Genomic DNA, 117,514 nt, shown 5'->3' on the forward strand with positions numbered 1-117,514 from the left:
TATGTGCTGTCTTGTTAAAGTGTGTGTCTGTGAGCATATTTCCCTCCCAACTAATCTAATTCAGACTCCGTGTACCGTCATGACATTCAGCAGAAAGGTCAACTCCTCGCTGGTATGCACGAGATAACAGGCCAGACACATCCATAGCCCTCCACAGACAAACAGAAAGATGATACAAGATAACTCCACAAAACATGAACAGGTGGCGAACCTGAATTCATTATGCAGACGTTTCATTCAGATGTGAATATCTGATTGGCATGCATTACTGGATATCAACGCACTGGGAATTAACTCATTCACAACTTTAGAGGGCTAAAAGTTAAAGTGGGAGTGGGAGATGTGTAACATCCCCATCTAGTGGAGAAAAACCATCACCACACTTATCTTCACTGTACGCTGGATAGAATATTATCTGATACAGTACAGGGCCGGTTTATCTCAAAATATTAAAGTGTGTCATAATTCAGTGCCTCTAAAATGCTGTAGAAGTATTTCAAAACAGCATTTAAATGTTATTCTATTATTCCCTTTGACAAACATTAGCCCCACATTAAAACTTAAGGATATGTATTGATTTTCATTATTGTACATTTACATATAACGCCATTCTTTTTTTTGGTACTAAATGACAGGGGATTTTTTTCAGTCTGGGATATGTCAATAATGAGAAAAAGTTTTGTCCTTAAGGGTCTGTAAACTTATAAGAGCCTAGCTAGACTTTTTACAAGAACATTTCTTTTGACAAAAGTTATATGCAAAAAAATGTAGCACTATTGATCCAAAACTGATTAAGGCACAGGGTGGGGCTGAACAAGATGTCAGTTAGTTAAGCTGGACTGGTTAGACTGGATTAAGTAAAAGGAGTGTCCAACTCCTGCACCGCTGAAACATGCTGATGAGATGCTTACTTACAGTAAGACATAAGAGGGGGGAAATTGGCTGCTGTACTTATTATGTAAATGTTTTCAACCAGCCAAAGTCCATAATAAGATGTATCAGTGGAGCATGATGTGTGCTGCTGCTGTGGGTCTTAGACAGCTGTGTTTGTTATTCAGACGTTAGAATTAGTATTCGTCATATATCAGTGTGAAGCAGTGGAGGGTGGAGTGTAAACAAAACATATGTTTATTATAACGCTGGTTCTGATTCATGGGACTGCAGAGTCATGCAGGGCCTGAACAAGACGATACATCATGTGAAAACAAGCCATGAATGCATTTAAATGTATTTAATCATAATCTTATAGTGTCTGTACAAATACTTTCTGAGGCCTGAACACATTTTAAGTATTTCAAAGACTTAAAACTGGAGCTATAGGACATGCAGAGGTTGTTAGGGTGGCATTATTTTTGCAAATAATTCAAATTAAAAGGTCAAATTTGAGCATCAAGCACTTTAATTTAGATATGGATGATCTTTTATGGACTAATTTTCCCTTTTTTTAAATGATGGAAATGTCTAGTTATATAAAGAGACCCAAAATGCAGGCGCCAGCTGAATATTCAAAATATATAAAGATATACCAGAATCATTTGCAGTAAGGCTCAAAGGCATTGTGTATTGCCGTGAGTCAACAAATGTGTGCGCATTAACTCTTACCCCCTCCTTTGTGTGTTTGTTTGTAATTGTTAAATGTGCATGTGGTCCCTATTTTCATTGCTGCTAAATTCGTTAATTTGAATCATTTTCAAACCCCTGGACTTTGCTCACGTGCTAATGTTAAAAACGTTCTGCATATTTGAATGTGTTCTTTGAGAAGTCTGGGAATAAAGAATAAAGGTGTAATTTAATAAAAGTCACAATATATCAAGAAAAATAAAAAACTATCCTAGACTGCTGTGCATTACATTATTTGTGTGCGGACATGTCTTTCAGGCACCTGAAGGTGCCATTTCAAACGGGTTAGTAACAAAGTTGTTAGGCCCCGACAGTGAACCAGGTATTGTTGGAGGGTGTGTACACACATTAATCAGCCAAGTCAACACATCAATATTGCCGTGTCTGAACATGAAGATAATCTCTGTTTGTTCTGGGTATGAAGCAGGCCACAGGAAGCAGATACACTCTTTACTTTGCTGTTTGACACACCTAAACCAAGGATAAGGGTTGATTATAAAATGACCACATTTTATGTCTACCCTACTTGGATTTGTTCATGATGTTCTCATCTAATATAACATGGGAAATAATGGAGCTTTTAACATAGATATAGAGTTTCTTTCATTTTCAAGATAAGTGTTTCCACTCATTGTACACTGTTTTAAATCGCTTCTTAAAACCCACCTGTCATTCAACACTTTGTAGATTGTGGCTTTTAAAATAGTCTAGTGTTTTAACTATATGCCCTAGGTTTACTGCTTCGGGGGGAGTGCTGCCTGAGCGGGGGGGGGGGGGGGGGCTTATTTATTAATAACAACATAAATTGTTGTTATTATTGTTTATTTATTTGTAATTGACCCTATGTAATGGTCTGTGGTTTTTGTATTTTATTTATTTCTCTGTACAGTGCTTTCTTGAGGTTTTAAAGTGCTTTACAAAGAAAGCTGTATTGTATATTGTATTGTACTGAAATGCTGCATATCACGAGTCCTTAAGCCTGTACATTTTCAAAACTACCTGCAGGCCTGTCTGTATTAGTTGGTACATTTGATTATAATATGATTGTTAGCAGAGGTGGGAAGTAACTAAGTACATTTACTCAAGTACTGTACTACAATTTTGAGATACTTGTACTTTACTTCAGCATTCCCATTTTATGCTACTTTGTACTTCTACTCAACTACAATTTAGAGGTGGTCATGTACTTTTACTCCACTACATTTATTTAATACCTTTAGTCACTTTACAGATTTTGATTAATGATGTGAAATATAATCAACTCTTAAATTAGACTTTAGTTACACCTGGAGTAAATTCACAAGCTACCCTGCAGTATATAAAGTTATTAAAACTAGCTGCACCTTTACCAGCTTTGATAAACACATTAATACATCAATAAATATAATGAAAACATACATATTATTTTGAAAGTACTTTTAATTTAGGTCATTTAAATGTATTTTCATGCTAATACTTTTGTACTTTAACTTAAAGTAATATTTTTGATCGCAAGACTTTTACTTGTAACAGACACTCTGGTACTTTTACTTAAGTACAAGATCTGAGTACTTCTTCCACCTCGGATTGTTAGCCTATATTACGGGTAGGCCAATATAAAGCCTGCTGTGTGATAGTGTATTTGGGTTATGCTGCCGCCTGTCATGCATCTGCTTTATGTGCATTCGGCAAGAAATGTTGGTGTTGTCATTCGGACGCAAGGTGTCGCTTTTGAGCAATACAAAAACATGTAAATGTATAAAAATCCTGTATTTAAAGTCCCATTAGCCACATTTTTTTATAAATGCTACAAATGTGATATGGAAGCTGAAACAAACATTAGTTCCATGTATTAGCTGTCACAGAGAAATGAACACATGTTTCTTAAACAGACCACTTATTTATATTTATCTACCATATTTAACAAATATTCAATGGCAAAAGAGCGTATGTGCATTACCTGCTGAGTATCTGCAGCAAAATAAAACCTGTAGCTAGTTTTCAAGAGAAAACTCAATCAATGAGGACTTCACAGGATATACAGCTGACCTAGGATCTGATTTCAACTCCTCTCTTTGCTTCCACTAGTGGAGCTGGCGGTCTCAATCTGATCCCAGGTCGGTGGTTTTCCCGCGCTTCCACTCGCGGACCACGTGTCTCTCTACGGCCTCCCAGCGGACCATGTGGAGCAGCAAGATGGCGGTGCGGTGGAGGGGGAATCTCGAGGATTTAAATGCCGGGAACAGCGACTTTCTGACCAGCAACAACCCCAATGAGGTACCGGTTTGCTCATTTTAACTAAGTGACACCCAAATAGCTGCACACACGCGGGTTTCCACGTGTTAGTAATGGGGTATTTTGCTGGCGAGCGAGGGCACATGGGCGCATAGCGACACGTGGCTGAATGAGGCTTGTAGTATTACCGAGGTATTAACCGGGGAGTTGGCTGAGCAGCTCCATTAATAAGATATTGTGTCGTTACAGAACTGCTCAATGACAAGTACGGCCATGTCGTTAACACAATCTCCGTGGTCATTGATTTACACTCGAAAGCTGCCGGTTAGTTTCCTCTGAAGTACGATATGTTCAGGCTGCACCCTCAGCACTGCGCCCAGCACTGTCCCCCCGCTATGTCGCTTTTTATACAATTCTCTAATTTTACCGTGCTTGTTTTGCGGTAAACTTCATATAACCTGATGTATTGTCATTAAAAAGCTTTTTGGACATGGTTTAAATGTCTGCTTACTACAGTACAGGCCCTGACAGAGCAGTTGTTTCAACTTCCCATAGCTGCTATACACTACAGATTAGTGACTCATTCATACGGATATGCTCTAGGGCCCCTCACTGTGCCTCCTGTCTATACTGACCAGTATGGGATCAATAATGAACATCCTTCTGTCTATCCTACTAGCACACCTTAATGATCAAAAAAAAATTGGTAGTAGTAGGCATTGCTCTTTGATACACTACGGTGACAAATACTTATGGATTATACACCGTATAATTAAGTATTCAATCATTAAATGTTCAAATATCATGTACTAATGTATATGCTACCCAATAACAACAAAATGACATTATCTTTTAACATATTAAACATACAATAAAGTATACATATTAAACACATTTTCTTTATAAAGCACGAGTTTTGTTGTTCTTTTGAATGTCATGTATTTGTATGTAGTGGTTAGTCTTTATCTGGTCTCTGAGTCTGTAAAAAATGAATTATTTGTGTTATTTATTAAAGTCTATGAATGATATTTGTCTGCAATTGTTTTCAGTGTATGTAGAGCTGCAATGATAACTATATTAAGGTATTAGTTAAGCTAACATCCCTGAAACTAACTAGTTTCCCTTTTTTTTTTTGTATTCAGTGATAGTGAATCAAATATATTTTAGTTTTGGACTGTTGGTTCGACAAAACCTGACATTAGAATACATGAACTTTGGCTTTCAGAAGTTGTGACCTGCATTTTTCACTATTTGTCGTTATTTAATTGAACAAATGAATTAACAAGACATATTTTAAAATAGCAGGAGGTAGGATTAGATGAGATCAGTGTGAATTAAAACTTAAAGCACAAGGGTGTGATATAATATATTTGTGTGTCTGTATTCCCTGCAGTTGCTCTTGAGTAGACGTGACATGGAAGCCGTAGAGATGGACGCTCAGTCCTGCGTGGATCACTCAATCCTGGCCATTTTTGAAGACTCCACTGTTGCATCAGAGGTCAGACATAACCTCACAGTACATCAGAAGTTTAAAAGATGGCACGTTTTTATGTTTGTTCAAGTTTTTTCTAATTACTCTCTTTCGGGAAACTAGTTGACACATGTGGAATTTTGGTAGAAAATGAATTTTGTGTATGAAAGAATAAAACTGAACACTTTGCATTTCCATTTCCAGGATAAGAGTGGAGCGGAGGAGGAGAGAGAGACCCTGCTGTCGGCCCTGAGCGAGATGTTGGACAGTGTGGAGGATGACGATGTAACTCTGTCTCCCTTCGACACCCTGCCAGACACCAAGCTCCTCACCCACCCAGAGCGCAGGGAGAACTCACTGGTGGGTGCATACACTCAGGAACAAGAAATACAAGGCTGTTTTTTGTTTTAAAGTACTTAACCAATACTTTTAACAGGATCAGATTCATGCAAATGCTTTGGTGATCTTTTAAATTGAATATCACTATTTTTTTTTAAACTTAATTTTTTTTTTTCGATTCAGTTTCATTATACACACGTTCACATTTTGGTCAACAGTTTTTCCATTTTCATTTGGCTGTATCTACATAGCCAACATAAGAAAAAAAGTACAAAAAGAGATCAATACAAATAGTAATAATAATAAAATAGACATATGAAAAGATAAATACATACAAATAATAATAATAATAACATAAAACAGCAAATGGGGGGGGGGTCATCTGTGTGTGCGTGTAGTTGTGTGTGTGCTAAGGTGCAGGTCAGAACCATTACACTTAGATCAGGAGGTGTAAGACCCTGAACTGGTTCGAAAGATGTGGGGAAATCAGAATGAACTTACTGGATCAGCACAGTTGTGGCGTGACTCCACCTTTTGCAAAATGTGTCTGTCTGGATCCTTAGAGCATAAGTTATTTGTTCCATCTGATAGATTTCCAAAATATCACTATTTTAATAGAAATTGTGTGTCACACACGATGGGTTCAAGGACTGTCAGAACCTTAAAATCCAAAGATGAATTCTGTTTTTACGTTTCTTGCTATGATGGTTTAGGCTTAGGTGATACATAATAGCTTAAATAAACAGAATGCTACATGGACGAACACAATAGGAAAGTAACTGCAAAATACGTTTTTTACGCAAAATGTGAGAAAATATAAACACTTCAAAGATCTAAATGTGTTTTTTTTTTCTTTCTATCTTTAGGATCTTTCACTATATGAAAGGCTGAGGCCAAGATCCAAATCACCAAATGTAACACTCTCGATAAAGATCGATGGAGACAAAGAAGCGGAAAGCAAATTGGAGAGAACCAACCCTTCACATCTGTTCAAAAAACAAAAATGTATCCACTCCCAAAATATAAAAGCAGAGAATGAAGTGGAGATCTTCACCTCTACTTCTCTGGTCAACCTGGTGAAGCTCATGCACCCCTACTGCCTGAAGCTGCATGTGGAGGAGGAGGAGGGGGATAAACTGAAGGAGCACACGTTGTTCTCTCAGGAAGAGGTGTGGAAGTACGAGAGACCCAGTGAGGACAGCGACGAAGAGATAAATGTTGTTTCTGACGACGAGGTGGAAGAAGTAAATAGGGAAGATGAAAAGAGAGATAATGACAGCGTCTTAAAGAGCGCGTTGCTGAATGTACAATCATCCAGAACTCCCCCATCCAGAGAGAAGAAAAGGGTGAGCTTTGGCCCCGTTCAGGTGGTTTCACTCGATGAATCGGCAGAAGAAGAATTAAACGAGTCAAATCTAATGAGTCAAAGTGTGTCGGTTCCACTGAACGGCACCAAAGCAATTGAAAACCCAGCGGGCTCCCCACTTGAACCCCAAACATCGTCCTCAGAAATTAACAGCAACACGGCCGAGGTTTCTCTACTTAAAGCTGAGACAAAGGCCAAATCGCTCAGCCTCCAAGAGTACAGACAGCTGCGCAAGAGGAGGCAGCCCCTAGTGGAGAAACAGGGGAACAACATCACCAAGTGGCCCTGCGTTTCTGAGCCCCCCACAGAGCTGACCCCCATCTGTTTACACGGACAAAACAGCTGCTGTCCAAAGGCAGCGCACCATAATCCAGACAGTAGGAGAACTTGTGCCGATCATAAATCTCAAACTCAGCCCAGGCCTCACCCCTCCACTCAAGCACGTCACAGCGGGTTAAAGCGACCAAGAACTGAATCCAAAATCCTCTCACCCACCAGTCTGCAGGCAAACGTCACAGTTAATCAGAATGTTTCAGAGAGCAAAAAAAGTCCAATAAAAAAGCCTCTCAATATTGATCCCCCGAACCCCGTCTTCCTCCATTTGCCAGCGAGCCAGACAACACCACCCACTACTGACCACTCCTCATCAGAGTCCAAAGTGGAGTTCTGCAGTAGAGACTCTGACAGCATCAAGCACTTTCCTCAAATTCAAACTGAATCCTCAGGCACATCAACCCAAAGACAGCCATCCACCTCCGGCACGAGTCCTGAGGTGTTGTTAGTGAACCAGGGCTACTCCACCCTGTTACAGGAAATTAAAAACAAGCTCACAGAGATAGCCTCAGGTGTCACCTCCAGACCTCAAGCACTGTGCCCAACCTCAACACAAACCAAATCTTCCTCAGAGCTCAAAACCCTGCAGCCTCAGAGAAGCAGTCCAAACCAGACGATAGGAGTCAAGCTGCAACCAAAGAATCCTCCGTCACCAGGTCCGGATACAGCGAGGGAGATGAAGCGTCCTTCCCTCACAGCACCGCCTAGTCCCCTAGATGCTCCCACACCAGTGAAGGAGACGTTATCAGAGGTTCCCCCCAGTGTATCCGCCTTAGAGAAACCAGCCGACTCAGGTAAACTGTCGAGACATTGGTGATTTTGTTGAGTTCACTTTGATGAAGGTCTAACTAAGAAATGAACATCTTCAAAAGTTTCATGTCTGTTTGTTATTCTTCTTCAGGAATCGAAGCGCCCGATCTCACCAGCCTACTGGAACAGTTTGAGGAAACACAAGGTGAGTAATCAGATTACTGTTAACTAGGGGTGACTGCGAACATTTTTATTGGAAAGGATCATTCCACTTGCATGCATGCAATTAGTCGCTTTTCAGCGCCTCCCGCTTTTTTAACGCTGATTTGGGTGACTTGTGTAATTCGTGGAGAACCGAAAAGTTTTCGTTTTGGGGGGTGGGGGGTGGGGGGGTCCGACTCACGGACTGACGGACAATTTCTTACTTCAAAAAATGTTTAAGAAATCTAGACCGCAAAATAATTAAACAAGCGAGTGCCTGTTTTTCCTGGCCAAAGACAGGTTCCTTGAACACAACACGAGCGTAACGTGTCATCACGTGGTGTAGCGCTGACGGAGAGCACCGGAACCCCGCTCCAGCACTTCAAATATTGCAGTACCCATAAGGAGCCGTACACATGCCGCAGTTTTTGCTTGGCTGTGTCTTTAGTCGTAAGCCCAGTGGCGATCTGTTGTTATTAGCATCTGGTTAGCTAGCTATGCTAACAAATTTAAAGAGCTTTTTCTACATCCAGGTGGAAGAGAGCTCTCTCCTGACAGACTGAGAGGCTCAAATAACCTCAGCTCAGTGAGGTTAAGGCACACCTTGATATGATCATTATAGTTATAAAAAAATAAGAGACTAAATGAAAAACAGGTATAAAATACTATATGACAGTAACAAAAAAGTTGTTAAAAATAACAAGAATACAGTTTAAAAGGGGAGCGATTTGTAAAATATCCATAAATAAAAATCTGCTTACAGTTCTGTTTCATATGGGTGTTGAAAGATGTATCCATAGATCTCTTAATTTTGCTCTCAAAGTGCACCAGATTGATGCTTTTAACTTCAATATTTAAAACAAAATCTTCCCGGGGGAGTAGCACCCGGACCCCCCTAGAGAAGGTTAGGTCCCCCCCCACTTAAATGATGTCCACATGGATAGGATACTAAATACATTTGCACACATCTTGTGTCCATATCTTTCTGTTTTGGTGGTCATGCCACAACCGTGTATGCATGCATGCGCGAGTCATGGTAAGATATCTGGATTAAGAGGTTGCTTTTTCTTTGCACAGCATGAAAGAAAGGTGAAATGAATGGGCTGTGATTTTAGTTTTTTTAAGCAGAGGTTGAGTTAAAAAAATTGAAATGGCCCTTGAGAGGAAAAAGGTTCCCCACCCCTGGTGTAAATAATAATAAAAAACCTTGATTTATAACTTAACATCTCTGTCTCCTATTGATCTGAGTATATTATAAAGAATAGCCAGTTAATTGAAGCATTATAGCACAGGCCTTTGTCAGATGGTATATTACGCAATTTTTTTTCTGCTTCGAATAGTTCTCTCTTTTTTCACCATACGTGTGTTTGCATCCCTGCACTTGGTCTATACAAGTGTCTGATTTTACATAATATTTCTTGGTTTCTCCCAGTCAGTCGTGATATCTAGTGTATTTTGGTATACATATCAGATAATTAGTAATACTGTTAATACACATTTGAATCCATCAATGCACTTAAATACCACCAAATACTCCAAGTAGACTATGTTGCAAATATTGAAATTTGAAACTTGGATGACAACCTCAGAAATGCTAAATATAAAACATAAGGCTATTGTCCAACGTTAAAAAACATGTTTCATATTTCAGTACGACAGTAAAACGTGATGTCAGATGCTAACTCGATTTTTTTTCTTTCTCACTCATCTAGCTCAAGGGTTGAGGGTTGGAGAGAAAGAGCTCAAACTTGCTACCTCATCTTCAAACGTACTGACAGATGGACACTTGGACAGAACTCAGCCTGCAGTGGAAGCACTTGTACCAAATCCAAAAACCCTCAGGGACTCCCCACACCTTCAAACGTCACCTGACATCCCAGAGCCCCTCGGCACTGAAATCATCCTCAGCACTCAACAACATCAGCCAGCAAGGCGCAAAATCCTCTGTCCAAGGCCATTCAGATTATCGACCCCCGTCCTCTGCCGTCCAAGAGGACACACACGAACCTCCCAGAGCTCCCTGCAGCTCGTCCCTCTCCTCCCATGTACTCGGCTGTGTTCATCGATCACGATTACTGCGGGTCAACGACAAGTGCCGCTCAGCACTGCAGAACATCTAAACCCAAGGATGAGCCGAAAATAACTGATGAATTACAGAGGACTACCAGTGACTCGATCGCTGCTGCTGCTGAATGCAAACAACAGACCTCCACCTGTGACGTTAACTCCCCCATCAGGGCTGTGGATGACTCCGCAAAGACGAGTCGGTCCACAGACAAAGTTGTTTCAAGAATCGCTGCCACCGAGCAAGATTGTAGTCTTGAGACACCCCCGTGCACTCTGCCCACACCTCCACCCAGCCCTCCTTCCAGAGGCAGGGAGAGGAGGAGATATCGAGGGAGATCCCCTTGTTCGGACTCCAGCTCTGCTTCCTCCTCCTCCTCATCGTCGTCGTCCTCCTCCAGCTCTGCATCTCCCTCTCCAAAAAGACAAAAGTAATTATTCTCTTATGTGTTCTGACTTATGTGTTATGAACACAGTCAGACTGTGTTCTTCCTCTTTGTGCATCTCTCCTAATATCTTCATTTGTCATTCTCGCAGGCGTCGTCACAAGCGTTCAGAGAGCAGTTCATGTTCGTCGTCATCCCGCTCCGTTTCCCGCTCCCCACCTCGGCGCTACAGGTTGTCGTACTCAAGGGTGTCGAAGTGTAGCAGGTCCAGATCCAGATCTTGGTCCCAGTCCAGATCACCATCACAGCGGGTTTACCGTAGGAAGCTTAGAGATGTTTACAGGTTAGTAAATGCTGACATTTGATAGAAGAAAAGTGGCTGTTTATTTTTCCAGTTGTCTTTAATGAGTATTCTCTATCCCCCTCTCACCCCTCCAGCAGCAGAGAGTCCAGGAAGCTCCGGAGAGAGCACGAGATCAGGATGCAGAAACTTAAAGCCATAGTGAGTACAAAATAACTAACATGTCAGCTTTATGTGTCTGTGATTGTATTTGTTTTTCAGTGGACAAATAAGTCATTCTTAAACTTCCTCTCCTACAGGATGAGCGCAGGGTGGTGTATGTCGGCCGCATCTGCAGGACTATGACACACGAGGAGCTGAGGGAACGCTTCTGTCAGTTCGGAGAAGTAGAGTGTGTGTCCCTTCACTTTAGAGATAGAGGGTGAGTGTGCACAACTGATAATATGTTCTATTGTGTTTTGTGTTTTTAACATTCATCAGTATTTAAACCCTGCACCTTTTGGTTCCCACAGTGACCACTACGCCTTCGTCACTTTCTACAACATGGACGATGCTTTCGCAGCCATCGATAACGGCGGGAAACTACGGAGACCCAATGAGCTGCCGTTTGACATCTGCTTTGGTGGAAGAAGACAGTTCTGTAACTCTCAGTACGCCGACCTAGGTGAGACTAAAGCCCACAGTCAAAGTCAGGTGCAGAGTGCACTGCTGTATTGAAGGCTTCTCCTCATTGAGCTTTATGTGCAGTGAAAGTGTCAGCGTACCAGGCTTTGTACGGTAGCTACTTCGTCATACCTCCCTGAAATTTTGCTTGTCACTACACTGAGGATCGCTGGTCCACCTTAATGACAGCCTACTAAAGTGAGCCTGAGTTGAAGGTTTCGCTAACTTTACTTTAATAATCAGATGGCAAGCAGACAAGGGAGCTTAGCTTTTTATTATTCTTTTATTTATACTTTGACGAATAAGCTGAATAAAAATGGCACTGCTATGTTCACAGCAATAACAATACTGCAAAGAGATACTGACCCATAGGGGAGTGTGCTGTGAACTACAATACATCACAGCAATACAGCACCTTTACTAAGCTATTGTAGCTATGTATTTATGATGGTGAAATACATTTCAGAACATCTATGTTTAGTGTAATTCTGCCCAAGACTAGATTGCTTCTTTTTTTTTTTAAAGCTGCCCCGTAGGAACTATAATGCAATATTCCTGCTACAATGTGAATTCATTACTTCAACCATGAGTCAAGTTTCCATCCAAATATCACACCCATTTCTTCTTGAATCTCAATCTCTACATGTATGGCAGCCATTCCATTCCACTGTCTGTTGAACTCCAACACAGAGAAATGTTATCAGTAATTTATAGAAAAAAATAAAACAATGTTTATTTTACTCAAACACACTCCTATAAATGGTACAACCAGACGAACTAATCATTTTGCAGTGGTCTCTTAGTAAAGCTGTATTTTACACACATTTTCTGAAAAACATAACAAATAAATATATGTTTTTTAATGTGCAAATCAGTGATCCTGTGAATGTTTTTATCTTCCTTAGACGAAAACAAAGATGCAGAGCCTTATCCTGTTAAGAACAGGTTCGAGGACCTCGACTTTGATTCGTTGCTAAAACAGGCCCAGAAAGGAATAAAGAGTTAACCGAGCCGTGTGGGTGGACGACACCAAGCTCGATGTGGCAAAGAACCCAAAGTTTCCTTGGACCTCAGAGACTTATGGCTCATACTTATGTAGCAAACCTTTGTATGTTAGTGTTTTCTTGGAGCCTTGGACTCTTAATACGCATGCTGTTTCTAATGTGTACAGTTAATATGTAAAAATATGTAGCACTGTTTAATTGATAGCATGTTAGTGGAACCCACTAAAGTTTTTCGTTAAATTCAATATTGCTGATAATGTTTTGTACATTACTATATGAAAAATAAAAGCTCTTTATGATTTCATTCATCTTCATGAATTGTCAACTTCAGTTTCTTTGGTTATTAGTAACATATTTCTCAGAAGACAAACTGCCAGAGTACAAACAAGTCTAAATGTCACTTCCATCCATCCATCCATCCATCCATCTTCTCCCGCTTATCCGTGGTCAGATCGCGGAGGTAGCAGTTCCAGCAGAGAGCCCCAAACGTCCCTTTCCCTGGCCACATCAACCAGCTCTGACTGGGGGATCCCAAGGCGCTCCCAGGCCAGCGAAGAGATATAATCCCTCCACCTGGTCCTAGGTCTACCCCTTGGTCTCTTCCCAGCTGGACGTGCCTAGAACACCGGGAGGCGCCCAGGTGGCATCCTTACTAGGTGCCCAAACCACCTCAACTGGCTCCTTTCGAAGGGGAAGGAGGAGCGGTTCAACTCCGAGTCCCTCCCGGATGACTGAACTTCTCACCTTATCCCTAAGGGAGACGCCCGCCACCCTGCGGAGAAAACTCATCTCGGCCGCTTGTATCCGCAATCTCGTTCTTTCGGTCATGACACAGCTCTCGCTTTGGGAGTAGAGATTGGATGGCCGAGTAGAGACCCCCTCACCCCATACTCCTGCAGCACCTCCCACAGTAACTCCCTGGGAACCCGGTCATACGCCTTATCCAAATCTACAAAACACATGTAATAAGGGATAAGCGTACTCCCAGGCCCCCTCCAGGATCCTTGCGAGAGTAAAAAGCTGATCCGTCGTTCCACGACCAGGACGGAATCCGCATTGTTCCTCCTCAATCTGAGGTTCGACAATCGGCCTGAGTAAACTTTCCCAGGGATGCTGAGTAGTGTGATGCCTCTATAATTGGCACACACCCTCTGATCCCCCCTTTTTGAAAAGGACCGGTCTGCCACTCCTTCGGTACTGTTTCCGACTTCCACACAACGTTGATGTCGGAAATATAAATGTCACTTCCTTGGAAGTATATTCAACATTTTATCAGTCATCTTTTTTATCAGGTCATGCTTTAACATGTCTGCTTTTTAAATAACCCTTTCTCGTGGCAGACGTAATGAATTATCCCAACAGCTGTAACTAATCACATAAACGTAACCTTAATTATACTTGTCCGCCAATTAATTTCCACTTCCAGGGCCTGTTGGTCCCCACTTGTTATTAACATGGCTATTTAGCACACCTAATTGAAACAGAACCATTGTTTATGTAATGAGTTACATCTATGCATTTACTGTAATCCATATTACTTGTGTTGTGTTCGAAAGCTGTTAACGTTCAATTTTTCACAGTCCAAAACACTCAGAAATAATTACTATCATCCAATTTTGTTTTAACTCACTTATTATGCATTCATAACCGTACAGTCCTGTTGTAATTATATTTTATGGCCCCAAAACACATTACTAACCCTAAACCTAACCCTAACTTGAAACAGGTCACGGGAGACCACACAACATAAGGGTTAACATTCCCTGAACTTTTTTAGTTTATAGAATTTTAAACACGTGCAAATTCAAGTTTGACATTTTTCTAATGAAAGAGTAGCCAACTTCAAACAATTGATGATTACTAGTAGAGTTATCTCTCAAAACACCATTAAATATAAAATGGAGATCCTTAAAGATGAGACTTAAGCCTAAATAGTAGTTTATTTAATATTCAATAAAATGAATGGCTGCTTCTACATAAATCACTGGATTATTTGCTGGTACATATTATGTTTTACAGCACTAGAGGATGGCAAGACGACCACTACATTTGCTCAGAATATTTAATTTAGCTACATGTATTTATTTATTTATCCTGCTCCCTTTGTTTCAGGTGAATGGTCGCTTTAAGCTACAGGGACACTGTCCCTTTAAGACGTTCACCCGGTAGTCACGTTCAGTCCCGCACGCGCCTGCTGTATCTAAGGTGAACTACAGTCATCACAAAACAAGAAGAGCTTATTTTTTATTATTTGCTCGCAGCATTTACAACTACAGACTTTAGACCATGTTGCAGACGATTTAAATCGACTGCTCTGCGCAGGCGTGAGAGAACGGTGCAATAAAAGCAAAAACTGGCACACAAACATATGCATGATAATAGCGCTGTCAGTGCTGGAGCTGCTGTCTGAGCATAGTGAGCTGGAAGTAGACACAACTCTCAACATTAAACTGAAAACATGTCTACACCGGGCAGTGGCGTGGGGCAGGGGCGAGCCAACACCGGGGGGAAGCGGTTCATCAGCGGGGTGGTGGAAGGTAAGCAGACTGGCACCAGGGGCCCACACAGGACCACCCCAATAACAATACATTACAGCATCATGAGGCTGTAACAGAATGAATTTCATATATATTTTATAAACGAGTATCAGTGTTATATTGATCACTTCTGGTAAGGTTTGGTGCTTAACTTGACCTTTGCTTTATGCAGGTTTTTATGGGCGGCCATGGACTATGGAGCAGAGAACAGAGCTGTTTAAAAGGTATGGGATATATGAGTACAACTGGAGCAAACTAAACTAAAGGTTGCAAAAAACAAAGCCTGTAATAAAAAGGGCTTCATATTGGACGTTGTCCCTTACTGATGGGTTTATTTGGGTACAGGGGACAACACTGGACAATCAATGTTAAGACACACATTTGTTGTCTCCTGATGCTACTTACAATCATCTCTTATCATGTAATAATTGATTTAATACTGGGATTGTTCATTACTGGTGTTTCATAGAGAACAGAAGTGGGGTTTGAACACGTACCTGTACGCCCCAAAGGATGACTACAAACACAGGATGTACTGGAGGGACCTGTACTCTGCAGAGGAGGCAGGTGAGTCTGTCTGTCTTAGATCTGGATTCTGCGACCAGCCAACAACCAAAAATCATGCAGGACTTTCAAACCATCTCAGGAGCAAGAAAAAAATGTACCTTTGCTAGTTTAGTAGAACGTTTAGGGAATTAGAAGAAAATTGTTCATTTGGGCCACCACTTTTTTTACATTTACTACCTGAGTATCCATGTTTTCCCTTGGTATATATTTTTACTCCCCCAAGCATTCATATCCCATGTAGGATATTTTTAAAGTTAGTATTTTTAAGAAGTTAAGTGTCTGTATAGAAAAAAGGTGCCAATACTATATTTATTACTGATTTATATACAGTAATTAGGTTTGGACTATTTTTCATTCAGACCTCTCAATTTAAAACTATACTCATATTTTATTTTTGCCATAGTGACCCACACATAGGTAGAATGCACAAATGTCCGCTAATCTTACCTGAAGAATAAAACGAGGTCTGAAACTACAAATATCCTTAACTGGCACTTGTAGTTAAACCATGTAGTTTATAATGGCATCAAGGTTATGTTTAGTGGTTAACATTTGTGACACGGTGTCATACCAAAGTCCTATTGTGAGTCATCATTATCTCCTTAAACACATTGTTGAATTGCTCAGTTCAGAGCCTCTCCTTTGTTAATTGGGTGCATCTTATCAAAAATGAAGTTTGACCCATTAAAACTATCATGTCTCTGAGGACTCAAAGAGCAGGTCATAACAGACACTGCCGGTGGCCATCACATAAATGCAGGATGCGCAGGCAGGAGTAATGTCGGACATGGTGTACACAAAACGGCAGATTTGAATTTCTGTTGGTATCATCACAGACTTGAGAATATAGGCACACGATTGGCCCACAAATCTCCCTGTGGGTTGAAAACGTTTGATTGGTTGGCATTGCTTAAGTCTTTATACAATCCTTCCATTTTTGTCATATTCCATTCTTTTCTCAGAACAACTCATCGCCCTGATATCAGCTGCTAAACAGCACGACGTGGAGTTCATCTATGCCATCTCTCCCGGCCTGGACATTACCTTCTCCAACCCCAAAGAGGCCGCCGCCCTGATGAGGAAACTGGATCAGGTGAGGACTTGTTATGCGCAGATGAAGGGTGCAGCAGGAGAGATCATTTAATCTCAGCTGTATGTGTCTTTATGGCTCTTTAAAGGGTTTGCGCTGGACACCATATTACTTTATATGAAATGTAGCAGTAGAATAGAAGATACAAAGCTAGGAGGTCAACGTGCAACTGATGGCACTTACACTCCTAATAGCTGGTTTATAACTAGTGGATAACTTCATTTTTCAAAATGGTGATGTAGGGGTTAGGAAAACCAAATGATTTAAAGATTTCTCCAAAGCCCAAGCTGTGCTCTCCCCCCCTCAGGTGAGGCAGTTTGGCTGCAGGTCCTTCTCTTTACTTTTCGATGACATCGAGACTGAGATGTGTGCGGCTGATAAGAAGGCCTTCAGCTCCTTCGCCTACGCTCAGGTGGCCATCACTAATGCGGTGTACCAGCACCTAGGAGACCCCGAGACCTTCCTCTTCTGTCCCACAGGTCAGGCCGTAAGCGTGTTGTTTCTGTACAAATATTCCAGATATTATCAAGCCCCTTTAAAGACAGCCTGGGGAGTTTCAAGCTATGGAAACAACATTTGATCCCTTCATTTCTACATGATAAACTCATAATCTGTCACTGTTTCTCGTCATTTACATTTGCTCTGTCCCTCCAGATTATTGTGCTGCGTTCTGCACCCCCAGCGTGCTCCAGTCCTCTTACCTGCACACTGTGGGGGAGAAGCTGCTGCCTGGGATAGACATACTGTGGACTGGTGAGGCTGTCCTATACCGCTACAGACGTAATCAAATGTACAGTTATACAACGTTTTTTTTTACTCTCTCTTTCTCGGTTATTTGTGTTATTAAGGTCCCAAAGTGGTATCCCACAAAATCTCCGTTGAGTCCATAGAAGAGGTGTCCTCCGTCTTGAGGAGGCCGCCAGTCATCTGGGACAATATCCACGCAAACGACTACGACCCCCAAAGGGTTTTCCTCGGACCCTTCAAAGTCAGTACCTTTAGATGCCTATAGTCTTATCCGTATCTGGAAATAATTATTAACGTTGTATGTTTCCTGTTAGGATCGTCCTACTGAGCTGATCGCCAAACTGAGAGGGGTCCTCACCAATCCCAATTGCGAGTTCTACCCAAACTTTGTGGCCATCCACACATTAGCTACGTGGTGCAAAGCAACTGCTGATGGAAGACAAAGGGATGTGGAAATGGGTGAGTTTTTTTTAGAAATACAAATATCTTTCCTTTTGAATGCATGCTTACATTTTGGCATATTTGCAGAAAATCTCAGCTAAGATTTGACTGTGCTTTTATATAACAGCAATGAAACTTTAAATAGTAAATGTGTGGAGGGAGTGGCAGTCTGTCCCTGACGTTTTCTTTATGCATAAAAAGATAAGATCTTCCAAATGTAACTTATATGGAGGCGCCAAAACAGGCTTCTGTTGCTTAAAATTAGGCTGTAATAAAATATCAATACACTTGCAAAAGCCTGGGAACTTATTACATATGATATATAGAAGTGAGAATTCTTCTTATTGTCTTACTGTCTCTGACCTCCATCCCCAGACGATGAGGAGCAGGACCCCTGCTACAGCCCCCAGAAAGCCCTGACGCTGGCCCTCACCGACTGGCTGCAGGAGTTCATGAGCACCGACCAGCCTGGAGGTACAGAGTCATGAAAGAACCCTATGTCTCCTATTATACTATTCTTAGGCATATATTATAGGTCTCAGTTATATAAAAAACATTTCTATGAAACGTTTGCTCAAAATACCAAACAGGTCACCCATTCTAGCCATCCCTCATACCCCTCTATTTCAGCCCTTAGAGAAGTGCTGATTCTGGGTCCGTAGCTTTAAAAAATAAAAATAAAGAGATGAGAGCCGAGACGAGAGCTCATGCAGGAGAGTTCTACCCAGATACTCAGCTAAATGCTGCCCTGATTAGTTTTTATAGATTTGGGTAAGGAGGAAAAGAGAGAGGGTTGTATTTTTGGACACTTTGTGAGTCACCGGGGACACATATTTATGTATAAAAGACATCAAAAAGTGCATTTTGGATGATAGGAGACCTTTAATGTTAAGGCCAGGGGTGGGGTGGGTGTCCCAGTAGAACAAAGCGTCTTATTTCCCCCTCCTCGTCCTTCCAGGCCCCTGTCGTCCTCCAGCTCGTCTGAAGAAGGAGGTTTCAGAGGAGGAGCCCATGCAGACAGATATGGGGGAGGGCTCCTATATCCCAGGACCTGGGGAGAACCCTCTGTACACGGCCGAGCCCCTCACCCTGGAGGACCTGAAGCTGCTGTCGGAGCTCTTCTACCTGCCGTACGAACACGGCCCCACCGCCCGCACCATGCTGCAGGAGCTGGACTGGCTCAAGAACCACAGCTTGGCCGCGGCGGCCGAGACGGACAAGGTAGTGATGATTTTATATTTACTACCAAAAGCAGATAATGACCTTGGTTTTCTGTGATTTCATGCGTTAACTGTGTTTTTTTAGACCGCGGAATGGCGCTCAAGAGCACAGCAGTTTGATGGCCTGTGCGAAGCGGTGGTGCAGATGTTCAACCGTCTGTCCAACGCCCCCAACCGCAGCATTCTGTACGACCTCTACAACTACATCTGTGACATCAAGAGTGGGGTGGGCCTGGCTCGAGCCTACGTGAAAACACTCGGTGAGAAAATGCTCATCAAATCACACAGGATAGGGCAGCTGTAGCCATGTCAAAGGATAATACCCCAATTTACTTTTTATACTAATTCAGCAATAATCATATTTTTGATTCTTTGTTCACTGCATATGCATGCAAGAAAAACACATTTCTTTAAGCATTCCAGGAAAGACGGGTGAGTAATTAATATAGAAATGGTCATTTTCTGGGTGAAGTATTCCTTGAAAGGAGAAAAAATACACAGTATTTGGGGAGCAACTTCAATGAAAAGTGAATTGGTTGAAGCAAAAAGAATTGCTGCAATTGGATTCTCGCTTATCTATAATCTAGCAAATGTTTATCCTTAAGATTTGACCTTCTTAAGCATCACTTGTGTTAATGTGTTCTCCAGGAGGGCAGGCTCGCCCCGCAGCCCAGCTGCTGAACACTGATCCTGAACCCTGGGGTTTTAGAGGAGGCCTCTCTGGAGAGTTCCAGGTAACTTTATCTAAAAACAGTATAAAGACACATTTCAAATGTTTTCTTATTTTAATATCACAATGAATTTGCCATTTTCCCAGTGTGCAGTAATAGACATCATTAATAAGACAAGTGTTGTGTTCTCACTTAATTATCCATCAGCGTAGGTCAAAATAAATATGAATGAACTAAATATGTGTTCTTTCAGAGAATGCTGCCCTGCCACGGAAACAGGGACCTGTTCAGACATCCTCTCATGACGTCAGTTTACAGCATACGGATGTTCTGCCCTGAGGACAAGGTGAGGATGCCAACATTGATGATATGATACAAGAGACAGCAGGTAATAATTGGTCCCCTATAGTATTGTTCACACCGATGTTCCCTAATGCAGGCTACTGCTACAATATATTATGTCAGGCAGCTTCTGTAGATGAGGTACGGTTTCATAGTCAAATAATACATCTATTGATCAGATAACTCATAAGAACATAGCACTATCAGAGCACTTACTATGTTGAATGATGTTAGGATGAGCAGAGGCTAGGGCTGGTTCAGAAACAAGAACTTGCAGGATGTATGTCACCTTACAGTATGTACATAGACTGTATATATATATTGCAGGTCTCCCTTGAAAAAGAGATCTATGATCTCAGGACCATCTGGTTAAATAAAGGTTTGAAATGATATATGTGTGTTAGCACAGGAACGTTGGTGGCTCTTAGTTACCATCATTAAGTGTCACTGCTACTGAATTAATAAATCCACAGATACTTCCAGTTGTGACTATGCTTCAGATTGTGCTTGTCTATATGGCTTGTTGTCATAAACCTTTTGTATGCATTTAATTCATGCATTCTAAATTCACGTAATTTGTTGTTCTCAGTAACCTGCATTTCAATTAAGTACAGTAGCATATTAGCCTGGCATTGCTGTATGTCGTTTTTCTGTATCTTAGTAAGATTTAATCGGTGTTATAAACATAATAACATCTTCAGTTGTGTTAGATAGTTGTCAAATATTAGCCTTCCCTATCTTAAACATTACCTGCCGGCTGCCGCCGATATGTGATCTCTTTGTTAAAGATCAGCAGTTGATGTTACAGTTTAGTTTTCTGCACTAGATGGAGGTACAAAGAATTTTCAGAGAGATGCAGAGTGCGGGAGAGGGCAAAGTCCCCATGATGATGCAGCCCCCCCTCATCTGTGATGGGTGAGAAAGAGTCACATCCTCTCTCTGTAAGTATTCATGCTTTCATACTTAACATTAACATTGCCTGTGTCCCACTGCAGCCTCTCAGCGGGGGAGATCCCCCCCTCCCCTCAGTGTGCTCTGGTCCTGGAGGATGAGATGGGGGTCTGTGGTTACGCCCTCGCACTCACCGACGCCAAACCAGCTGCTGCCAGGATTCAGGTGATCAAATGCAACCAGTTGTTTTTTTCCAGAATAACAACTTAAAGGTCACCTATTGTGAAAAATCCACTTTTTCATGTCTTTTATACATAAACATGTGTCCCCTCTGTGTAAAGAGATTCTGAAAGTTTTTAGGAAAAAACATTCTCTCTCTTTTTGTCCTGATCCATTTATATAAAAACCTGTCTGACAATGAGCTGATCAGATTTTGGCCACTTTATGTCATAACTTTTTTTTTGGCTTGTGTAACCATTAGCCAATCACCAACCAAGGTAACACCCGCCCACCTTATCACCTGAATCTCCTCCTTGAGCACTATTGTGTTCTTTTTAACCAAATATCTCTCAGAGGAGCGTGGGGAGTGGCTCCTTATTTTTCATCTAAAATAGCAGACCCAGAATCAGCACTTTTGAAACAGGGCTGAAACAGAGGGGATTATGGGATGCTACAATGCATGATCTGTTTGGTATTTCGAGCCTAACACTTCAGAGACATGTTTGTATATATCTGAGACCTATAATATATTGATGAAAAACAGTATAATAGGGGACCTTTAAAGATGCAATGAATGACATGTATTTTGTTTTATCTTGTACCTCTAGAGGGCAGTAAGTGATTCAGTGTTCCAGGACTTCCCCTCCCTGGTCACCATACAAGTGTTGCCCCGGGTCGCTGATCCCTCTCCAGCCAAGCGCATGATTGGTCGGTTGTTGTCCTCCATCAGGAGCAGTGGTAGGTCAAGGCCTCGCACAATGCCTCTGATAGTACTCACGGAACTGGCCTACAACCAATTCACACGGTTTAAAGAGACAGTGCACCACAGAATAATCATGTTGGAGGTATCGACCGTAGTTCTAATATAATGGAAATGGGTTACCTTTAGGTTGTGCAGTTCAAAGACCCCTCCAAAAAACAATAATACAACAATGTCTCTTTCCAGATATCATGACCAGGTTAGTGGTTACAGCACTTACATGTAGGAATCTTTCTACCAAATTACACACGCCATAAAAGTGTCAGCTCAATGAAATGTAATGTAATCTCAGCCTCTCGTCCATTAGAAGATGCACACTGAGCAGAAGAGAGAATACTTCCTACTTGAAACTTCTCACAACTGCATCTTATTTTGAATCCTGTTTCTGGAAAGAGAAATTGCTGTTGTCACTTTAAGCACCAGAAGCCAAGTGCCATCTAGTATCATTGTATTGGAGAATATGATGGATATATGATATCCCGGTAACTCACACCTGAACACACTTGATTCATAAATAGCACTTCAGCTAAGAGGAAATATATTCATTTAGATATTATGGTAAGGTTTCCCTTAAATACACAATTTTCTGCACAAGGAAGAGTTGTTATGTCATTGTCACACCAGCTACCTGCCAACATGATATTTGATGTTAGATGTTTCCAGGTGAAGAAATCAATCATTCCTGGAATTGAAATGTATTTCTTGCTGAGATGTAGAGCTCTGCATCCCCTGACACTGCACACATTTGTTCAAACATGGAGCGATTGTATCTGTAAAACACAATCCTAATGCTAATTCTAGAATATTAAATACATCTGAAACACCATCTTGGTATTGCTTTCAGGTTCCAGAGGCGTGTTCTGTGAGGTGAGGCACAGCGATCGGAGGATGCTCGACTTGTATCCTAAACTGGGCTTCTTCAAACCCATAACCATGGCCGGGTTTCCTCAGGACATCATCGCCATGGGAACAAGCCTGTGAACAAGCCTGTGAACAAGCCTGTGAACAAGCTTTTGCGAAAATCATCGCAAGGATTTACCTCAGGTTTGAATGTTTTTTGCTAACTTTGCAGCATGTCAAACTGTAATCCGTCATAATTTCTTAGTAGTATTAGATAATTATTTGTGTAATTTTAGTAGCCATCTCCAACACTGTAACATTAGTTTGTTAGGACATTTGCAAAAAAAACTACTGCATAAAATTAAAAAGGGTAACACTGATGTACTACTGATTTTCTAGAAAATGTTAAATGTATAGATACTTTTTTAAGATGAATTAATTGTTTTAACCCAGCACAATAAATGTTAACACATTTATCCAATCTGAAGTTTCTTATTTGTTGTCGGACTCATTTAAACAAGATGAATACATAACACACATTGAAACAAGAGAATATATTTTAAATATTTGTATTTTGAGAGGATACAAAATGATTACAGGAAATGTTACGGTTTAAATGTAATAGCTGGTGCTTCACATATTGGCCTGAGAAGCTTATAATATTCAGTTTATTTAAAATAAGTGAGAAATGTGAGGTTGAAAAACATCACATGTAGCTTATGAATCAGAAGTTGATATGCATCAAGTAAATAAACCCATTACATTAATATAAATTCTATATGAGAGATTTCAGTGTGTCTGATCAGGTAAGATAAAGCACAGAGCATTGAGTGAGTTTGATATTTCAAGTAGTTAAAGGATATTTATTTCCATCCTTTAAAAATATGTTATCCTGAGTGTCTGACAGCTCCTTATTTATATAGTTTGTTTGACCCAGACTCATCTGGAATATAAGTAGTGTCTGATTTTAAAACCATTAAATATCTTTAACTTAATTAGTCAACTCCATTGTCTCTCCTGGTGATGAAATTCTCCTTATCTGTTGCCCTCTCTTGCTGCTCTTATACAATATCATCATGAAATATATAGCTTTGTGTCATTATTGCACAGTAGAACTGAGGGGAATGTAATTCAAAGACTTAAAACAAGAGTGTTGCACACATTCAGTCCACTTCTTAATCTCCTAGACCTTGCACACCTTCAGCTCTGCCCCTCTTAAATGAACTCCAGCCCTTCAAACTTCACATTCCCTATCTGTGTCTCGGCCATCAGCACCTGGCCGTCTAACGTAAAGGCAGTGATGTAGGTGGCGATGCTGCCTGCGTACTCCTCTGACTTCAGGGCCAGAATGATCTGATCGTCTGTGCCTGGGACAAATTTAAACGAGGAGAAACCGCGGATGAGGTTGAGCGGTCCGACGTGCCGCACCGTGAAGGAGCCGAAGTCTGCGGGGCAGGACAGGAGGAGGTTGGCGGCACGCTGCTCGTCCGCTGCCTCTTCGTAGTGTTCGTGACTGGCACGCCGAGGGAGGAAGAACCAGCGCTGCAGACGCTCGCTCCACGCTGCTGACTCATGGATAAGGTAGCCTATAGGACAAGGAGAGGTAATAAAGTGAAGAAGAGTATGAGGAGTTATGGAGACCACATGTAACACTCATGGGTGTTATTTTTACTCCTCAAAATATATTTTTTCCCAACTATCCCACTCACAAAATGTCCTCTAACTGTCCAGCAGCCAAAATACAGATGAGAGAAGCTTTAAGTTTCAAAACATCTACATTTTCCCTCTGTATCTCTCGACCAGACAGTGTATTAGGTCTGTTGTAGATATTTAAAAAACAAACAATATGGAGATAGGAAAGGGGGTGTAATATTCAGAGAAAAAAAACCTAGTATTTAGAAGATTAAAAAAAAAAAAAACTTGGATATTTTCTTAGGTTGAGTTGTAAATTCTCAACTTTTTCTTCATTAAAGAAGTTGCAAAAAACGTTATCCTCCGATGAAATGAAAGATGATTTTATATACAGCATTGTTCTTCCTGTTTTTTTTTTTTATAAGGAACCCCCAACATCTGAAACTCAAACTGCACCATCAGTACCCCTGATAAGATCCAATACCAACAGTGATAGTGTATGTGACAGGACTATAAAGAAAAGTCCTGACCTGGTGGTTGTATCCCTGTGGCGCTCCGCAGGGCATTGTAGTGGGGCACCCAGTTCTCATGCTGCACGTCACCATGGTAACCGACAACCTTCACCCACTCTGGGTGGTTGTTGACGACTTCCCCAGTGGTGGTGGTCCACTCTTTGCCCAGGCCGCCAACATACAGGTGCTCATCCTTCACTGCCAGCCACTCTGCTTTGAATCCTGCACACAAAGCAAGGAGTGATTCGTTAACCTCTTGAACACCAAAACAATATAAGAAAGGCTTCAATGCACTACTTTTTTTGGTTTAGTTCTAGACTTTTTTTTTGTGGAAAAGAGGTTGTGAAGTTGAAGTAAATCAGAATCAGATATATAGAAATACATGGATAGTGGTATATGGACATATTTTCAGACTGACCTTTGGAGACGGAGCCGTCCCCGTCGGGTAATATGACCCAGGGGACCGCCTGGTTGCCCTCGATCCTGTACACCACGCCGGTACGGTCGTCCACGCTGTACAGGTGACCGTTGAACGCCACCAGCTCAGACAGCTCCATACCTGCAACACGGGGACAAAGACACATTGAGGTAACTAACATTCTACTGTGAGAATAGTGTGTTTGTTAATGTCCCTGTACCTCGTCCTTTCTCAGCCAGATGACTCTCCAGCGTGACCGTGTCAGCGTCCCACTCCACCTCCAGTCTGTCGGCACTGTTTGAAATAGTGAGGTATCCTCTCTTCATGTAGCTGAACCACGTCTGGTCCTTAGAGCTGCGTGACGCTCTGTCCAGATCTGCGATCACGGCGATACGGTAGCGGATGCCGTGCTCCGTCTTCACCGGCCGACTTAACGGGTACGTGTCGTTGTAAGGTCTTAACCCTCTCTGGTGGCGGGAGGGGTTTCGTGCAGCCTGTCTGTTTATGTCCCTGAGGAGGCCCCCTTCACCCTCGCTGTGCATCTGCAAACTGTGAACCCCGTTGCGATAGTCACCTCTCGTAGCGGCGTTTCTGCCCCCTACTGTCCGGTTCAGGTATAGCATGAGCACTAAAGCTAGCAGGGTCGCAACTGTGATCGCCCGCCATTTAGGGTGGAAGCGCGAGTCTGAGGCGGTAGCTTGTGTCATGGACGCCAAGGCCAGAGGGAGGCCCCGGACCGAGAGGCCGAAGGAGCTCATCGAAGTATCGCTTCCATCCTCAGGCTCGGACGGGGGGGGGGCGATCGCTACAGCCTGGGACTGAGGGAGAGAGGCACATTAGAGGCAAGATGGGGGATGTGGTATTTTACAAAATATAACAAAAAAACAGACAACTGTAAAAAAGATAAAAATCTTAATACATCTATATTTTTTTTTGCTTAAAATTCAATATACATATTTCCAAATGTCTTTAGGTATTCAAAACACCTTGTTAAGTTATTGTTCATTACATGAACATTACAAACCCTATTTGCAGCTTCTTTGTCAAATGTTATCAAAGATCTGTAGGATGTTGGATTAAATAACACCGAAACAATGGCTGGGGAAGATGAAAGAATGAATGTGGGGAGGATGACGAATTGGGAAAATAGGCGGCTAGTTCTTTTGTTCTTTGTTCAAAACAGAGCTTTGTTGTACTCAAGCAGAACTTCTAATCAGCATACTGAGTAGGCTAAAGGCCCGTCCTCGCTCTGTTTTGATGATAAGGTCAAATGATGTTTATATGTACACTGAAACTGTAAATCGCTTGTGTGGTGTGGGGAAAACTAGTTTGCTTGGCACCACTTCACATATAACACTTGATGTGGCCTCCACCTCAATGATTGGTTAAACTCCTTATCCCCGTGATCCGGTCCAGTGATTTTGCCAGTGTTGGACCAATACCGGATCAGCACATTAAAAAACAGTCAACTCTAATAGATGTAATACTTTTTCATGTTTTTACTTGGACATAAGGGTTCAAGAGTTTTTGAAGCACAGGTGGGTCATCTCACACAAATAAAGACCACCTCCACAAAAGGTAATTGAAAATAAGACACAAATCTTTAGGGAGGCAAAATGTCACACGTTAATGAGTGAGAATGTTGTTGAGGCCCTCATCTACCCATTACATTGATCAAATCATGAGATTAATAATGTCCTCTGTGGATTAAGGGAATTGACTAAAGAGCATTAGCTAAAATGCAATGTCAACAAGTAAAAAACAAGCCAATACTTCATCTGTTCGTGGAAGAAATATTTGAAAAGATACAAATATGCACCTGATGAGTTGTAGTATCAGTCGGACACCTCTCAGGCCTAATGTGTTCTGGTAATAGTAAACGTAAAGTTGTAAGGAACTCATCTTAAGGTCAAAGATAGGAAAATAGGATACTGTGATTTCACCAAACGACCAAATCTAAAACTGTGAAGTCAACGTTCTGAAGACTGTGTAGGGTTAGAATGAGACGCCAAGAGACACCCTGCACGCTGAAATATGAGAGGTGCACTTGTTTTGTGAGAACTAGAGTGCCAAGATGAACCTTGACCTTTCCGTTGTCAAAGGTTACCAGCATGTACAGTCAATAAGCTTCAGTACAGTCATAAGTCATAGCTCTATCAACCCTTTCATGCTAACTGAATGTGGTTAAAAAATAATCATTGCGAAGTAATAACTGACCAAATGTTATAATTATTGTAATTTTACTAGATGTTTTTCCTTGCACATTCAGTACCGAAAAGCCTTATTGCTTGCAGTTCAGAAAGCCATTTCCTTAAACATTTTTTACCACTTTCCTAGCAATTACAAATGATTGCTTGAGATTTAAAATGTACAATTGAAGCATAATTAGTTACCGTGGCAATGCAGCTACAAAATGAATGGAATTGTTTGCGTTGGAGGATGATGTAAATTACACAATTATGGTAAACTTGTGGCAATAACTCAGAGAGACTGAAGTAAGAGCAATTAAATGGATAAGTTATCACCATTAAGCAACCCAAAATAAATGTCACAACAGCGTCAGCGGTAATGTTGGTCTCAGTGAGAGATCAATATTAGGCAGCTGAAGAAAACTCCAAAACATGGGAGAAAAACACAAACCGGTTTGAGGAAATATTTCAACCACATCCCATTCAGCTGGTAACCATTACATATGCACTCTGCCTCTTCAGCGACTCTCTCAACAAGTTCATATTACACAACTAACATGCTTACATGCAGACATGTCAAACTTGGCCAACAAATAATGCCCTTATTGTCACTATTGTACGCATTGCCCCTATTCCCCGTCTCTCTACAGCACAGACCCAAACACTGCCTCGCTGTATGATGAATGAAATTATTCACCCTTCCTTTGCCTCTTGTCTCCTGAACACGCTGTAACCATCATGCTGTTCTCCTTCGCACGCATTCCATTATAAACTTTAGGTCTACTTCAACCCTCCGTCTGACCCACATGAATAACTGATCCCTATTTTCAGACTCTCCTCCTTTTCTCTCCATTACCCTATCTCAAGTTTCCACCCCTTCTTGTTGACTCCAAAAATGAAAAGGGGAGGCTTAAATAAAGATAAGGTGTACTGTGTGATTGTTAGAATAACAATGGGATTACAGTAATTGATTATTCGGTGGGGGAACACAGTGAATCTTGAACAAAGGGTTTTGAAACCACTTTTAAAAGCCAAGGTTGCACTTCCAAAGAGGACTGAAGAGATTTAAATGGTGGACGGATGTTTAGACAGAAAATATAAGTCTAAATCCCCTGATGGTTTAATACGTCCAAGTCTCCATTATGTTTCATGCCCACTGTGTCATTTAAGGTCACAATAAGGGCAGCACTCTTTTCCAGAGGTGTGTTTGTGTGTGTTTGACTTTTTTAAATCTTGACTGTTTCCTGAGTTGTGCTCGTCACCCTAACACCAATTTTCAGAGGATGTCAATTGCATAAATTGTATAATTTCGTATTCATATTATCAATGAATCCAGTTTATTAAGCAGCCAAAGGTTACAACTTAAGAGTGTCCCTATTTAATATTTACAGTTGTATCCCTACAAAAGAAAAACATAACTTTCACCTAGAAGCTTTTTTGGAGCATTCAACCACTTCTCATGGTCTCAGTGTCACCCTATGACATTTGTTTTCTTTCTAACTGATATTCATCAGAGGTTTGACAGGGATGTCTCAGTGGCTTTTGAGGGCATTGTAATACATATATCAGATTAAGTGGATAATTAAACAGGGACAACCACCATAGTGCAAATGTTTGTATGTCTTCTGTTGGTTTTGTCACTTTGTCAGACCTTTAGTGACACTACAGATCCAACACCTATTAAGCTCAATACACACATTTGTTTTTACCAATAACAAATAGTAACTCATGTTTAACATGGTAAAAGAAGATGTAGACAGAAAAGTAGTAAATAACCTCAGCATCGACCGCCCACATAACAACGGTTTCAAGACATTGTGTACAGTACTGTTATGTTGAGAAATAAAGATAACAAACATTAGTCCTTGTAGTACCGACAAGATAGCGTTAAAGCTGCAGCAACATTCCTCTTTTGATAAGTAAATTAATGTATCTTTGCCTGCCAGCCACCAAGACAGACGGACCCGACGAGCCGGTGTTGTGCACTCCCGGTAACACTAATAAACTTTGACCGGCTTTCAAAAAAGTGAAAATGTTCAAAAGTCAACCTTAAAACGCTGACTTCAGTCCCAGAAAAATGTTTAACCATGACCTTCATCAGAAATACTGAAATGTCGATTAATATAAAGAGAGCTACGCATTTGTTTATGCAAGAGTTGGAACTACACCGGTCAGTTTAAACATGTTAGCCGTGAAGCTAACACCAGCTAGCAACTCAGACTGCTAGCATACTCTTATGTCATGCTAACGTTAGAACTGCTAACACTCTTATTCACTGGACTTAGGACGCTTAACGGAGGTAAGAGTCATCAGGTCATCATTTTGTGACTTTAAAAACCTTAAGGCTTACCTGATGCAGAGGGTATCCAAGCTCGACCGACTGGCCATATTTGATGGGCTGTTGTTAGCGATCTCCGGGCGATTAGCTCCTCCTGCCTGGAGAGTGGAGACCAATTGATGTCGTCAACACTCAACTCCCCAAACTGCCCCCAAAACCTCAACTACTGAACAGCAAATTATGTTGAACCAATCCAAATAATTAACACTGATATATGATGTATTATTGACTACAAATTCACAAAATAACAGAAATAGTTAAGAGGAAAATCATTTTTAGATAGGGACAATCCCTCCACCCATGGCCACTAAACATTTAGGGGTGAAAAAGCTCCTGAAAACCCTGGGCCTTGACCGTCCATTAATAATCTATACAACCTTAATCTAATACACCTTTGATGATATAGATGAGGTGGACTCAATATTAAGAACACAAGCATCTCTATGAAACAACCAAACTACAACCTAAAGTAAAACTAAACAGAATAACGTGTATTAAGGTATTATTTGGGCTGTTTTATTAAGACTTTATTCGCTTTAGCTACATGAAGTTGACTTATAAAGTTACCTTGGTTTTTTGTTTAGATTGTGGGAATTTTATAAACTTGATTTGGGATAAGCCAGTTATAAAAAAAAGAAAGGTTTCCAGACAGGTTGACAATAGTAATGATGCAGGGCCTACCTTATATCAGTGGTAAACATTTCCCTAATACACTTTTATCCAAAGACATTACCATCTTATTTTGGAGCATTATGTAATATGCCACTATAATCAAATTAAAGCAAATCTCTTCTACTAGTATGCATACAAAAACAAATAACATCATTACAGAGATTTTCAAATATATATATTTATTGAGATGATTCTCTCTATAATCTACAGTAATGATTAACACATTTTGTAAACAATTACCAAAGATACTAGAACAAGCGCAGTAACAATATGCATCAGGGATATTTTGTCTCATTTGATCTTTAAAAATATGTGCATTTAAATATCAGTTATCTTCTACAGTATATCAGGCTCAAATAAACAGTGCAAATATATAGTGTTCATTAAATTTCCCTGGGGGAGATATGTGTATACAAAACAAAAGCTTTATTCTTTTTTGTATGATACTGTACATCAGCACTCCCGAAATGAGTATTGTTGTCCTACCCATGGTCTTTAAGTGGCGGTTCAGATTGTAGAACGAAAATCACAAAAGAGACAGACCCAGCCTTTTACAAAACACTGGAAATATGCCAAAACTAATCATGAGCTCTAAAACTCTCAGTGTGCCGGTGGAACAGTACTTCCTGATGATAACATTGTGCACTATGGTCGGTTAATAGTCTGTTTGAATATGAGCAGGTTTAAAAGTAGTAGAATTTGCTACAATCACCATCCTTATAGTGACTCGGGTTCTGACAGTAATAGCTACAGTGAACATAGAGGTAATGATAGAATTAACTAGTCAAACCAATCCATGCAAGATTGTACATTTACTGTTGTACAAACCTGAAATAATGCATATATTATCATTATCATTTCACAATGACCCTGTTCTGAGGTGCATGTGGATACAGAGGAATGTGGATATTAGATGATGGATCAAAGACTGCCACCTCAGCTCTTCCCCATCGTCTCCAAGAGAAGCTACGGAGGAAAATAGAAATTAATCAAAACACAACTGCTCCTACCAAAAGTTTTGTGTGGGAAACTACTTCAAATGGGTTTGATGTTTCATAAAAACGTAAGTATACTACAATGGCTTTTGCTGTTGTCAGTACAGAAAGAAATTATGAAAAATAGCATTAACATTCATCATGTTTTGTTTTTTTAGTCTTTGTACCTTTGTCAGGTGATACTCCCCATCTACAAGTTGCTCGATGATAGTAAAGTGGTCTGTGTTGGCCACATCTTCCAAGGTCACATCAAGTCCTGACGCCTCCAAAGTCTTTAAAGCAAGGAGACAGAGGTAAGAAAATAATACATATTCACAGAATGCTTACAAATCACTCACATACTGAACAAACTATTAGCACTTGGTGAATAGCAACAGGGTAATTAAAGGGTAATTGTACGGTGAGGATGTCATTAATTTAAAATGATCCCAGACACAACACGCTTATTATAAATATTTTGACACAAAATATTGATTTAAAAATGATAGAATCTGTTTAATCTATCTATTTAAAAAGATGTGGTTCCTAATTAATTGTTTAATGTTCAAATATAAAATGTAACATTTTGTCTTGTTACAGTTTCCTAAATTAAAAAGGTAAAGGATTTGTTACCTGTCTCGGTTTTTATTTTATTTTTAATTGTATACTTTAACAGTGTGGACAAAACAAGTAATCAAAGTTCACCTTGGGTTCAACATTTTGTGAAGGACATTTGTCACTATTTGTTGATATTTTATAAACAAAGCCATTCATCTGTAAAAATATCAGATTATTGATGATAAAAATAATAATTATCTGCAACCTTTAAAATCAACCCCAATGAGTTGTTGACCAGTAGCGCTTGTTTGCTATGTTTTTAATAGTAAGGTATTGTTTGGACTTTAAACAGGGATGCACACGCTACACAATCCTGCCTGTTTCACTGTATTGCTCACAAGACAGCTCCACCTTAAATAAATACTACCTTTAACATCTAACAGTAATAGTGTTCATCAGCAGCACTGACTTTGTAGTATTCTTCTGACTGCTTGCGAAACTCCGGCGAGTCATTCTCAGCGACGGCTACGATGATGTGGCAGCTGGAGGACGAGAGCTTGAGCTGAGGGACCAGCTGACTGGGGCTGTTCCTCACCGCCACCTCCCTGCCAACAGGAGACACCCGGGGGACAGAGGAGTCAAATACTGACTGGTACAACAGACCAGCACAGGATTATTACACAGACACACCCTTTCAGATCTCTTCCACAAAGAAAATAACACATTACATTAACTCAAACTACATTGATTCCTCATCTGGATCATGATCTCATTTTTAGTCTGGAAGCTCTTCTCTTTGCAGTTCACTATTGGTCCAGTAGTTATGTGAATTAAAGGAGCTCAAAATGTAGTATCATGTAAAGATTATACATGTCATAGCTGATTTTGTTGGAAAAAATAAAATATGTATAGAATATTTATAAATTAAGACTGATGTTAATAGAATAATTTATCACAATTTGCATAGCTCTTCCAGGAGCCACAAAAGGATTTATGCAACTCAATGATCGGTGGAGTTTGGAGAGGTAAATGACCCAAAGAAAATGTATAGCTTCCACATGATATTCCAAATTAAGATGGATTGGGATGAACCGATCCAAAGTTGTTCTGTATTATCTGACTTGCAAATGTCCATAATAAGACATTGTAACAAAAACGACTGAATCCCGCCAATGTCCCTGTACTCATATAGCATACACCAGCTTAAGATCTGGTCTCTTTCAGCAGAACTCTAATTATGTAAACAATATAATGCTCACTGCACAGGTAGGTTGTAAAAAGTGTGTAGCAATCAGATCTCTACAGTGCATGTAATTGCACTTAAAAGGAACATGCACTGCAGTAAGGAACGTACTCTGTCATCTTCAGAGGCTCGTTGACGTAGGTGGACAGGATGGGCAGCAGGTCGTATATTCCACTGACAAGGAAAGCACCTACAAGACAATTAGAGAAAATACAACAAAGATAAAAAGTACATGAGCTGGATTGCTCTTAATTGTTCTGAGTGTCTGCTTCTTTTAAAGTATTTAGTGTTTGTCAGTTGAACGCATTTCACCTGTCTGACCTTACCTTTAATCTGAGGAGTGATGCTGTACTCAGACCAGTCAGTGGAGAGGACCATGGCAGCCAGGTGAGCCCCGGCAGAGTGACCACACAGGTACAGGCCGCTGATGGACAGATTAAAAGAAGTTTAACCGAGACAGTGGATTTGTGGCTTTTTGTAGAGCAGGGTCAGAGTTCGGCGAAACATGGAAGGAGCATGGGATCATTGGAGTTGTTGTAACTGCTATTGCGATCATTGTTCCACATATTTTACTAGCTGGGAGCCAGACAAAACACCAAGATCTCCTCCTCTCAAAAACAAACCAACCGGTGATTAAAAGCAGTAAAACACAGAGAAAACAGCTTCCTGTTAAAATCTGTGTTTTTCAGAAGCAGTTCAGCAGACACAAAGCTTCCCAGTTAGCTGTGGCTAATGTTTGCTCAGCTTGTGTCTCCGATACCTTAAGATCAAGATGCCTAATGACTAAAACCCTTCATCTGGTTAAGATATACATTTAAAAATAAAAACAATTGTGGCTTAAAACTGGATAAAGAGTACACTTATGACAGCTTCAATCCTGACGCATGCACAAAAGAAATAGAACACGATTGGAGGAAACCAAATTAAACGTACTGTTACTGTGATTGAAATTGTATATTTCTTTAACATTTTTGGAAACATTTTGAATCGCACAGGTATAGAGATAAATACAAATATATAAAGGAGATCCAGTCCTTTGTAATTGAAAAAGTTACATATTATACTTTTAAGATGAATGTTTTCAGTAATAAGTATCACCGATAACAAGCAGAGGTACCTGATGTGAGAATACTGCTGGACAACAGACACAACACTGCGGCGCACTTGAGACACCATCAGGTCCATGTTGCCTGAAACAGACACAAGCAAAAGGACATCATTCCCATTTCATATACATAAAAAATGTTTTATTTTCCACAACCTAGAGAGACAACCTTGTCAGAATTGAAAATCTGTACCTTTCGGGGCGATGTCATAGCCGACGGCAACCACCACTACACCTTTACCAACGAGTGGAACAGCCATGAATCCTGAATCCTCCTTGCTGCATAAGAAAAAAGGATCAATGTCAAAATCATGAACAAGAAATTGAAATCAAACTGAGATGCAAGAGAGAGTATAATGCAGTACCTGAGAAACTGCCAGAAGCCTCCATGCAGGTAAATAACAAGGGGGACATCTGAAACAGAGAGAATCAGGTCAGTTAAACCCCTACATATTAAATATGTGTCTGTATATGTCATATGTTACACATGTATGTACCCAAAGAGTTGGTGCTGGGTATGTAGACATCTAGTTTTTCTCCATCTCCCTCCCCATACGGCACGTTGAGCAACGTTTGAGCCAGACCACGGGCACGCTCCGTACCTGCACACACCGTGAAGCAATATCAGTTTGTGAAGAAAAAAATGCAATAAATACATAAAAGTAAAAAAACAGAATAATAATAAGCATGGAATCATGAGTTAGTCAACATTAAAAGAAGTTGGGGTCATGAATTCACATTTTGACATAACATAAATACATTCACAACTTGTTAACCACATATCTTTTAAAAGGCTGCACTTGATAATATCCTAACATAATATTATATCTGTATGGCTGAAAGGAGAACGCCCCTTTTATACTTATAAAGAAACCGATTTTCAATCAAACTACAGAAAACTTAAAACTCATCAATTATAGATAGTCAATAACTAATAACATGTTTTTTTATTCTGTTACACACTATTATTCATTCATTTTATACCTGTGTTATTCATGTTTTATGTTTGTTTTATTCTCTTTTCTTTAAAGAAATGCCTAAATGCCATTTTATAATGTGTTTCCGTTGCACTATTTCTTAGTGTTCTTAATGTCTTTCATTTTTGTAAAGGACTTTGAATTGCCTTGTGTTGAAAAGTGCTATATAAATAAACTTTATAATAAAAAATATATTACTTTTACTTAACAAAATATATTCATAGTAAAGTTGTACACCAGAACATGTCTCAATGAGGTTAAATAAAAACAGAAAATCTTCAATAGTCATGTTTCTGGTTCAAAATTAACAAGGAAGAGCAACATATTTTAAAGACCCTCATATACAATTTCTTTTTTATAGCTTTCGCTGCGAAACCATGGACAGTATGCATACCCAATTTAATGAATGTCCCACTAAGTAAATTTGTTATAGAATATGTAAAGAAGAGGCGTTTTTATAACCTCTGTTGTTTATGCTGACGACTTCCATAAATTGAAGTTGTTCAAGGAATATAGCCTACATTAGTAGGCCTATAGGCCTACCACAAATATAGTCTAAAAATAGCCTATTAATTCATTTAAAAAACGTTTGACATTTGTTTTCACAGCTTGAGCCTGCGTTTCCAAATATCTTTAAAAAAAATGATATCTCCTATTTAGGGCTTAAACTCTCCGACACTGACACAGATATCCACGGGGTTACAGTTTATCTGAACACCTGTGTTGCTCTGACGCTGCCCCGGCCTGCCCTGTGTGCTAATAACCGGATTTATGGGCATTGTTGCTAATTAGCATGTTAGCTTCAAAACACACCGACCTTCCTTCAGAGCCTTCACGTGAGCCTTGATCACGTCGTCTGCAGACATCCTGTGCGACCACCGGCTGGGGGAGTACTGCCTCTCGAGCTCCTGTCACAGGGACTGCTGTCAGCCATGAGAGCCGAGACACCGACCCCCATGAGCCGCAGAGGAACACGGTGAACAGCGCCCTCCCCTGGTAGCATTAGCCCCCTGCTTCAGTCTCTGAGTTCCTGGGCCGTTTTAACAGCATTGTGCAGGATGTAGACAATATAACTACAGAAAACATGCAAGGAAGTAAAATGGAGCAACCTTTCTTTATTATTATTCTGTAATACTGCATTTATTTTATTCTTCAGGGTAACTTGTCATGTTCTGTTGTATTTACTTATTGGTCAGACAGAGGGTGTCCTATTGTCCTACTGATATTCTGAATCTGTACAAACTGTGAAGTCCACTGAGACAAATGTAACATTTGTGATATTGGGCTATATAAATAAACATTGATTGATTGATTGATTGATTGATTGATTGATTGGTCTTTTTCTAGTATATTATTTTTCTTGTAGCCTAAACATAAATAAAAAAAGTTATAGTTTCAAAAAGCAAGATGTTTTATAATAGTTATATAATTGCTCCTTTTTTACAATTACATTCCTTTTACTATGTTTATGTAAGCACCATTTTACACAAAGCAAATTGGCTTATATGTATGTGTTAACTTTTTGCCAATATACCCGTGTCTAATTCTAAATAGAATGAATTCAAATACAAGACAAGTAAATAAATTGAATAAAAATACTTATATAAACATTAACAGTTAAATTAAAATTGTGCACTAAAAACATAAAATGAAATTAATATATAAAACATAACAGTTCAAGTAAGAATATGCCCATTTTATTCAAATATATAACATTTATAATACATGGTATTATGGTTTATTTGTATTAATAACTAAAACATTTTTTATAATTATAACATTTTAAAGTAACTGACGCCTACTTTATTTGAGTATTTTCTTTTTCTAGTACTTTTCCTTCTACTCCAAATATTGAAAGCTACTTTATACTCTACTTAAGTTATTTTGATAATATTAGGTACTACGCAGATTTAGATTATTCATGGTAAATATTAATTAGTTAATCATTCATATTTATTATGCATTACCAACTGCCACTCCTATATTTTGAATGCTTTGACACTTAACCTGAATACAGTTTTGAATGCAAGACTTACTTTAGTTTTAACGTCTACACTTCGGTATTACTAGTTTGGCCTAGTTCCTCCACCACTGATTATAATTCTCATACGCACTACCACAGGTGGAAGAAGTACTCAGATCTTGTACTTAAGTATGTAGAAGTACCAGAGTGTAGGAGTACTCTGTTACAAGTAAAAGTCCTGCATTCAAAATGTTACTCAAGTAAAAGTAGAAAAGTTTTAGCATCAAAATATACTTAAAGTAACAAAAGTACTCATTATGCAGATTGGTCCATTTCAGAATAATATATATTATATGTTTTGATTATAATTATTTATGTATTAAAGTGTTCTCAAAGCTGGTAACGGTGCAGCTAGTTGTATTGACTTTGTATACTGCAGGGTATCTTGTGTATTTACTCAAGGTGTAACTAAAGTCTGATTTAAGAGTTGATTATATTAAACATCATTAATCAAAATCTGCAAAGTAACTAAAGGTATTAAGTAAATGTAGTGGAGTAAAATAACACTATTTACCACTGATTTATAGTGAAGTAGAAGTACATAGTAGCATAACATGGAAATACTCAAGTAAAGTAAAAGTATCTCAAAATTGTACTTACACTACTTGAGTAAATGTACTTAGTTACTTCCCACCTCTGCGCACAACAATATTATAATACTAGAGGAGATTAAAATAAAAGGTTTACCACTCTTACATCTTTCTTCAGATCAGTCCAGTGTGTCATATTTTCTCCGGGAGTTTCCAAAGTCTGCAGGGAGATAAATCCGAGCCACAGTTGAAGCACTGCACTTTAGACTACGGAGCGTCCACACAGCAACGTTAAAAATATCTTGGAGGTGGGCGTATCTGAAGCTTCCAACAACCAATCACATGAATCTCCCGCCCCCGACATACAAAGCAAAAAAGCCCGAAGTAAACTGGATATAAACTCCCCAAACAGGCGAAATCCTACCACTATCTCTGCCACCTCCCTCCATGCCTGGCTCCTCCGGTTTGTATCCCGGTAGATAAATAGGGACTGGTCATAAAGCACCGGGTGATTCCCTACCGCTATAATTAATTTCTCCTCCATTTTTCATGGATGTATAAGATAAGTCTGATTTAAAAAAAAGTTTCATATTTCTTTAAAGCTCTTCTTCCTTTGAGGTTGTTTGACTGAGTGATATAATATGAGGCTCAACAAGAGGATGGGAAACGGGGTGATTTTGATTAAGATATTTGTTGTTAAAATAAGGAAAATAATCAGATTTTGTTTCAATTAAATATAGGTTAGGATTATTACCCACATTTTTCCGAACAAGCGTTTCCCACCATGGGAGTCAGACTTCCCTGATTGGTCAGTTAAGTCTGTCGTCACATCCGTCGAATTTCCGTGGAAGCTGATTGGTTCAAGAATCATGTGACTCTGTGACTGGTCTATAAACTTCCTCGAAGGTGCATAGGCGCGAAATTTTTAACAGTCGGTTTCAGTCGTACTGTCCTGTGTGACTACAGTACATTTATATGTTATTTTTGTACTGTATTTACTTAATTAAAGCGTATTTAAGTCAAAATGGACTGTGTGGCTTTCCCAAGAGTTCTGCCAAATTCACCAAGGAAAGCACGGGGACAAATTCAGGTTAGTAACTTTTTATTTGCCTCAATTTAACATCCCATCAATTTGCTGACGTGAACAAAGTAGGCTATGCCTTTTAAATTGGACAAACAGGACTGAGTATTAGCTACAGTTATGTGTCTTATTAAATCAATTCTATGTGTGTTATTGACCATATCAACTTTACCGACTTCCTTAGTCTTACTAACCGCCCTTCACTCTTGTTTTTAGGTCATCTTTGGACCAATGTTTTCAGGCAAAAGGTGAGTTTTTAATCCATAAAACAATACAAATGCACTTCCTTTTCTATCAGTTGCAAGCTGTTGTCATTCAGTTTCAACATTTTAAAGTAATGTTAAATATATATTCCGCTCATACTTGAACATCCCGCCAAATAACCTCCATTGTTTACCCAGCTGCTGTCTATTGAGGTTATGACTCACAAGTTATGTAGTCTGCTTTGTATTTTAATACATTGTGGCACCACTTTAAAACGATATTGCACATTATACTAAACAATATCACCATATAGTAGTATATGTTGACTCGTGCTTATGGTGTAGTAGAATGTTGTTTGAAATTGTTGTTAAAGAGGAAATGTCATTTATAATGTACAGTTATGTTTCTTCTGACGTTAACTAAACTATTATCTTTATTTGTGAAGCACTGAACTGATGAGGAGAGTGCGCAGGTTCCAGATAGCCCAGTACAACTGCTTGGTGATCAAGTATGCAAAAGACACTCGTTATTCTGACAAAGGCATGGCAACACATGACAAGTAAGTACCCTGTTTTAATTGATTTACAGAAATATACCAGTGTTTGTGCTTTGTGTTTGTGAATATAACAAAAATGAAAGATCTTAAGACTTTGTTACCTTGCTTTGAATTGTAAATGTTTGCACATCTGTTTATGCAATTTCCCTACAAAAACAAGTGATACATAAGGTAACATAACATGTTTGCACTTAACAAACTAAGTAGGCTAAAATAGAAATGTCAAAAGAACAATGTAAAACTAAGATTGCTTAAAATATTTCTACAAGAAAATAAATTATTATTTTGTCCAAAAGAGTAGACTTTATTTCGACTTAATCTAAATATAGGATTGTATTATTTGCTTTTAAAGAGAAAGGAAGAAATACTGTGTGCCTTTTGTTGTCCTGATACCTTGGCAAAAGAGGACCTCTAGTGGGGACATTCCTTCTTATTTTATCTTCTTCTTCTTGGATTATTTTTAGAAGCGGTTGGAATCCAAACGTTGCATTACTGCCCACTACTGGATAAATAATAAACTGCCTTTTCCAAAAACACTATTATAATCAGAATCAGAAACAGGTTTATTACCAGGTAGGTTAACACATTTATTTACAATTTGGCTTAACGGAATATATATATAGGAAAAAACATAATTAAGCTTAACTTTTTGTACTCTTATCTCAAATGAGTACTAATATATGTGTGAGGTGTAAAACAGAACAATATTCTATACTAAAACCTTTTAACTACAGTGCAAAAAAACCCCACTTTTTATACCATGAGCTGCAAAATGACACTGTACAGGCGAGTTGGGTTCTTGTACCGGAGCCCCTCAAGGCTGCATGCTCAGCCCTCTCCTCTACTCCCTGTTCCCACACGACTGCGTGGCCATACACAGCTCCAACACCATCGTGAAGTTTGCTCACGACACGACCGTCATCAGCCTGATCACCAACGGCGACGAGACGGCGTACAGAGAGAAGGTCGAAAACCTGACATCTTGATGCCAGGATAACAACCTCCACCTCAACGTCAGCAAAACAAAGAAGCTGATTGTGGATTACAGGAAGCAACAGGGAGAGGGACACGCCCCCATCGCCATCAATGGGACTACGGTGGAGAGAGTCAGCAGCTTCAGGTTCCTCAGTGTCCATATCACTGAGGACCTGACATGGACTCTTCACACCACCACCATCACCAAGAAAGCTCGACAGCGGCTCCTCTTCCTCTGCAGGCTGAAGAGGTTCAACATGAACTCCAGGATACTCTGAAACTTCTACAGGTGCACCATAGAGAGGATCCTGACCTTCTACAGGTGCACCATAGAGAGCATCCTGACCTTCTACAGGTGCACCATAGAGAGGATCCTGACCTCCTACAGCTGCACCATAGAGAGGATCCTGACCTTCTACAGGTGCACCATAGAGAGGATCCTGACCTCCTACAGCTGCACCATAGAGAGGATCCTGACCTTCTACAGGTGCACCATAGAGAGCATCCTGACCTTCTACAGGTGCACCATAGAGAGCATCCTGACCTTCTACAGGTGCACCATAGAGAGCATCCTGACCTCCTACAGGTGCACCATAGAGAGCATCCTGACCTTCTACAGGTGCACCATAGAGAGCATCCTGACCTTCTACAGGTGCACCATAGAGAGCATCCTGACCTCCTACAGGTGCACCATAGAGAGCATCCTGACCTTCTACAGGTGCACCATAGAGAGCATCCTGACCTTCTACAGGTGCACCATAGAGAGCATCCTGACCTCCTACAGGTGCACCATAGAGAGGATCCTGACCTTCTACAGGTGCACCATAGAGAGGATCCTGACATTCTACAGGTGCACCATAGAGAGCATCCTGACCTCCTACAGGTGCACCATAGAGAGGATCCTGACCTTCTACAGGTGCACCATAGAGAAGATCCTGATCGGCTGCATCACGGCCTGGTACGGCAGCTGCACCGACCTCAACCGTAAGACTCTACAGAGGGTGGTGAAAACTGCACAGAACATCACCAGGACGGAGCTGCCATCCATGGAGGACCTTTACTCCCAGCGGCCCAGGAAGAATTCCCACAGGATTATCAAAGACCCCCATCACCCCAGCACAAACCTTTTTGTCTGTCGCTGTCTGGCAGGCGGTACCGCAGTATCTGGACTAAAACACCAGCCTCAGAGACAGTTTCATTCCACAGGCCATAAGACTATTAAACACCTGAGCTCTGTAAAGTGCCTCCATAAACATTAATTTGTTTGCATCTTATAATTTATTTATCTATATATCATATTCCATTTACATGTATATAAACTCTTCTTGAAATTATTTCAATTTTATTTTGTATTTACTTGCACATCTTACAACATTCTCTTGCACTATTTTATTTCTATTGTTATTCCTTGAACTATTTTATTGGTTTTATTTGTTTTATGTCCTATATATTCATGTTGCATTGTTGGAGGAGCCTGGGACTGAAGTTTTTCATTGCCATATCTACACTGTAGCTACTCTGCACATGACAATAAAGCCTTGAATATTGTTTAGATATACCCGGGCAGGCTCTCTTTTCAGAGGTCCCCTGGGCAGAGTTCCCGTTAGAATATTTTTTTGCCGGTCAACATGTCCGTTAAAGTTGAAATCTTCCGGACAAAATTAGATAAGTGCCGGTTAAAGGTCTTCTTTGTTATTTATTGAGCTTTAAAACAAATTGATATGATTCGACATTAAACAAACTAATTATAGTAGATTAACTACATTATTCAAAAGTGTACAGTAATTTACAAAAACGCGGGAATAATAAACGGAGCGCTCTCTCCTTCTCCTGACAGCCCGTCAGTATCATGCAGCTCGCGGATCCAGTAATGAGTGACCCGACAGTAAAACTAAACATATCTATAACTAGTTTAGGTAGTTTGAGAGGTAATTAAAATAGCTACGTGTGATTTTCTAACCTGAAGTGTGTTTTGCTCTGCTCGCCGCTGCAGGGGATCATGCAGAGCTGCGTGTCGACTCGTCAGCAGCAGCCGATCTCTCTCTCCTGTCAGATTAGACTTTACTCGCATTTATGTCCATATCGATCAGATCTAGCTAGTTCTAGCTAATGATATGACTACCTGCTTGTTAAAAGACACCTAAACAATAAGCGTCGCTATGCAACCGGATGAGGCCACAAAGTATAGCGCAGCATTATGCATTTGTTTACATGCCCACCGGAACCCCGAGGCATTACCAACAGATCAACGCACAATCAACCCATACAGGACATCTCTTTCTCCACATTAAGTGTTAGACATTAGAATTGACAATTTTTGTCTGTCACATACTCTTTTGTCTGTCACATACTATTCTTGTCTGTCACATAAGTGGCGCAACTGATGCGGTATTGCGCTAAGGGAAAATTATTTTGACCGGACATTTTGACCGGAGAGATTTAGATTTGCCGGACTTCAGCATATTTTACCGGTCATTGTCCGGTAATTACCGGCTAACGGGAACTCTGCCCCTGGGACATGTGGGCCACCGAGGCGGTGTTTGGGGCGACAAAGTCTGCTCCTCCGGGAGCGAGGACGAAGATGGCGAGTCGGGCGGGAGTAAGCTAGTGTCCAGAACGGTGGGTAACGTAAGGTCCCCATCTGACCGGTTGCTCTTATCTCCTTGCCTTTCATAAAGCTAAACATGCACGTCCCATGTCTTCCCATTTCGAGGATATTCCTTTACTGAAGTGGCTAGGGGTAAATCTCAGAAGCGCCTATCACTAGGGATGGGTATCGTTTGAAATGTATCGATTCCGATTCCGGTTCTGCTTATCGATTCCCCGTTTCGATTCCAAAATTGTAAAAGAAAGAGGTCAAACGTTTAGATAAAAAAATATCTTTATCCTTTTAAGCTTTAAGTGACATTTTTACAAATAAAAAATATACATGCAATACAAATGTATTGCACAATAGCTGTGCTTTATTTTAACTGAGATATGCCTGTGGCAAGCTATTAACAGGCATTACACTGTGCCTTGTCTTTTTCTTTGTTAGTGTAGTGGAGCCTCACTTTAGAGCGTTTACCACGATCCATCTTTGGTGTTATGAAGTGACTGAGCTCGTAAACTGTCTACGGGAGGGCGGGGGGAGCCTCGCTGCGGGGCAACTGTGGACCTCTGTCGCCTGTCAGCGCAACTTACAAAAATTAAGGGCGGTGCCGGCCGTCAGCGTACCGAGCCGGCCCGCTGACGACCGACCGTTCTGTGATTCTCCAGAACACACAGATGGCCAGTCCACCCTTACCCTGTATTCCACCGGGTCACCGTGGCGCAGACGGACCCGGTGGAATACAGGGACTACCGCGTTTAGGAACCGTTAAGCAGAACCAAAATTGTGTATTTTGTATGGGTACCCGGTACCCATCTGGAACCGAGTTTGAAGGGGGACACACGGAGAATGAAGACCATCGCGCAAACTATCAGTGGGGAGTTGAGACTCAAGTTGAAGGCTGCTTTCTCATGGATCTGAGGACATCACAAAAACCGCGCAGGAGATCGTTTACATTGTGTCCGTGTCCAGCAACGGAGAGTTGCTTTCGACTTTCTTGGACTGATTGAACTGGGTGCTGACCGAACTGCGCAGGCCATAAAAGACAGACCTTTGAAGCACTTCCAGGAGGCATGATCACTGGACGACAAAGTTGGTCGCCATGTGCACAGACAAGGCTGCTGTTAACGTCGGTATGTACAACGGAATTGTGCCAAAACTATGCCAACTGGCTGCGGTGGGAGACTCCCTTGTGCAGAGTCTGTCACACGTGTTGAATCTACTGGCATCAAGTGAAGACGGTACTCTGTTGATGTCACTCTCTTAAGGAACTTTCCTAGAAAATCGGAAACTCGACACTTGGTTTTCCTCCATTGTTGTTAATCTCAACGCTTTCTTTAGTTGTGCTTGTGAACCACACTCCACAATGATCAGTCCTCTTCTCTTCACATCCACTAACTTAACATCACCAAGTTTGTCCGTGATCCAACCTGCTACCTCGTGCTTGTCAGACAGAACTCAGCTATATTTCACCCAGTAAGTGTTATTCCTGCCAAGTATGGTTCATCTTTGTTGTCATTCCTATCACTGTTACTAGATAAATCTTTTTACTTCCTGTTTCATTACGTCCTGCTGCTCAAAACTTCTCCAGAAACTTCCGTTATGGTGTGTCTTAAGTAATTATTTTGTTACACCTCCTGCATAAAGTAACTTGCAATGTATTACTAGTATCAGATACATTTTAAAATCTGTAATAATATTAATGTCCCCCCTCTATTCTTTCCATCTGTTAGAAACACAATGGAAGCTGTACCAGCCAATATTCTTGGAGACTTGCGGCCTCAGGCATTACAAGCCTGTGTCATTGGAATAGATGAAGGACAGTTTGTAAGTATATATGCTTCACATTTTCTCTTTCTTTATATTGTTCACTTGTAGAAACCAGTATGTCTTACTTGGGACAGATTCCTCACTAACCAATCCCTGCTTCTTTTGTGTTATCGTAGTTTTCAGACACAGTGGAGTTTTGTGAAGAAATGGCCAATTTAGGGAAGATAGTCATTGTAGCTGCCTTGGATGGAACCTTTCAGAGAAAAGTGAGTATCTGTGTTTGTCTCAATGTATATTTCACCATCACTGAGACACTGTGGATGCTGATAATGCACCTCTGTCTGGAAAAAGTCCAAGACAATAAAAACATTCTTAAGCGAGGACGGTGAACAATCTGCATGAGCAGCACTCTTTAACAGCGCTCATGATCACTCTCTATAGTGTTCTGTCCTTGTAATGTTATTAAACCTCCATCCATTTTCTGACTGCTTTTCTGCTGTTCTGTGCATTCTTGTAGCCCTTTGGAAACATCCTGAACCTCATCCCTCTAGCGGAGAGCGTAGTGAAGCTCCACGCCGTCTGCATGCAGTGTTACAAAGAAGCTGCCTACACCAAGAGGATAGGAGAAGAGAAGGAGGTGAGGAGGCCAATCCGTTTCCTTCAATACTATGGCGTGTCTATATATTGAATTATTATAACAAGATGGTTATACCAAAATCTGTTCGCAATACTCAAACAGTTACTTATTTCAATAAAAGCCTATATGTTATTTGAAATCTCCTGTTTTCAGCGGTAATTATAAAAATGATTTAGAGGGTGTATTAAGACCATTTTAGCCAGGAGAGGGGGTAATTATCAGAGAAAGACTTCTGAATTTGGGAAATTTATGAAATAGAAACAAGTTAACTTGACCAAAAATATCTAGTGTTCTTTTAAATGAGACCTTCAAGTCTTGTAGAAAAATTCAAGTATTTCTTCCGGAAATATAACACATTAATCCCAAAGAATATCCCAAAACATTCTTGGGAATTTGCCTCTTATGCCCCTTTCACACCGGCGCTTTTCCAGCTCCTGCTGGGAGCTAGAGCCTGAAAAGCGCCGGTTTTTCCTGTTCACACCGCAGCGGCGGCGCGTCATAGCTCCGGAATGCGGTTCACTTCCAGCTCCAAAAAGTTGTCGGTCCAGAGGCAAGAGCTTTGGAGCTATGACGCGGCGTCGCTTACGTCGAGGCGTGCAGGAAACCTTACTTTGACCATCCGTTCGCTGTTATTGATCATTGTGGAGAGCAGGCAGACGTTTTGTTTGTTATTATAGCAGCTATCGGATGGAATTAATACATGGGCTGTACAGGTTGTCATGTCCGACTATCAGAAGTAGAATCATAATGAAAAATACGCCGGTAAAATGTGCCTGTAGAAAACGGCTTAGCAAGTAGTCAGTTTAGCTTCGGTTGCTATGCTAACATCACCCATGTTATACCAGAGAAACTTTCATAACAGCGTTGTGATGCCAAACAGCGTCAATTCAGACTGACACACATTCACTTAAGGGGAACTGGGGATATGTATCAGCTGCTTGTGTGACAGTCAGACAGTGAATACTTTAGAGCCGTGTGAGCTAACGGGAGAATAAACTCCCGTTGAAGAGCAGCCAGCACTGTAGCGGTCGGTAAATGCCGCTGCAACCACGGCACTCTGGAGAAAAGTATAAGGTTGGAGAAGTCGTTATTTAATTTAATCTGGCTTCGTATGATTAAAAGCAACACGATCGTCGACCCGACGCAGTCCCCGGCCCGTTGTTGTTGTGGGAGAAAATCTCTCGGCAGCTCTGGGCGGTGTGAACAGAGCGGGAGCTGAAAAGGGAAACCGGAGCTGAACCAGAAAAGCTCTCGCTAGGAGCTAGAAAGGGAAAAGCGCTGGTGTGAAAGCCGCATTATACCAACAGTAGCCCTAATTCATCATCAGTTGTGTCCATCCCCTTTACTCCTGGTGGTATATTAACGGGGGGGGGGGAAATCTTATAACCTGGTAATAATGTTTCCTCTGTGCCACAGGTGGAAGTGATTGGTGGAACTGACAAGTACCAAGCGGTGTGTAGAAAGTGTTACGGAGGTCTGGTGGTGCAAAAAGAGAACAGCGCTCCTTTCAAGAGCGAAACTCCACAAAACATCTACGGAGGAAAAGTTGTGGACTCTGCGTTTCCCAGGAAGCTTTTCTCCTCTCTCCAACTTTGAACAAAAAAAAGACTTGCTGCAAAAGTTCAGCAGTGGGAACAAATCCTGTAATCAATTGTTTGTGTGTGTGCGCATTGGAGTGGCTTTTCTTAAATCTAAATGTTTTTCTGTTATTTTAAGGTGCCTCTAAGTTACTGCTAAATAACTAAATTTGAACATAATAATGTATTTCCTTTGTTGGTGTTAGGTGTTTTATAGGTGCATGTATTTTTATTTTTACATAATATAAAGTTGCACTTAAATAGCCGTAAACAATGATTTAAGCATCTTATTAACTTTCATAGGTTTAACTACTCTGTGGTTTTAATATATGTAGTTTTAGTTTCTTTCAACATCTTTATTGTTAGCCTGCCTAATGTAAGATATTAAATTATTTTTTGTAACTAAATGTATTGTGCATGTGAAATGCAGTGGTGGTTTCTTTCACATTCACGGTTTACGAGTTTTGACTAGTGTTTTCTGAACATGTATTAGTTACACATCAGGATTAATAAACTTAAATTATGCTTATTTTCAGGTTCATATTAGTATTTAATGTCTCTACTGTGACATGTCTCCATGCTTCAATGTTCAAAAAGCTCTTTATTTTTCTCATACTGCCTGTGCTGCAGCACCTCTTTTCACCCTCTGTCTGAAACCAGAGCCCAGTCTGCTCTGATTGGTTAGCCGGCTCTGTTGTGATTGGTCAACCACTTAGAGATGTCCTGCCCATTAGTCTATTACATACAATGTGTTGGAGCGCTAGCCAATAAGAGCATGGGTGAACCATAGTGATGTCACCATGTTACGGAAGTAAACATAGGCGTCCAATGGGGGTAGGAGTGTGGTGTGTGGGAGAGACATTTTGGGATTTTAGCTTTTGCAGACCATTTAAATGTTCAAATACCTTTATTACACACTACAGGAAGCGAAACTGCAAAAAGCACAAGAGGGCCTCTTTTAAATAAAAATGGTGCAACTTTTTAAAACGTGCAGTACATGTTCATTAACTCTTACACTGACTGTTGCGTAACCCAGTCACATGCTACAGAGGACCAAAATAACCTGTTTCAATCCGGCTCGAAGGCCTTGCTGTGAGCAGGAAGGTAGGAATGGAAAGAAAAGTGAAAACCGGAATTACCACTACATAAATCAACATCCTGAATGTACTGTAACTGTACATCCTGTGCCTGATATTATTCCATAAACAAATAAGGTCTCCAGTAAATCCCCGTTGTGCTTCTTACACCATGATATGAAATCATTGCAACACATGTCTTAAACATCCAAACAACATTGAAACAGATTACAAAAAACAAATCGAGCTAAAAGCAGTATTAAGTGCCAGTTTTTACAAATCATTCTAGTCTCACATCTCAAACATGCACCTTGATTAAATACAAGTTAACCTTACTAAATAAAAATACTTTACTTAACTTTAAGCATAACTTTACGAAAAATGTATTTGGGCTACAAATGTATATTACATATTGAGTTGTGGCCTTTTGGTACAACAACAATACTTATAGTAAATAAAAAGGCTCAATTTATAGACTCACTGTCATTTAGGTTGGTTCAGTCTTAACCAGAAGATACAAACATTTTAAAGTTTTGCAGATTTACAATCGGATTCCAATAACCCTTGAATAATAATTGAATAGTTTCAACTTGATATATCATTAATATTTAATCATGGTACATTTTACTTATTCAACAAACCCTTTGGACTTTATTTCCTCTCCTTAAGGCACAAAAGACAAATCAACAGCAGATTTTCTCATATTTGGCTTCAGTAGGTCATGCACGTTGTTTTCCACATTATAATCAACCTTGTATTGTACAAATGTCTTCAATGTGGTACCACAGTAGCGTCATGTTTAATAAATACAACCACAATCAATTTCTGATCCTGACAAACTCTTGAGCGTCACTCCTATTGTCTTCGTTTTCCCCCCCTTACTTTGGTGTTCGCGGTCAAATTTGGCCGGTCCTGTTTTAACTGCTATTACATTAACACAAAAACCATTAATCATCACCAAATTTAATTTAACACCCTTTCAAACTGTAAATATTGTATCAGACTACTGGTATACATGAAAAACTGCAGTAAATATACAAAGAATAGACACTGAACATGTATTGCGTGTGCCAGGTGTGATCCATGTGGGGGGATGGGCACATAAGAGCAGGAAATATGTCAAATTGTTCTGTGTGTGTTTGTGTGTGCCAGGTGTGATTCACATGGGGGGATGGGCACATAAGGGGGGGGGGGCAACACATCTAGAGTATGTCTGTGTGTGTGTTTTATCTGATCCGGATGGTTACTAATTCCTTTTCTTTATGGCGGTCATTTTTGACCGGGAACACCATGGGTGTTACAGAGTTGACTAAATCATCCAAAATCCAATGAAAGTGGTGATCAGCCATTTGATATGTTCAAATGTCTACTGTGAAGGATATCATAAAGCCTTAATGCAATCAAATGTAAAACAAAAAAGTTATGATTGATGAAAGTAGTAAATCGGTCAGATTTGACCCGAAGACAACCGGAGGGTTAAGCAGTAAGGGCCGAAACAGCCAGAACCTGATCTAGACAGTTTAGACATATCACTGAGGCAGAAAGCAACAAAGAGAAGCAGCGGTCTTTCTAAGGCCAGGTGTTTGATTCCCACTACTGCAGGCTGAGGTGTTCATCTGTAAAGTAAGACGGTGTGTCCGCTGTAGTCGCTCTTCAGCAGTTTAGATTAAGGAGCCAGTAAACCGGAGATAAAACCTCAGTGTTAACAAACCTAAATGTCACGAGGTTCTTGGAGGAAGTGTGAAGAGGGAGCTTTGTTTCTAGTAGTTAATAAGTTACTCTTCTTCAGGGTGAGGACATTCTCTGCAGATAATCCTGATCAATAAGAGCAGTTATGTACGTTCTCCTCCCTCTTCTCTATCTTAATGTTAGCTACAAGTTCAAAGGGTAGCACTGACTATAAACGCCTCTGTAGTTTGGCACTTTTACCAACACTGATTTGTTTAAGAAATGGAGGGTTTTTTTATGAATGTTCATGTACCTGTCTTAAACACTTCTGGATAAGAGTGGTCTTATACACACAGCTAGTTGAGATGAAGCACATAGAAGGCAAAACTTTCTTTCAGATGTGTTTTTATGGCTAAGAAACCTAACTGCTGATCGTTACAGAAGCCACATTTAATAGAAAACTAAAAGAGAAAGTGGACATTTGGCCACTGCACTCCCACAAAATCATTTGTCAATTTATTACATCCCACCCAACAGTTTAATAAAGGTCCTCAAGATAAATGTACAGAGGGGAAAGCATCCACTAAACCAAATAAGAAAATCAATCCAGGCACATACAACCATTAAAATGGCAGCTTTGCACGGTGGGATCTATGTACAAATGCACATCGTCAGGTCCCAACAGAGAGCTGGAGCCGTCACAGGTATTCTTCACAACGTCACATGACCTTTGACCTCCTTGGTTCAATTTAACTACCTATCCTCTGCAGGATCAGCCTATTTGAGGTAAAAAAAAGTTGCATCTTTACACACAGGTCTAAAGTCAGCACTGATCTCAACGGTCAGCTGATTTCTTAAGATCTGACTTGAGACCCTTTGACGTAAACAGCAGCGTCTCTCATCTACACCTTGCAGTTGCACTGCTCAGGCTTTTAAGTCGAAAAACACTTAGAAAGATTGTTGAATCAAATGTCAAATCACATCAATATGATATAGCTCAGCCTGCGCAGTGCAGCTCCCATCAGTGAGCCGACAGAGGAAACGCCGCCTCGTCCCTTTCTCTCAGTAGCTGGGCGGCTGGTAGCCGGCGTCGGCTGGCGGCGGGGGGGGTGGGGGTGAAGGGAGGCTGCGGCTGCATGTCGGGCCCATTGCTGGGATAGGCTGAGTATGTGGTAGGGGTGTAGGTGGTGGGGTTGTAGGAGGTAGGGGCGTAGGTGGGAGGGTAGGCGGTGTGGTGATCCTGTGGAGGCTCTGTGTAGGTCGGGAGGGTCGAATCGTTCACGCCGCGCCGGAAACGGACCAGAGCAAAGTAGGTCAGGATTCCCTGCACAACGAAAACGTATTACAGTTAGTTTTTCCAGTACTTTCAATGATTCACGTTTTTATACAGCATTTCAGAGGATGTGCCGTAGTTTACTTTGGACTTATTTGACTGATGGACATATTCTTATCAACTTCTAACTGAACTGGTTTAGATTGGGGGAAGTAATCCATCACTATGACATATACTGCATTAAACTGTTACACATGGTTGGGTAGTAAGTAACTGATAACATGCAATCGGGAAGAAGGAAACAATAATGGGTAAATCATCAACTCGGATTACAATTGATGAATATTATGAACAATCAGTTCATCATAAGAGCCGGTTCAATACAAATATTTGTTAAAACCTGTTTTTCAGGTCTCAGGCTCGAAAATGACATTCCCAGAACAAATGACCATATCTTCCCTTCTAAAAGGGTTAAATTAATAATCTTTATTCTCAAAGTAATGATAAACCTGTGAGTTGGATGTAGAAAAGTCAGAATCAATATAGATGTTTTTTATTTTAAAGAAAATTCAGATTGAATTTACAAAAACTGTAAATGATAGTGTCCGTCCAAAAATTCTTTTTTACTTATAGTGAAAACTACCCTTGGATGATGGTAAGGTAGACTAAAAGCTTTAGGAATCCAAAGTACAACATATGATAAGTACCCTGTATCAAGATCGATGCAAAACAAGTGACATTTGACCTTTTTAGAGAGGTTTAGCAAAAAAAACTGCACCTCTGAGGTGATTTGGGTGGAAATGGGCGTTTTTACCGTTTCTCTGGAACCTATTGGTCGATTTTGGTGATTGACATCTCTTTTTTACCGTTAGAGCCAATAGAATCGAAGGGGGATTTTCACATACACACACATGTTAACAAAAAAAGGTTGGGGCTTTGCGCATGCAGGTTTGCATCAGAGTGGACCTATCTCTCGCTCTGACATCTGGAAACGGAAAAGCAGTTTTATTGCTTATGGATTATCAGAAATCATTTCAAAGGGACACAGACACATTGGATTAACCTATGGATTAACTTCAGCAGCGTTTTTATCGTTTTTATGCCATTGAAGACCATTTTTGACCAGACAACGACAAAGGTGAGCCATTTTGCCGTTTCTAGCTACCTAGCGCCACATGTTTTGATGTCTGTTCTTGTTAATATCTTCCCGAGTTCTTATCATGGAGTGATGTATGTATGTACCGATCGATTCTGTGTCATCTCACGATCAGATCGATGGGTTGGACGTGCAGCTACGATAAGTAATAAGGGTGTTATGAGTGAGTTTCTGTGCAAAACGCCGTTAGCATTTTTCGCTCGTTCATTCATAGGCTCAGCGCTAGCTTTGTGGGGTTTCTTTTGAAAAAAAAAAAAAAAAGATCAGTTAGCTGAGTTTCTTCCCGTTACATGGATATAAAACATTCATAGTTTATTGAATATTAAGATGCCCTCAGACGCTGTTTCCTGCAGATGACGCGTTTTTCCCCCCGGTATCGGGGGTGCGGTGGAGAAGAGGTTAATTAATGTTCATTTGTGGATGATGTTCTTTTTCATTTGCATTGAAAATGGCAGATGAACATTTAGAGTAAGAGCTCCTCTTGTTGCATTTGATTAAAAAGCAACAAAAAGACAGGAACTGAAACCACGTGATCTAAAACAAACACAGTACACCTGTAGTCTGTTTAAGTATTGTTTTCATAGGGTCATGTGATTTGACCTACTGACAATCCTAATAATGCAAAGTGCATTTTATTTGACTTGAAAATGAAATGAGATGTTTAAAAGAATATTTGTGGATCTAATTTATTAATTAAAAGCTTTTGAACTATTCCAGATGTATTCAAATGAGATTAATTTGTTTGCAAACAATGGATTTTGTTTCTTATTACGTAAAAAGAAATTAACTACATTATCCGAGCCCAATGTATGGTATTGAAGCCTGCTGAATGGTGCATTCAAGTGATGTTGGGACGCCTCAAACCCATGATTTGTCCAGAAGACAAACAAAAAGCAAATGTTTACTCTTGTAGTAATGTCAAGTCAGTACAATAATACATTTATTTGTATGACATACATTTAATCAAAGTTTCTAGTGATAAAAGGTTTGCTGTTTAGCAGCTGACTCAAGTGTAAAATGTCCAAAGTTCCCACCATAATTGAACACACCAACCAGGAAGACTTCCACATACATTATGGGATTTCCTGTGATATCATGTGAAAATGATAGCCAGCCATAAATAAATACTGAACATTGATTACTGACCGAATGCAGGGTTCAAGTCTCTTTCAAGTTTTTGCTTCAAGGATATATTTCGATATTTCGGGAAATATGGTAATAAGCTTTCACTCAGATGAGAATACAAATATGAGCTGTTTTTAGCATTCCCGCTCACCCAAGTGGCGATGGAGAAGAAGGAGAAGGCCACGGTCGCACGGGCGGCGTCCTCTGGGAGACCGCTGACGTTATGAGTTTTGGCCCACTGACTGGCCAGCAGGCAGAAACACACAAACCACAGGAAGCTCCACGCCCCTGCAAAGCATAGAAGGACACAGATGTAAAAACACACACAGATATACATGTACTCACTGCATGAAAAGACAACAAAAGTGTTCGGCTGAAAACCCTGATATGAAGAGTAAAATCCTGTGAAATACTAACAACAACGTCAAAAGAATACAAAGAGCTCTCTTGTTGCCATCTGCTCAATTCAACAAGATGTTTTCCAAACTACCACTTCTTTGTTTCCTCGAAGAATGGCTGACTGTGAACTGTGTCATGTACAGCTGATGAATGATTAACCTCATCCCAATCTGTGATGTCATCTGCCGCGATGTATAATATACGTCTTGTTATGTCAGGAAAACAGACAGCAGCCTGTTGCATATCACGTTATTACTCAGGGGCTTTCTGTATAAATAAAACATTGACATAAAGTTGATATGGAGATAAGGAACAACATAAGCATTCATATGGAGTCGGATGTGTCCAATATACACTGTTTTAGCTCCGTTTTTGGTCTCCTCCAACGCCTAAGGGAAATATAGTTAAGTTACGCTTTTATTATTATTAGGATACAATTCTATATATTTGAACAGGTTGGTTTTTAGTCTAGGACAGAAGATGTGTAGACTTTTTGCAGCCCTGATATAAATGAAGAGCTTGTTCAATTATTTTGGAGCCAGGGTTTCAGAGCTGAGGGGAACACCAGAGAAGATTGACATTTCTCTGTGGGACATCTATCTCAATCCATTAAGTAATTGTGTGATAGTAAAATAAAATATTGATTAGTGCAGCTTTAAATCTCAATCAAACCAACTAAGAAATCACTTTGACTCTCCTGCTCACCTGAAAATCCCAGGTCGGCCATGACAGCGTACTTCCTTTCGTGTGCGTTGCTCATAAAAGGCACGTAAACGTCCAACACCAGGAAGGCCACACATGCCAGGAAGGCAATCACACCGATGCCGATAGCGTAATGACATGCCGAGTCATTCTGGTTGAAGATGCACTTTGCTTCGGAACTGTGGGCAGTGTTGACATATCCCTCTGTTGTGATGGAGGCAAACACCACCAGGGCAAATATCTACATTGATAGGGAGAAAAGGAAAATGTGGCCTTTAATCATTTGCAAAGTCACACAATAGGAATTTCTCAGATTAACAGTAACATAGAACTGCTCAATGTGGTTTTGAGACTGATTTGCTTCCTTTTCGGGCAGCCATTAGTTTCACTTCATAAAAGCACCATGTGACAATCTACCAGCAGAGAACTAAAGTCTTACTCAAAAATAAGAATCACTGTGATATGAAAATGTTGTTGAGAGGGAGTCCATTTGGAAAACTCCGGTGGTGAATTCAAACAAAACCCCGACATCTGGGATTTGGATCTGCTTCCAAAAATGTTTTCAATTAGTAGCTTTGTGCCCTCTATGCAAATAATGTGTTCAGCTTTCATTGTATTACAGAGCTTCCTGTAAAGCAGTTTAAATATCAAATATTTCAAATATACTAAGAGTGAGTCCTCAACATTTATTTTTATGTGACAAAATAAGCAACATCCTCAGGGTTGTGCCTACTGAAAGCCATCTCCACAGAAAACCCTAAAATAATGTGTCATAACATTTAAAGAAAGTCCTGAAAGAACCTCTGTCCATTTCCTATTTAACAAATCAAAACATGCAATCATTACACAAACAGGGATACAAATGTGTGTCATCATAAACAGTCTCTTTAAATACTCTTCTGCTCATCGCGTGTTTACAAAGTGACGAGTACTATCTGCGGCCCGGTCCCTCTGAGCGTCCCGTGCTCTGTTGCTGTCTCCTCTGGTTACCCACCTAACCATGTGACCTACTTCTGAGTGCAGCTGCCATGTGACTGCAGAGATGCCACTAACAACACTCATAATGAGATCGGGGAGGAGGATAGAGAGCGACAGTTTGAACGGGTGGGAAGGAGGACAAGGTCAGATGAGAGAGCAGAAAGGAGAGAGAAAATGGGCCACAAACCTGCTGATAGGGTGAGACAAAAAGAACCGAAAAATTGCAGAAGACAGAGACAGTAGGGAAGTGAATGCAGTGGGGGGAGTTCCAAAACACAAGACAAAAGTGAGATAGAGGGATCGTTAGTGGAGCAGACGGTGTTTCTGAACTGAACAGACAGATGGTTTGTGTGTCGAGTGACAGATGTTACAAGACATGTTAGCCTTATCCTTCTATATGTGTATAGAGGAAGCTTTGGGGGCTCACTGTGGGATGGAAAGATATAGGAGTTTAATACAGATGGTAGTGCTGGGCGGTATACCGTTTCATACCGAATACTGTGAACTTTATACTGTATGATATTCATTTTTAATATACCGCAATACTGTTGAAAAAGTGGCGAAGGGCGCTCGAGCGGTGCGGCAATGAAAGGAGTCCCCTGGGGAGTCATTTCACTGCCGCACCACTGAAATGAATGCTGGGGTACAGTGTCAAACATAGTAGCAGTAGCATAACATGTGAAGCTGAATGTGAAGATGGACACTGAAGAAAATGAGACTGGAGATGGAGATGACATACGAGGAGAGGAGCTGTGACTGTCGTCTGGACGTCTGACGTGGACCAAACAAACATTTATTGTGAATGTTGTCGAACTAAAATTGTTGCCCAAGGAGGTAACACAAGTAATTTACTCCCACCAACTCAACAGAAAGCACTTATTGGAGTACGAAGAATGTATAAAGATACGATCTGCTTCAACAAGCACTACTGGTGAAATGCCTAAAGTCGAGTCGAGCGTCTCTTAAAGACGCATTTGTTCGAGGGACTGCCTATGATAGGAAAAACGTATAAATATAAATACATTTCCAGTCATTGAAAGTAAATAAATAATTACCATGATACTGTTATAATTTGGAAAAATACCGTGATATGAGTTTTTATACACACAGTATATACATTTATTTTTATTTTTATTAAATGTATCCTTTGCAGGGTGAAATTGTGATGATTACCTTATGTAACATTGTTTGTTGTTCACCCCAATAATGTAAACCAAAAAAAGATGTTGCAGTTATAAATATTTGATTCTTCAACAACATTTAAGTAATTTCAGTATAAATTGGTGCCATTTTAGAGTTTAAGAATGATTTTGAACAGGATAATCATGGCATGTTCATATTGTCACATAATTAACGTATATATACTTGTAATACACTTTCTTTACAGAGTAACAATAGTAAGGCCATTCAACACTTTAAATGACCAAGCGCCATTTTACCCAGAATTTTTAATTGTCCCAGGTGCAGAAGTGGTGCATCATGGGACCTGTAGGCAGTGCTACAAAGCGAACAATCCCCCTTGTGTCATAGGTGCTGTTTCGTGGAAGTGAGATCAGCTAGCCAATGTGAATTTGAGATGAGCTGGGCACAGCTGCACAAAGTATGTATATGTATATGTATATGTATATGTATATGTATATGTATGTGTATATGTATATGTATGTGTGTGTGTGTGTGTGTGTGTAAGAGGTAGAGCACACCACATATTCACCTCGATTAAAAGCGAGGGTCAAGGGGGGAGAGAGGTGTCACCTTACCTGCACATTAGGCCCTGTTTACCAGTGACCGCCAGTGACACACACATCATCTCAAGCAACACACAGCAGCTGGTACAACCAGAGCACATTCTGTCCTCATCTACCACACTGGATTCTCTACAGTGTCTAGGTGACGCTGTGTGTTTTCTCATCCGTACAATACACTCACCTTGTAGGGCTGAACGATTAATCGATTTTAAATCGAAATCGCGATTTTAAATGATGAGATCATCAAATCGCAAAGCCTGCGATCTTTTAAAAAAAAATATTTTTTTTTTCTTCTTGTGTGTCAGCCATTGTTAACCAATCAGAAGTGGCCCATGATAAAAGGTGATAGACAGATTGATCCAATCACCTGCCAAGTATTTTTGAAAGTGCCTGCCCTTTTCCAAATGGCAATGGAGCTTTCCTAGATGGTTTGGTGAAACAAACCACCTGAGTCAGGTTAGTAATGCTCCATCACATGTTTTACATCTATTACAGGGCGAATCTTAAACTGAAGCTTGACTTTAAAGCAACCCAACGGAAGTTTCATGTAAGTTTAGTTCTTTCACTCGTAGCTCGGGCTGCGGGGGTGCTAGAGACGGGAGCATGTTGATACGACCTTCCTAGCCGGAGATATGGCCGCATTTTACAATAAACTTCCGTTGGGTCGCTTAAAAACAAATATTGCAAATCGAATCGCAATCGCAATATCTTTCAGAAAAATCGCAATTAGATTATTTCCCCAAATCGTGCAGCCCTATCACCCTACATGCCTCACAAATAGTTTACGCTTCATGAACCAAGTAAATGAAAATCAAACCCAGTCTCTCAATAATCAAAGGCCGGAGTCTGAAAGGAGACGAGAGCACGTACAATAACACTCACTTTGAATGAGGACCAAAATCTTTACTTTCTTTTTCACCATGAAGTACAAGGACAGAAACAATCCTTGAATCTGCGTGCTCACAATCTCACGGGTTAAACGACAACAAAATATTTTATTGTATAACCTGTCTGGTTACAATTCATTTTGGACTTTCCAGTTTCCAGATCAGTTTCCTCATAAGAACAACAACAAATCATTGCCACAAGATTTGCCTAGCAACAGGTGACCAGCAGCCAATACCCACTTCCCCGAACTTTCCCTGCTACAGGAAAACCCCTTTAAGCAAATACATTAACGGAAAAAACCTTTATGACAACAACTATTGATATTTCGTATTTTACAAGTTTTGCCATGCTAAACATTGTAGTAGACAGTAATATGTTTGTCTTTAGAACTTACAATGAATGTAAACCTCCTTTTAGTAAACAGAGCTATAGTGTTACAGGCTGCATAAATCACAGACGGATTCAAGTTCATCACACATCCCAGATTTGAGTTTGTGTTGTGTTACTTTCCAGTGGTGTAAAGTAACTATGTGCATTTACTCACGTACTGTTCTTAAGTCAAATGTTGTGGTACAATACTCGAGTATTTCAATATTTTGCTACTTTGTACTTCTACTCCACTACATTTATTTAATACCTTTAGTTACTTTACAGATTTGGAGTAACTCTTAAATCAGACTTTAGTTACACCTGGAGTACATTTACAATCTACCCAGCAGTATACAAAGTCATTCAAACTAGCTGCACCTTTACCAGCTCTGATAACACTTTAATGATCAATAATTAAAATCAGAACGTATAATATATATAATTCTGAATACAACAATCTGCATAATGAGTACTTTTACTTTTGGTACTTTACGTATATTTTGATGCCAATACTTTTGTACTTTTACTTGAGTAACATGTTATTGTAGGACTTTTACTTGTAACAGAGTATTCCTACACTCTGGTACTTCTACTTTAACTTAAGTACAAGATCATCTGAGTACTCCAACCTCTGTCCTTTGGTAAACACAGCTATAGTGTTACAGGCTGCAGAAATCACTGACAGATTCAAGTTAAAATTTGAGATTTGAGATTGTGTTTTGCCTCTTTCTCAGTTTCAGTTTCCTGTATTTCGTCCTCTGACAACAGCAGTGTTGACCTGCGCTGTCTCCGAGCTGCTGTCCCACACCAGCTGCTGCAACATGACGCCCCGCGGAGCCGCTGCACACAGTAGCCTGTTGTTCCGGCAAAAATAAATATGTTTTTAAACCGACCGACAGAGGGGTCTCACGCGCACCTGCTCGCGCACCTGCTTGAACACCTAGTTGGATATATCTGCTGTCTCCTTTCAACCTTTGTACACACTCTGTTAAAACATAAATCCCTACGCCCACTCACCCAGCTGAGTATCCGCACGATGGTTTGAGGTTGTCGGATAAACTTGTAGAAGTCGAAGCCTCCTCCCGCGAGCGAAACCCCGTACGCAGTAGCACCGCCCGTGTCCTCCATGTGTCCCCGTTCAGCCGCTCACCGTGTGGGTACACCTGTTTGACTGCACAGACTACTAGTTTAACTCAATTTAACTTCTGCAGGAGCCTAGTTATTCTCTGCTCCTATCGTGCTGCTTCACGAAGACAAGTGCCACCCCGAGGAGCTGCGCACGCGGATGCGCTGTCAGGCTGCGCGAAGGAGAGGCGGAGTTTAGGAGCCAGGAAACTTCCGCCAATGTGATATCAACTAACAAATATTATGCAAGTCATTAGTTTTAGAAACTTACTCAGAAATATTGATTTTGTATTTATGATAGTTTTCTTTTTTAAATAGGCTAGGCCTATATTTACTTTTGAGATACTGAGTCCTTGTATTTCGAGAAAGTGTCTCAATTCTTTGCGATACTATGAAAGTAATTATTGACAAGATAATAAAATAATGTATTTATTAATTATTTTTGAGATACTACAGTAATTAATTTAAAAAAAAAAAAAAAAGGTTCTAGTTATATTGAAATATTGAGTCATTATATATTGAGATTCGAAATCATTATTTTTGAGATAGTTATTCTGCAGATACTATGTGATTATTTGGAAACGTTTTTTTGTTATTTTAGATACTAAGTTGTTCATTTAGATACTAGGTAATTATTTCGAAATTATAAGTCAATTTATAAACTTTCTTGTTGTTTTGAGATACTAAGTAGTAAGTACACTTTGAAAAGCAGTGGCAGTTCTAGACTAATTTTACTCTGGGGCCGTGATGGGGCCAATCATTTAATGGGGGGGCACATTTAATGCAGGAAGGAGATTTTAAAATGTTTAGTTTAGAATAAAGTTTAAAAAGAGAGAGCACGCTCGTGAGCTGCAGCAGTGGGGCGGGGAGGAGCCTTGCTGCGGAGAAACTGTGGACCTCTGTCGAGGGTCAGCGCAACTTAAATGATGACAAATAAAAAATCCCTGTTAACTTCGGCCCAGGTTACAGCACAGTAACTTAGTATTTTACATAAATTGCATATCATAGATTTATTCTTTTGGAAGGGGGGCCACAGGGGGTCCAAGCTCCGCACTGGCCCTCTAGAACCGCCCTTGTTGAAAAGTTTCTTGTTATTTTGAGATACTCGATTTTTTTTTTTTAAAGATAGTAAGTCAAGTTTTCTTTGTTGCTTAATCATCATCTTGTGAAAGTTTGTAATAATAATTATACTAACACGATCCTTTTTAATCACAAGGCTGTTTTTTTGTTATTTTGATTTTAAAACATGTATTTATTTTTCTCCTATAAATGGGCTTCAATAGTGACTAGTATCCTTACATTACTACCACAATACATTAGCAATAGATAAGTAATCTCTCATACTGAAAATAAACACGACAGCAAAGCATTATGAACCAATGTTTATTTAACCAGCACTCTGTTTATAACAGTTTGAACCCTCAGGGTCCATCAACTGGTTCATCCTCCAACGTCTTCTTCTCCTTCTCAATTTGGGGCCATTCATCTACAGAGGCTTCAGATGCCTGAGGGGAAAACAGACAGATGAGCAGGTGTCTTTTTTCTTGTTTAAATAACCAGCTGATTTGGTTTGTAGGCATGTAGACTGATGCAATTCCTCTTGTCTCTGTTTTCAGGCTGTTTAAGTAAGGAAATACCTGTAGAAGAAGTTGTTAATATAGCCTTGGCAAGAATTGCTGGCACAACAACCCAAAAAAAGGATGACGGACAATATCATTCTATCGTTATATAATATTATAGTCTTCTTCTGACTGTAGCCAGAGGCTCATGGCTGCAGCGATTTATTTTTTGTCGTTTCAAGAAACTGCATACCCTGTTGTACCAGTAGAATTACAATGAGCTAAAAGATTATTGTGAAATTTGATATAAATCATTTTGATCCCACCTGATCAAATTCAGCACCACTGGCTGTGTTCAATACATCAGTATCCTCATTGTACTCTGACAAATCCTGTTAGGGGAGAAGAGCTCTGTGTCATTATTTATCCAAATGAAAATACAATGTGCCATTATTAAACTGGCTCATGTGAGAGTGAATGATAGGGGAAAGTGAATACGATGAAACAGAAATACTGACTAACCAGCTCGTCCTCATATGCAGTCCTCATTCCCTCCATCTCAAAGCTCAACCTGAGAGGAGAAAGGTGATAAAAGATGTCATACAGGTTAATACATTTGTAAAAGGTGCAGTGCCATAGCAGAAAGTAATGTGATATTAGCCTAACTACATAAGTTGCTGATGCTATCACTGAGGTCAGGGGAAAGTGGCAGTGTGGTTTTTTGGAATATAGACCTTTAAACAACCTGAGGACTAGTGTACATTCCACAGTCACACCTAAATTAAACATGATGATTTGTTGAGGACGCGATAAAAAAAAACATGATAAGGTTTCTTTAAAGCTAAATCAATTGAGTATTTGTCTGCCAGCGTCATACCCTTGACATTTGGCATTCGCAGAATCATGTAGCAAAATAATATGAATATGAAAAGATACACTGAACAAACATATAAACGCAACACTTGCTCCCAGTTTTCATGAGCTGAAATCAAAGATCTAATACTTTTTCTATGTACACAAAAGGCCTATTTCTTTCAAATATTGTTCACAAATGTGTCTAAATATGTGTTAGTGAGCACTTCTCCTTTGCAGAGAAATCATGATGCTGATCAGACAGCATGATTATTACACAGGTGTGCCTTAGGCTGGTCACAACAAAAGGCCACTCTAAAATGTGCACTTTTATCACACAGCACAATGCCAGAGATCTCACAAAATATTTTACTTTGCAGAAACTCTGCTTGAACATCGAAATGTTGAGCTCGAGTAGGACATGTTTGCTTTTACTCTGGACATTCATAACTTTCCTAATTCTAGAGATATTACCCATAATTCATCCAAATGTTCGCCTATAGGAACGAATGGAGAAACCCTTCAGACTTGAAACATCTTCATGCAACTTCAACTGCTAACTGCTCCTTCATACTTTCACTCAGAAACCTCATTCAAACTTTAAAATGTTACACATCTTTCTGACGTTGTTCATATTACAAAAGGATATTCTTTACGTTTTTGTTATTGTATCCCAAAATGTATTCCAAACTCACTGTTGATTCTGTGAGTCTTAACTGTGAACGAGAGGCTTTATTTGGAGCTATTACAAAACCAGTTATTGTTCCTGTTGAAAGTTGTGTACCATGTTAACACAGGATATCATTACACATCCGTCATTTCACATGTGTGAGCATAAACCCACAAAACCATAGATGAACCGGATTTAACATTATTGTTGATGTTTTGGACCTTTCTATGAAAGCTGTGGTTTTATGGCACCCAGCATGGAAACAGGGTGTGTTGTTTTTCTTCCCATAGCATAGGCCAGGGGCGGACTGGTCATTGGGAATACCGGGAGAATTCCCGGTGGGCCGGTGCTGTGCGTGGGCCGGAGGGCCAAAAACAAAAAATAAGAAGAAAAAAAGAAATAATAATAATAATTTTTTTTTGCCTAAATCCTACCGGCCCACATTTGTAAGTGTACCGGCCACCCCCTGGAGGGGTGTGGTCCACACCCCACTGGGCGTTTTGATAGGCTACCTATGTTCTATCTATCAGATAGTTTCACTTTCACACATCAGGCCCGTAGCAGCTGTCACTGCGCAGTGAACGATCAGGAGTGAGTGACTGAGAGACCTAGCTGGCAGTTGATTACAGATGGATAAACAAGCTCCAAAGCGTAAAGGCGTTTTTGTATAGTTTGTGTATACAGTATACAGTATTGTAGCGAGCCCTGGGTTCAGAAGGAGGGGCTTGCATAGGGGAGGGGGGGGGGGGGGGGTTGGCAGGGAAACGGGGTTCAGGGGGAGTGGCTGTACCCGTAGGATACAAAAGGGGGAAGTGACGTCTGACTCAGAGGTTGCGCGGCTGTGGAGAAGAACGTGTTGCCCACATTCTGTTACTGAGTTTAGGCTAGTTAGCTAGCAGGTTTATTGTTTTGGGTGCAGTCATTTTTGCCTCCACTTGCTGTTCAAATAAATGTTGAAAGAAAAAGTAAATCTGTTTACAGTTCTGTTTCATATGGGTGTTGAGAGATGTCTCCATAGATTTAGTCCCTAATTTTGCTCTCAAAGTGCACCAGATTGATGCATTTAACTTCATCTTCCCGGGGGAGCACGCCCCCGGACCCCCCTAGAGGAGGTGAGGTCCACCACCTGCCCACACCCCCTGTTAAATTGTCTCACCCACATTGAGGATGCTTCCTACGCCCATGTTTTATTCCATGTGTCAAGTCAGGCAAATTGGGTCCAAATGTTATTGCATCAATGATCTGTTTATTGAAATCACTAAATATATGCTGTAACTATTTTGCTCTAGGCAACTCAAGGGCTCAGGTAATGTGATTACTATATGAATAATGGTCCAAAATAACATAAAATGCATAGGTTTTTTTTGTTAAAGTAACATACTTTCGTCGCCGGCCGGCCGATACATGCCGCGCATTAAGTGGGCCTGTCTGTCAATTAATCCCCGGGCCACTTTTTCCCCCCAGTCCGCCCCTGGCATAGGCCATTGTTTCTTTTCAGTTGCTGATGGTTGATGAACTGACGACATGTTATTCTTTCCTGGGGAATAAGAAGCACAGTTCTCTCTTCACAACAGGAAGTGACAGCTTTATGTGAAATCGGGTCATCATTTTTCTTTTTGGGCATGTCTGCTTTTTGTTGATACTGACAACTTTGAGAGAGAAAGGAACAGGGAGGGTAGAGGGGAATCTAACTCGAGCCACTGCAGTAACCACTCAGCCTTCATACATTTGGCTCAACACCTACCAGGTGAGCTACCAAAGCACTGAGTATTTTTCCAAGTGTATAATTGAACAGAGAAAAAACTCACGGAGTCTTCTCTCCGTACTGCCTTCGCCCTGAAACAAGAGCAAAAAAAAACATGATCTCACAGAAGCAAAGACAAAGTTGCCACATTACCAGATAAAAACATGACTCAGACACTCACTGTATATCACTCCATTGCAGCAACAAATGGAGACCAGGACAACCAGGGCTGTGAAACATCCAAAGACAACTGCCACCACCAAGACAGGGAGACGATTTAGCACTGCAGGAGCAGGGAGAAGAAATAAACGTGCAGTTCTCACCTGTTACTCTAATCAATCAGTGTATGAACTGTACCTTCTTTATCCATGTACAGCCTTTTGCTGCTTATGGTGGTGGCATTGTCAAAGCTGTCGGACACTTCACAATGGTACGTTCCAGCACTGCTCCTCCCAACAGACAGCATGAGTATGGACTCTCCTGGATGCTGGTTGACCACGTAGTAGAAGCTTCCTCGACCATGCAGGAGGGTTTTGTTGAGGAACCACTGGTACCGTGGAAAAGATCCCTTCGGTGCCTTGCAGTAGAACCTCAGGTCAATCACAGCATAGTTTTCTCCAATGTCATAGTCGTAATGCATCGTCACTGGCCCTCCAACCGGGACTGTTGGAGAACAGAGGCGCCATGGATGAACATTAAAAGAAAGTAGTCAGTACCACAGTTTTGTGTCAGCAGTTTCAAAGAAATCACATACCCACTTCTAGGGGAATCCATTGACTGTACTCAATCCGGTCTCCATTGTTTGCCTGGCACTGGAGCCATCCCATTGGCCGGTCCAAGACCAATGGAAGCTTAAATGTGGCGTTTCTATCATCAACCGTCGTATTGGCAACCAATTCTGTCCTGTTGTATAGCGAAAAGGTGACAGGTGGAGACCCTTTTGCGGTCTGACAGGCGACCACGGCAGAATAGTTGTGGGAATCTTCCTTTAACACGGTGAAGGAGATGTAAGGGATTGACACGAGGTCTGAGGGAGTAAGATGGAGGAGAATGTTACCTTTCAAAGAGCAATATCATAGCTATACAGTTTGAACCTGAGAGATAATAAAAAACAGCTAACCTTTGACTGTGATTAACACTTCAGGGCTGTTGCTGGAGAAGACATCTGTTTCGTTTAAGTGGTTGGTGGCAATACACATGTAGGAGCCACTGTCTTCAGATGTAGTTCTGAGGGTAACACAGAAATCATTTCAACAGATTTCCTTTTACTCGTTGAGTTATAAATGAGCAGCTTTTATGAAAAAGTATGGTAGAAATTAATCAGAGACCACAGGAAGTTGCTTAATCATGCGTATCTAACATTTTCATGATAACAGAACACCCAGACAACTACCCAGAATCACCATTACCATAACGTAGCAAAAACATCACAACCAATAGCCACTCTGTGCAGAACTAGTTTTGTGTATGCACTAAATGCAGTCAGTACACACAGTACAGAATAGTTATCCAAATACCAAATAAACCAATTAAATAGATAGCAGCTGTAGACAATCTCAATAGGAATACACTGACCTGTAGATCAAGAGATGGTCATCAACAACATAGGGGAGACGAGACGGAGAGACAAGCCGACCGTTCAGCAGCCACGTGTAGGAGACATGATTTCCAGCGCTGAGCTTACAGTAAAGCTCCAGTGTCTTCCCCTCAAAAAACTCCTCTGGACCTGAATGGACAACAATCTCTGCCTCTTTCACCGGTTCTGCAGGAAAGACAGAGCAAAAAAAAGGTAAACCCTAAATAATTCTTATTCCAGATATACAATAATATTTCTTAAATGATATATAGTGTCTGAATGTAGCTAGTTATACTGCTCTAAGAATGTCAGGTAAAAGTCTCAATCGGAAATCATTTACAGTTAAAGTAATGAAACAATGATATGCTCTCATCTTACTCATTAGAGAATTCACCTTGTAGGTTAAATGCATGGAAGGACAACCTGCAGACTGAAGTTTCAGATGAAGATTGGAAAAAAGCTTGCACTGCTGCTTATATCAGGTCTATTAATACGCGACTGAAACTAATACAGTATAAATGGTTGATGCGAACAAATGTGAACCCGGTTGATTAAACCGATAAAACAAAAATATACATGCACAAAATGCTCAGAATCAAGGGGAACATTAAGGTGTTCTGGGAAGAGGTACAAGGTACAGTAGAGAAGATCATTTCAAAGCAGATTTGACTGGATCCAAAGTTTTTTCTGTTGAGTTTGTATCCAGAAAAGCATAAATATAGTAAACATGAGCGAACATTTATAGACCTCAGCTTGCTCTACGCCAAAACCTGTATTGCATTGTTTTGGAAAAAGGCTCACAGCCAGAGCATCACTCATTGGTTGGGACGGATGCTGTCAGGCCTCCCATTGGAGAAGATATCTTGTATTAAGGTCCAGACAGCATGTGTTTGAGAATGTATGGAGGCCCTTCAATGATTATGTAAAGGATCTGAATTTTGTCTTTTCTTTTTATGCATCAGGTTTTCATATGATTGCCTTGTGTTATACGGATGAAGCATGATTTTTTTTATGTCTCTTGTTTTTGTTCTTGCTTTTGTGTTATAAAAATTTAAATTAAAACATTGTGGGAAAAAATAATGTCAGGTCAAAGTCTTAATTGGAAACAATTTACAATTAAAGTAAAGAAACAATTATAAATACATACAGACAAAATGCCCAAGCTAAGACAAATAACGCTTTCTTAGGTTACTGTAACAGGGAAGCCATTTTGCAACACATATATTTCTGGTAATAAAGACACTCACCGAGGACCTTCAGGTACTGAGTGTAGCTGACAGTGGGCTCTATGTCAGAGTTGTTCTGAGCCTTGGCCACACACTCCAGGTTGCCCTCATGGTTAGGTTGAACTACAATGGGGAAGTTTGCAACCTCCCCATTCAGGGAGGTGTACCAGCCCAACACCTTGCCACGGTCACCCTCCCTGGAAGATGTTGATATTTGTAAGGGATTTTCTATCAATACTTAATGAATGTTAATGCAATGGTTAGATATAATGTGAACAAAACTCACTTATATAACTCCAGCAGGATCATTACATTCTTCGGATAGATTTCCAGTTTACAATGAAAATCAGCAATGCTTTTCACCAAAGCCACTGAAGGGCCCATAAGCTCTGGACGCCCCAGGATTGACTGACCTATCAAAATACAAGATACATTTGAAAGAATGCACAACCACTGTAAAGACTAAATAGAGTCACACATTTGCACTTGTAGTAACTGAGCATACAATAACAATACAACTGACTTACTGCTCTCCTTGGTACAGCAAAACAACCCTGTAGAGAGAGGGAAAACAAATGGTTTTGTAGACGTATCATTTTAAGTGAAATGAAGAGCAGTGTGTGGTGAGTAGCTTACCCAGTATGACCACAAAGAGGGAAGCAGACATTCTTGAAGAAAACATATTACTTTGTACCTCAAAAATTATTACGCGTTGCGATGCAAGAGTTCTGACAGTTTGGAGTGTGAGTGAAAAAACTCACACACACACTTAGAAACATGTGCAAATAGCTGATAGTGCCACACGACACCCGCCTGCAGTACCCTCCCTCGTACCATCAAAAGAGATAGTCAGTGGTGTTATATTTTGTGAATATCAAAACAACATACGTCAGAGGCAATATGAAGAGTTAAAGGTGTTATAAACCATAATTCCTTTTATTGCTTTGACTGAAAACAAAAAACAAACTTCACTTGAAATTACATTTTTTATTTGTCAACACATGGCAGTATAGTAATTGTGCTTTAAACATGATCTGTCACTCGGTAAATGAATGTTACACCTTTTTAGTCATTACTGTCACCATACCTGCAGAACAATATATAGCTACAGAAAAAACATTTAAAAAAATACAAAATTAGCATGAAGGGATGACCAATTTAACAAGGGTGATATGATCCTCCTGTGTCATATTGTGGTATCTACGGTCTAAAACAGAGAGAGAAGAGAGTTATACATTGGACACACTGTGTCTTATATATTAAAAACAGAAAATCACTTTATTTCAGCATACAGAGATGGTAAATGCAGTTTTATTCGAAGAATCAAGAAGTAATTCAATATTGATTTACAGTGATTGCACTTAAGTACAATTTTAAAATACTTATACTTTACATGAGTATTTCAATGTTATGCTACTTTGTACGTCTACTCCATTACAATTCAGAGGTAACTCGTGTTTCCTTTTACTCCACTACATTTATTTTGTACCTTTAGTTACTTTGCAGATTTTGATTAATGATGTGAAATATGTTCAACACTTAAATCAGACTTTAGTTACACCTGGAGTAAATTCACAAGCTACCCTGCAGTATACAAAGCTACCTCCACCAGCTGTGATAACACTTTAATTAATCAATAATTATAATCAAAACATATCATATATATTATTCTGAAATGAACCAATCTGCATAATGACTACTTTTACTTTTGGTACTTTAAGTATATTTTGATGAAAACACTTTTCTACTTTTACTTGAGTAACATTTTGAATGCACAACTTTTACTTGTAACAGGGTATTCCAACACTCTGGTACTTTTACTTTTACTCAAGTACAAACTCTGAGTACTTCTCCCACCTCTGTATAATTTAGAGTTTTTAGGAGAAAATGGACCCGGGAGACCAACTGGAAGTTTAACATTTAAACACTTCGTCCATTTTTCCTATAAAAGCTATTAATCACATGTCAGGCATACATATTAAATGATAGAAAACTAAGAGATCTATTTAAAGTAAAGCAATACTGGACAATGTGTCATAATTCATTAATTTAAAACCATGTGTTTATGTGAGGTCTGTGTCAGAATGTACCTGATTCTGAACAACCAAGTCTCTGGACAAAGGTTCGTCCTGTTCGCTGGATGTGGATGCAGAAAGAGGAAGTGTGTCAAAACTGGGAGAGAAGTCACAAACATTGTTGAACAGGTTAATAAGAGTTATAGATCAATAAACCTTGTGAGGTCCATTAAGATAAAACGTACCCTATTATAGCATCTTGGTCATGATCTGTAAATAAATGAAGGGTGAAGACACAAAAACAATTAATATAAATTAACTTCGTATTTCCATGTAACTGATTTTTATTTCTCCCTCAAAACACACAAAACACACAAATACCTTGATTCTGGTCGAACATCTTGTATATGCAGCCCAGGGCAACTGCCAATGTCACAAAATGAAAGCAGCAGAACGCAATGGTGAGGATCTCAATGGTGTTCATGAAAACCTCTATGGAAGAGAAGGGACAAGGCCACTGAAGTATAACAAACTGCAGGGCAGCATGTAAGACATTTAAATACACAATATGGGATTTTTACTTGATGGTGTTTCAGTGGAAGATGTTGCTTCAGGCATGCAGTTGAGGATCCTGTCTGATCAAGAGTATAAATAGTGATGTGGTACACTAACTAGTGCAGAAATCCCACACAAAGAGGACATTTTACAAAGGCACGTGTGACATTTTAGAAAAAACATTTAGCAAGATTAGGTGTTTTGGCAATTTGGCACCCATAAAGATGAAGTAGCTAAACACAGCAAGGCATCAAGCAAGTGCAACAACAAAGGACATAGCAAGGCAGCTAATTTTACTTACGAGTTTAAAGAAACAAGACCATCTTGGCTTCTGTCTCAAATTATTTTATCTCGCAAAGCTATTTCGCTATAACAACTGCAAGCCAGTAGGATATTTACTAACTCAAGTCACACAAGTAAAAGGTTACGCAAAAAGAGTCATACCACTGCGAACCATAAGTATGCTAATTATGTAGCTGGAGCTAGCTGCTGGTTAGCTTAGCTTAACATAAAGACGGAGGCAAACAGCTAACCTGGCTATACCAAAGGTCATAAACTTCAGCTGCTGGCACCTCTAATATGTTATCTCGTTAGTTTAACCTGAACAAAGAATTAAAACGATTTCAATTATTCTCTTCTCCACTTTTTGACAACCTCATAGTGACACTATGTCACCTTGCCAAGGCAAACCAGGATAGCCGTTGTGATGAGCTATTTGTTCCCCCTTGTTTCCAGTCTTTATGCTGAGATAAGCTAATGGACTGCTGGAGGCATATTTACCAGACAAACATGAGGATGGTATCAATCTAATCATCATGTAATAAAGATAACCACACTTCCCAAAATGTCAAACCATTTCTTGATTATACATTTTTTGGACACCAAGATTTTTCACACACTTAGTCTAGATCAATTTTTGTTTACCTGTGACTTGGACCTGCACGGCCTCACTCTCCACCCAGTACCCCGAGTCATTGTAGCTGTCCCTGGCCCTGCAGCGGTAATACCCAGACTCCTCTGGTCCAACCTTAAGCAGAACGAGGATCCGTCTATGGTCAGTTAGGGCATAGTGAGGCGGGTCGGGCTGAATATGGGAGTCCCTGTGAGTCTCAGGGGGGAGGACAGAGTCGTTCAAGAGCCAGGAGTATTCAGGGAAAGTTCCTCTGCTGACTCCACAGCTCAGCCTGGCAGCGGTCAGTTTGGAGTCAGCTCTGTAGAGATATTCAACCTCGACTTTCACATCACCTCCGACTGGGACTGGATAAGCAAGGGGAGGGAAACGACGGAAAGATTAAAAAGACCAAAAAGGGTAGGCAATCACAGAGAGACACATTTCTTTGACATGTCGGTGTAGCTCATACCCACTTCCAGAGTCAGAGGCTCACTCATCAGCTTCTGCACCTCAGTATTCACCCGACATCGAAGAGTGCCCATGTCCAGCCCCAGCACCACAGCGACGGAGAACCACGCAGCAAGGGATTCAGTAGCTGTGACTGATCCCACTTCTTTGTCATCCAGTAGAAGAGAGATGTTGACCGGAGGACTCCCTCTTGTTGACCAGCAGGTCACGTTGCCACTGGGACTAGCTCCCGGATTTGAGATGGAGAAAGAGATCCTTGGTTTTGAAACATAGACTGGTGGAGAGGAGAAGATACAATACATGTTAGGCTGCAGTGAAACAAAACTAAACAGAATATCAAGCAGGTATTCTTTTAATATACTTTTGTTGATGTATACCTTTGACTGTCACTTTGACCTCAAAGCTGCTTGAGAACCTCCTGGTGTCCTGCACAGTGGACCAAGCCATGCAAGAGTAGTACCCAGCATGCTCTGGAGTCACCTTCCCCATCACTAGCTTGTTCCCAGTGTGGTGAAAGAGAGGAGAGGTTGAAGAAGTTACTTCCTTTCTGTTGAAAAACCAGGTGTAGGAGAGGTGGGAGCCCTTTGTGGCGCTGCAGCTCAGTTCAATACAGGAGCCCTCGTAGGCGACTGGGGGATACGGTTCAGAGGTCACTCTGGTGTTTGATGCTGGAGCTGGAAGTTTGGGAATGATCGATGGTTGGGGAGGAGAGGAAAGGTTCAAGTTTTTAATAGATTTTTTCCGATAAAATAACCGTGATATTGAAGGATATTGAATAGTTTTGAACTGTATGCTGTATTTAAAATATTGGCACTGCTTTCCTTGCAGTCAGACAACTATACCGTTTATGTTTCTGACAGGGAACTGAAGCCTTTATCTAAATCAGGTTACTGGACTGAGGAGGTAGAGCGGGCTGCACTATGTGGTTTGATCCCTGGCTCCTGTAGCCTACACGTTAAAGTGTACTTGGCCAAGATAATTAAACATACATTGCTTGTGAGTTTGATAGATTGCTGGCTTGTCTTTTACTGTTCTAATGAACATCTATTATCTCGCCAAAGCGACCAGACTCCATTTAAAAAACCTGAAATGTAACTTACAGAAAACAGGAATAGCCTGTCTATGGCTGCTCTGATTGGGTTGTGGTTTGACTTTGATCATTCCGAACAGGAAATAAAAAATATATGTATGTATTTTTTGGTCTGCCTTTCTTTTGGGTGGCTGAAATAACTTCTGTCTCTTCCTCCAGATTTGTGGTGTGCCGACGGCCTTCTACAATAGGCAATACACTGATTGTGGAAAAGTACTGCATACAACACAACTGCAAAACATCCAAACCTTCTCTCTAAAGCTCTAACAGGATATATAATCTCTGTCTCTTACTCACTGACTACAGTCAGCTTGATGCTGTTGCTGACTGCTGTGCTTCCTCCTGTCGTCGCCCTGCAGCGGTACGACCCCTCTAATGCTACAGTAACCTTCAGGTAGAATGATGCAGGTTGTTCCCCTTTGAGATCAGCGACGGTGGCCATCAGGACTCCATCACCCCCATCAGCTCGTATGTGACTGGCAGAGAGGAATCAGGTGCAATGCAGCGTAAAGCCACCCTGGAGCCGAGGTAGGCCATGACTGGACCAGTCAGGACTGGGCGAATAGAGATCGACCCTCCTGAAGAAACATGATAAAACAGGTAGTGTGGTTGAAAAGTACCCATTACAAGTTTTAAAGAGACTTTGAGCAGCTAAAGGCAGCACATTATTTGAATTAGCTATAAGATTAAAGAATAACATCAGAGAAGTCCTAAAGCAAAAATATTGTCCAGCTGAGCTCCACATCTGAAGGACGACTATACAAACGTACCTAACCTGATGAAGAAACTGGCCAGAGCTGAAATCAAAAAACACATTGCAGTAAGAATATTAATCCACTAAAATATAAATATATAAAACTATTTACAATAATTTAGACTAACTCACCCAAAATTGGCAGTAAATTAGGAGTTTGTACACTCTTCATAACAGTGCTCCGCATTTATCTTTGACATATGTTCAGTCTGTGTGTTTGCTTGCGTGTGTGTGCGCGGTGTGTGTAAAAGCTAGGGGTGTTACACATGTGTTGGAAGTAGATAACATAATAGGCTGCATTTTTGGCTCATTTTACAGAACAAATGAAGCAACAACAAAAAAAAGCATAAACCAAACATTTTTAATTATCGAGATATTTGAAAAACATTCACAGGTCATTGAATTCAGGTAAAGAAACATTTTGAAAAACAACTTAATACTTTGAACATCATATAAATGATGATATAATAAGATTCGTTTGCATGAATTCTTAATTTACAGTAATAATGAAAGTTGAAAAAAAATGTAACACTGTTTTCAGTCACAAAAGGACGATGAAAAAAGAGTTCAATCCCTTTAAACAATCCCTTTAAACATAAGGTTAAAATAAAAACTTTTGCAGAAAGAGGCTACAACCACAACCTTATCTTCATATCATGAAACTGGAACAGTGAGTTCCAGTTTCATTTTTTTTTTCAGCCACTTGACTTTTTCAGCTCCAGACTTGAATTGTTTTCATGCGATGGAGTCAGTGGTTGGTTCTCTTCAATGGTAGCAGGACGCACTCTGCAGGGGTTTCTCTGACGTCTGAGCATTGTGGTATGCTGTTTCACCAGGAAGCGCTTATCAGAGCTGCTCTGTGGGGGGGAAGACACACAAGTCTATAGACACAACAACACTCTGATATACACTAACCATATAAACCAGGGGTGTCAAACTCAAGGCCCGGGGGCCAAATCCGGCCCGCCACTTCATGTATGTGGCCCACAAGAGCTTGCAAAGAATATAATACGTTTATTATAAGGTTACGTGCCGCTTTACAGGAACACGTTGCCCATAAACTACATGTCCCACAATGCATCTAATTTTGTGAGATGGCACTGAAGAGACTTGCCATTACTTGCAATTATTTGCCCCAGACTTCTGCTTTCAGACGTAGTTAATTATGAAGTTATTACCCTATCCGATAATAATACAATGCAGAGGAAATATTGTTAAATAATAAATTATTTTATATATATTATTTTATATAGTCTTAAAGTTACCACCGGCCCTTTGAGTGCAACCATAATTCTAATGTGGGCCGCGATGAAATTGAGTTTGACACCCCTGATATAAACCAATGACTGATTCCCTTGCAACAACCAAATCATATGTTTTCTCATCTTGTCTATGACAAATTAAATATGTTAGTCGTTTGATAACATGTGACTAACCATCACCAGCATGTCTTTCAGTCTCTCGATGGCCTTCTGATTGGCTCGTCCCCGTGACACATATGAGGTTAAGATTAGACTGAGGAAACAGAATAATATATCCATTGATGATTATTATGTTCACATGATATAAGCAGCTGTACACACTGTGCTTCCAGTTCTCTCACCCAAGGCTAAAACAGTCTCACAGTATATTACATTTGTTTCCTTTCAAACCGGAAAAACTGGTCAAAAACATAACCAGTGTTTGTGAATAAACCTGTTGCAGACTTACATCTCAGCAAGTATGAGCGGCAGGGCGAAGGCCGACGAGGCCAGGTAGCGGAGAGTGGACTGCGCCGGGCCTGGGAGGCTGTCCACACACACTCCTGTCACATTAAACACACTTAGTCCATTTCCGAATGGACCACATGAGGACCTGGAGGGGAAAAATAAGGAGGAAAAAAACAGCAAAAAAGAACATTTAAAACGGCTAAAGAAACAAATAGGGTGTATTGAGAATCAACACTGCTACAATAGTTGGCTGCAACTCAAAATTACAGTTAAAAAGTACATGTGTGTGCAGGCGCGTCGCCTGGCCCCGGACAATTCTCCCTCAATAATATAATACATTAACCGTGCTTTACAACCTTGAGGTTATGAAAGGCACTATATAAATTCAAGTTATTATTATTATTATTATTATTATTATTATTATTATTATTATTTACCTGAACCTCATCATGACACTAGAGAGGACTGCAGGATTTTAATTTCTCGTGTTCGGTGAATGCAACAGAGGAAAGACACCAGACCAACCACCAGAGAGTTGCATGGAAATAAACGTGTCTTATTGGCTGACAGGTACCTATCGTGTGACAATGTTTAAACTGTCAGTCGGACTCTGAGTTTTTGAAGATGGACATAAGAAAAAAAAAAATCCCGGGGGAGCATGCCCCTGGACCCCCCTAGAGGAGGTGAGGACCCCCCTAGAGGAGGTGAGGTTACCCCTGCTTACACCTATATGCCGTGAGCTGATTATCGAGCCTTCATTGTAACAGTGTGCACTGTGTGTGTGCGTGTGGGGAGTGTTGCAGTAGAAATGTCCACTGTAGCGCCCGGTACCTTATGTACCTTAATGAACTGTTGGCTAAGCCCCGAATGTTTCCAGGTTCAGGAAACGCCCCTGTGTCTGTGCCTTCTTGCTGGTAGAGGTTGAAGCCCAGTGTGGCTGCAGCCATGAGGAGACCGAGCAGTAACATAAAGTGGAATAAAACGGAGGAGCTGGAGCCTCGAAACATCCTCTGCTCTGCCACGCAGCACCGCAGGACCGAGAACTGAACACAGAGAGAGAAAAAGACATGGACTGTTCAAATACAGTTGATGGTCATTAGTGCATCTTGTGCACAAGTCCATCTACATCGAACAAATACCTGCAAACAGTCTTATGTTACAGACTATTTATTGTCTGGATTCAGTCATTTCATGTATTTTCAGCCTTTTGCCTAATGACGACAGGACTAGGAGGTCACTGTACCAACCCCCCCACACATACAACCAAAACATTTTTACTTTCGATTTTCTTACAGTTGAAATTAGATAAAACACGTTATTATGAGAGCTAAAGAGGACCTAGCCAGGCTATCTGTTACCCCCTGTTTCCAGTCTTTTTGTTAAGCTAAGCTAATCTTTGTGAGCAAATGAGCTGAGTAAAAAAGCTTATTTTATCCAAAATCATTCCTTTATTTAAGGAATTTGTTAACCAATTTGTGCAAAAATCATCATGTTGCCAAACAAATAATGACATCCACCTGAATGTCAGTATTTTGGTTGATCCAAAGTATCTATTAACTTTGGTATTTTTGTATTGAGTAATTTGAGTTTATGGTATTATCTGAACACATTTATCAGATCCTTGTTGTATTTATTGAAGTAGTATTACTATTTAGTTTATAGTGAGATAAGTTCTATCATTTTAGGGCGTTGTTCTTCTGTTCATTTTGTGACATTAATGCCCGTACTTGATTATGAACTGGATTTAAACATTGAGAGACCAAAAGAGACACAGTTTTGTGTAAGAGGGTCTATAACTCTCACGTCCCAGACAACCTTTTGGATGTAGAAAGTGGCCATCAGTGTGACGGCTTCTATCAGCGGCAGAAGAGGGCAGTAGAAGACTCCAACCCAGGATACAGTCTGACTGTACACCAGATCCAACACATTGAAAGGGACCAGGAAGTGCTGTTTTCCACACAATCGGGCCAGAAAGGATGAGGGATACTTCTCATGCAGCAGCCTGTCAGATATTAAGATAATTTGAAAAAAACGGACATGAATCTTAAATAGAAAGTAAAACTTCAACCTTTCCCTATAGAATCAGAATCAGAATCAGAAACGGGTTTATTGCCATGTAGGTGCACACGTACGAGGAATTTGACTTGATGTCATGGTGCATACATAAAATATAAAACAAAAATTTTAAAAAAGCACACAGATAGCGAACTATATTAAGAACACCGTAATGCACATTAATGTAATGTAAATATAGTGAGATAGCAATAAAATAAAGCAGTCATTTACAACGAAATATAGGTTAGATTCGGAGACAGTTTCTTCCCGTGGGCAGTGAGACTGTTAAACAATTGAACTGCTGAAACAATTTCAAAACATTCATCTTCTACTTAGTAATATATATCTACTATCTAATATATATCATTCCAATAACTTGTATATAGACTCGTACTGCACTATTCCACATACTCACTTTATTTTAGAACTATTTTTCTTTTTGTATTACTTTTACTATCTGTATTATTATGTTGCATTGTTGGAGAAGCCTGTGACATAAGATTTTCACCGACATAATTACTCTGTAGCTATGTCAGTTTGACAATAAAGAACCTTGAACCTTAACCACGGCACTGAATAAGAAAGGAAGAGACGGTTGATCTCAAACAAACCCACTTCCTGGGGTAGTTCAAGAAGAAAGCGTTGCAAAAAGCAGTGAGGAAGTTGAAGATACACATCTTGTACATCTCTCGACCAAACAAGTTCTCCAAGCATTGCTGTAAACAAACACAGAAGAAACGGGGGTTTACAAGGAACACACTTGAGAACATATACCTAAGATCACATATCAGTCTGTATGATGTTACAACATAAATGTTCCTTACTGGCTCATGTTTGGTTGTTTTGAAGATGAAAAATAAGTACATCCCCAGTGAAGCCAGCTTTAAAAAGATGCTCCTGAAGAAAAGACAGGGTGAACCAAAGTGTGTGTGTGTGTTTGGAACCAAGACATTGATTTGCTCTCGAAACCCAAGTCAAGAAAAAAGTCTCAATACACCTAGAAATGTCGACTTGCAAGTTTTTCATATAATTTAGTTTTATTTTTCCAGTGCCCACTATTTGTACTGAAACTAAATTGTTATTGGTATCATTTTTTCCAACAGGCACCCAGTAACAAAACAGAGGTTTTAAACCAATTGCTAATAAAAAACAATAAAATAAGTGCTGACATGCTGGAAATAATTAATGTCAACATAAGTCCATTCAGAAAATGAATTGGATTGTGAGAGTCCACTTTTTAAATAACATACTTTTAAAAGGGTTTTGTCTGATTGAATTCACAAGTAATTGGAGTTAAAATTCAAGTCAACAAGATGGTTTTTTTATATTGTCAAATGTACTCTAATGTCATATCATTTGTGACTCGGTTCTCAATCGAGTTCAAGTCATGTGACCTGGGTTTTTCTCCATGTGCACCTTACCTCACAAGCGTGGCATTGACCTGCATGGTGAAAGAGTAGTCTTCAAAAGATGAGATCTTGCGGAAGATGTGAGGGAGGAGCAGGTTGACGAAGCTGATGGTTATGGGAGGGAGGTACTCGAGGACCAGACTGACCAACCAGTGGTGTCCAATCTGAGAAACACAGGAGAGTGAAAGTGTATGAATATATTCACCACATCCAGGACACGGTGGGGAAAAATCAGCAACACAGTCTCACCTTGTCCTGCGATGTTTTGGTGGCGAAGTAGATGAGGGAGAAGGCTCCGCCCAGCAGAGCCAGCACGAGTAGGTTGAGGAAGAACCTGAGCAGGTAGAGACGCACTCGCTGTCCAAGTGTCCTCTGAGCCTCGCGCCGGGAGAAACTCTGCTCCTCCAGAAACAGCTGAGGACCAACAGAAAGACACAGGGAAACCCTTCTACTGTGAGCGTAGACCTCAATGTTAACTCTATCAAACCATTAGAACAGCAGTGGGAACACCATCAAGAATCATACAGTCTAGCTTCATTAATCACGTGTACACCTCTTCATTTGCCAGGTATTTTCATTTAGAAGAAGATGAAAATCATTAAGAAATAGTCACTTAAGAAACCTTTTCCCTGGTTCTATCAAGAGGATAGAAACACAAGGTCAACCATTTTTATCCACCATTGTTTCTGCCAATAATCAGTATAATTTCAATAGAGCTACAGAGCTGCACATCTGTAAAAAGTAACTTTGTTCATGAAACTCATGAATGATTTGATAATGATAAAAATGATGTAAAAAGCAGTCCCCAACATGATTTGGAACATGTCAACCCAATTTACACCCGCAGTATGGACTGACTAGTTAGACCCAACATTATATGGGAAACAAGGGGATGGTATGGGTGACAGATTTAGTGTCTACTAAATTTGCCAGCATTTGGTCAGCTACCAAGGTTAATTAGAAGAGCGCTTGCTTGTGATATGCCTGTCTACTCACCTTGAGATCGTTTCTTATGAAGCTGCGTTTGAGAGCGGCAGCCGCAGGGTCCTGGATCGTGAAATCCCATCCACAAAATATCTTGAAGCTCATGTTCATACTGTAACGCTTCCCGAGCATCCAGGTGTGCTTGAAGCCAACCGTTGTCCTATCGGAGAAGTTTGTAGATTTATAACAGACACTTTCTTTAAAGATACTACGAGGAGTTTTTAGCAAGTTGTGAACAGTTTTATTTCAATAATGATGACTCTAATGACCTATATATGCAAACAAGGCCATCAGCATCATGATTGGCTATTTTCTATATAGTTATTCTGAATGCTTGTCACAAGATCACACGGTTTACAGCACAAAAATAGGAAGAGAAAGCAGGAGGGTATTTTTCTGGGAGAATTAATTTGTTGCCGTTCAATTTTGTGGTTATTACTGATACTAGGTCATGACCAACAAAGGGCCCAAGAATTTGGCAAAGAACAAAAAAACAATACAAAAGACTATGTTCAGTCATTGAACAGATTCGGCAAACTGGGACTTGAAAGGTTTCAAAACCTTAGTTTGCACTCGTCCTCCCAGAGTGGTCTAAAATGTATTGTTTTTTAAGGATTTACATTGCGAGACATGGTTTTACATTGATATATGACTCTACGTTAGTGACTTTAACAAAGCTATACACTCTTGCTAATGTTGGTAGCTAACATAGCTTTGTTTGTTGAAGTAACAAAGCAATGCAAAGCTTTCTGTGATTATGAGAAAATGCATGATGACAAAATATGCATTTGCGTCTTTCTTCCACTCACTCCAAAAAACGGATGCATGCGCTAGCCAGATCAACATATTTACAAAACGAGGCGCGGGTGATCATGTTGCTGCGTTATTTGCGGGAATACGATACCACTATTGTCCAGAGGGGCTGCTAAAATCAACAAAAAAATTAAAGTTTCATAAAGATGTAATGAAAGAGACTATATAACGTTTTTGTTCTTGTGCAGTTATATCCTAACTGACCTACGGACCACCAGGATGAGACTGAGGAAGAGGATGGTGAGGATTCCAGCGAGGTACAGCAGAGGTGTGTTCAAGCACTGCAAATTCAGGGAACCACGAGTATAGAAACCATAGAAGACCGGAGAACGATCCAGGTAGCCCTGTAGAGAGGAGACATTTGATTACACATAGAACATACAGCACACACACACAAACACACACAAATCCTTACCGATCCCAAGAAAAAGTCCAAAACTGAGTCATTGCCTCCAAACTTCAGAGGTTCTGCAAAATCACAGAAAACACACTGTGTTTTAGCAGGCATCGAGTTGTGGTTAATATACTTTACTGTAATCTGTCATTAATGCAGACTCACCACTGCTTTTGCTGCTGCCATAAAATATGGTAGGCCCCAGAATGAAGCCGCAGATGAGAGCACAGTGAAGTAGGTTCAAGTGCACCAGGTATTTGAGGAACACAAAGTAAGCCTTCACGCCGACTCCAAACTTGCCTGCAACAGATGAGTCAGGGTTTATAGTGCAGCAGCATTTAGGTAAAATCACCTGGACAACAGGTCCTTATAATGCACTTCAGGCCTTTTTTTACCTTCAATGGCGTGGAGAGTGTGCTGCCATGGCAAAAGGCCTGATAAAGCTCCTCCAATCTGCGCCCAAACCCTCTTCCTGTTGATGCTCTGGCTCCGCCTCCAGGACTCGCTGATTTGCATCTTCCTCCTTTCCCTAATTAACAGCATAAGGAAGGTATTTCATGAATGCCTTTTTATCGAGTTTAAACCCCTGACCCTAAACAGCAAAATACCATTAATAGATGTTTTAATTATGTCTCCTCACTTGAAATGCTGACAGTGTGCTTTTTAAAAGGAGGCAAACAAACACTTGATGAGATGCCATTTTTTTTACTTTAAAAAGACATATATTTAAGAAAGGCTCTCTTCTTAGGGTTAATCAGGCAGTTGTCTCTTGGATTGCAAAATCAATTTCAGCGGCCCATGATTAACACCATAGGAACTGCCATATTTTCTGTCATCCAAACGCTTTTTTCTTATGTTTTTAAATGTGACTTGCTGGATAATTTCACATCTTCAGTCCATGTCTACATGTAAGTAGACATAGCTCATTATAAGTCAATATAGGTTGGGAACAACTGGGTTACAGTTATTAAAACAAAACAATGGTAGGTTGATTAAAAGAAAATCAATTGTATATGTATCTACCAAATGGTGTATGCACTGACTAGAGCAAGGAAATCTTGGACCTTATACAGGAGGAAGTCAAAATAAGATCCAGAATGAGAGGAGGCAGATTTGAGGAGTGAAAAAGGTTTCCCACCTGGCGCTTCTCTTCCCCTGAATACAGATGACCATGTTCCTAAGTGGCTGTGTGAGGGCCTTATCTCTGGGTCCACTGGACAGGTGGCCATGGACGCTCTCCTCCCCAGGAACGGGGCCATCCTGGTAGGCCTCGCTGGGCTTTCTGCTCTGCTCGGGCCGACTGGCCTGGATACTGGGCAGCAGATCAAATATCTCCGTCTGGTAGTACTCACAGGAGTCCGACGACACAGTGGAGTGAGTGCTGTCATCTGTGGTGAGAAAACACATGAATGTGGATTAAAGTGCATGTTTTCATACGAGATATTTAACTAATCGTAAGGGTAGGGTAGTTTATTTTTATCAGCTGCATATTATCTTCTTGATAAGTTGATCAATTGATAATCAAAAGTGATACGCTGGGTAAGGAAACCAAGGTTATATCCTCAAATGTCTGTCTTTTTATTTCAGTTTTGCTAATCAGTTAACAATGTGCAAACCAGAAAATCTTTGGCATTTATGCTTAAAAAAAATCTTAAATAATCATTAACATACCAAAATAATAGCTCATCAAATAGCATAGGCTAATGCACGCAATGAATCAAACATTAATTGAGACACTTGAGAATACTAATTTCAGTTTCTGTTTATTAATTTGTTGGATTATAAATATACGAACTATGTTTTTTTACACATGACAGCTATACCCTCCTGCTTGCTTTCCTTTTTTCTCCTTATCTTTCCTGCAGATGAAATGTCATTAGTGTCTTCTAGCCATTGCTGGTGTGTAAAAATGATTATCATGAAGTATTTCAATGTTTATATCACTTGTGTAATACTAAAATTCAACCCTTTATGAATGATTATGAACTAGACATGAGAGGGCTAACCAGTTGACATTCAGCACAGTTGACATTCAGCATTGAAATATTTACTTCGAAATACAGTCACAGTCAGGAACAAGCTAAATGTCGTCTCACACACACACGGAAAATGCACAAGCACATTTGTATTCTTTTTTGTTACCTGATAGGAGTCTCATGAAATTGACAGTTTTGTGCGCCTCCATTTTCTCTACCTGCACTTCCTCTTTTCTAATAACTAATGCTCAAACGCCAATCTCCTGGCTTCACATGAAACACACACATCTCCAGCTGCAACCTAAAGTTGTGAAAAAGTTACGTCCGCAATCTGCATCAAAACATTCTGCATTGCATCCCACATCAACACCCTCCAAACGTGAGACCCCTGAGCTGCTGATCTAAAGCTAGAGCTGTTCCTCAAGCCCTGTTGGTAGGGCTCACTTGGTGGCAGGTGGAGCAAATGTCACATATGTTCACATATAGACTGACTGCGACTGAATTTGACTGATCACAGGAAATCACATGACAGGATACAGAAACAGGCGTTGCATTGGTGGCTGGAAATATCACAAATAATTGTACAACATAACAAACGCCCACACATACACACTATGCTTAAAACAAGTGGGAATATGTTGAAGTCCTATCAAATTGTTTATAATGCAGTCTGATCTTGTTTCAGATGATTTTATCTGCGAAATCCACTAAGGAGCAAAGCTATAGAAACAACACAGGTTTCAAATTATACTTAACTATACTTTGGAATACAATTTGCCACCATAATCAATCAGTTTAACCCTCCTGTTATCCTTGGGGTCAATTTGACCCCATTCAATGTTTAACGTATCTAAAAAAATGGTTCGCATTATTTATTTTGCTTAGTATTTCATGACTTTTCCTAATTCAGTGAGGACTAATGGGTAAACATAAAATGAACATGAAGATCTTTTTTAAATGTCCTGTACGCACTTTGCACGCATCGGTGTTCCTTGGGGTCAATTTGACCCCAGGCTGTTATAGTAGTATAAAACATATTAAAATGTCAACATTTTACACATATTTGTGTTGATCGTGTAGGATGATATTGAGGTGACTTACATGCAAATCTATCATTGTAAAAAAAAACGGCCCTCTGCTTTAGTTATTGGTCAACATCAAAAAGATCTTACTTTAACATTTTATTTCAATCAGTGAGATTTTATGATGATTTATATATTTTTCGATAGTCACATAATAGGAATTCTGGATGTATAAAGGGGTCTGTAGGGGGGAAGGTTGGGGTAATGTTTTATTTAAATGATTATTTAGGTAGTCAACTAAGATACCTAAAGCACCAGTGACATACATTTTGGTTAACATGTGGAATATGATCATTTTTGAGTTTTAAACTACTGGGGTCAAATTGACCCTAGTTTAAAGGGTGTAAAGTAAATCTGAGGATAACAGGAGGGTTAAGGTCTAAAGCAATGTAATAACCAATGGTCAATTTCTTACCATGGTGTAAGTAAAAATCATCTGCCCTTTTCACTGAATCCATGTGAACTATCATTCACTGAAGACACTTGAAATGATCTGAGGATGTTTGTAAGAGCTGATGTTGCAAGAAGGCTCTTTCCACCCACTCTCTACACCACAAACATTTAATGCTTCCAGTCAGTACCATTTACTAAGAAATATGAGCATGGGTGTCATTTCTTATGAGCCTTTTAGACATTCTAGTTTCAATTCTTCTCAGACTTCCAAATCTACTGCTCTCTGTTTGGATCATACAAACTTCTTACATTGTCACTCACTACCAAGAAAATATGGTCACATCAGATTCTACAACAAAATGAATGTCCTCTCATATGGGTATTATGGGTATAGGCCTTTTCCCCAGGAACAACATCAGCGTGAAAGCCATGCAAGGACCCTGAAACTAAATCAGCTAAATGTAATCCAGCCATTGTTTATGTATATTACTTTCACATGTTAACCCTTAAAGTTGGGGTAGGTAATTTTGGAGAAACCAGCTCGAGTGCGCTAGAATTTGAAAATACACAGCCGGAAAAAAACTGCTACTTCCTTACAGAGCCCCTCCTCCAACACACACGAACGCGCACATGACCAATGAGGGCACGAGATAAGTTTGTGCACAGACAGGTAGGCCATCCAGTTATTTTAGCCGGGCGGCTAAAATGATTGGTCATGCTTTTTACAGCGCTACGGCTTCCACAGATGACATTTTTTAATGTATTTATTGTCAAAGCATTTAATATATTCATTGCTATCGGGATGTTAAGAGCATTCCATGGAATATAACAAAAAGTGTTTCTGAAATAAATTACATACCCCACCTTTAATGAGTCTGTTATTTTACTTGAAAGTGAAGTAAAATGAATAAGGCAGGTTACTTTAAACAACCTCACTACTTTTTTGTTTACTGTCTGTACTTATGTTACTTATGCCACAGTGACGCGTCCTAAAACCCGAAAGTAAGCTGCGCATGGGTTCCTTCAGTTCCTTCGACAAAATAGCAATGCAATTTCTCCATAAGATTTTGGAAAATAGCTCGAAATAAGGTCTGTGGTTGACACACATTTAAGAGACGGATCACGTTTTGTTCAGTCGGATAATCTCCACTTGTCTACCCTACTTTTATAATTTTCGAATCATAAATCTAATCGATAGATTTATGATCGATAGATAAAGTTTCAATGCAGACTCACCATTTGTAGGTAATGCAATAACTCATATGTCAATAATTACAACACTGACTGTCACACAATGGGTTGTGGTTAGTCTGTTTTTTGTGTACTTTGTCATTGTTTTGGGACCGGTAGAGGGATTTCAAGCTTGAATAGGACTCACCCAAGAGAGGAAACTCTGCAAGGGCCGTATTTAAGGTACATTGTTATCAGTAGACGGTTATTCCGATAATTATCTTAGCTTATGAATGAATTGGAGCGCACGAACGTTTTAACCCAATAACTGGAAATTGTCATGCGCAACTAATATTCAAGCTATTGGTACGCATAGTCTCGTATTGAAGATGTACAAAATATAAACTCCCCTCCGAGTAAAATGGTTTCTCCCAAACTGTCCGGCTTCGCGTGGAGACTAGTATTTTGACTGACACTCGAGCACAGAGTAAACTGGTTTAGCAAATTGCGGAGAGGTGAGTGTACAACTATCTTCAGTCTATGTCCAGGTTTTAAGGCTTTATTCGCGACGTAAAACAGCATATTTGACGTTACCTCCAATGTAAGAGTTTGTGAACTTTTTTAAGCTCGTCGACAGGTTGACAAGCTCTTACTCGCCGTTGGCCGTCACTGACTAGTTAACATGTAGACTGGGAGACACCATACACAGGAGAAGCCAGTGTTTTTAAAACGGTGGGACTTTGCCCTGTGTCGTTCTGAGATGTGAGCCTGTTCAACAGAAAAAGCCTACATAAGTTATTACAACTGCACTGACTCATTGTCAGAGGTGGAAGAAGTACTGAGATCTTGTACACAGGTTGAGGTAATAGAGTGTAGGAATAATCTGTTACAACTAAAAGTCCTGCATTCAACATGTTACTAAAGTATGAGCATCAGATTACATTTAAAGTACAACAAAAAAAAGTACTCATTATGCATATTGGCCTATTTTAGAATATATATATATATATATATATCATGTTTGATCATAATTATTGATGCATTAAAGTGTTATCAAAGCTGGTAAAGGTGCAGGTAGTGACTGCAGGGTAGCTTGTGAACTTACTCCAGGTGTAACTAAAGTCTTTTAACTATTGATTTTATTTCACATCATTAACATAAACCTGGTATTGTAGAAGTACAAAGTACCTCAAAATTGTACTTAAGTACAGTACAGTACTTGGTTACTTAACATGACTGTCCATTGTGCAGAAGCAGGGTAGTTTGTTGTGGCAGAACTATTTTACTTGTGCTTTTTTAATGTCAGAAACGTAAGCAATATGCCACATGTGTTTCTGCACTGTTTACAGGGCCTGTCATCCAGCCAACATTAAACCCATAATTGTATGTCCTATTTTCTGAATGAAGGCGGACCGACATGCCTCAGGTTGCAATAACAGACTGATCGTGTACGTACATGCATGCCTGACCGTGTTAGAGACAGCAGAGTTAATTGAATGTACATTTTCTCTTTGCCTGCCTGCATCTCCCCTGTTACTCTTCCCTGTCTCCTCTGCTTTCCATGCCTTTTCCTTTTTATTATGTCTTATACCAAAAGGAGATTCATAACTAAAACCACAGAAATGTAAGTTAGTTTTTTATAATCGTAACCATTCTCACACTGTAACCTCCCTTTCCTGAGGCTTAACAGATAACATGAGGGTATTGAAATACAAGAATCCCTGCTGCCATGTTTACTGTAGCTATGTGCCTCTCTGCTCCCTCCTTTGTGTTTTTGCATAGCACCCTGTGAACTGGTTTCCATGCAGTTGTTGCAAGCTGTCAGCGTAGACACACTCCTTCACACCCCTTCCTTCCATTTACCCTTTTTTCTCACCCTCATATCTGCTGATAACTGCCCTCTGTTTTGTCTGTTCTCCACTGGAAAGTGTCTACTCTCTTCTGTGATGTTTGGCAGTGTTTTCATTTGAGGACAGGGATGCCTTTCTTGTGCAGTAGTTTCAGATATGCGTTTTTTTTAAGGAACAATGTTCTCAAATTAACTTGTAACATTATGTTAAAGCACGTCGACTGCATCTGTATTCTAATTAGTTTTTGAAGTTTATTTTACTTGGCTTTAGTGCAGCTCAACTCTGACCCCCTGTTGGTTGTGTTGGATGTTTGTCCCACCCCCACAATATCCTGCTCCTGCTGTACAGATTGTATTTTCTCACAGGACTTCTTCAACATCAGTGTATCAAAGTATCAAAGAGTCAAACGAACACATTTTAGAGAAAAAAACAGCTACTTCAGCATTGCTGCTAAAAGCCTTTGTGTTTGTTTCTGTGCCCTAAAGAGGTGACACAGAATTTTAAATCACACAAAAAGAGATCGACTACAAAAGATATATGGAATAGAAAAAAAGGTTCAGTTAGGCGAATGTAACATGATCCAGGAAACTTTAGGTAATGAAAAGAGTGTTTGAGAGGAACAAAAGCATATGTGTGCAGTCGATTGCCCAAAAAAGAACCAGCACAAAAGCGGGCTTTAGATTGAAGGTGGTACAGGGACATATTTGAGCCGTTCAGTCATGGAGTCAGTGTGTTGTGTATGTTTCTGACGTAGGAGCCTTTTACTGGGAACAACTTGTGGTTAAGCAAGCAATACATGAGTTTAAGGGGAACTTAGCTTTTGTTCTGAATGAGCCAAACTCAAGTATACTTCATGTCTGTGGGAGTTTTTGTTGAATGTAGAGCTCAAGTAATACTCTGTGTTTGCAGGGTAAATACTCCTTTGTACTGCAGAGCATAACCCTCTGCAAACCCTGAACCCTTAAAACCTTTCTCATGAACATACAAAATCCTAAGAGGCACTATTATAAACCACTGGGTGCATGTCAACAGGAAGTGTTTTTTACGCTGAACTTTGAACTGGAATAAGTAGTTGGCCCAGATATTTATCTTTGGGGAAAAGCTGGTTTCCCAATTCCATAGACATCCATTTACTGAGATAAACTAGATGGGGCTATCTAATAAGGAGATAAGATATCTCATTATCAATTGTGTAAGTAAATTGTATGGTGCTTTGACAAAATATTAAGTAAATGACATATTTAGGTAAATTACATCACTTAATCATCACTTAAATGTAGCCTTTAACACCAGGGAAAGATATTTGTGATAATACGATATCCATAATCTAAGACCATATAAATTCTTCTTTATATCGATATAAATTGTCCCTCCTTAAAGCCAGACTAAGCTCACTTTTCAGCATCCTCTCAAACAGAGCTGCTGCTGCTGGGTCATCATTTACTTTTGATGCAAACTGTCTTCAAATAATTGATTATTATACATTTATTTAAAACTTCACGAGTCATTTGTACCTACCCTTTTCTGTGATGTTTTGATGTTTGGACAGGGATGCCTTTCTTGTGCAGTATAGTTTCAGATATGCGTTTTTTTGAAGGAACAATGTTCTCAAATTAACTTGTAACGTTATACGTTAAATGCACATCGAATGCATCTGTGTTGATACCTTCAACATAAAAGTATGAAACAACATTGAATCATGTTTTTTGTAATTACATTTTTGTAAATCAATTGATACATTGTTGATGGATTCACTATTTAAAGATGAAAGGCTAAATCAGTGACTTTAATGCCTGGAAAGTCCCTTTGTTTTGGCATGGTTATGCTTTTTTCTTTTGTTTTTCGTAAAAATCCTGCTAATTGATTTGATCAGCTGTTTTTCTTGGCCCTCTCTGATGTCCAAAGATCTATCGTTTAGCAGAATATATAGCTGGTTTTGGGGGGGGGGGGGGGGGGGGGGGGGGGGTGTTATTAACTTGGATGAATCTGGTAAAGAGGTTTTATTCTTATAAACACTTGTTTTAAAACACCAGCACATGTCCCCTCGGAGTCTTTGATGAAGGTTATCATGAACGATTTTTGGACTTGCAACAGAGGAACCAGCATGCTTCCTCTAAACCTCCCATATGACACACTCTGCAAACACTGACAATACATCATTCTGTCTGAGGCCATGAATATTCATTTCATACATCTGACTCTGACCGCAGTCTTTATCACAAGCAGGGCAACAATGGAGCTCTCATGACTCGGGACAAAATGACTCCATGAGTCAACGTCACCTCCCACTTGATGACTGCATGCAAACATCTCTGCAAGATCTTAAAGAGGACATATAATACTTATTTTCAGGAGGAGTGTGTGGGAGAGAAACTCCCTCTGGAGGGAACACTGGGATTATAGCTAGGGATGTCCGAAAAAGACAGTAAAATAGCGGTATGCAACGTGTGTGTGAAGCAGAAATCCTGCAGCTCCACCCGCTGTGACGGACCGGTGAGCGGAGCAGAACACACACTAAGAGTTAGACCTTACACACTTAGCTATTTTATCTACCTCTGGAACAAGCTAAACTAGTTATAAATATATTTATTCTTCACTGTCGGGTCACTCATTACTGGATCAGTGAGCTGCATGAGATACTGACGGGCTGTCAGGAGAGAGAGCGAGAGGGAGAGAGGAAAGGAGAGCGCTTCCGCTAATTTCTCCCGTGTTATTATCCAAAGTGAATGTAAACTTGAATAATATACATCATTTGAATGTAATAATTAAGTTGATTGTTGTTTGTGGAAGCTCCAGTGAATGAGCCCCATTAACTGAGTTTTAAACATCACTTTAAATGGAAGATTTAAAGTGATGTTTAAATCTTCCATTTAGGCCCCGCCCACTCGATCGGATCGGCGATCGGTATCGGCCGATACTGATTCCGGCGATCGGCGATCGGCCCCAAAATTGGCGATCGGAGCATCCCTAATTATAGCCTTTGCAGACCATTTACATGCACACAAACCTATATAACACACTACAGGAAAGGGAGAAACCTAAAGAGCATAATAGGGCCCCTTTATACGGGGCAATGTTTGAAGGTTCTTTTTATGTGTCTGGATCACAGCCAAAGTGTGAATGAGACCCGGAGCTGGAAGTGACTTTGTCAATGTCATGAACACCCCCAAGGTTTTAGCCCTCACTATGCAGTTAAGAATGTGTGAAGGCAAGCAGTAACACGGCAGGAGCGTTCAGATTCCACATAAATCTGCTGGCATCTTACCCATACCTGTAAGTCTCATCGCTCCGCCTCCCCCGCTTTTCCCCTCCTCTCTCAGGTAGACTAAAAGAACACCATGGTGGGAGTGGAGTGCAGGTCTGAGCAGGCGAGGGTGTGATCCCTCTACGATTGGTCGACAAAGAGACCGACGGCCCGACAGCTCCAGACTGTTAGATAAGGAAAATGGCTCGAAATGTTGCCTTTGACCTGAACCACCCTCTCATGGAAGCTGGACTGGAGTAAGTAATTCAATTGTCCTCTCTATCTCTTCACGTTCCTCCTGTTTGTGTCTGGGTTTGGTTTCAAGCAGCTTACCTCAGGCTGTTGAATTCCGTGAGGGTGGGAAGAAAATAAGGAACCGAGATGACAGGATTAAATGTGCTCTTTGAAGTCTTGTTAGACGCGAAACTCACAGGCAGATTAGAGTGCGCAGGTTCCCAGGGCTTTCATGTATGCTCTTTTAAACCATGTAACTAACTTCTAACCTGCGCTGCATTGAAAGGCTTGTATTTACTCTGTTTAAAGCCTTTAAGAATAAGTGTACATGTTTGTTTGTTTGCACTATATCTCACAGCACAGGTCTGTTTTGCCTGCGGGGCCCGTTCTTATGCTATCTGTGTAAAAGTACTGACTCACAGGGAACTGTACTTGCAGTTATTTCTTGTTTGTTTTCCCGCTTTAAGACTAAAACAAAAAGAAGCAGGCTTTGACAGAACATCTAGATAGCTCAGGAAGAGGGTCACACAGGCAATTTAGGCTGTACTGCCCACATATGAATCACAAGGACTTTAAATACTCTTCCTGAGCTTTCTGGTTTCAGTTTCCCCCCCCACGAGACTAATGGTGACTCAGTCACATTGTCATTGTGTTTATCTGTAGGGTTGTATGTGGCTCTCTGGATCTGATACAAAGAGTGTTTGAATCTAGTCTGTGTTTCTGAGCCTGTGTCCCCCTCTTTTCTGTCTTTGTATCTGTACTCATGTCCATGTGTCCCTCTGTCAGGAGCCCAATAGACGAGGAAGGTGTTCATGACTCGTTCAGCCAGCTGATAGCGGAGCAGAGTCAGAATGGAGGAGCGTCTGACTCTGACGCCTTCGAGCTCCAGGAGCTGCAGAGACAACTGGACGAGGAGGAGCGAGGTACTCTTGGTTTGAGAACACAATTTATACAAACACTAAGAAATATGTGACATTGATAAAAAAGATATCTGAATCTATTTGATGAAGCTTAAAGTGGACCTATCATGCTATATTTAAATGATATATTGTAGGGCCATACCTATATAATGTATATTTATACTAGGGCTGTCAGTCGATTAAAGTAGTTAATCGCGATTAATCGCAAATTAATCGCACATTTTTTATCTGTTCTAAATGTACCTTAGAGGGATATTTTTCAAGTTTTTAATACTCTTATCAACATATGAGTGGACAAATATGCTTTATTTGATTGTTTATTATCATTTGAACAATGACAAATATTCTCATGAATATTAAACACAACAACCTCTGAACATTACAAATATTCGCCTCAATTCAACCTGGAACCTCTCTAATACAATAGTGTGTGTGTGTGTGTGTGTGTGTGTGTGTGTGTGTGTGTGTGTGTGTGTGTGTGTGTGTGTGTGTGTGTGTGTGTGTGTGTGTGTGTGTGTGTGTGTGTGTGTGTGTGTGTGTGTGTGTGTGTGTGTGTGTGTGTGTGTGTGTGTGTGTGTGTGTGTGTGTGTGTGTGTGTGTGTGTGTGTGTGTGTGTGTGTGTGTGTGTGTGTGTGTGTGTGTGTGTGTGTGTGTGTGTGTGTGTGTGTGTGTGTGTGTGTGTGTGTGTGTGTGTGTGTGTGTGTGTGTGTGGAGACACTGTGATGGATCGTTGGAGCTATGTGCAGCTCAAGGCATATATGCTCGAACGGGAGGTGCCTGGACGCTGCAATCATGTTGCGCGCACTATGCTGAGTGTGCTGACTTTTCGTACAATGTCCCACTGTCTGGCTACCTGCATAAAGTCAAGTGCTCGGCGCAGTTGTCGGCGAAATGTCGCTCCTCTGTTTTCATTGAAACAGCTCCTTATATCCGTTAGCGCAGCTAGCTAGCACCAGATGCTAACAACAACAACAACACGTAAGGTGTGCCTTGCTCGCGCCACACACACACACCCTCCCGGTCCTCCCGATGGCCAGTCCGGGCCTGCCGGTGAGCGTGGAAGTGTGGTCTGCCACAAGCGGGCGGCAGGAGCGGGGCTGTCAGCATCAGCTTGTAGATGGTATTTTAAACTCGATGCGCTCTGAATCTACGGGGCGGCCGAGGACAAAAAATACACATGCGTTAATCGCGTTAAAATAATTAGTGGTGTTAATTTTTTTTTGCGTTATTAACGCGTTAACTTGACAGCCCTAATTTATACGTTTCTGTTTTCAAAATACCAAACAGATCATGCATTTTAGCCATGCCTCATTTCGCTCTATTTGCTGTTCTCCAGCCCTGTTTTTGCAGGGGGCTGATTCTGTGAGCTGCAGCTGACCACGCCCCCCTGCAGGAGAGGGGAGCGTGCTCTGATCAAGTCAGAAGAGGGGGAGAAAAATAGATCTCCGTCCTCCGTGTTTTATTATATAGAGTCGTTATTCATTTGTTTTAAAGCTCAATAAATAACAAAGAAGACCTTTGACCGGCACTTTTCTAATTTTGTCCGGAAGATTTAAACTTTAACAGACATCTTGACCGGCGAAAGAAAACCTAACTGAAACTCTGCCGCACGGTCCCCTCGTTCCTTGGAAGAGGCGGAGAGGTGGGTGTTTGTCATCTGCTGGTGGACTAACCGGAGAGAATTACAGTGCTTGCCTCGACGGGGAGGGATTGCATTGAATTAAAGCAGCAGGAGCAAACGCTTGCCTCGGGGAGGGAGAAAAAAAGCCAAACAGAAGGGTAACCATGGCAACCATGCGCGGGAAGTCTTCTTCGCTGCTTTTGTGGCAGACTACAGCGCCATTTACAGGCCTGGCATATGTACTACAGCGTCTCCAACGCTTTCGAGCGGCAATGGCCGGCCGTGGCCCAACCCCACATTCCCCTGATAGGTGGAGAGTTGGCCCAATAGCCGTAGCGCCACCGTCCTGACGTCAGGACAGTGTTCAAATCTGGATCAGTTTTTATCAGATCCGTTGCTGCCCCTTTTTTAGAGATTTGGGTATGGAGGAAAATAGAGAGGGTTGTGTTTTCTGACACTTGGTGAGTTCCCTGGAACACCAGGGACACATATTCATGTATAAAAGACGTACAAAAGTGCATTTTGCATGATAGGTCCCCTTTAAGTCTTTTGAGTAAAATAAACTTTTGGGTCATCATATATTCGTAACATCACTGATCAAAAACTGTCTTTGCACTATATACTCGCATTTTAGAATTCAGGGTTGAAAAAAGTCAATATATCAAACGTTGTCTTTCTTTCCTAGCAGTAGCAATACGTTTCATTTTAAATGTCCTTCAACTCCACAGACAATGTTGCCTTCCTGTCAGGCCCTGGACGTGAGTTACGTGAATTTCAGGGAAGGAGGCAGAGGGACGCAGAATGGGAGGACGCTGAAACCCAGGCGGACCCCCTCATAGGGGAACGATGGTCCTCTGCAACCTTGAAGATCCTCTCCTCCATGCCCAGCCGAACGATCGGTGAGTCTAGCTAAAGACGGAGGAAAATACTGATGCTTAACTGACAAATGAATTGATTCTTTATATAACTGAGTCTCAATTTGTAAAAGTGTTATACTTACAATTGTATAGATTATGTACAGGTTGTGAATGTGATCTCACAACTAGATAAATATGTTAGTAGGAAGTGCAGCTTAGTGCCATTACAGAGTCAGAGCAGCCTGAGTTTCTTTTAATGAAAAAGGCATAAAAAGGCCGGAGCTAAAACTGTTGATCAGAGTTTGAAGTGAATAATTGCGTTTTGAGAGATTTTTTTGAAGGATTCAAGAGTGTTGGCCTTTCGGATGTAATAATGGGCCAATAAAGGTACATTTAGTCAATGTGAGAAAAATAATGAGTTTTTCAAAGCATTTACTGGTAGAAACCCAAGATACAGAAATGAGCATAAGTCCACTTTAAAATCACTTCAAGATCTCAAGCTCCTCTTACAGTTATGAGAACTTGTACCACCCATTGCCCGTTAAAACCCATTTAAAGTGCAGCAAAGATTGTGAAATTGCTGAGAACATCACTAATCATAGTTCCCTTAAAAAGTAAATGTATGGGTTATAAAGTCTCTTAAGACAGGAAACACTTCATGTACATTAAAGTTGCTCTTGTTGGAAGTGGCAAACGTTACTTATCCATCAAAGATCAGACCGTAGTCATTTCTGTGGAAGGTGCCCATGTTGAGCTGCAGATAAAAACAGACTGCTGAGTTTCATGGGGAAGCAGTTGGTCTGTCATCTTCCTGTCAGGTGCTCACTCGATAGCTGTTGTGTGTTTTCTTTAGCTGTGCCACATCATAAATTGAGCCGTCAATATCGTAGTGGGAGATTATCTTCCAGTACTTCCCCTCAGCAAACGGCCACATAAAGTCATTTAGAGCAGTGGTCCTCAACGGGTGGGTCGGACCCGTTTCGAGTGGGTCGCAGATGTGTGAGTGAAGAAAAATAAAAGTCAAACTTTTATTTTGAAGGCCCGATTTTCTAACGCTGTGCATGCAGTTGGACTGGAAGTACCGGAGACCATAAACGGTTTTGAAAACTTCTGTCACGTAGTGATCATCTTCTCAATAAAACATCTTTGCTGATGTTTTTTCGAGTCTTCTGGCCAATCAGAATCAAGATTGTTGCCGGAAGTCCCCACAGAGAATAACTTTGCGGTAGAACTATTCTTTATACATCCATGGGTACAACTTCAGATCAAAATGAACTCATAATTAAATATGACCCCCGGTTTGATGATTGACAGGTCACAGAAACAATGGGAGCTATCTACCCTTACCCACAATTTAAAGTAATTCACACAGACTATCTCCTCTTTACTCTTCTCTCTGTGAGGAGCAGCAAGCTGTCAGAACAAAGTGAAAAACAAACAATGGCATAAAATATTATTAATATAGTATTTATTTATTTTCTTCTCAGAGTGTACCAGAATGCGTAGTTTATATGTTAGTATTTCTAAAAATCTCCTGGGGGAGAATCCCCCCAGACCCGCATGCTGGGGTTGGGTTTTCAGCATGTCATGTTTTTCACGTGTGGTGAATTTGCAGGATTGGCTCCAAGTCTGCCTTTTTATTTTAAAAGCATACTTTAGTTTTGTGAAGGGATAGCCTATAAGGGATATATGCACTGTATTTCACTTTGATTAATATTGTATGCTGAAAAGCGTTTATATTACAGCACGATTTTTTGTTGAATAGATTTTAGTGGTTCAAAATTTCGGGTCGCGATTTATTGACCAAGGAAAAAGTGGGTCCCGAGGCCTGACCAGTTGAGAACCACTGATTTAGAGGTTATACACTGTCTTTAAATAGTTCTACTGATATGCATCTTGCCTTGATTCTGTTACTTGATACAGTAAATGACAAAACCCTGTTGTTTTCCTGTTTTAATGGGCATTTTAAACATCTATCTTTGATGTTTGGCGTACTGGCAGGTCTTATGCCGTAGAAAAGTCAATTATGGTTGGCCTGGAAATGCAACATCACTGTTTTAAGAGACGCCAAGGAGCTTTCTTTTATTGTCATGGGATTGTTATTCGATTAAAAAACGTTGGTACGAAAAGAGATGGAGATGACCAATCCTGACCTGGATGCAAGAAGATGTTAGAGCAGGTGTGTCAAACATACACGGGACGACAGAGGACACATTACCTGCAATTCTTTACAACTTATATGTTTTTTTTATGTAAACATTAACAAGGCAGGGGGAACTTAACCTTCTTATTAATACTTCCCACTTTATTTTGTATGGTGGTGTGCAGAGTTGGGTGTAACGCGTAGTAAAGAGAACATTTGAAACTTTAGCAGTCTGCGTGATCTGCCTGTAGGGAGGGGCGGGCCGGCCCTGCGAGTAAAGTAACGAGTAAAGTAACGAGTAAAGTAACGAGTTACTTTATGTAGAGAGTAACGAAGTAGTGTAATATATTACTTTTTTTTTTAAAGTAATATGTAATATGTAATATATTACTTTTTTTTAGTAACGACCCCATCTCTGGTGGTGTGTCAGTTCAGGTGGTCAGGATTGCTATACAGATTTGAAAATGAATGTCAAATAATTTCTAGATCTCGACAAGTTGTTTTGATCATAAAGTAAAATACTATATTGTTCAATTGCAGATACCGGTGACTTTGTAGAGACACTGTGATCTGTAAGTCATAATGCACATGTGTAAATGATAAACTGATGCATAGAATTGTTGAAATTGCACTCATTTTTCTTAATAAATGTCAGGTTGTTCATACTGTTTTGTAAAAAGAGAGTTCATTTAATGTGAACATTTTCAGAATGAACTTTTTTGCACTAAAACAAAGGGAAACATTTTCAGTTAGGTTATTATGCTATGATTTTACTGGTCCGGCCCACTCTGATCAGTCTGGTCCTCTGTCAGGTCGCAACAGGGGCGCCATCATCTCGCAGTACTACAACCGCACCATGCAGCTCCGGAGACGCAGACAGAGCCGACCCGCCATCCGAGACTTCTCCCGCTCTGCCAGACCCAGCATACGGGGCTACGGCATCGAGACCGACAGTGCGGACGCAGAGGGTGAGCAGAAGGACATCAAATGACCAGAATAAAAACGTAGCTGTTTGTCAAGATTATAACATCCGCTATTCTCCCACCTGTGTGTAACAGTGAGTAAGAGGGACCGTTTGGTGAACAACCTGCAGAACCTGTCAGTCAGCGATAGAATCCGGATGCTCCGAGCGATGCCTCTCAATGTTTCAGAAAAGAGTGAACTCAGGTAGATGCAGTGAGTTATTATTCTTATATGTTTAAGGTGTTTGCTATGTGTCAGTCTAAATGACCCCCTCTGTCTTTCTGTCTGCAGGAGCTTAGCTTTACATAAGGAGAAACGCACGCTTTCTCGTCGCATTCCCTGCTGCAGTCAACTCAAATATTACATCATCAATGTAAGTCTCTTACAGAAACGTCTTTCTATGTTCTACTTCCTTTTTATCTCTTTAGGGCAGCGTATCTCAAAGTGTGGGTGCGGTACCGGTGCAGCGGCGCTGTGAAAGTCCACGGCCCACCTATGCCAGAGCGAGCGGCCCACCGAAGGCAGCAGCCCACCGGGAAAAGTCCCGAATCTCCCGATGGCCAATCCGAGCCTGCTCACACACACACAACTGAAACCAAAATCATTTATAGACATAGGCCTATGTAAAAAGAGAGCGAGAGAGCACACCTTTATCTATTTAATATAGCCTGGTTGTAAAAAATAAAGTAAGAAATCATTCCAATGTGTACTATAGGACAGTAAAAAAATTTAAAAAACAGTTTAAAAAGGGAGTGATTAGTAAAATATGCATAAATAAAAAGAAAGAATGCTAACTAGGTAACATAAGATAAGAATAAACAAGTTTAAATGAGTTGTTATTGGTGGTGATCATATTCTAAAGATCTTTGGATTATTGAAAAGTATACAGCTCCCTTTCATCTGAGTGTTGAGAGCTGTATCCATGAATTCATGTTGTGCTCAAAGTTCTCCAGATTGATGCATTTCACTTCAACACCACTTCGACCCCCCTAGAGGAGGTTAGGTCCACTACCAAATAAAGCAGGTTAAAATAATTAAATTGAATACATGTTATTTTAGTAAACACTGAAAACAGGTCCCACAGACCCAAACAGCACACAAAGGTTAAAGGTAAGCATATAATAATTTTAAAATGTGCTAAATATATACACTGCAAAAAAGTGAGTAAAAGTAGCTCACGACTTTTTTTAATTTTTTTAAAGTAGCTCTCATCCTAAAAAAGGTTGGAGACCCCTGTTATAGAACGATACATTTGACGATTTTAAGCTTGGCCTACCATTTTATTGGAGCGACGAGGAACAGGTGGGGCTTGAAAAGGCCCACCTGTTCAAAGTGGGGAATGACAGAAAAAGTTTGAGAACCACTGCTTTAGGGTGTCTCCATCAGTTTGTATTTAGTGTTTGCCAGTAAATTAATCTCACCTCAATCTCCAATTGGGATGTCTCGTAGAGCTTTGTGATTGGATCATGCGTTCTTTATCAGTTGGAGTTTGTGCAGACTCTAACTTGTACTGGTACACTTCGAAGTATTCGGTAGGTTTTTTCATATGTATTTTTCTCAATATATTCTATGCTCTCAGTACCAACTATCATACATGTTTTTACAGGATTGATTAACTTATTATGACATACTCCTAATAACTGAAAACACAACCAAAATTCATGAAATCCTAACGCAATAATGAATTAATGTAATTCGTGTGTGGAGAAGCGTAGTCTTGTTGCTCTTTACAGTATCATAGCAATAGTATAGTCAGTGTTACTCACATCAGTCACCCTGCTAGCTATGATCTGAGCTCCATTTGAATGAAGGGATTGCATTGTCTAGACTTTGTTATGATTATCTCTGTTTCAACACTTTGTAAATAACCTGTAAATGTAACATGTCCTGTGAGTTCCTACAGACGTGTGAATGAATATCTATCGAATGGTAACTGGCAAACACACACTGCACTTAAAAAGGCAGTGCAAGACATTCTTCCTCTGAAGCTGTAACTGGGTGTCAGTGGGTACTTCCTGAAGATGTTGTTATCAGGCAGTGTAATCGCTCTGTTGCCCAAGCAGTGCTCTGAGGGCGTGAGTCACAGAAACACTCAAACCACACCACATGTGTGTACACTTTGTCTGGAGTTGTGACGCTGCTTTGAGATTCATTTTGTAACACAGGTTTCTGTGTCAAAATTAGCTTTTTTCTTAAGTAATAATTCTAGGAGCCATTCCTTTAGTTTCTATTAATTTGCCAAATGTAAGATGACGTGGTGTGTGTATATTAATACATCTAAACACGTCTTTACAACTTATTTCTTTTGCTGCTTAAAACATAGCGTGACTCCTTTTTTTGCTTATTTTTTAAGATGTAAGGTTCGTAATGAAACCATTCAGTTAGTAATGTTTATTTTATGTGTGCATCACTAATAAATACAAATAAATATATACTGTATATAGATAGATATTTCAAATTAAATCTGAACATTCCCATTTTCATCAAAGTAGCGTCTTTCAGTCTCAGTCAGCCCAAGAGTGAACCACAAGAAAAAGGGTGGAAAGAAAAAATTGGATATGGTGGTCAATTCAATTACTATAAATAATGTAGTACACAAATAAATGATTGTTGTCGGGATTAAAGTGATGGTCTCTCCCTGTTCTCCCTCTCTCTCCTCCCCAGGGGGCGAGGCAGGGTTGGTACAGCTGGCTCTCCTTCCTGCACTCCCTCCATCTGTGGCAAGTGCCGCTCAAGAGAGTGAGCGGACGTTTCGGCAGCGGCGTCCTCTCCTACTTCCTGTTCCTAAAGACCCTACTCTTCTTCAACGTCTTCCTGTTCCTGGTGACGGGGGCCTTCATGGTGCTGCCTCAGGCGTTGCACCCTCCAGAGTCGGAAGGGAGACCCTCCTTCACTGGACTGGAGCTCCTCACCGGCGCCGTAAGCTTTGTTATTGGAACACCTATCGCACCCTTTGAGGCCTCAGTTATTAGAAATCACTCACCACATCCTTGATTTGTGTTTAGGGGTTACAGACCTGAATGATGAGTCCATTCCCTCATCTTTAAAAGGGCCGTATTAGTTTTGTGAGGTTTTCCCTTTCCCTGTGTTCCCTCCAGAGGGAGTTTCTCTCCCACACAATCTGCCTGAAACGCCTCCATTGGACTCCTTTGTTTAGTTATAGTGACATCACTATGTAACACTCGCTCTTCTATTGGCTGGCACTTCAACACATTGTATGTGAGGTGCTGCAGCACTGTATGAGAAAAATAAAGCCCCTTTTGAACATTAAAGCATGTAAACATGTCACAGTAGACGCATAAAACACTAATATGAACCCTGAAAATGAGCATGATAGGGCCCCTTTAAACTTCAGGAATTAAAGCCCCCCTCCACTAAAGAAATGTGCTTATTGAATCTTCACTTTAAGTTTGAGCTCCGCTGTAAGGAGGTTTTTACATCTGCTGAGGAGGGAAGGTTTCTCTGGTCTCTGTTTAAGGCTTGTTTGTACAAGTTTGGAAAACAAATATGGTTCAATATTCAGCTTACACAATGGTGATGTTGAAAATTGAAACCTCCACTTACGGCAGAAGTGTTTTTTGAATTGTATGAATTGTATTTGAACATGTCTGGAGGGAATCTTTGAAGTCAAATATATGCTTACGAGGTGAATAATCATATTCTAGATTTTGACCGATACTAAGTATAAAAATGTTATGTTTGAAGCAAAGTGTAAATAGTTTTCTATCTCGTTTTGTCTCAGGGCTATTTCTCAGATACTGTGATGTACTATGGCTACTACTGTAACTACACACTGCGTAAGAGCTGCAGGGATGATGGGGAGGTGCACAATGCCTCTCTGTCCAATGAGACCAGGCCGGACTGTGTGTCCTACAACATGCCGCTGGCATACTTTTTCACCATAGGAGTGTCTTCCTTCCTCACCTGCATCATTCTTGTGTACAGGTAGAGTGTTTTCAAAAATGTGCTAACATGCCTCGGTTTACATGTAATTCATCTCAGTATGCTGATTTCTGAAAGTTGATTTTCACCAAGCGACATTGGGTTTTGTGACAGATGCTCCATTTTAGAATGAAATCAAAAATAAAATACAAATATTTATATAAACATATAGTTAAAGTAAGTGTGAAAAAAATTAAAAACAAAGATATTTATTTATACATAAGAAGTTCAAATCATGTTGATGTGCAATTTTCCCGCAGCATGTCAAAGTCGTTTGGGCAGAGCTTCCGAATCGACAAATCTCACAGCATCCTGGCAATAAAGACCTTCTGCTCCTGGGACTTCAAGGTCATTAGGAAATCTTCCGTCAAACTCATGTCTGAGAATATCTGCACCCAGTTCAAGGTAAACACACACACACACTTTAATTTACAAAAACACTTCCTCCCTCTCCTTGTCTGTCATATAATTGGCAGGCAGGAGTGTCATTGTGCTCTAACGCCCCCCCCCCCCTCTCTCCAGGAGCTGCTGGCGGAGGTGAGTCACAAGCAGGTGAAGAACACTCGGTGCCAGAGGCTGTGGAGGCTGATGGTCCACGGCCTGGCCTGGGCTATCTGCGTGGCCAGCACCACGGCCTGTGTGCTGGCCATCTACTACTGCTCTGATCACATGCATCAGGTGAGGCGTGTCAGGGTACAAAGTCCACGTGTCCAAGAATCTACACTTTTATTGGTAAATACTCAGACTTCAGGCTGTATGTGTAGTAAAGTTTGTTCCTGCTGGCCACTATGATCCCTGTTACTGATCCGCTGGTTGCTTTTAATCAGGAGTTCCTTAACCTTTTGTTTAATTACACTTCTGATTGAAGAAATCCCAAGGACCAATTTCTAAATAAAACAATCAAAAAACTCAACATCAACAGGAGAACCAAATTAACCTGGCTGCCACTGCCAGCTGTAATGAGCTAAATCAATATACTGCTCACCCTTAACCATCACTGCATTATGAATCCAGATGTATTGTATTTAGGGTCTGATACCCTCACCACAAGCAACACATCACTTTCTTGCTTTCTAAAAGCAATCAATTTTGTATCACTGCATCCCAGGGAACAAACAGACATCTAACAATGCCAAAACATGTCTCTCTACCTGAGTTATTGTCATTATATTAACATTTAAATGGTTGATGATAATATCGTTTTTTATTTGACATTTTTTATGGAAGAGATTTTTGGAAATGTAGACAACAATTTGTTCAAATGTAATCTAACAAATTGGAAATTAAAACCTTTGGTGCCCACTAGAGGGTGCCAACAGGCCCAACATGATAATAACTACTTTAAAAAATCAGCATGAAACAGCTCAGTTTTTACGTCATAAATGTGAATTCCAGATAAGATCGCTGGTGACTCATATGGTAGTATGAAAGAAACACATGCTGGCTTACAGATGCAGTAGTTGAGTAGAACAACAAATATCTGTGGAAAAAGTAATTAACCTAATTGTTTTCCCCCCAACAGAACCTCCAGAACCTCCAGTCCGATCTGCACAGTGGCAACCCCGTCACCAACCCCGTCACCAACCCGCTGCTGAACGAGGCCAGTCTGCTGGCCCTCCCCGTCCTGGTGTCGCTCATCAACCTGCTGCTGCCCGGCGTCTTCAACCTGGCTGCCTGGATGGAGGACTACGAGTCCCCGTCTGTACGCACATATGTCTCCATCGGCAGGTATGAGCACATGCTGCCAGTTTACACGTTAAAGTGCAGATCTGGTTGACTTTTGGTTGGTAACCTGTGGTTTGCTGTCGGCTTCTAGAAACTTGATGTTGAAAGTGAGCGTGCTGGGAGTCCTGTGCTACCACTGGCTGGGTCGGGTGGCTGCTGACCCCGGGAGTATTGGCCTGAAGGTAACATAATGATGGTGACCGTTTTATTTCATCTGTGTTTATGTTGCTCTGTGTGGTTTTTGTTTAATGGCTGACTGTGTCTTCAGTGCTGGGAGACTTTTGTCGGCCAGGAGCTTTATCGTTTCCTGCTCATGGACTTCATCTTCACGATACTGGACACCTTGTTTGGAGAGTTCCTTTGGAGGTTATATTTGTTTTGTATTTTATAGCAGAGCATTTTGTTTGAAGTTCAGTCTCACGTTAACTCACCTCCTCGTGTCGTCTGCAGGTTGTTCTCTGAGAAGGTGCTGAAGAGGAGGAGGAAACCGGTGTTTGACATCGCCAGGAACGTCCTCGAACTGATCTACGGACAGACGTTGGCCTGGTAACAGACGCACTGTTCAGATTTACACACAGCCATGTTCAGTTTATTCAAATAGCCTCTGTGTGCTAACATTAAACATTGTGTTTCTCAGGTTAGGTGTTCTCTTCACTCCTGTCCTGCCTGTAGTGCAGATCCTCAAACTGTTGCTGCTCTTCTACATTAAAATGGTAAGTATTTAGAAACAGTTCAATTCAAATTTTCAAAATAAAAGCTCAAACAAAGCAAAGCCAAAAACATATATATATTTTTTATAATGACAAACCCTTTTATTTCCCCTGTTTTTTTTTAATCTTCTGGTATAAATTCCCAGCTTATAAAACAGCTTTAGATTTGTTTTGGCCCTGGAATTGTTTGCATCCTTGCAGACTGTCTATAAATTGTGTAAAAAAAAGATGTGTATAGTAGTGGAATACCATAGTATTTTTGTATGTGACAATTGTTAAAGCTCTAATGTTAATTCAGCGATCTTATTTTGACATTTGATTTTAGTATGAAAGTTAATCTGTGACTTTTACAACAAAATCACTATCCGAGTAGTTGGTCAGATTTCTGATGATAGATGCGGTGACCTTTGACCCCAGCCTGTGTTTTCTCTCCCGACAGAGCAGTGTGATGATGAACTGTCAGGCTCCCAGGAAGCCGTACAGAGTGAGCCAGATGACCACCGTCTTCATCACGCTCCTCTGCTTCCCCTCCTTCCTCGGCGCCTCTGTGTGCGTCACTTACACCATGTGGAGGTACACACACACACACACACACACACACACACACACACACACACACACACACACACACACACACACACACACACACACACACACACACACACACACACACACACACACACACACACACACACACACACACACACACGGTGCTTACATATGACAAACAAAACCCAATAATTTCCCTTTTGAAGTTTCGGGAAATAATAGCACAATCAAAATAGAAATATACTGAAATGGACAAGGGAGAGTGTATTGTTTTGTTTAAGGACACCTCAGAGTGTATGCTACACTGTTACCATGGCCACTAACACCAATATCAAAGGCTTGTGCTAGCTCTCCTAGCATCCCTGTGTTACAGCTAAGCAGAAGAGGACGCCCATTATGTTTACACCGTCAGCTGAACATAAGCCTCTCTTCCATGATGATATGCATTCCTCTGCTCGGTGATACGGTTGGCTGGTGTAGTTCCAGAGAAAGAAAATGGTTCCTTGATTAAACTGCTAAAACAATGTCCTGAGTAACTAGGTCATGATATCTGGAAAGGGACATTGTTGTTGAGTTTTTCAAATGAATTTTCTGGCCTTCTGATCCTCACGAGCAAGGTTCCGTCAAGTCTTTACAGCAGATACGTCCAACACTCCAAAACTTGCACCAAAACAATTTAGCTGGATAACAAATACTGTATGTAGTTTGATTTTGGTTTGAACTGTATCTTTAACTGGTAAACTACTACTAAGTAATATATTGTATTTGTAATTATTAAAAATCACCTAAGAGAAGAATAAAGAGTCCCGTGTGACACGTAGTCTAAACGTCTGTCCCCAGCATCACCCCTTCCTCATCGTGCGGCCCCTTCCGAGAGCTCAAAACGATGTTCCAGGCGGGGAAGCAGTGGGTGGAGGAACTGGAAAAAGATAGTCCCAACCTGTCGGTGCTGGCCCGAGCTCACTCCTACCTGGTGGAAAACCCTTTCTTCCTGTTTCTGGGAGCATGCATTTTCCTGTGAGTACAAACAGACACTGACACTGGTGCAGTCAACAGGAGTCAGCATGTTGTGTATTTGTTGTTGCTTTATTATTGATCAGTGTTGTACTGATCCGATGCATTCTGTGGTTTCCCTCCATCAGGATCGTCATCTACTTCCACAGTCAGGTGGTGGACGGTCAGAGGAAGATCATCGGCCTACTGCAGGAGCAGATAGAAAATGTGAGACATCCGCTGTACATATACAGATGTGTTCTCTATTTGTCATTATAAAGAAACATTTATTTAAGTTAAATGTTTTCCTGATTTTATTTGCTTCTTTTTCAGGAAGGAGATGATAAGAAGTTTCTGATCACTCGCCTCCAGACAATCCACGAGCAAAAACGAACCCCCGCTCGACGACTCGCCAGTCAGGTCTGTTTGTTGCTCTGGTGCTTTACAACAGCTGTTTTTGTATGAATTTAAAGGTCACCTATTATGCAAAATCCGCTTCTTCATGTCTTTTATACATAAACATGTGTCCCCTCTGTGTAAAGAGATTCTGAAAGTTTCAGGAACAAAGACCCCCTCTCTTTTTGTCCTGATCTATTTATATAAAAACCTGTCTGAAAATGAGCTGATCAGATTTTGGCCACTTTGTGATGACACAATGTTTTTTTGGGTTGTGCAACCATTAGCCAATAACCAACCAAGGTAACCCCCCCCCCCACCTTATCACCTGGATCTCCTCCTAGAGCACCAATGTGTTTTGTTTGAACCAATCATCTCTCAGAGGGGCGTGGCCAGCAGCAGCAGCTCATTAGCATTTAAAGCTACAGACACAGAATCAGCACTTTTGGAACAGGGCTGAAACAGAGGGGTTTATGGGATGCTACAGTGATCTGTTTGGTGTTTCAGCCAAACACTTCAGAGACATGTTCTGTTTATATCTGAGACCTGTAATACATTGTTAAAAAAAGTATTTTAAAGTATAATAGGGGACCTTTAAAACAATCTATGCAACCTGGCCTCCGCGTATCTCCTAATTGTTTTTCTATATGTTTTCCCTCTAGAACTCAAACTGTTGAGAGCCCATCCTCCAGCAGACAAGCCTCCTCAATTCTCTGAGCACTGAGGTCTGCAGAAATGGATTTAACTGGAATAATAACAGGGACATTTAAATGTATAGTACATTTAAAATCTGGCCAGTCATTTATTGGCTGGAGCTTTTGTAAACATGCAAAACAAACCAAGTGGAAATATGGGGTGAAACTGAGAAGTGTGCTTTATGCAGCGCCGTTTATAAATGATACCCATACTCAAATGTTAGAAAGTCGTCAGACGCACAACAAAACCCTGAAGCTGATGTTAATCAGTTTACACAGATTTTAAATCATCTCCTTTAAAAGCACTTTCATATCAACTGTGAACAAATCTTTTTTATTATTATATCTTGTGCAAACTTGGTATATTATTTTTTTAATGCTTTTATTTTTTTTAATGTTTATCAGTGTGTATTTTGTACAGTAGGTAAACTTTGGATGTTGTGGGTGTGAGTATGATAATACCGGAAATGACTTCTTGTTTTTCCATTTTATTTTAGCTGCAAATGCCCTTTACTGTAATTCTGTGGTAATTAAATTATGTTTTAACCTACCCACATGTTTTGTTTTTATTAGTGCTCATATAAGGCATGGGCTATGGTGGTTGACGGGTGCAAACACACTACAACCACAAAACGTAGAGAACAAACGCTGTACTCCCCGGGTCCTGGTCCCAGCTGTGTGCATCCCTTTTAAGTGTCCTCTGGGTTCGGTTGGGTTTGCTTCTTGCAGCATTTCGTTTATGTAGCACTTTTTTTTTTAAACGCTGCGCAAGTTTCTTGATGTTGGTGAAGATATTTCTTTATTCGCATGTGTTTTGGCACATTTGTGTTTTTATATTTGCATCGTTTCTGAAACTGCAGGGCACTGGAAGTTTGTTTGCTTATTATTGCGCATTTGCACCTCTCCGCCACCATAATGTTCAGCACTACTACAGCAAAGGAGAAAGAACGGGAAAAACTCAACAGTCTTACAAATAATACAGATACATTTTTACTATTTTAGCATATTTAGTACTTACAGTTAATAGTAGAATGTAAAGAGACATTGTTACAGTAGCTAACTGTATCTGACTCTAGACATATAAAATATATTTTCAGTATAAAAATATGTTTTACCCTTAAAAACAAACTAATAACCTTTATCTTTGTTACTTTATTAGTAAATATTACCCATCAACTCATTATTTCTCCAAAATTAGAAAAAGCAGCATAATTGGTGGAGGGTAGAGAGTTCAGCAGCACCATAGACGCATCTCTGAATGTGACAGACGAGAAGTCCCCACAGAAAAACCCTGGAGGTGTTTTCAATACTTCCTGTCAAAGCTATTGTAGACCTCCGCCATGACAGTCTATACTACATATACATATTTACTGTATATACATTAACACACGCACACTGTACCCACCTCTGTATACACCTCACAATTATAGCATGTCTACAGTATATATCTGTTAAACAAGTGACCCCATATGGTGTGTTTAAACAGCGCATGTGTGCACTTGAGTCAGTTTTTCAAATGTTGGGTGTTGTTTGTTGAAGACAAAGTTTGAAAGTATTGACAGTTTTCTCATTAGAGTTTTATCTCCGTTGTCTTCCCCTGATGTTCGGCACCATCTCATTCCTGCCTCAGCTCCCGTTATTGAGCATGCCCAGCAGCTTCCTGGCGTCCATGCCCTGCTGCTGAGCCATCTTCTGCACGTCGAAGCCCATGTGCTTCAGGAACTGGATCACGCTCATCTCCTGTCCCGTCAGCTGGTCTCGTACAGTCGGGCAGGTGGGATTACAGTGAGGCCACGGGCAGCTGTCAATCAAATGGAGAGGGCAGCCCCTGGTGGGTGGGGTCTTAGGCTTCTGGTTGTGGTTGGTGCTGTTGGTGTGGTTGTTGGGCTGGAGGCTGCGGTCCCAGCAGTGCAGCGCTCTGGGCAGGGAGGTGCCCTTCACATGAATGTCCATCCAGTAGCTGCAGGGACAGAGAGACATAGTGAAGAGATACAATATGCAGGATTGTATATGTATGTTTACTTGCATACAGTATACAGTACAGATTGAATGTGTGCATTGTCATGATTCAATTCATTCATATCAAATGTAATACCATATAGAAGACTATTATGGTATACCTCCCCTTACATTCTCTGGGTTGTGTTTAGAGATGGAGAATTCGATATTTCAGTTAAAAGAAATTGCAAAAACTTAAATCGGCTTCTATTTATTTAAATGAATGCGTTTGATATTGATCCTTTATAATTATATATTTGTTTGTAGGAAGTTTAAACAGTGTATGTTTTAAGTGGGATATTTTACAATTTAAAAAATAAACTCTTCAGTACCCTCTTGTGGACAAATGATGTAACTGTTTCTAAAGTCATTCAAAACATTTGTTTGGCAAATTCTAGTTTTTTTTCTGCCAACATATGATCCAATACAGATTTATGTGACAGTCTGGTCTTATTTATCATTTATATTTAGTTGTTGTAGACCAACGTTGACTGATTAATGGGCAGTAGGGCTTGATGTGTAATATGGAATTAACAGGATTATTTTACTGATGTGTTAAATTCAACTATCCTTTTTGGGTCATTACATTTTTACAAAAACAGACTTTTCTATCTGTTATATTTTGTTATGGATTGTAAGCTGGAAGTAACTAACAGAGCACACCGATGATGAAGTAGAGGAGTGGAGTGTCCTCAGAATGCCTTCATAATAAAAAAGAAATCCTTTTGAGATCCTATTGTTCTCATATCAGAAAGTTTACTTACGTTCTTGTGATGAGTTCATGTGACAGACAGGCCGGAGCAAACATCGCCCTGCCATCCAAAACACAGAATCACACAGTCAACCAAATGTCTTTTTATTTGTACAGTGTTGTGTGTGTGTGTGCGTGTGCGTGTGCGTGTCTTACGGGACGTCCCGCAGCGTGCTCCTCAGCTCCTGTCCCAGGTTCTGGATGTACCTCCACTGGCCCTCGTGGACAGGCTGCCCGGTCAGGTGGATGTTGTCCACCGTCAGCTGGGCCTCGTCAAACAGCCACTGCACCACGAACACTGGGCCTGAGAGGAGAGAGGGTCAGACTTCAAGAGAAACACGTCCTGCCATCTTTATCAAATACATCAGACCTGTGGAGAGGCTTGGGGGTTTTTGTCACTTACTTTTTAACGTGGGGAAGACTTTATATCCAAAGAAACAGTTCCACTCCTGTCCCACATGAGCCTGTCTGCAGCTCTCTGGCACCAAACCGCCCCAGTACCTGCAAAGTATCAACACTTTACAATGATTCCTTCCCACTTAAATGTCCAATTGTTTATCAATTTCTCCATCAGTGTTTCCTTGGAATCTTGAAGAAAACATTGCTATCGTCTCCCGGTATCTGTATATATGGTGAATGAAGAAATCAGAAATGTCTTGATGAATGGAAGTGAATGGGGGCTGCTGTGAAAACTTGTACAAAAATAATTAGCGTGGAAGCATGTGAGGAATGCGCTCTTCAAAAGTGTAAGGTAACACAGGGTGAGTATCATTTTGAGGGTTTCTTTAAAACGTCTTAACCCCCCTTAATCCATCCACCAGTCTTTGAACTCTTTGTGCCCTCCTACCTGATGCCTCTCTTTATGGCCTCGGTGGGGGCACAGCTGATGGTGTCCAGGCAGGTTGTGATTTTGTACTGTTTGTTGTCCAGGAACCACCCGGAGTCAGCGAGGCCCCGGACCTGCACCCCCCCGTGGCCCAGAGACTCCAGCTGCTCCGCCACTCGGTCCACGTTCAGTAGCACGCCTGTACCGCCCGCACTGAGACAGCAAGAGAGGGGTCAGAGGGTGAGCCTTTATCTGTGGTTAACACACATACTTGTACAGTAGGCAAACACACACACACACACACACACACACTGAACTGACCTGCTTCCTGCCAGTAGCAGCACCTTGGCGTTGTCCAGACCTTTTGTCAGCAGCTCGTTCACAACCTCCTTTATGATCAGAGAGCCCATGAACGCATAATCACCTGAGAACATACATGTTGTATGTTGTTTAGCATACAGCCACATGACACACTTCTCATTCTGACTAACTCTACATCAATGTTACACAGCTGCAGAGAACTTTGCACAAGAGAGATGTAGTTTACACCTATCATTTTAAAGATGTATTAATACAAAAAAACAGAGATTTTAAACAGGTATAAGGTACTGTAGATACATTTGTTTGCTCTTTATTTCAAACAAACTGTGCTCAGTTTACAGGTGCAAAACACAAAAGGCTCTTATTTAATCAAAAGTCCTCCTGACTGATGAATCACACTCAACTTGAATATTAGCAATACTTAGATGATTTTTTTATTTCATTATTGCATTTTTTTATTATTAAATTGATCTAGATTGAACAGAAAATATTATGATATTGAATGGTCAAAGTCTGGGATTATAAATCAAAGGTTGGGACACATGCACAATTGTTTGTGGCGTTCCTAATTATAACACAGTATATTAAAGGTTTTCAAAAATGGTCAAAGCTGATTTCAGAGAAAATCATCTTTCCCACGCCCAGAACAAAACAATAGGCTGAACGGTATAACATCTACAGCCTCTGATGTCCACTCTCCAGGGACGTCGATATATCGTTCTGTATAAACCCTCAGCCAGATCTACAAGCTCACAATGAGATTCGACTGATTTATTGAGTCTTACTCTGATTTGTCTTCGGTGTGGCTCCACTCCACACATCGCTGGAGCAGTACGGGATGAAGCTACAGGAGAGAGGAAGCACCTACAATTATTTCCAATCCAATTAAGATAAATCAGAGATGCCTTATATATCAGTGGTTAAAGCTGGTGGCCTATGTCTTTAGGGGCTCCCTGCTGTGGCCGACACAAGTTCAAATCTTTTATCAAAGGTATACTGATGACAGATTCAACAGTTGTACAAATAAAAGCCAAGCTGACTGTGTGATGGACAAAGAACACATCTATACATTTCATCATCCTTCAAATATGCAACTCCTTCCAACAGAGCTCATAATATGAACTTGTAAAATTGTATTTAAGTTACTTTTTCTGAGTTGATACGTAACAAATTGTGTTAAATGGGCATGCGATATGGTCTCAAATCGATCGCAGGCAGCTGATAAAAATCATATTGTGGCGAACTTATTTATATCAGCAAATATAGAACCGCTGTCCAAAGAATGGATGTATCGTATCATGATGACATTTGTGTGGAACAGACCAGAGTTTCACAATGTGGGAATAGTCCCAGAAAGCATCAGTATGCCAAGGATATGAAATCATTTATTGACAGACACATAAGAGAAGGAGAGAAAGGAGTTCTTACACCATGTTGGCGTTCCACCAGTGAGGGTTTTCCTCTGGCTGTGGAGACATTATTCCTGTTCCTGTAGAGTAAAGAAGGTATAGATGCCATATTTACTTAACCTTCTGGATCACATTTGAAACATTAGTTAAGCTAAGAGGGGTTAAAAGCTACTTAAAGGTTAAATACTACTAGTAGGAAGTTACAAACCTTGATGTACAGTTGAGTGTTTTAATAAGCTGACGTGTGTGTCTGTATGTGTGTTTCCCTTGCGGTCAAAGATTCATTAACTTTCCCTGCTTTGGTCAGCAATTACATGCAGGCATTGAAGAGCTCTGTGGCCACCAGTGTACACAGAGAGCGTGGGGGGGGGGGGGGGGGGAGGAGGGAGCCATGAACAAACAAGGAGTCCCCTGAAGGCCGGAGGGAAGGAACCGGAGTCTGACTCCTTAATCTTAATGCAAACTCAGCTAAAGAGGAAACACAAACATGTCTATGAATCTCCTTCATTCAGGGGTCGTTTTTTCAAACTGGGGAAAGCGTAAGCTCTGTGCGGAGAGTTTGCAAAAGCTGCACGTACCAGGCAAAGCTTTAGTGTGTGTGTGTGTGTGTGTGTGTGTGTGTGTGTGTGTGTGTGTGTGTGTGTGTGTGTGTGTGTGTGTGTGTGTGTGTGTGTGTGTGTGTGTGTGTGTGTGTGTGTGTGTGTGTGTGTGTGTGTGTGTGTGTGTGTGTGTGTGTGTGTGTGTGTGTGTGTGTGTGTGTGTGTGTGTGTGTGTGTGTGTGTGTGTGTGTAAGATATAGAGTGTTTTATTGTGTCTTTTTACCTGTTCTGGTTTGTGGCCACTTGGTGGAGCTCATCAGTCTCCTCATGGTCTCATACCTGCTGTCACAGGTCTGCCTGTTGAAACAGTACCATCCACCTAAAACACACACAAACACCCTTGTTAACAGGTTAGTTGTGTTTCACATTAAGCTCTACGTTCATGTTAGCTTCGTCCTCACCTTCTAAGAAGAGCAGCCATCTCTTGCTGCCTTTAGACTCCTTGATGTAATACCTGCGTGAGAACAGCAAAACAGATCAATATGAGTGTGTTACGTGTGCAGATACACACAGATGCACACAGGCACAACACAACCTCCCCGGCAGGGATGCTGCCTTTGATGCTGACATGAAAGATTCGGCTCCCATCGCACTGCTTAAAATCTCAGTAGGAGTCTGTTTAGCGGCTTTAAAAGCTCAAATCGTTATTTATTAAAAAAAAGAACATGTCAAGCTGTTGGCAGCTCGCACACTCACAGGCCTGTCAGCTTGGGTGGCGTATGGAAAGGTCTGCGTTATTCATAGTGTTTTATTTTATTGGTGACTTTATCCTATTCCTCATATTCAACACTATTTAATTCAGCAATAGAAGATTGGACTTGTGAATTAACTAAAGCATACCAATAATGCCTAGCTTGTTCTAAAGGTATAATACCTACTCTGGTGTGATGTGACATGTCTCCATGCTTTAATGTTCAAAAATCTCTTTTATTTTCTCATGCTGCCTGTGCTGCAGCACCTCTTTTCACCCTCTGTCTGAAACCAGAGCCCAGTCTGCTCTGATTGGTTAGCTGGCCAGCTCTGTTGTGATTGGTCAAACATTTACACGCACAAATACCTATATAACACTACAGGAAAGTACTTAAAATACTGTCTGAGAAGCAATTGAGGAAAGAATTGTGATCTGAACGTTTTTTTCTCCTATTAAAAAAAACAGATTTTGTTAGGATAATCTTTCTAAATTCCTTAATTTTTCAACTTTGAAAACAGGTTTCTTTGTTGTTGTAATACTCATTTTGGCCACAAGATGGTACTTACATACATCAACTGACAGAAATCTTTTACCACCTGTTTCCCAGTTGAACTTTTTCTTCTTTTCTTTTGTAATTTCACAGAATAAAAAAACCAATGTATAACTTATTATTAACTGTATCACCATATCCTTTTCCCACATTTGCTTCCAATAGCTTCTGTACCGAACAAACTGTAATATTTACTCTCCAAAATCCTGTAAGGTGCTGTGATACAGGAGTCATTGAGCCTACTCCTGCAACATGCACGTGATCCCTTTAGTCCATACCGTCAAAAGGACTGAGGTTTATATGAGCATAGAAGCAATACATATTTCTATTACTTTGAAGATCTTTCATGTCACACAAAATCCCTTAATCACAATAATGCAGTATGACTGTGGGATGCTTGGCACGACTCTTGGTCTTGATCTTAAACTGAGATCTTGCTGTGATCCAGTGGTGATACAGATGTGGAGGCATGTGAGCCTTCTGAAGATAAACCTATTCATCTTAATTTAAGGGACAAATTAGTCAAAGCTGCAGTCAATCTTTGGAGTCTGTCTGTGGTTTACTCTGCAACCAAGAGTGCGGTTATAGGATTATACACCTGTTATTGTAAATTGCTGTCTTATCAGCCTATAGTTTCATCTTTATTGATACATAACATTGTAACATTAGGACTCATTATCCTTTATACCTCTGACTACATTTAAATAATCTCTAGCGTTTGTTCTCCCCCCCCCCCCCCCCCCCCCCCCCACCCCCCAAATCTGGTCCTTTGATCCAATTTGGTCACATCCGGAGAGACGAGGGACTGAAGGGCAGTGGAGGACTAAACTGCCACAAAGTGGATGTTTGGAGAAAAGTTTCAACATATCCAACAGGTCTTTCAGTGTCATGTGAGTTATTGACAAAGATTACACGCATTTTCCACTCACTTACCCTGCTGCTGACCCGTCATTACAAGTCACAGAATCATTTTTCAAAAAGTTCAACTTCATGTCTTGGTCCAGCTTCTGCGCAGAGCACGGGTACAGTGACTGCGCTAAGTTCTTTATCTGCACCATGAAGTTGTCCATGTTGCCCTCCACGGCTGTGAAGTCTAACGGGAAGCTCTCTGTCCCCTCCACACGCTCCCTCTGCACCGGGGGCTGCTGCTGCTGCTGCACCCGCCGGTGTTGCGCCCTACCCCCGGGTACTTTCCTCGCCTCCGCCGGTGCGCTCACATGGATGAAGAGCAGCAGCAGGCAGGACACACCTTGGCTCCGCATGTCTAACTATTACTGGAAAATGCCTCTCAAATGTGAGCAAGAGACTTCTGCAAAACACAGCATATCCTAAGAGTCGTTAGATGAGTTGAAAGTTCTTTGAAAGCACACGGAGACATGTTGAAAGTTGTCAATATTGAAAGGTGAGCAGAGTGAACGCAGGTTATCCATGGTGCCTTCACAGATGGAGAGCTGGTTTTAACATTAACCTCAAATGCAAGTGCTGTCCCCACATTTAAAAAATCCTAAAAACACATGGAGACGGCAAAAACAGCTTAACCCTCGTGGAAGTCAATGAATTCAGCCGCTTTACACTGCCGACCTGTTGACTCCTGGTTCAGGTCCTGGAGAGCTGCAGACTGAGTGGAAATGTATTTGAAGTCTCGCCCCCTCCTTCCTTCTCATCTCGCGGGCCAATCGGTATTATCGTTGGCTGATGCTCCTCTCGGGGCGTCGGTCTCACACAGGTCTCACACCAAGAGCGCGCGGGTGCCTGGCACGCCCCCGTCGTCCTTTCGGTCGGTCTCTTTGATGTTGTGTCATCGTATCACTGCGCGGCCTCTGAAGTGATAGAATATGGAGAGAACTGCTGAGGGTCACACCACACCAACAGGGTACATAGCCTACTTTAAATATACAGTCTACACAAACACGTTTCCAGTTCTTCACATGTTCAAACCTTCATTTTAATTAATCACAACAGTTATTGATTAAAATGAAAATCCCAACTTCCTTGAATTTGGGAACAACTTGTTTGTGATGTGCTATAATGGAAGATACATGGCAGTATAACAAGTAATTAAAGTTATGTTCAACTTTACCAGTAACTGGTTAATGTATTTATTATATGACATGCTGTATATTATTCCAAAAATGTGTATTCTGTGTAAAGAGTAGGCTACTGTTTTGGTACTGTTTTGCCTCATCTTCATTTGAAATACTTTGAGATAATCTCTCTGAAATCCATAAACCAGTGTGTCATGTGATTCATGTCACAACAACCCTTCTACTGAATCTGGTCACCAAACCAAGGATCCATCTTGAAGTGATATTCAGAAACAAACTGCTATTAAATGATTTCTGTTTACAAGAAAGGAAATCCTGTTTTTAACAAGTCCATTTGTTTGCCATTGATTAATTAGTGATTCAATACTTCTTAGTGGGACAATGTTGTGAAAGACACAGATGCCCTTTTGTGATTTTGCACACCATCCACAGGCAGTTTTGATGTTTGGTGCCTGCTGAGTGAGGAAGGAAACTGACTGTTTGTTTGTTTATTCAGTAGGGGGCAATTTCCCCCCTGAACGGAGAACTGTATTCACCTCTCCCTCTCTCCCATCTCTTTCCCAGGTGAACTTTGTAGATGTTGCTGCAGTGGTTGGTCAGTTGTATTCCCTCTGAAGCCCCGCCTCACCCCGCCTCACCTCTCCATCTGTTGTCAGCACATGTGGTCTTGTCTTGTCTGATTCCATGCAGCTTTGATCCAAATTGATAATTGCTGAGAGACAATAGCCTTGATACTCCATATGTTGGTGCAGGTCTTCCGTTACTGCATATGGTTGCCTATACAGTATATGTAGTTCTCCATATGGGGAACAGATTGTCAGTATACAGGCAGGATCTATATCCTTCTCTCATGAGGGTACAAAGAAGACAGCTTGATGGTCTATAGGTTGTTTTTGGTTATTGTGCTTTGAAAAGGTTAGATTAAAGGTCAGGTCAACAATAATGTTGTTTATGTTGTTTTGTATACAAATTGTGAGCTTTATTTGGTATTAAGCATCCATTTGTTTTTTTAACTTTATTTCTATAGATTTCTTACATAATATAGAAAAGAGGAAAGAAAAAAAGCACAGACAAGCATTGAAAAAAGAAATAAAATATTGGGTCAATGAGTCACTTTGGTATCGTTTGTTTAGTTAAAGAGAAGGAGTCAAGCTTTAGAGTTGTTTCATTCCAGTCTGTTTCTATTTCTTTTTTGTATCGTCCTGTCAGATCAGTTTCTGTCAATATATTGTGTCAATATATATTAGTTCCTCTTGTACAGTGAGCATTGAGAGTGCATATCAGTCAAAAGTCTGAAACTGTTCAATATCCAGTTTGTTATCCTCGATGCTCGTTGGAGAGGGCCGTTGTGCTTATGTATAAATGCACAGACACACATTTACTTAGACACACGTACACATGCGCTTACACATACATCCTTGTCTTCTTACACATATCAAAATGAATTTTCCATTTACTCCAATTATTAGTACATTTGTACATACATAGATTCAGGGAGAAAGTTAGCTTTTCCATGTTATATATTTATTTTACGGTTCCCTTTTGTTGGGGGTTCTTTTGTTAGCCCCCTTCTTGTTATATGGACACGGAACCCTCTATTTTCACATTTCAGACTCAAAATACATGTTCGTTCACAATCAAAACACATTTGAATTGTGTTCATATCTATGAGACTAACTTTGCTTGTCCTAAATGAATGAATGAATGAATGAATAAAATAAAGAAATTATGGGTTTATCAGCTTGAATATATTTTTAAAATGTTGACACAGGATGTGACTAATACAAAAGTAAACATAACAAGTGATTCCCTTTACAAAGGGGCCTTTCTCTGCCTTCCACGATCTGTTGATATATGGTGTATGTGTATGTACACCATACCAACGAAATATGTGGAGAATACTACTAACAATTTGCTCAAAAATCTCCCATGTGTTTTGAAGCATATGATTCACATCACTTTCATCTTTCCTTGTGCCCGGCAGATGGAAGCAT

General features: G+C 40.5%; 10 protein-coding genes across 19 annotated transcripts; 4 read left to right on the top strand and 6 right to left on the bottom strand.

Moving 5' to 3' along the window:
- The first annotated feature begins 3,679 nt into the window (after positions 1-3,679).
- On the top strand, positions 3,680-10,701 carry LOC117474722 (proteoglycan 4-like). Its single transcript, XM_034120708.1, has 6 exons — positions 3,680-3,876; positions 5,228-5,332; positions 5,510-5,665; positions 6,511-8,137; positions 8,245-8,298; positions 10,007-10,701. The coding sequence occupies exons 1-6, from the start codon at positions 3,781-3,783 to the stop codon at positions 10,435-10,437; spliced, it is 2,469 nt and encodes an 822-aa protein (XP_033976599.1). The 5' UTR covers positions 3,680-3,780; the 3' UTR covers positions 10,438-10,701.
- A 4,203-nt stretch (positions 10,702-14,904) lies between these two features.
- Positions 14,905-23,514, top strand: ogal (O-GlcNAcase like). Its single transcript, XM_034120631.1, has 17 exons — positions 14,905-15,249; positions 15,422-15,473; positions 15,719-15,816; positions 16,779-16,909; positions 17,214-17,385; positions 17,561-17,659; positions 17,755-17,894; positions 17,968-18,112; positions 18,470-18,568; positions 19,053-19,315; positions 19,400-19,574; positions 19,963-20,048; positions 20,239-20,331; positions 21,154-21,242; positions 21,323-21,443; positions 22,046-22,175; positions 23,042-23,514. Exons 1-17 carry the CDS (start codon positions 15,171-15,173, stop codon positions 23,176-23,178), a joined length of 2,109 nt encoding a protein of 702 aa, XP_033976522.1. The 5' UTR covers positions 14,905-15,170; the 3' UTR covers positions 23,179-23,514.
- Positions 23,515-23,590: 76 nt separating this feature from the next.
- On the bottom strand, positions 23,591-30,246 carry cant1b (calcium activated nucleotidase 1b). 3 transcript variants are annotated; one of them, XM_034120632.1, is made up of 5 exons: positions 30,139-30,246; positions 25,820-26,417; positions 25,600-25,740; positions 25,200-25,403; positions 23,591-24,623 (listed from the first exon to the last, which is right to left on the bottom strand). In XM_034120632.1, the coding sequence occupies exons 2-5, from the start codon at positions 26,355-26,357 to the stop codon at positions 24,253-24,255; spliced, it is 1,254 nt and encodes a 417-aa protein (XP_033976523.1). In that variant the 5' UTR covers positions 26,358-26,417; positions 30,139-30,246; the 3' UTR covers positions 23,591-24,252. The 3 variants fall into 3 exon arrangements, with proteins under 3 accessions (XP_033976523.1, XP_033976524.1, XP_033976525.1); XM_034120633.1 differs by lacking the exon at positions 30,139-30,246 and adding an exon at positions 28,486-28,593; XM_034120634.1 differs by lacking the exon at positions 30,139-30,246 and adding an exon at positions 28,486-28,576 and having other exon boundaries at positions 25,820-26,404.
- Positions 30,247-30,956: 710 nt separating this feature from the next.
- Positions 30,957-38,470, bottom strand: afmid (arylformamidase). Of its 5 annotated transcripts, none has more exons than XM_034120850.1 (11): positions 38,375-38,470; positions 36,473-36,563; positions 35,176-35,280; positions 35,044-35,092; positions 34,872-34,957; positions 34,691-34,763; positions 33,900-33,997; positions 33,685-33,763; positions 32,800-32,935; positions 31,961-32,065; positions 30,957-31,764 (listed from the first exon to the last, which is right to left on the bottom strand). In XM_034120850.1, exons 1-11 carry the CDS (start codon positions 38,402-38,404, stop codon positions 31,735-31,737), a joined length of 882 nt encoding a protein of 293 aa, XP_033976741.1. In that variant the 5' UTR covers positions 38,405-38,470; the 3' UTR covers positions 30,957-31,734. The 5 variants fall into 5 exon arrangements, with proteins under 5 accessions (XP_033976741.1, XP_033976740.1, XP_033976744.1 ...); XM_034120849.1 differs by having other exon boundaries at positions 38,366-38,456; XM_034120853.1 differs by having other exon boundaries at positions 36,473-36,575; positions 38,375-38,450.
- Positions 38,471-39,111: 641 nt separating this feature from the next.
- On the top strand, positions 39,112-48,127 carry tk1 (thymidine kinase 1, soluble). 2 transcript variants are annotated; one of them, XM_034120403.1, is made up of 7 exons: positions 39,112-39,298; positions 39,506-39,537; positions 39,939-40,052; positions 45,348-45,441; positions 45,561-45,650; positions 45,902-46,021; positions 47,438-48,127. In XM_034120403.1, the coding sequence occupies exons 1-7, from the start codon at positions 39,233-39,235 to the stop codon at positions 47,615-47,617; spliced, it is 696 nt and encodes a 231-aa protein (XP_033976294.1). In that variant the 5' UTR covers positions 39,112-39,232; the 3' UTR covers positions 47,618-48,127. The 2 variants fall into 2 exon arrangements, with proteins under 2 accessions (XP_033976294.1, XP_033976295.1); XM_034120404.1 differs by lacking the exons at positions 39,112-39,298; positions 39,506-39,537; positions 39,939-40,052 and adding an exon at positions 44,384-45,090.
- Positions 48,128-50,730: 2,603 nt separating this feature from the next.
- Positions 50,731-60,252, bottom strand: syngr2b (synaptogyrin 2b). The gene is made up of 4 exons (XM_034120405.1): positions 59,995-60,252; positions 55,001-55,238; positions 54,048-54,184; positions 50,731-51,666 (listed from the first exon to the last, which is right to left on the bottom strand). The coding sequence occupies exons 1-4, from the start codon at positions 60,103-60,105 to the stop codon at positions 51,364-51,366; spliced, it is 789 nt and encodes a 262-aa protein (XP_033976296.1). The 5' UTR covers positions 60,106-60,252; the 3' UTR covers positions 50,731-51,363.
- Positions 60,253-61,469: 1,217 nt separating this feature from the next.
- On the bottom strand, positions 61,470-73,729 carry si:dkey-93h22.7 (Fc receptor-like protein 5). 2 transcript variants are annotated; one of them, XM_034120640.1, is made up of 18 exons: positions 73,636-73,729; positions 73,520-73,546; positions 73,047-73,327; positions 72,037-72,333; positions 71,661-71,933; positions 71,224-71,556; positions 68,257-68,283; positions 68,016-68,142; positions 67,751-67,926; positions 66,503-66,689; positions 66,048-66,154; positions 65,682-65,954; positions 65,285-65,590; positions 65,109-65,210; positions 64,992-65,019; positions 62,184-62,232; positions 61,988-62,053; positions 61,470-61,607 (listed from the first exon to the last, which is right to left on the bottom strand). In XM_034120640.1, exons 3-18 carry the CDS (start codon positions 73,189-73,191, stop codon positions 61,524-61,526), a joined length of 2,580 nt encoding a protein of 859 aa, XP_033976531.1. In that variant the 5' UTR covers positions 73,192-73,327; positions 73,520-73,546; positions 73,636-73,729; the 3' UTR covers positions 61,470-61,523. The 2 variants fall into 2 exon arrangements, with proteins under 2 accessions (XP_033976531.1, XP_033976532.1); XM_034120641.1 differs by lacking the exons at positions 73,520-73,546; positions 73,636-73,729 and having other exon boundaries at positions 73,043-73,123.
- A 116-nt stretch (positions 73,730-73,845) lies between these two features.
- Positions 73,846-83,316, bottom strand: tmc8 (transmembrane channel-like 8). Its single transcript, XM_034120737.1, has 16 exons — positions 83,010-83,316; positions 82,006-82,255; positions 81,263-81,396; positions 81,033-81,167; positions 80,889-80,941; positions 80,678-80,817; positions 79,673-79,820; positions 78,926-79,090; positions 78,689-78,840; positions 78,092-78,164; positions 77,883-77,983; positions 77,028-77,214; positions 76,053-76,255; positions 75,214-75,357; positions 74,940-75,018; positions 73,846-74,360 (listed from the first exon to the last, which is right to left on the bottom strand). Exons 1-16 carry the CDS (start codon positions 83,050-83,052, stop codon positions 74,199-74,201), a joined length of 2,169 nt encoding a protein of 722 aa, XP_033976628.1. The 5' UTR covers positions 83,053-83,316; the 3' UTR covers positions 73,846-74,198.
- Positions 83,317-85,928: 2,612 nt separating this feature from the next.
- Positions 85,929-106,880, top strand: tmc6b (transmembrane channel-like 6b). 2 transcript variants are annotated; one of them, XM_034120582.1, is made up of 21 exons: positions 85,929-86,003; positions 90,659-90,839; positions 91,603-91,739; positions 94,086-94,256; positions 97,170-97,325; positions 97,416-97,524; positions 97,612-97,693; positions 99,985-100,239; positions 101,063-101,265; positions 101,523-101,667; positions 101,785-101,940; positions 102,785-102,990; positions 103,079-103,169; positions 103,256-103,353; positions 103,438-103,533; positions 103,625-103,700; positions 104,137-104,270; positions 105,087-105,263; positions 105,389-105,467; positions 105,573-105,659; positions 106,298-106,880. In XM_034120582.1, the coding sequence occupies exons 2-21, from the start codon at positions 90,784-90,786 to the stop codon at positions 106,310-106,312; spliced, it is 2,529 nt and encodes an 842-aa protein (XP_033976473.1). In that variant the 5' UTR covers positions 85,929-86,003; positions 90,659-90,783; the 3' UTR covers positions 106,313-106,880. The 2 variants fall into 2 exon arrangements, with proteins under 2 accessions (XP_033976473.1, XP_033976474.1); XM_034120583.1 differs by lacking the exon at positions 85,929-86,003 and adding an exon at positions 86,861-86,936.
- Positions 106,881-106,968: 88 nt separating this feature from the next.
- notum1b (notum, palmitoleoyl-protein carboxylesterase b) lies at positions 106,969-115,097 on the bottom strand. Its single transcript, XM_034120584.1, has 11 exons — positions 114,409-115,097; positions 112,636-112,688; positions 112,458-112,553; positions 111,655-111,715; positions 111,012-111,070; positions 110,227-110,329; positions 109,927-110,118; positions 109,483-109,580; positions 109,236-109,383; positions 109,093-109,140; positions 106,969-108,290 (listed from the first exon to the last, which is right to left on the bottom strand). The coding sequence occupies exons 1-11, from the start codon at positions 114,735-114,737 to the stop codon at positions 107,957-107,959; spliced, it is 1,521 nt and encodes a 506-aa protein (XP_033976475.1). The 5' UTR covers positions 114,738-115,097; the 3' UTR covers positions 106,969-107,956.
- Between the last annotated feature and the right edge of the window lie 2,417 nt (positions 115,098-117,514).

Source organism: Trematomus bernacchii, unplaced genomic scaffold (assembly GCF_902827165.1).
Source record: "Trematomus bernacchii unplaced genomic scaffold, fTreBer1.1, whole genome shotgun sequence".
NCBI lineage: Eukaryota > Metazoa > Chordata > Actinopteri > Perciformes > Nototheniidae > Trematomus > Trematomus bernacchii.

Bases quoted from the DNA above. Each gene is read 5' to 3' on its own strand.
- LOC117474722 (XM_034120708.1), top strand. From the start codon at position 3,781: ATGTGGAGCAGCAAGATGGCGGTGCGGTGGAGGGGGAATCTCGAGGAT. The intron at 5,333-5,509 runs GTCAGACATAAC...TTCCATTTCCAG, and splicing joins ACTCCACTGTTGCATCAGAG to GATAAGAGTGGAGCGGAGGA. The intron at 5,666-6,510 runs GTGGGTGCATAC...TTCTATCTTTAG, and splicing joins AGCGCAGGGAGAACTCACTG to GATCTTTCACTATATGAAAG.
- ogal (XM_034120631.1), top strand. From the start codon at position 15,171: ATGTCTACACCGGGCAGTGGCGTGGGGCAGGGGCGAGCCAACACCGGG. The intron at 15,817-16,778 runs GTGAGTCTGTCT...TTCTTTTCTCAG, and splicing joins GTACTCTGCAGAGGAGGCAG to AACAACTCATCGCCCTGATA. The intron at 17,895-17,967 runs GTCAGTACCTTT...GTTTCCTGTTAG, and splicing joins TTTTCCTCGGACCCTTCAAA to GATCGTCCTACTGAGCTGAT.
- cant1b (XM_034120634.1), bottom strand. From the start codon at position 28,549: ATGCGTGCGAAGGAGAACAGCATGATGGTTACAGCGTGTTCAGGAGAC. The intron at 26,405-28,485 runs GTGAATAATTTC...CCCAGGCTGTAG, and splicing joins AGACAAGAGGCAAAGGAAGG to CGATCGCCCCCCCCCCGTCC. The intron at 25,741-25,819 runs GTACAGGGACAT...CCCGTGTTGCAG, and splicing joins TCTGGCTGAGAAAGGACGAG to GTATGGAGCTGTCTGAGCTG.
- afmid (XM_034120849.1), bottom strand. From the start codon at position 38,404: ATGACACACTGGACTGATCTGAAGAAAGATGTAAGAGTG. The intron at 36,564-38,365 runs GTAAACCTTTTA...TCCCTGTGACAG, and splicing joins TGAAGAAAGATGTAAGAGTG to GAGCTCGAGAGGCAGTACTC. The intron at 35,093-35,175 runs GTACATACATGT...TCTCTGTTTCAG, and splicing joins ACCCAGCACCAACTCTTTGG to ATGTCCCCCTTGTTATTTAC.
- tk1 (XM_034120403.1), top strand. From the start codon at position 39,233: ATGGACTGTGTGGCTTTCCCAAGAGTTCTGCCAAATTCACCAAGGAAA. The intron at 39,538-39,938 runs GTGAGTTTTTAA...TTATTTGTGAAG, and splicing joins CCAATGTTTTCAGGCAAAAG to CACTGAACTGATGAGGAGAG. The intron at 45,651-45,901 runs GTGAGTATCTGT...GCATTCTTGTAG, and splicing joins ATGGAACCTTTCAGAGAAAA to CCCTTTGGAAACATCCTGAA.
- syngr2b (XM_034120405.1), bottom strand. From the start codon at position 60,105: ATGGAGGACACGGGCGGTGCTACTGCGTACGGGGTTTCGCTCGCGGGA. The intron at 55,239-59,994 runs GTGAGTGGGCGT...CTATCAATGTAG, and splicing joins TCGTGCGGATACTCAGCTGG to ATATTTGCCCTGGTGGTGTT. The intron at 54,185-55,000 runs GTGAGCAGGAGA...TATGCTTTGCAG, and splicing joins GGCCGACCTGGGATTTTCAG to GGGCGTGGAGCTTCCTGTGG.
- si:dkey-93h22.7 (XM_034120640.1), bottom strand. From the start codon at position 73,191: ATGGCCACCGTCGCTGATCTCAAAGGGGAACAACCTGCATCATTCTAC. The intron at 67,927-68,015 runs GTGAGTTTTGTT...AACATCTTCCAG, and splicing joins ATCCTGCTGGAGTTATATAA to GGAGGGTGACCGTGGCAAGG. The intron at 62,054-62,183 runs GTTAGTCAGTAT...CTCCCCTAACAG, and splicing joins CTGCATATGAGGACGAGCTG to GATTTGTCAGAGTACAATGA.
- tmc8 (XM_034120737.1), bottom strand. From the start codon at position 83,052: ATGGAGGCGCACAAAACTGTCAATTTCATGAGACTCCTATCAG. The intron at 82,256-83,009 runs GTAACAAAAAAG...TTCTCACCACAG, and splicing joins TTTCATGAGACTCCTATCAG to ATGACAGCACTCACTCCACT. The intron at 78,841-78,925 runs GTGAGACTGTGT...TGTGTTTCTCAG, and splicing joins CCAAAACATCGCAGGACAAG to ATTGGACACCACTGGTTGGT.
- tmc6b (XM_034120582.1), top strand. From the start codon at position 90,784: ATGGCTCGAAATGTTGCCTTTGACCTGAACCACCCTCTCATGGAAGCT. The intron at 101,266-101,522 runs GTAGAGTGTTTT...ATTTTCCCGCAG, and splicing joins TGCATCATTCTTGTGTACAG to CATGTCAAAGTCGTTTGGGC. The intron at 101,941-102,784 runs GTGAGGCGTGTC...TCCCCCCAACAG, and splicing joins GCTCTGATCACATGCATCAG to AACCTCCAGAACCTCCAGTC.
- notum1b (XM_034120584.1), bottom strand. From the start codon at position 114,737: ATGCGGAGCCAAGGTGTGTCCTGCCTGCTGCTGCTCTTCATCCATGTG. The intron at 109,141-109,235 runs GTAAGACACGCA...TTTGGATGGCAG, and splicing joins AGCACGCTGCGGGACGTCCC to GGCGATGTTTGCTCCGGCCT. The intron at 108,291-109,092 runs GTAAGTAAACTT...CTGTCCCTGCAG, and splicing joins CATGAACTCATCACAAGAAC to CTACTGGATGGACATTCATG.